Source organism: Pipistrellus hanaki (genome assembly GCF_964339955.1).
Source record: "Pipistrellus hanaki genome assembly, chromosome: 5".
NCBI classification, from domain to species: Eukaryota; Metazoa; Chordata; class Mammalia; order Chiroptera; family Vespertilionidae; genus Pipistrellus; species Pipistrellus hanaki.
The window spans coordinates 15946387-16049437 of NC_140507.1; the positions used below are offsets into that span (position 1 = coordinate 15946387).

At 42.5% G+C, this 103051-nt stretch overlaps 3 protein-coding genes across 9 annotated transcripts; 1 reads left to right on the top strand and 2 right to left on the bottom strand.

The window, feature by feature from the left end:
* Positions 1-12403: 12403 nt before the first annotated feature.
* MRPL22 (mitochondrial ribosomal protein L22) lies at positions 12404-39252 on the bottom strand. Of its 2 annotated transcripts, none has more exons than XM_084886307.1 (7): positions 39064-39252; positions 37475-37517; positions 24851-24986; positions 21358-21423; positions 19630-19707; positions 18019-18088; positions 12404-12698 (listed from the first exon to the last, which is right to left on the bottom strand). In XM_084886307.1, exons 2-7 carry the CDS (start codon positions 37504-37506, stop codon positions 12487-12489), a joined length of 594 nt encoding a protein of 197 aa, XP_084742433.1. In that variant the 5' UTR covers positions 37507-37517; positions 39064-39252; the 3' UTR covers positions 12404-12486. The 2 variants fall into 2 exon arrangements, with proteins under 2 accessions (XP_084742433.1, XP_084742432.1); XM_084886306.1 differs by lacking the exon at positions 39064-39252 and adding an exon at positions 37598-37719.
* A 28-nt stretch (positions 39253-39280) lies between these two features.
* On the top strand, positions 39281-73950 carry GEMIN5 (gem nuclear organelle associated protein 5). Of its 4 annotated transcripts, none has more exons than XM_084886299.1 (28): positions 39281-39535; positions 40333-40493; positions 41176-41357; positions 43726-43877; positions 44319-44438; positions 45764-45893; positions 46779-46944; positions 47826-48038; positions 48846-48931; positions 50920-51002; positions 51992-52128; positions 53811-53884; positions 54535-54716; positions 55358-55497; positions 56386-56557; positions 57421-57651; positions 59009-59122; positions 59650-59775; positions 61488-61586; positions 61994-62131; positions 63314-63461; positions 64740-64859; positions 65351-65561; positions 66714-66968; positions 68695-68857; positions 69598-70102; positions 72214-72310; positions 72907-73950. In XM_084886299.1, the coding sequence occupies exons 1-28, from the start codon at positions 39370-39372 to the stop codon at positions 73072-73074; spliced, it is 4539 nt and encodes a 1512-aa protein (XP_084742425.1). In that variant the 5' UTR covers positions 39281-39369; the 3' UTR covers positions 73075-73950. The 4 variants fall into 4 exon arrangements, with proteins under 4 accessions (XP_084742425.1, XP_084742426.1, XP_084742427.1 ...); XM_084886300.1 differs by having other exon boundaries at positions 61491-61586; XM_084886301.1 differs by having other exon boundaries at positions 44322-44438.
* Positions 73951-74386: 436 nt separating this feature from the next.
* On the bottom strand, positions 74387-98261 carry CNOT8 (CCR4-NOT transcription complex subunit 8). Of its 3 annotated transcripts, XM_084886304.1 has the most exons (8): positions 98006-98261; positions 97657-97842; positions 84047-84230; positions 83003-83196; positions 79930-80091; positions 78811-78955; positions 77439-77549; positions 74387-75750 (listed from the first exon to the last, which is right to left on the bottom strand). In XM_084886304.1, the coding sequence occupies exons 3-8, from the start codon at positions 84161-84163 to the stop codon at positions 75601-75603; spliced, it is 879 nt and encodes a 292-aa protein (XP_084742430.1). In that variant the 5' UTR covers positions 84164-84230; positions 97657-97842; positions 98006-98261; the 3' UTR covers positions 74387-75600. The 3 variants fall into 3 exon arrangements, with proteins under 3 accessions (XP_084742430.1, XP_084742429.1, XP_084742431.1); XM_084886303.1 differs by lacking the exon at positions 97657-97842 and having other exon boundaries at positions 98006-98257; XM_084886305.1 differs by lacking the exon at positions 97657-97842 and having other exon boundaries at positions 97962-98060.
* Between the last annotated feature and the right edge of the window lie 4790 nt (positions 98262-103051).

A 103051-nucleotide genomic window follows, 5' to 3' on the forward strand; every position in this document is an offset into this window, starting at 1 on the left:
GGAAAGAAAATGGGAATTCGACCCCTACAAACACAGCTTGCAGATCGCTGCAGCGGCGCCTACTTAATTCTTATCAATTTGCTTCGAAAAGCCTGACACAAGCATTTCTGAGCCCTAAACAGGGATGACTGCAGCTCAAAAATCTGATCAGCAAGCTAGTTACTACATTCAATGTCCAAATCCCTTAATCACGGGAAGCGTGTTTTCAAACGATGATGCCACCTGGGAACTGTCCCGCACCTGGCATTTTCCACGTGCCTCCCCCTGCGTGGTCTCCGGTGACCCGTGATGTGATGTGTAAGGGCCCCGGCAGCCCTGCTATTTCAGAAGTCTGTGAAGACACATTCGCCCTGACTCGGAGTTAAACTGCCTTCTTCCAGGGAGTGTTACCTTCCTAGTCGCCAGGCCAGCTCCACACATTTGAGCATAATCGTTAAACACCTGGCGAGAAATGCCGCCCCACATACAGCTTAATAATTCACATTCCAGTCCGATCGCTGCGAGTTTCATAAACAAGTGCTTATTAGAATACAGTCGTTTCCTCTGAACAAGCAGGGCTGTTAGAGGGGAAATTACGATGATTATCTTCAAGATACAGGCGTGAGTAACATAACCATCCCTCCTCTCCCTGTCCCCTTTCATGCTCTCTCAGAGGGGGGACTTCGAGCCAGGAGTGTTTTCATCAAAACACATCTGTCCCAGGTCCTAGGGATTTTCTAAGGGTCCTGTCTATTACTTACTCGTCTCTGACTTGCTTACTGCTGCACCTGACGTAGGAGGGAGTCTGGCGGGGTGCTGTGCAGGAGACTGACAGAGAGGCAACTGTGTGGCTTTGAGCATCTGTGACCTCCTTCTGGTCTCTGAAACCCCATCTCTAAAGTAAGGGGATTGGACTAAACCAGGAATTCTTAACTTGGGGCATGTGGCAAGCCTCGGGGAATTTCAGCAAAGCCTAGATCATATGCAGGAAGTTGTGTAAGGGACACTCGTGTCCCCAGTTTCTATTGAGAGAATAATGTGGTACCAGAGACACTAACGCCATGTCAACTCCGTGGCAGAGAAGGTGACCCAACTAAGACAATCAGTGCCCTTGGTTTGCCAGCCAAGGTACTGGTTCAGAGACGTTCGTGTGTCTTCCCCTTACATTCGGATCACATCTGATAGCTTTGCTGGGGATGCTGAAACAGAGACACTCCTTCCTGCTAGACATGAGCAGGTAAGAACAAAGTGCCAGGAACTTCCCCAGCTGTCTTAGAAGCCACAGGGAGACAGCCTTGGGCTGAAGTTGACCTTGTAAGAGGCAGAGCAGAGAGACATAGAGAAATGAGTCTTGCCTGGTTGCAGTGGCTCAGTGGTTGAGCGTCCATCGATGAACCTTGAGGTCATGGTTCAATTCCTGGTCAGGGCATATGCCAGGGCTTCGGGCTCAATCCCCATTAGGAGTCCCTATCAATGATGTTTCTCTCTCATTGATGTTTCTATCTCTTCATCCTTCTCCCTTTCTCTCTCTCTAAAAATTAATAAAAACATTTTTTGTTAAAGAAATGAGAGCCGTAGCTGGTTTGGCTCAGTGGATAGAGCATCAGCCTGCAGACCAAAGGGTCCCAGGTTCAGTTCAGGTCAAGGGCACATACCTTGATTGCAGGCTCCTCCCCAGCCTAGGCCCTGGTCCAGGTGTGTGCAGGAGACAACCAATCGATGTGTTTCTCTCACATCATCAATATTTCTGTCTTTCCCTCTCTCTTTTACTATCTCCAAAAAAATTCAATGGAAAAATATCCTCATAATAAATAAATAAGAAATAAATAAATCAGAGTCTTGATGAAAGTGCTGGATCAAATGCTACCTGACTACCGTGAAGATTTTAGTTATGTGAACCAGGAAATTTCCTCCACTGTTTAAGATGCTCTGAATAGAGCTTTCTATAACTTAAAACAAAGAATAGCTTAAGTGATAGTATGTTTATTTGTGTAATGTTCTCTGGAGAGAAGCCATAGTTTCTGGGAAATCTTAAAATGGATCTGTGACCCCCCCACAAAAAGATATAAAATCCTTAAACTAGAAAAATTTCTGAAGTTCCTTCCAGCACTAGCATTCTTTAATCATATGAATCTATAAAGCTCTAAATTGTTGGTTTGACTGACAATGTGTAACCTTCACCACAGTAAAAGTTTTATTTTTTAAATAAAGTTGAGTTTTCCCATTACAAAAGAAATACATACTCATTACAAAAAAATTGTAAACGCTGAGAGAAGAAAAAAAAAAAAACTAAACAGAATGACCACCATTGTTAATGTTTTGGAAATTTCTTCTTAAATTTTTCATTTTTCTATACATAATCTTTTGGGAGGTTTTAATATAGCTGAGTTCATATTATATGTGCAATTTTGTATCATGTTTTTTTCACCTGACATTACCATATAATTAATTCCCACATCATTTCAAATCCTTTGTAAACAGCCTTTTAAAATGGCTTAACATTCCATTGAATGGATTTTCTATAACTTACCAGTTAGATGAAATGAGGCTGTATCCAGGGGGTTTTCTTTGTTTGCTTTGGTTGTTCTGCTATTATATTTCTTTTGTAACAAAGGACTTCTTGCTGAATGCAAAGGAGCCCATCACCATGTCAGACCATGTGGGGAGGAGGTGAGAATGCCTCTGGCCGTGGGGAAGCCTCCTTTGCCATTGGAGACCATCCTTTTTAGATTTCGTTATTTATTGCCTTTAGAGGAAGAAGGAATGGGGGGAGGGGGGAGAGACAGAGATAGATATGTATTTGTTGTTCCACTTATTTATACATTCATTGGTTAATTCTTGTATGTGCCCTGACTGGGGATTAAACCCAAAACTTTGGCATTATTGGGACAATGCTCTAACCAACTGAGCTACCGGCCAGGGCACCATGGAGACAACTCTTCTGGGGCCTATTTCTATCCAATGTTAAGCCACCTCTGCCCCTCTCTGACATTTGGGAGGTGTTCTGCTGGCTTCTCTCCCCCGGAGAGGGAGTGCCTGCCCTGACTGGTGGGCTCGGGAAGGAGGGGGCAGGCCAGAGGGAGTGAGGAGCCCACGCTCCCACTCAGGTGATTCCACCAGGCTCAGAGCCCAGCCAATCTTTATCTTTTCAGAGGGCACCTCAAGGGCTTCAACGTGGTTGAAAGGGATGGAGGGAGGGCAGGGAGTGGAGCAGCCATGGGGTAGGAGGTCCATGGCTTCTGTTTTCTGAGGTAAAATGCAACACTCTCAAATGTACAGTTCAGTGGCATTTGGTGCAGTCACATTGGTGTGCAACCTCCACCTTTGTCTAGTTCCAGAACATTTCTATCACCCCAAAAGGAGACCCCATTAAGCAGTCACTCCCCACTCTCCACCCCTCCCCGAAGTGACAGCAATTCTCACACTCATTCATTTTGTAGATAAAGGTGTTCTCAAAGCAAAGTAGGGAGAATTCTTCCACACCCTCCCCTGACTTCCCACGTTGCCCGTTGTGCTGCCTCTTGGCATTGGCTGGCCAGTCCTCCCCTACTTTCCCTTTCACATTCACTCAAAAAAAAAAAAACAAAAAAACAAAAAAAAAAAACAACCTTTCCCAACAATGAGCTAGGAACTGTGCCTCCTCCTGAGCAGATGACCTAGGCCGTTAGAATCACTTCTTCAAAATAGACTCGCCAAGGCCGAAAACTGACTTTTGTGCATGGGCCATGAAGTTTCAGTCGCACTGTCCATGCACGCCCGCACGTAGTATTTTGTGGAAGAGCCACAATCAAGGGGCCAAAGAGCCGCATGTGGCTCTCGAGCCGCGGTTTGCCGACCACTGCCCTAGGTTCCCAAGGGCTCTTCTGCTGAGTCCATGGCCTTAGGAGTCCTTCCTACATTTGAAAACCACCCAGAAAAACCTGCCCCCTCCCCCAACCCTCCCCAAGAGTAACCAGACATCTTACGGAGTGAGTTTATGAAAGATCCCAATAACTAGGACTTCAAATACCTTTCCCAAATTTCTGACACAGAGTTCTGACAGCCTCCTCAGAAGCAGTAATCATTCTTATCTACACTTATGCTGCAGGGAGAGCCTCACTGACCCCCGGGAAAGACCAGCACCAGTTGTACACACATCTTACAGCTCTTGGGGGAACTAGCATTTCTAATCTGTTTCTTATCAGCAGTGTGCATCTGGAACTAAGCGCCAGCTTCCAGTTTGCCAACCAGTCTTTCACCGGATGTAAACGACTCTTTCATAATCCAGTTCCAGAGAACAGGTTCACGGATGGAAGGCCTTCCTGATCCCCTCCTCCTGGAGTTTCCCCTCTAGGCCCAGATGTGGCTCTGGGCACCATGGCAGCATGGCAGCAGGCAAGGGGAGGAGGTGGGGGATGTCAGGAAGATCGGGGTCAGTAAGGTGACCCTAACTGGTGAAAGGACAGCGCTAAGAGCAGGCTGGAGCCTAAGTGATCCACAAACCCTAAAAGGACCCACATTTGTCAGCCACTACTAGCCTCAGTCACATTTCCTCTTGCAATGCCCTCTGCTTTGCAAAGCTCTCAGCGAGTAAGCGAGTAAGCGGGCGGCTTCCCCAAACACAGCTCAGTTGTGAGTGAGATTCAGGGCCAGGTGTGGCTGATTCCAAAGCCCCTTTCCTTACAACCCAGGCTCACACAGATTAAAGATCACCCCCTGTCTAGAATTTACGTTACTATTGGTGTCACAGCTGCCAACTTACAAGAGCACCTACTCTTTTTTAAAAATATTTTTTCATGGAGGAGACAAGATTTTACTCAAATAAAACCAGGAACAAGTAAGATTATCTCGGGTGCGGAGTCTGGGCAGAATCAGTGCTGGGGAAGAATGCAGGAGGGAGGGGAGAAAGTGGCCTCTTCGTCCTTGGCTCTCCTCCCTCCTGCCCCTGCTGCAAAGTGAGAATCAGGGCTGAACAGACCGGCCCCTCGCCCACCTGCCCCTCGCCCTTGACCAGAGCACCAGAGCCATGCAGGCCAAACCTGCAATCCTGCCTGGACAAGCCTCCCTCATCTAGAGGTGAGGGTGATAGTCAGACCTACTTTATTTATCTGAATCCCAACCAGTCTCCCTCTTTCCACTCTTGCTCCGACAAACCACATCCACTGCACAGCAGGCACAATGAACAAGTAAAATTCTATCCACAGGAAATGTGTGGCTCATTTTCACATATATCCTAGCCACAGCTCTACTTTGCATTTGAACCAAGTAACGCTCGGAGGGCTGTGACTCACTGGAGAAGCTTGCCTCCACGCCCGGACTTCCGAGACCAGCTCCGGACCTCCTCCACAGGGACAGGGAGCCTTCACTCTGCAAACACGCAGGATGCAGGAGGGAGGGGAGAACCAGCCTCAGCGAGGTCTCCTCATCGCTCCATCCAGCGCAGCTGCGCCCGCAGACCCGCCTCTTCCCCGGTACCACGCCGAGGGCGGCTGCTCCGACAGGCAGCTCAGTGCAGACACGTGTTGTTTGCTCCTGTTGTGACAATTAATTTGCTTGGGGACCAAGGGTGCTCAGTGGTTAGGTTAACACGCCAAGAAAAATTAAACGTTGATGTGTCCTTTATCTCTCCGTTTCCACACAGATAAGTCCTAGCCGTGTCTACAAGGCATTTTTATTGACAGTGTTAATCTATGCGAATTGACTCCAAATTACACCTGAGAAACAGGAACACAGTATTTGTAAACAGAAGTGGTGACCACAGAGGGCCAGATGGTAAGGAAAGTGTCCAGCTTGAGATTCTGGTGCCGCATAAACTCAGTGCAATATGACACCAAGAATCAGGCCCCACCAGGTCGGAGCTCAATAAAGCTTGGAAACACACCTTTGGGGGGGTGGGGGGAAGGGCGGGGGTCAGGGGGCGCGGGCCAGGAACGTGCACCCAGGCAGTGTGGCTCTAGCACCTGCCCTCTGAGCCACACACGTTGCCGCCTCAGCCAAGGAGTAGGTGTTACTTCTTTTGTAATCAGAAAAACAAAATATTATTTTTAAAGCAATTTAAGATGTTAAATACACATGGATTGAATGGCTGTCAACTCCCCTCTAAATCTGTTAAGAACCTCAAGACTGAAATACTGACACTTCTTTGGACTCAGACTAAAATTTTTATGGAGAGCAGGGTGTTAGGCACTGAGCTAGACACTGGGAAATAAAAGAAGATGCGATGTCTTCCCTTCAGTGCCTTGCAGATGTGGGAGGGGAATTATTATTGCTAACAGCTCATATTCATTTAGGGCATTCTGTGTGCCCAGTCACTGTGCTAAAAGCTTTGTCGACATTGTCTCGCTTAATCCACCTAACAAATCAACGAAATGGGTACAATTAATATCCCACTGTGCAAATGAGAAAACAAAATCTTCAAGTGGTAATACCTTGCTCAGGCTTTCAAAAAGAAATACCTTACAGGCTAACAGCCACGTGCTGCCAAGGCGGTGATGTCTGTCCATCTTCCCTCTGTCCACCATGTCTTAAAAAGGTCACCTGACAGGTGCTTGGAACATGCCTGGCAAAGTGAATACCAACTTTAAAAAAGTAAATATCAACATATAAAAATGTTTTTATTTATTTCAGAGAGAGAAAGGGAGAGGGAGGGAGAGAAACATCACTGATGAGAGAGATTCATTGATCAGTTGCCTACCGGGGATTGAGCCCAAACCCCGGGCATGTGCCCTGACCAGGATTAGAACCGTGACCTTCTGGTTCATAAGTCAATGCTTGACTGCTGAGCCACACTGGGTGGGCAATACCAACTTTTTTTTTTTTTAATTGATTTTTACAGAGAGGAAGGGAGAGAGATAGAGAGCCAGAAACATCAATGAGAGAGAAACACTGACCAGCTGCCTCTTGCACACCCCCTACCGGGGATGTGCCCGCAACCAACATACATGCCCCTGACCGGAATCGAACCCGGGACCCTTCAGTCCGCAGACCGATGCTCTACCACTGAGCCAAACCAGTTTCAGCAATACCAACTTTTTAATACGCTCCCATCACTAAACATCAGTGTATTTACCAGACATTAAACTTTACATGCACACACTTCAGAGCTGGTGAGTTCTAAACACTTCCACTCTGAGTTCATGGACCTCTTCTTCAGTCCTCCCCATCAGCAAGCACCTCTTTTCCCACCTTCAGCATTTGCTGCCTTCCTGTTCTTGCTAGCTAATTCTCAATTTCAAGACGTTCTATTACACCTGATTTATGGCCCGATAGGGCTCAGTCTAAGCCCAGAACCTGGAGCTTGTGACATGCAGGGGGATGAGAGTGGCTGGGAGGCCTTACTAATGACTGTGTTCATCTTAGTGCACTGCAGGGAATTTTTTTAAGTAAAAAAGGCTCAAGAAGCAGGGCGTTGCAAACAGCCAATTATGTATAACAATCATCGGATGGCCGAGTGCAGTTCATCTCCCAGCTCCTTTGGTTTTCATCTAATTAAATCTTTCATTTCCACGGGCAGCGTGCGATGCAAGCTTGTGTCTGCCTTTGTCGGCGGGAGATAATCAATAGGAGAAATGTGGGATGTATTTCAGCATTAGCAGCTCAATTGGAAGTTGTTTTATTTTAATAACATCCTTGCCTTCTTTCTGTTCAGGCTAAATTGACAGCTTTGATGAATAAGAGACGACAGAAAACTGGTTTATGTTATCCCATTAAGAGTAAAGAAATCAGAGGATGAAAGGGAGCTGAGAAAGAAATTGAAAAACTCTTTAAGGCTGCATTTTCTTTGTTAAGAGGAAAAACAAACAAAAGTGCCTCCCCTTCACTCTAAAAGGTCAACAAATCTATTTGATTTCAGCTGGATATACCTCCCAAAACCCTGACAATGAAGTCCCACTTTTGGAGGTTTTCCGCCACTTCTATTTGAGACTCAGATTTCGTTATTCTTGGTTAATAATTTCTACTGGAGCTGCAATGCGGATTAGAGAGAACCAGGTACAAGGTGGTATTTGTTCACCAAAAGTGAACTCACAAGCCCAGCTGCTCACATCCTCAAACAGTAGGCCTGCTGGGGGAGAGGGGGAGAGATAGGGGCTGGAGACCTCAATGAGCACAGGAGGCCCACAGGGCGAGACATTTACCAGAACCCACTGCGGGATGTACACTGGCCTGTGGGCCAGAAAGACCTCTCTCTGGACATCCTGCCTGACGTAGCGGAGCATTTACTTGACAGTGCCATGTGAATCTCTCATCTAAGAATCCATTTTGCCAGAAGATCACGAGATACCACCTCACACCCCTTAGGCTGGCGATTATCAAATAAATAAACAAAAAGTGTTGGTGAGGGTGTGGAAAATTGGGACACTTGTGCACTGTGGATGGGAACGTAAAATGGTGCAGCCCCTGGGGAAAACAGTTGGGTGGTCCTTCAGAAGACTTAACGGAGCGTTGCCATGTGACCCAGCAAGTCCACTTCTGCATCTATGCCCAAAAGAAGTGAAAGCAGGGACTGGAACGGGTATTTGTACTCCCAAGTTCATAACTATTACTCACAACATCCACCAGAGGGAAGCCACATGCCCACTGATGGACGAAGTAGATAAAATGTGGTCTATGCCTTCAGTGAAACACTATTCCGCCTTAGAAAGGAAGTTTGACACCTGCTACAGCATGGATGAACCCTGGAGACATTGAGCAGAGTGAAATATGCCAAATTCTCTGGGGTACCTAGCTAGAACTCTGTCCTGCAGGTCACTGGAGGTCAACAGTGGAAGGAAACATTAAAGAAGGTGGCAGAGATGAGAGAGAAGTCAACACTGAGCTATAGGGTTTTAGGCCCATAGATGTCTGTATATTGCACTCAGTGATGGGCTTTCTCCTCTCCATTAACACAAATAATTAACACCATTGGCTTAAGGGAAAACAATCATTAAAGGAAATGCCACATTTAACACTCTCACCTTGCACCAACAGCTTCTCGGAACAGGGAGCTGGATGTAAAGTAACTAGCTGCATACTCCAGCCAAGCTCGGCTTCAGCACAAACCCCAGAAGGGCCGCTCTCTCATCTCCCACTCTCTTCGCTGGGAAGAGGATGCCAGGCTTCCCATGCTTCTGCGACTTAGCCAAAGCTTCCCACTGAGCTCTCCATCTGTCCCTGCCTGTGCCAAGCTCTCTTTGGACCCCTCACATCTGTGATGAGCAGGCTGGGTCAGAAAAGTTGTGCTCAGATTACAACCTGCACACCAAGGATGGCCCATGTCATGAAACCTTCTCTTGTTTAGACATCCTGTCACTGACACTGCCATCACTGAATGTCATTCTAAACAGCTGCTCTCCACTGATTTTTTCCGTCTTCTGATTTTCTAAGAAAGAAGAATCCAGAGAATTCCATGGCATTTGTGCTCACAACCACTGGGTGTCTCCTCTGGAGAGCCAGCCTCCTGCCCGACCCCAGGAGTTCTTGTGGGCACCTGGTGGAAGCCTGGGGACCAGTTTCCAGCTGAGTGCCATCTCCAGCCCTATCTCAGCATTCCAGAACTCACATGAGGGTTTTTATAGTCTGTTACCGTGTAGCCGACTGCTCCTCACCAACGTGGACAGTGGAGCTGCCTCTGCTTCCTGGTGCTCTGCCAGAGACGACGGTCTGTGCAGCTCAGCTCTCCTCCGAGGAGCCTGTCTCTCTTTGGTTGCCTCACAAACTCATCTTTCCCATGAGCTGAACAAAAGTAATGATTTTGCAGCTTATTATTTTCTCATGTTAGGGCAGGAATGATGTGCTGAGCAGTTTTCCATATCCTAAGAAGACGCATACGGGCATTTAAATCCGCCTTTATCCTATAGCAAATGTACACCTGAACCTGTAGGAAGCTATTTTTATTCTTCCACAAGAATCATGCTGCTTTGCTAAATCTTTCTAGCAGTGTAAATCACCCCTCAATCTTCCAAAAATTCTTCAGCCTTTTATTAAGCTTCCCAGGTGACCTTAGAATATATTGTCTAGTTAAAAAAAAAAATACTTTCGACATTTTTATTATTGATAGAATTGAACCGGCTGAATTACTGAGTTGTGCCATCCAATAATGTGGTATGCCCTACCATTTATTTAAATCTTCAAGTTCCCCAGTAAAGTTTTACAATTCTATTTATATGGGTTCTATATGCATTTCTTATGTCAAGTTTATTCCTAGATATTTTTTACATTTAGGTCTTTATTTTAATGCCTTTTTAAAAATTTTTATTTGCTGATATTTGTTGTCTTAAAGCATTGATTTTTATATAATGATTTTGTACCTAACTGCTTTATTGAACTCTCCTTACTTCTAATAATTTTTCCGTTTATTTTCTTGAGTTTCTTGGTAGATAAGTATATACTGTACAAGTAATATTTTGTCTCCTCCTTGCCAAAAGTTTTCTCCTATTTCATTTTGACTTGCTGAATTGACTAAACTTTCAGGAAATAATAAGTGACCATGGATAGTGGGCACACCTGACCTTACCTGACTTTGATGGGAAACACCAGAGCTTACCATTAAGTATGATGATACCTGAGGCAGATACTCCAACCCCCTTTCAGTTTGAGAAAGAAAAAAAGCACTCACAACAAGGCCATGCAGTCCAACATGCTGGACATAAACTGTCTCACAGAACATCAACTCGGACAAGGCTGCTCTCAGACCATGAGAAAATGAAAGCGAGTCCATACCATCCATAATTTTGTCTAAGCACAGACAGACAAAAATAGAGTCACTGTGCCACTCACAAAATACCAAACATCCCCCTCTCTTGGTTAAAATGAGTGACTATTGCCGAAACCAGTTTGGCTCAGTGGATAGAGTGTCGGCCTGCGGACTGAAAGGTCCCAGGTTCAATTCCGGTCAAAGGCATGTACGTTGGTTGCGGGCACATCCCCAGTAGGGGTTGTACAAGAGGCAGCTGATCGATGATTCTCTCTCATCGATGTTTCTAACTCTCTATCCCTCTCTCATTCTCTCTGTAAAAAAGCAATAAAATGTATTTTTTTTAAATAATAATAAATGAATTGACTATTCTTTACCAATTATGCCTCTTTTCTCATCCTAGCTTACCCCGCCCTTATATAAAATTTTTTGAGATAATCACAGAATTCTCATCGCTACACACACGTTCCTACAGCACCCAACCAAGAGCAACCCCTTGCTTCCTTGGACTCCACAAGTCATCCTACCCAGAAGTTCTAACACCTTCATGTTGAGACAACCATGGCTCCCCATGGCGTGTGTTCTCCCTCAACACAAGTGAACCTGTTCAGCTGCAGTTGTGTTCATGGTGGTCTCCGGCTGGAAGACATTAACAACAACAAAAAATTGTTTTTAATTTAAAAAAATTAACAAGACCAAATGAGTCAGGATCATTGGAGCAAAACTGAGAGTCTACAAGAGCGAGCAAGCACCAGGCTCTTCCCCTGCATACAAATGTTTGAAAAACACTGAACTAGGGCTGTGGACAGAGCAGCTTCTTGTCAATGAAAGCAAGTATATCACTGAGAGCCAGGAAGCACTGAGCACTAATTTAATACTAACAATTTTCTGCTCACAAAAGGTAAGTGAGCACCACCTACTGCCTTGCTCAGAATGCAATGCTGAGATTGCTTCAATTCCTCTCAGTAATTGAATTTACTCTGAAAAAAATGAATCAATCCTAAATAAGATATCCAACCTTTACAAAGCATTGTTAGAATGGAACATGAAAACAGTATTAATACCTAGAAGAAAACTTTCTGAGTTAAGGGCTTTGGAGTTTTATAATAAATATATATAAATAAACTCCTGTAATTTCAAGTTACTATTAAAACAGTAAAGGAAAATATAATCCCTCCTCCATTGGTCTATACCCGTGGTCGGCAAACTGCGGCTTGCGAGCCACATGCAGCTCTTTGGCCCCTTGAGTGTGGCTCTTCCACAAAATACCATGGCCTGGGCGAGTCTATTTTGAAGAAGTGGCATTAGAAGAAGTTTAAGTTTAAAAAACTTGGCTCTCAAAAGAAATGTCAATCGCTATACTGTTGATATTTGGCTCTGTTGACTAATGAGTTTGCAGACCTCTGGCCTATACCAACAGAGAAAGGAAAAACAGAACCACAGAATGCCCTAAAATACTGCAATAAAACAGCATGCAGGTATGCTCCGCTCCACACTCCCTCCATTCCCAAGGGAAAATGAGAAAAATAAGGACAAGCTTTCTTATCCTGTAACCTACTCACGTTCAGTATCAAACTTCCACCTGTAGGACACTAGTTGGAAAGTTAACATTCCTTTCAAAAAGCCTAGTGAGTTCCAGTCTGTTACTATGTCTAGAGCAGATTTCCCCTTCCATGTTGCAAACGCATAAAACATATCCAGAGGCTCAGAGAGATGGGCAATCTTACACAGACAAAACTAGCAGTTGTACTTCAATAATTCAATGACAAGTCATAAAAAGCATCTGTCTTTAATTACTGTTTGTTTTTAGGAAATAAATGGCAAACTATATACACTGCGGAGTCTGAATTCCGCCATCATAGAGTGTGAATGATGGTCCGGTTTCGAAGCTGCTGAATATACTCTTTGGCGTGGGTGACTGCTGTCTTTGGTGGTTCAGGTGCAGGTGGAGGGCCTTCTACCAACTTCACAAAATAATGGCAAAAAACCTTCTCCATGATCCCACAGCGGCCTCTGCCATGGTATCGAATGCGTTTCAGGTACTGGCCTCGGCCTGAGTTGGACTGAGCTAGACAGGGAAGAAAAAAGAGAATTATAGGAAATGACTGAACTCAAGGTGCTCTAGCTTGATCAGCTGAGCAATTTCTGCCCTTTCCTTGACTGGATTCTAAGACTACATGAGCTTTCTGGCTGGCTAGAGCAGGCTGGTCTCAAAGCAAATATCTCCTCAGTACTCACTAAGGACCAGGCTCTCTTCTAGGTGTTGGAGAAATAGTGAACGAGACTAGCGAGGACCCTGGCTCCATGCAGTGTACACTACAGAGGAGACAGAACATCAACGTGCTCGCTTCCGTTAGTGACAGGTGCTATGAGCAAAAGAAAACTGGTGGGGTGTTGGGGGGCAACTTTACGTAAGGGGGTGTCAAGGGGCACTCTTGAGGAAGAGACAATTGACCTAAGATCAGAATGAATCATCCAGGAAAATGTCTACGGGTAAAGTGTTCCAGACCGAGGGAACAGCAAGTGCAAAGGTCCAATCGTGGCACTGCGTTTGGCCTGTTTTAGGAACGGTGAAGCACAGTAAGTAAGGTGACGAGTGGTACCAACAAGGGAAAGAGGTCAGAGATCAGAAGGCAGCATTACATAGAGCCCTGTAGACTGAGGTAAGGAGTTTTTATTTTATTCCAATTGTGATGAAAGCCCCTGGAACCAACAGTTCCCAAACGCTGGTTCTTGGGCTAGCTACATCAAACTAACCTAAGGACTCTATTTTAAATGCTAACGCTAAGACCCCACCCCTGGAGGTTTTAATTTAGTACATTTGAGGTGGGCATGGAAATCACATCCTGAGCAAACACTACCATTCCCTCAGGCCCCATTCTGATTTCCAGCCAGTTTTAGGAACTCCTGCATTACACCTGCCCCTCAACTCCCATCCCCCACTGCATGACAAAGTTTGACCTTATAAAATTTGAAGAAATCTTTTAAATAGTTCATAAAAAGAAATCTGTTCGCCCATAGTGAATCAGAGTAGTAACCACCACCTACTATTTTCTGAATTTACTTACTTACCTTTTTTAGTTAATTTAATAAGCCTTTTAAAAAGGCAAAATCTATAGACTATATCAGATTCACCCACTTCAGTACTTCCCATTTGCATATTCTTACTGTGACATAACTTTATCGATACAGGGACTATATCAAAGTATGCACTTGACAACGTAGGTGCCTTTGCTTATGCCATTACCTTAGTTTGACAATCTTTTCTCATGAACACCCTTTCAAAAGCCTATCTTCAAAATCTAATTTTTCTAGAAAAATCTCCATGACTATTCTAACCCAAACTGACCTCTTCTCTACTCCAATACCATTTACCTATATTACTGCTTTTTGTCCCAAACCATATGCTATCTTGTGTAAGTGTTCATGTTTCCCCTATATAGTCACTTCTTCAACCAAACTTCCACTCCTTCTGTAATGCACCAGAAAGTCATGCTCCACAAGAAACAGAAATGATTTTATAATGCATCCTCTGCTAATATAATAGTTTCAATTCAGGCATCTCTGATAAGTTTGCTCAAATTATAAAATAAGATCCAAAGTTTTCCAAGAGCATATAATACTAACAGTGTCCATAGTTTCGTTCCAACTCAGAAGAAGGACTCATGTATCCTTCCAAAGGGCTACTACTGCCAACCAACAAAATGATAGGCATTAAAGGTTTGAAACTGCTGCTAAGACTCACCGCCACTAACTGGAATTAGGGCAGAGGTCACTGTGTGTGTAGTGTGCACATGGGAGGTACTCAGATACTTTTTGAATGAAAGAGAAAACATTAAGACATCTCAAAAATAGGAACAACCTTCTAAAGGTAATGTCCAATAGGTACCATGTAGTTAAAATAATGTCAATATTTCCGATCACTAGCATTTAGGTAATTGAGAACCTTGACATTTTAACATTAGAAACTCTCCCTTCCCCACTTCATCACTCTTAGCCCAGAAGACTGATTTACAAAGTCAGTCGATCACTTTCTTTAGTGAATCACTTTAGATGCCATGAATCATTAAGCAGTGACATTTTATTAGTCCATGTCCACTTGTTAAGGCTATTCACAGTGTCATTAGTCATCATTATAAGTTTGAAAGGGAAGTGAACTTTCAAAGTCTGTGGTCATGCAACACCAGGTATTAGCTTTAGACTGATGTCAGGCATCTGAAGGAATTACTGTATAATGAGAACATATGCTACCAAAAAAGCACTTCCTTTAAATACCTATTCTTACCTATTCTAGGTGACTGCTGACACAAAATGGTAGCCAACGAGTAGTTAGTCTTTCAAATCTTAAAAGCCTATGGAATAAAATGTCTAAGCCTTTTCCAAAAATACAATAAAATAAATCAGTTTCCTACATTTTATCAGTAAGAATCACTAGGGTACTTACCCAGGCCTCTCCCCTATGGTTTATATCAGTGAGTCTGGGGTGAGGCCTAAAAATCTGTATTTTTACTAAGAACCTCAGATGATTCTTATTGGGGAAACTTGGCAAATACAAGGATAAAATGCCTGATATGGTAAGATATTTCATTTTCCACTAATCTCTTTTTCATTCCTAATGGGATTATGTAATAAAATACTTAACAAATGAGTTTTTAAAATCCTAAGACAAATCCTGCCCTGGCCAATGTTCCTGAGTGGTTAGAGCGCTGGCCTGTGCACTGGGTTGGATTACTAATCAAGGGCACATACCTGGGCTGCAGGTTCAATCCCTGGCCCTGGTCACTCAGGAGTCAACTAATTAATGTGTCTCTCTCACAGTGATTTTTCTGTTTCTCTTTCTCTCCCTTCCCCTCCCTTCCTTCCACTCTCTCTAAAAATCAATGGGAAAATATCCTCGGGTGAGGATTAACAAAAAAAACAAGAAAAGAAAATTATATGACAAACCCAAACTACCAGCCCTAATTCAAAGTTTTTTACACAGCATTAGATGAAAAGAGGGTGCAGGTAGAGCAGAGGTTTTTAAACAGAAATGTGCATAATGAGACCAATGAATTAAAGGCCCATTCATGTAAGACGGGTTAAATTTATTTTTGCTCAGTGGCAACAATGGGCTTTGCTCATTCATTTGATGGGAAATGATTAAGGTCCTCCCTCTATCTTTCTCTACCACGATTATTAAAGTGGAATTAAAGACAAATTCAATTTCATTTGTATCTGAATTCCATTACCAAGTGTTGTCTATCAGCTAAGAAGCCCACACATTCCTATGAAACTGAATAACATTGATTAAATCTGATTTTATTTTCAGAACAGCACGGGAAAGGTCACCAAGAGGTTTTAAGCAAATGGTCTTCCTCTTCATCCATTTCACTTCTTCCAATAATTCTGGGCCCTCCCAGTATTATTTACTCATGTTGCTCCCAGAGGAAAATGCTTATGATTTAACTACTGCAGCCCTGTATCTTCTAAGTTACCAGACTGATTTCCTTCTGCATCCATGCATGTTATCAGAATATATTTTAAAGTTTCAGCTTTAAAATAAAATATTTCCATTGAGAATCTTAACTCATTTGAATTTCAGAAGTAGGTGTGGTTTCAGCATCAATTTCAGATGCATTGAAGTGAGATTTCAACAGAACCAGAGTAAGTGTCTCCACTAGGACAAAGTTTATGTGACAAAGAGGAATTCAAATGATTTTCTCTATTCTAATTGTTGAAAAATACTAAGGTACAACAAATTTTCCCCATAATAATTCAGCCCCTTTCCCTCAATTTGAAGAGTAGCAGTTCCCCCATATCTTGAATTTAAAATATCTATTAAAAAAAAGAGTAAGCCGAAGCCGGTTTGGCTCAGCGGTAGAGCGTCGGTCTGCGGACTGAAAGGTCCCAGGTTCGATTCCGGTCAAGGGCATGTACATTGGTTGCGGGCACACCCCCAGTAGGGGGTGTGCAAGAGGCAGCTGGTCGATGTTTCTCTCTCATCGACGTTTCTAGCTCTCTAGCTCTCTCCCTTCCTCTCTGTAAAAAATCAATAAAATGTTTTAAAAATAAAAAATAAAAAAATAAAAAAGCCGAGACCGGTTTGGCTCAATGGATAGAGCGTCGGCTTGGGGACTGAAGGGTCCCGGGTTCGATTCCGGTCAAAGGCATGTACCTTGGTTGCAGGCATATCCCCAGTAGGGGGTGTGCAAGAGGCAGCTGATCGATGACTCTCTCTCATCGATGTTTCTAACTCTCTATCTCTCTCCCTTCCTCTCTGGAAAAAATCAATAAAATATATTTTTAAAAAAAAAAAAAAAAAGAGTAATATGCTAATTAGACTGGACGTCCTTCTGTACGACCTTCCAGATGAAGCTGGGGCTGGGAGGGAAGCCCAGTCCCAGGTGTCTGCTGGCGGCCAGAAGGAAGCCCGGGTCCCGGGTGCCAGAGGGAAGCCGGGACCGGCAGCCAGGGGAAGGAAGGCCTACTCTTGCATGAATTTCATACATCGGGCCTCTAGTCTTTAGATAAAAGAATCCTCCCTATATGTAGGTTTAGCAGATGGAGAAAATTTTGCTTAGACATCAGCATCTTTGTTTGATTACAAAACTGCTGAAGTTAGGAGTAACTGCTGCTGAAGTGAGAAAAATACATTAACTCCAGCTACTGTTCCACTTTACTGTGTGTTGGGAGGAGGCAAAGAGAACTTTGTAATAATCACTGATCTCTTTCTGGAAAAAGAGCTGTGTGAAGGTATACTATAAAAAATCCCTCACACTTTGTACAAATGCTTCCCAAAGCATCTCACTTACATGAGTTTAATTTGATGTGGAAAAAGCATGCAAAACGAAAGATAATGCTTCCGGATGTAATACCAAAGGGACATTTACACACCTGGGTCATCTGAGTCTTCCAAGGCCCTTGGCTTCTACAATTCAACAGATCTTCCACTCTGGTCATTGGAAGGTTAATCTACAGGGTACCTTTATGGGTTAGGCACCTGGCTTGGCACATTATGAATAAAGACTTGGCACGTTATGAATAAAGTCCACCTATGATCCTTTGGGTTGACAAATAATTCATTCAAAACAAAATCAATTATGTTCTTTCTTAGTTTTATTATGATTAAAAGACCACTCCATGTACTACCTTGGTATCCATTACTCAATAATTATTGGCAATGGGTTTCATAATCCCAGTCTCATTATAGAACAGGTAACAACAAAGCACGGTTATTACCATTTACAACAGGTTAACATGAGCACGCTGAAGACAGAAAAGCTATTACCAGCAATTTTCACTGGCAAACGCAGCCCTAAGTGATTAGATATCAAAGACTATTGTTGGATAAAGAACCTGACATCGCTATCAGAAGAGATTTCCAACACTAAAAATGTTAAAAATCTTACCTATGTATAAATTGGATCTGAATTCCACATTGTGGTCTCTCACTGCCATCTCTTGTGCTTCTAAAAGAACCTTAAACAAGGAAAAGAAAGGCATTCACATGACTGACCCTGAACTAAAGTGAAATGAAATTTCTCATTTCTTGTTGTTATCTCTAAGACTGCTAATCACATGCCTCCATTTTACAGTCAATTTTAAAAAGAGAATATCCAATGATAACAGTACCAAGGAGAAAGGGTACAGTGAGCTTTCCTTCCTCAGAGAAGAATTGCAAATACAAGGAACACAGTCCATCCGGCCAGGTTTTAAATGGAATGTGTGAGCTGTGAAGGAGCAGATAGCAGCCCTTGCAGCAGTTCCCTTCATAATGAATATTATGTCTTTGAGTCTGAGACTTGCCAAATGGTTCAAGAAGCTCAAGAACTAAATCTTATTCAAAATACTTAAACTTCAGAGCCACCGTAACCATTAATAATATCAGACAAGTAGAAGAAAACATACTTGAAATTTTCCTTTAGGAATTACTACATTTAAATTTCATACATATTTTGAATTAACTTCCTCCAGAGCACATTTTTAGAAACCGGAAAATTGTCAGAAATAGCAGAAGCCAGATCTTTCACTCCTTTAGATAAAGAATATAGTACAAAACTGGTACACAACAGACCTTCAGTAATTGCATTCTGAATTGGATTAAATATAGGCACTGGATTATATGGAACCTCTTAGAAGTCTAAGTCCATCAATCGTTAACTATTCACCTACTAAACTGAAAAAATAAGATTGACTCTAGGTGAGAGACTTAACTGAAATATAGAAAATAATGCTGATAACCCTGGATATTCTCAAACCAGCTTTTTGAAACAATAGTCAGTGAATTTACCATTAGTCTATTTATACATAGTGAATCAGCTACACTTAGAGCTGGGTCTTTAAAGATTATATAATCCAATCCCACCTGTTTTACAAACAAGAAAAATGGGACCAGACAGATTATCACAGTAGAAATATGAGAGCCGAAACGGTTTGGCTCAGTGGATAGAGCGTCAGCCTGTGGACTGATGGGTCCCAGGTTTGATTCCGGTCAAGGGCATGTACCTTGGTTGCGAGCACATCCCCAGTAGGGGGTGTGCAAGAGGCAGCTGATAGATGTTTCTCTCTCATGGATGTTTCTAACTCTCTATCCCTCTTCCTTCCTCTCTGTAAAAAATCAATAAAATATATTTTAAAAAATAAATAAAAAATAAAAAAAGAAATATGAAAAAAAGGACTGGACTCCAAGTCTCCAGAATCCCAGTCCAATGCTCTTTCCACTCAACTAGTTAGAAAATCATAAACTCTCAGTTGTGGAATTGACCAAAAAAATATATCAAGCCCCAAATCATTAAAATGTATCACAGACTTCAAATATAAATGTCTGGTGCAAATAAAAGCATCACACAAAAAAAATGCTTAAAGCACATGACATTCCTAAGGTTTAAGGACATTAATGAAACTGAGCATCCTAAATCTGTATTATATAAACCAGGCATTAACACCAGGGAATTCAGAATTTAGGCTGAGCTTACTAACACAAGACAGCTATTCACCCCTCACCTCAAATCTTAGTTTACCTCTTTAATTATTTGGGCTCCTTTTTTGTCACTGAATTCCAATTGAGCCAAAGCCTGATCAATGGACATTCCTCGAATCTAGAATTAAGGGGTGACAGACAAGAGAAAATAAGCAAATTAATTTACAAAGTCAATGTTCTCTTTTCAATGAAAAGCAAGTCTTTTTTTTTTAATTCTTTATTGTTAAAGTATTACATATATCTCCTTTTCCCCCAAATGACCTCCTCCCCCCATCCAACCCCCCCCACTCCTGCTCTCCAGCACAGGTCCTCAACCCCCTACTGTCTATATCCACTGGTTATGCTTATATGCATGCACACAAGTCCTTCAAAAGTCTTACATAATCTAAATAACTTCTAAAAAATAGCTAAGTAGTTATACGTTGATTATATCTCAATAAAACTGGGGGGAATTTTTTAAATTAAAACTAGTGGCCCAGTGCATGGATTTGTGCACATTGAAAGGATATTAATTAGAAAAAAATATTTTAACAAAGCTATTCACCCTTTCTTCATAATAGAAGTGTCAGAGATGAGAGAAAATTAGTAAAATGTATATGAAAGTAATATATAAATTGATTAGCAGTAACATGATATCACAAAGACATGATATAAAAACAACATGATATAAAAACAATAAAAACATGACATTAAAAAAAAAAACATGATATAAAAACGATGATAAAAACGATTGATAAATTGATTCAACTTATTCTAATTATCTCCCTGTATACCACATTAAGAGTAAAACCATTTCCAGAGTGCTTGACTAATTTCCCTTGTGATGAAGTATTTACAACTTTAACATCAACATCACACACTCTTGGAACTGGAGAGAAAGCAACATATAACTGACCATGTCTGAAAACAGGTTCAGGTAGGAATATTCCTACTCGGTATAGAGTTTGTTCTTATGATTTATTAATAGTATTCGCAAATGCTGGCATCACGGGAAACTGCCTTCAAGTTAATTCAAATGGGAGGCCAGTGTCAGACAGGGACAAATACCACGCATGCGTGAGTCAACTTTTATTTTTAAATTGCCAGTGCGCATCATATGTACCAACCGGCTGGTTGGTCGGTCAGTTGGACCGATGAACAGTCAGTCACTTAGCCTTTTATATATATAGATAGCTAACTAAATACAGGCAAAAGAAAAGTTTGAGAAGGAATACCACTGTCAAAATCAAGCTTAAACTTGTTAACCATAAAACCTAGATTGTTAATAGTTTAAATAACATTAAAAGAGAGCAGACATGACAGAGAGAAACCACGGGTGGGCTAGGACCACACTAGGCAATAAAGACACCTCTTTCTCTTACAGGACAAATGCATTACATGTATATTTGCTGCGTTTGTCTCTTTTCATGCCTACATTTCATTTTCCCCGAGAAAAAAATATACAAAGCGTCAGTTTTGAAACAGGTTGAATCAACTCTTACAGGTGAATAAACTTGCTTTCTGAATTCTCTGGTTATAGCCAGATTCCTGATGCCTTTGTTTTAAATATCTATGTACCCAATGTGACACAGTTTCTCAGAAGAAAGGTAAAAATTAAGCAAATAACTCATCTCTAAGCAATCATTTTTGGACTACCTACCAACTGTCTGAAAACGCAATTATACTTCTCACCTTGTAGAGGCAAATTTTTTTGATTTTTTAAATCCTGGGGGAGAAGTCATAGCTTAGATTCTTTAAGTATTATATGGTAATAGTTATTTTAGCTTACCAATTTTGCCAAATACCACATCTTGTCTTTGCTGTACTTTATTTGTCTTCGACAATGGTAGATTTCCTTACAAATAGAAAATAATAATAATAATGATTATAATAATACAATAATAAAGCTTTAGCAAATTTATACAAAAATTACAATAACGGTGTTGCTCAGTGGTTGAACCAGGAGGTCACAGTTCAACTCCCGATTCCAGGTCAGGGCACATGCCTGGGTTGCAGCCTCAATCCCCAATGAAGGGTGTTTAGGAGGCAGCCGATCAGTGATTCTCTCTCATTGCTGATGTTTCTGCCTCTCCTTTCCCTCTCCCTTCCTCTCTGAAATCAATTAAAAAAAAATTTTAATGACAGTAACATAGTGTTAATAAAGTTTTGACATTCTATGACTAATGAAAATTCTGTCATAAGAAATAAAAACCTTATTAAGATTTGCAGATTCTTTTTCCCTACACAAAATTATATATTTTCCAAAGTCTGGCTCTGTTAAAAAAAAATTACTAAGGGAAAATAGAAAGTAAAAATGACGAGTTTGTGCCAATATATACTATATTTTTATCCAGAGGAAAGTATTTTTAAAACATGTAGCTGGCTAAAAGGACAAAAAGAAAAAGAATAATAAGAAAAAAAGTTTCCTATTAGTGAAGAGAACAATGTGAAATGGACAAAATAACTTTTCACCAGTATTCTTGGTGTTTGGTCAAAAGCACAGGTTCTGGAATCAGAATGCCTGGGTTGGAATCCTACCCTGTTTCCCTGAAAATAAGACAGTGTCTTATATTAATTTTTGCTCCCAAAGATGCGCTAGGTCTTATTTTCAGAGGATGTCTTATTTTTCCATGAAGAAGAATATGGTACACATTTATTGTTAAATGAAAATAAAGGAAATTTATTACCTGTATACGGTAGGGTAGTACTGTAGTTGTCAACACAAACCAGACAAACTGTGAATCCTACAGTATCAAGAATTTATTCATTTATTCAATGATAATCATGTCATCATCCTCTGGAACATCATCATAACAATCCAATTCCTGAATTTCCTAGTGAATTTCTTGTGACTCCATTTCTTTCAGAATCAGTGGACCAAATCTCTCATGTTTAGCCTAGGGGGGCCTTATTTTAGGGGGGATGCCTTATATTTCACTCAGAAGGAAATCTGTAAGTAGATCTTATTTTCGGAGGATGTCTTATTTTCGGGGAAACACGGTAGTTCTAATATTTACTAACTACAAAACCCAAGTTATTTGATCTATCTCGGCCTAAATTTCTTTAAAATGAAGATAATATTACCTCCCTCATAAAACCGTAAGAATGAAATAAAATAACATGTTCAAAAAAAAGCACTTCACATTGCCTAGCACACGGTAAGATCTTAATAAATAGTTCACAAAGCAATTATCAAATTTTATTTGATCTAACTCTATGAGTTGGGAGAGGAAGCATTTTATAATCCTTTCACAAAGTGAAAACCAGAGAAATACAATGTCTAGCAGACATATCTTTGAAGTTCCCCTTCTGACTCTAAAACACGCATTCTTTCCAGCATTATATGCTATTAACTCACCTATACAGTAAATTACATAAAGTTATTTATGTTAGGATATAATGTGCAAAATAGTTATTTGAATGAAGCAAGAGATTTAAATTATGAAACATACTAGTAGCCCTGTGCACGAATCCGTGCACCAGTAGCTCTCTACAGGCCTAGCTGCTCTGTGCCCGCTGCCCAGGGACTCTCCATGGCCCAGAGACCCATCCGCGACCGGGCATGGAACACTTGCCTCGTCACCACCCGGGCCTGGCCAGAGGCCCATCGGCGGCTGGGCGCGGAAAGCTTGCCTTGTCGCTGTGGCGATGAAGCAAGCATCCCACCAGGCCACTCACGCTGCCCGCTCTCAGCGGCCGCCCCCTCAAGACTGGGAGACTCTGGAGGTGCTGAGAGGACTGGGTGCTGCCATCTTTGTGATGGAGTGATGGTTGATTTGCATATTACCCTTTTATTAGATAGGATAAGCCAGTAGCTACATAATACCACTTTAAAAAATGTAGGAAACATTTGACAAGGCAAGCAATAACAAGGAGACCTGAGAATTTTCTAACATTCTGACTCCTGCAGGAAATTTTCAAATGCCTTAGAAACAGCAGTTTTCTCAAGTGGCCATCTTTTAATCTGTAGCATATTTCATTTCAGTTGCAATAGAAGCTGACAGGCTGAAAACTGTAGCAATACTCTAATTATATTTCCAGCAATAAAGTGTCCTGGGGAGCTCAGGAGAGGAAAGAAAAACTGTCATGACTGATAATATTAATTTGCAAAAATTAATACACTCAAAAACGTATATAAAAACGTTTATATAAAAACGTTTCAATTCTTGATACCCCACGGTGGATTATCTTTAAACCTGAATTGTAGATAATTATCTTCAAATTTTGTAAAAAATATATTGTAATCCTGGCAAGGGCATGGGAAAAGAGGAATCAAGAGTTTACAAAAAAAGGAGAAAGTTATTTAATCCTCCTTTTCTAAAACTAAAAAACTCTATATTTACTTTACGCAGGTGCTTTGCCTAAGGATACCTTCTTAAGATAAGCCTTTAAAAATGTTTGCTGAACTGAATTATTTATAATTAACATAGTAATTCTATTTCTAAAGTACTTACCTCAGTTTATTAACTTAAGGATTCAAATGTTCCCTTCTTGTTTATGCTATCACTACTTGCTTAAATTTTTTTTTTTAATCGATTTTAGAAAGGAAAAAAGGAGAGGAAAAAAAAAAAGCAACAATGGGAAGAAAGAATCATTGATTGGCTGCCTCATGTACACCTCACACTGGGAAGTGAACCATGACCTCCTAGTTCATAGGTTGACGCTCAACCACTGAAACACACCAGCCGGACATAAACTTTTAAACAGATGTAAATATATTCCACAGCAAGTTCACATCAAGCTGGATATCAGACATATCTCAGACAAGCAATCACAAGCAATGTGAAAAGAGTAAAAGAATTCTGAGCAGCTAAAGATTAAGATAAAACTCGATTAAATTCAAACCTTATGTTCAAAGATTTGTGAATTATAAAACAATCAAGTGTCTATATTCAAATATAAAACATTGGAAAACCATATATGATTTAAATATTGGTCAATAGTTTAAGTCATTCTTGCCCACTCTTCATGCTCCATTATCAAGAATTCATTAGCGAACCCCTGAAATAAAAAAAAAATCAATAAATCTCAAACTACTAGCTTAGAGTTAAGGCCCCTATCCAGGAGATTAATAATGTAAGGCAAACAAATAGGAACAACAAATACCATCTTTTAAAACTTCCAAAGAGATAAATCCAATACATTTTCTTTATCAATTAAAGGATTATGCCAACTGCTGTATAATTTTTTCTTTTCTTAACATGGAATAATAAATCACTGCCAGCCACAGAAGAGTGAGAGGGCTTTATCAAAATTTAGAAATTGGTCTATCACAAACTTACTGCTGGTCTCCGAGGTTCTCCAGGCAGTTGTGGAGGATAAACAATTTTATTCTTCTTCTCCCATTTTCGAGAAATGTCAAGAGAAGCACTTGTGTGGATGTGTGACTGGGGTAAAACACTCTGAGACGGAAGAAGCCTGTAAAACAACAGACATTTAGCATCTTTTTGCAGAGCCTATACATCTTCTGAACCATACCGTTTCCATTTTGACAGAAACTATGTAAGGATCACAAATGGAAACATTCTAATCATATTCATTAACAAAAACACTGCTTTTACATAAAAAAAAAAAAAAAAAAAAAGCTCAAAGAGCTAGTTTATCAAAGGCTAGGAAGAATGAAAAGTTAATAACTTGAATAAAGTCAAATAATAAATATTCACCCAAGATCTCTTGCTCTCACTGACGAATAAATACTGACTCTGTATCATAAGTCAGCTCAGTCCTTCAGCAGATTGAAAGGCATCTGATGTGTGTTCCTCAACTTTGTTGAGTAAGAAGACCAATGACATTATTTTATAAACACTAAGAAATTAATGGATAAAGTTGGCATGATGTGTCTCCTGATAAAAGAGCATGCCACCCACCATCCATGAATAGTCTTTCCACAAAAAATTAACCTACATTGATAAAGCCTCTAGGTTCAATACAGGAAATACAGAGACAGGGGATCATATCAAACAACATCAAGAGAATGCACTCAGCCAAATCCAAGCTGTACAAAACTCTACACGACAAACAACCAATTTTCTTCAACAGATAAGCTCTAAGGGGAAAAAGAGAGCTGAATTAAGAACCTACAGATTAAAGATGTAATGGAAATAATTAATTTTAGCTGAAATCAGTATGGCTCAATGGATAGAGCGTCAGTCTATGGACTGAAAGGTCCCAGGTTCGATTCCAGTCAAGGGCATGTACACTGGTTGCGGGAACATCCCCGGTAGGGAGTGTGCAGAAGGCAGCTGATCGATGGTTCTCTCTCATTGATGTTTCTAACTCTCTGTCCCTCTCTCTTCCTCTCTGTAAAAAATCAATTAAATATATATATTTTTTTAAAAATCTAGATTTGAACATCGAAGGCAAGTCTGACATCCTCTGTGTTCCAGCACCAAGGACAACACCTGGCATAGGGATAATGAGTAAATATTTAACCCAGACTTCAATATTCAAAGTTGTTGTATATTTGCAGACTCTCACACAATACATAGATGCAATTGGATGATATGCTTGGCAGCATCTTTGCTTTTAGCCCTCAAACCATTCAGGCTAAATAATTTTTTTGAATCGACTCTCCCAGTGGCTCATTTCTCCTACTCTACCTCACATAACCATTTATCTCATATTATTAAGATCAGTGCCATCTACGTACCTGACAAAATCTGTACATTTGCCATCCACATTTAGGTTCCAATGTTTTAAACGAAACGTATAAAAGTAGGATACATGATATCAGAGGGCAGGATTTCCAAATGAAACTCTAAGCCAGGTGATGAGGGCAGAGAGTAAGAAGTCAAGCAGACCTGGGTCTAAATTCTAACTCTAATTTACTAAGAGAATGGCCTTGGGGAAGCCACATAACTTTCTGGATCTCAGGTTTCTCAACAATAAAAGGAGTAATTACAGTAATTACTTCATAGGCTTCTTCAGAAGCTCAAATGAGATACTGTAAGTTAAATACTCAACCTGACACTTCATAGGGTTCAGTAAATTGTAGGTGTTATTTTTAGATTGAAGAGAATAGCTACCTCACTTGATTGTTAGTAGATTAATAATTAGTGTGCTGTTTCTTACAGTATCAAGGAGATGATAAACACTGATAGCTAATATTAATTAAATTAGGCCCTCTGAGCCATTAATTCTTTCCTGTTCTCCAAAAATATAAATCCCATGAACTGTAAACTTTATATTACACCCATTCAAATATTCCCATGTTAAGTCATATCATTTATGTTTCTACAAAGTTGCAATTAACTTTGGGTACATGAAGGACCTCTTTGGGCTTCATTTTCTTTATCTATGAAAAGAGCAATTGGACTATATCATCTTTAGGATCTCTCCAAACCTTAATTCTGCTTCCAGTCCAAATATACATAAGAAATTAAACACATTATGAATTAATAATGACAAAGCTTTCTGAATACCTACAATACTTTCAGTGCTCAAATCATTCATAAAATGAATTATCAAGTAAAAACATTAAGTCATTATTCCAAATTGGGTACTTAATTCAGAAGTGTATTAAATCCGAAGTTCTTCTGTGCCCTCTCCTGGCCAGCTGTTAGAATAACACTAAGTTAAAAAAATAAAATGAGGTAATCATCAGGTAGAACTGAAAATAAAATTAATTCAAAATTGAGACTTTTATAACTCCTTTTTATGTGAGAAAGCCTATGAAGGGTCACTTGAGAAAACTCGAGAAAAGGAAGTTGCTGGAATTAAAAAAATGGCATGGGTTACTGCTATTGTTTTCCAACAAATATTAATTTTTAAATTGATTTTAGAGAGGAGAAACATTGATATGATAGAGAAACATCAATCAATTGCCTCCTGTACACACCCCGACCAGGGACTGAGCCCGGGTATATGCTCTGACTGGAAATCAACCCCACAACTTTTCAGTGTATGGGATGACCCTCCAACCAAGCCATACCGGCCAAGGCAAACATTACATTTTAAGTTTGCCTGGAGGTCCAGTTTACTGCTAGCGTTCTAAAGAATCAATGCTAAATCTTTTTTTTTTTTAATTATGTTTTTACTCTTGATTCTAGAGAGAGTGGAAGAGGGAGAGAAACATAGATGTGAGAGGGTAACACAGATCAGCTGCCTCCTACATGCCCCCCACTGGGGATTGAGCCCACAACCCAGGCATGTGCCCTGACTGGGAATTGAACCTGTGACCTCTCAGTGCATGGTATTATGCTCAACCAACTGAGCCACACCAGCTAGGGCTGCTAAACTTTTTTTTTTTTTTAAACCAGTAAAGAACATCTAGGATCAACTTTTATCATTTTGAAATTTAAGCATGACCACTAATAACAGCTTTTCATTTACTAGGAACCCGAAATCCTGTTAACTTCACTGTAAGCAGGTGAAGGTAAGCAGGTGAACCAACTCTCCAGAGTGCTTGTCCACACAGCATGCGCGCAGTGGCCCGCAGTACGGTGAGACTGCCAGAGTCACGCAGAAAGCAGGTGGTAGACTAAAACTAGCCTAGGAAGCATGTCCTTACTCTCGTTATTCTGGTCTTTCCTATCTCCCGATACTTGAGGATTACATTTACCGTATTTTTCGGACCATAAGACGCACCGGACCATAAGACGCACCAGTTTTTAGAGAAGGGAAATGAAGAAAAAAAGATTCTGAAACAAATAGTGTCCTAAAATATTTTATGTGCATTAAAACCCAACATCACAGTCATAAACACATGTAATCAACCCTGTAAAGTAAACAGCAGCATTTAGAACCATTTTAGAGCAGGGCAAGCACACAGAGACCACACAGAGCCGGGCAAGTAAAAAAACTTTTTTTTTACAGTATATGTGTAGGCTATACTTGGACCATAAGACGCAGGTCCATGGTCCGAAAAATACGGTAAGTATCACTTTTTAAATTCTACCCACAGTCTTTAGGCATTGAGGAGTAGTAGATATAAGCCAAACTATAGAATTAAGTTAATTCCGATAAGACAGAGACTCTGAAACTTTCCAAAGTCACAATTGAAAGAAAGAACTAATACTTCCTATTTATTATTCAAAGTTCATTTTGAAATTCAGAACAAGATATACCCAAGTCCCAAGCGAAGATAATACTGGCCTCAGGCTCAATCTTGATAATATCATGCTATATGCATCAAGGAAAAAATTCTTTGTTCCAAATTTACTTCTGATAACATTAAGTTAATCCTACACTTGAGACTGAATAAAAGAACAGCCTCCCTCTTGCCTCATTTAAATCTAAAATAAAGGGCTGAAGTGATATGCATATTCTCATAACTCAATATAATCTTACTTTGTCAAAGTCAAGGACAATCAAACAAGGAAACAGCTTAGCAAATGAGAAAAGTAAAATTCCAGCAACTTTCAAAGTTTCCCAACCTCCGCACTACTGACATTTGGACCTTTGTTGTGGAGGGCTGTCCTGTGCCTTCAAGGATGTACAGTAGCATCCCTCATCTCTACCCACCAGATGCCAGTAACAAACCCTGCCTCAGCTGTAAGAAACAAAAGTGTCTCCAGGTGTTGCCAAATGTCCCCTGGGTGGCAAAACTGCCCCCAGTAGAAAGACAGTATTAGCTAAAGAGACAGTCAAAAACAAACAAACAGTAAATTTTTGCAGAACAGGGAGCATGTACCAAAAGGTTCCTGTTATTATGTCATACATAGGTGGGGTTAGTAAACCAGATTTTCTATGTAAGCCAAGGTTAGCTAAATGCCTAAATTTTACATTCTTCAACCAAGGATATGTCTTTTAAGTTTTTCAATTTATTTGAGACAAAGAAAGAGAGACAGAGACAGAGACAGAAAGAGAGAGAAGGAGGGAGAGAAACATTGATGTGAGAGAGAAATATCCATCGGCTGCCTCCCATACACGCCCCGACCGGGGCTCAAACCTGCAACCTGGGTATGTGCCCTCACCTGTTATTAAATGCTTGGCCTTTCAGTGTATGAGATGACGCTCCAACCAACTGAGCCATACAGCTAAATTTTATGTTTTTAAAAAAGTACATATTTTTATTGATTTCAGAGACGATTTTTATTGATTTTTATTGATTTCAGATTTTTATTGATTTCAGGCCCTAAAGGTTGCCTGGCATATATTTCCTTTATCCATTTCATCTCCTAGCCCCTAAAAACAAATATCATACCTTTTCTTGCTAGTCAAACCTCCCATATCTCCTCCCTCACTCTCAATCTCAACTGTTAACAATGCTTATTTAGCTAAGAAAAATCAAACAATTGGAAGATAATTTCCACAAGCTCCCACCACCTAATCCATATACCTACCCACATCCATGTCCATACACACTTACTACCTTCTCTCGTTATTATGCACCTTAGCTAGTACCACTCTCATCCCTTCTCCCCAGATTCCATTCCTTCCCACTTAGTATTCAAGTACATTGCTCAGGCACTTCTTTCTTCCCTCTTTCTATCAGAATTGTTTTCCTCTCTATTGGATCACTCCCATCAGCAAAAATATAAACTCAAATAGTCTCCTAACTCAAAACCAACCCTCCCCTAACCAAGTTCTCTAACTACTGCTGTAAAACTTTATTGTGTGCTGCACTAGTCATGACTGTGTCCTCATTGCAGAGTGAGCATTACAGCACCTCATCAATCACAAACAGACGCTTATGTTTAGCTGTGATGTTCCAGTGCAGATTCCTAGCTTGAGGACTATTAAATTACAAACACAACTATGGCTGTAATACGTATTTTTCTGGGAAGATGCTTGTGGCTTTCCTCATGCTCTCAAAGAGGTCTGTGACTCAAATTTAAGAACCATTGTCTTAAAAAGCAAGAAATCACAACCCCTCGGATCACAAGGTAAGATTTAATTAAGAGAGCACAAAATCAACGTGGTTGTCAAATCTTGCTGGTCATGCAATCAGAACACTTGAAAGCAGAAATGAATAACAACCAGAGATATTTTCTACCACTAAAATGTACTCTTCATTTTAAACTTAAGTCACCTCTGGAGAATCCAAGATGACTGCTCGGGTAGACACCTAACCGCAGCAGCACACAACAATTTCAATGGAATACAACTAAAATGTAGAGTGGACATCACCCAGAGCTACAGGTAGTCGACTGACAGAAAATTCTACAACAAGAAGGAAAGAGAAAACCAGAAGGAAAATCAGAGGAGCTGAAAAAAAGCCTAAGGTACGGAGACATGCTGCGTGCTCGCACGCACGTGTGCGGAGAGGTTGCAGCCGGAGAGGAGAAGAGGGCTGGGTGCTGCCCGGCGTTCCCTAGCAGGAAGGAAATAAAACCCCCAGCCTGGGCTGAACCCCCGAACCGGCAGCGCTGAGCCCCAAGTTATGGGCCAGACCCTGGGGACCCAGGCTCCGGCAGGGGGAGACGGGGCTGTGAGGCGGAATCCCAGGCGAGCAGCGAAAAGCAGGGCCCCCGGAGTCGTGCGCACATTGCTCGCAGAGGACTGAATGTTGACTCTGATGCTGGATTACCCTAGCCGGAAGAAACAGGGCCTCCGGCGGCGCTGAGCCTCAGTCCGGACTGCTGTGAACCCCAGTTCTGGGCCAATCCCTGGGGACCCAGGCTCAAGTAGAGGGAGACGGGCTGTGAGGTGGAGTCCTGGGAGAGCCCCCAGAGTCGCGCGCACTGCGCGCAGAGGACAGTCTGTTGACTCTGATCCTAGACTCCCCTAGCGGGAAAGAGAAAAAAAAAGCTCCAGACTGGAGGAATGCGACAGGGAGCAGGAGCCCCTGCAGGACACCGGCCAGCCAGGCGCCGGCAGGGAGCCGGGCGACGGGGCCCCCGGGGGGTGGGGGGTGCCCCTGAGCCATCGACCTCTGAGCGCTGGCAACGGAGCCAAGGCCGGGGGCTGCTTCCTGGGTGGCACCGACCCCGGCAACAGGCTGGAGCAGCGCGGGAGCCCGCAGAGAACAAAGGGGTGCCACAGGCCAACCTGCTGAGTTCCCAGGACAAGGAGGAAGAAACCAAAGAAGTTCTCAATGTGAAGAAATCAAGTGAGAGCAAAAGATAGTAAAATTACTTAAGAAAGAATACAAAGAAGATCTTGGAAAATCAAAGACTAAGTCAGAACTCAACTCACCAGCCAACATTGCAACATATATGCGTTAAAAAAAAAAAAAAAAAAAAAAAAAAAAAGGACAGAATGTTGGAACAGCAGCAGCCAGGCCTAGAGTGCCCAGGCACAAGGCAGTGGCAACCGGGCCCGGAGCAGCAGCTGCCAGGCTGGGAGCGGCCAGGCCCGGAGCAGTGGCTGCCAGGCTGGGAGCGGCCAGGCCCGGAGCAGCCGGGTCGGGTGCAGCCAGGCCCGAAGCAGCAGCTGCCAGGCTGGGAGCGGCCAGGCCTGAAGCAGCGGTTGCCAGGCTGGGAGCAGCCAGGCCCGGAGCAGCTGGATCTGGTGTGGCCAGGCCCGGAGCAACGGCTGCCAGGCTGGGAGCGGCCAGGCTCGGAGCAGCCGGGTCTGGTGCGGCCAGGCCTGGAGCAGCGGTTGCCAGGCTGGGAGCAGCCAGGCCCGAAGCAGCCAGGTCTGGTGTGGCCAGGCCCGGAGCAGCAGCTGCCAGGCTGGGAGCGGCCAGGCCCGGAGCAGCCGGGTCGGGTGCAGCCAGGCCCGGAGCAGCAGCTGCCAGGCTGGGAGCAACCAGGCCCGGAGCGGCCGGGCCCGGAGCAGCCGGGTCGGGTGCATCCAGGCCCGGAGCAGCAGCTGCCAGGCTGGGAGCGGCCAGGCCTGAAGCAGCGGTTGCCAGGCCGGGAGCAGCCAGGCCCGGAGCAGCCGGATCTGGTGTGGCCAGGCCCGAGCAACGGCTGCCAGGCTGGGAGCGGCCAGGCTCGGAGCAGCCGGGTCTGGTGCGGCCAGGCCTGGAGCAGCGGTTGCCAGGCTGGGAGCAGCCAGGCCCGGAGCAGCCGGATCTGGTGTGGCCAGGCCCGGAGCAACGGCTGCCAGGCTGGGAGCGGCCAGGCTCGGAGCAGCCGGGTCTGGTGCGGCCAGGCCTGGAGCAGCGGTTGCCAGGCTGGGAGCAGCCAGGCCCGAAGCAGCCGGGTCTGGTGTGGCCAGGCCCGGAGCAGCGGTTGCCAGGCTGGGAGCAGCCAGGCCCGTAGCAGCCGGATCTGGTGTGGCCAGGCCCGGAGCAACGGCTGCCAGGCAGGGAGCGGCCAGGCTCGGAGCAGCCGGGTCTGGTGCGGCCAGGCCTGGAGCAGCGGTTGCCAGGCTGGGAGCAGCCAGGCCCGAAGCAGCCGGGTCTGGTGTGGCCAGGCCCGGAGCAGCAGCTGCCAGGCTGGGAGCAGCCAGGCCCGGAGCAGCCGGGTCGGGTGCGGCCAGGCCCGAAGCAGCAGCTGCCAGGCTGGGAGCAACCAGGCCCGGAGCGGCCAGGCCCGGAGCAGCTGGGCCCAGAGCAGCCGGGTCGGGTGCGACCAGGCCCGGAGCAGCAGCAGCCAAGTCCAGAGCAACTAGGTCGGGAGCGACAGTGACCAGACCCGGAGCAGCTGGTTGTGGAACGAACCAGAGCAACAGAGGCCAGGCCTGGAGCAGCCAGGCCCGGAACAGCTCACTCCTCGCCTGCCCCTGCCCCACAGCTGCCTCTCAGACATGGCTGGAAACTTTTGTGGGAACTTGAGGGTCTGCTGAATCAAGTAATGAAGGCTTAGATCTGGATGTGTTGAGTTAGTATAGGGCTGGGGTGTTGATCTGTGAGTGCCTTGGGTGGGGCCTGGATGAGGCTGGTTGACCTATTTGGAAATGTCTTTTGTGTGAAATGTATCATTGGGCATGTGGAGGTATTATTGATATGAGAAAATGCTAAGTAACTGATTTACTATCTGAAAAGGGATTTACTATCGGGGAAAGGGAAGGAGAAAGAGACTGAACATAAACTGCACCTATGGATGAGGACAATGGGGGATGGGGAGGGGGCAGAGGGTGGGGCGGGAACCTGGTGGAGGGGGGAAGAAATGGGGAACCTTTGTAATAATATGAACAATAAAGATTGATTTAAAAAATAAATAAATAAATAAATAAATAAACTTAAGTCACCTCTTCCCAAAAACCTTCCCTGACAAACCTCTTCTGTGCCCATCACTCTGTCCTTCCCAAAGTGTGACAGGACACTATTTAAAGCCAGATGATTTTTTTTTTAGATCCTAGATTTGCTATGTATTAACTGTATAACATTCGTAAGTCACAAAATTTCTCAAATGCATCCATCAGTGAAATGGGAGACTTGGAAAATGTCCATTTGCTACCAAATACAGCCTATGGAAAGGCTTCATCTGCTCAAGCCTTTAGATGAGGGATGCACTCTAAATTGACACAAGCCCTAACATACTCTCATTTTACAAAAGCCACTTCTAATTAATTTATTTCTAGCACGTATATGCAATTAGTTTCCAAACACTAAATTAGATGATCCTTAAGATTTTACAGTTGCCAAAACTGGTTTGGCTCAATGGATAGAGCGTTGGTCTGTGGACTGAAAGGTCCCAGGTTCGATTCCGGTCAAGGGCATGTACATTGGCTGCAGGCACATCCCCAGTAGGGTGTGTACAGGAGGCAGCTGGTCAATGTTTCTCTCTCATCGATGTTTCTAGCTCTCTATCCCTCTCCCTTCCTCTCTGTAAAAAAATCAATAAAATATATATTTTTTTTTAAAGATTTTACAGTTATCATGGGCAGTATTTATACCTTTCTACTTAGTTTTCATATAATCATTTCCCCATTATAGAATTATATAATTTCAGAACTAGAAAGAATCTTACAAGATTATCTAGAAAATTCCAACCATCTTATATGACATTGATGAAAAGACTGAAGCCAAACTAAGTTATTTGGCTTAGATCTTCCCAATATAAATCACTGCAGGACAATTAAATCAACAAACATTAATAAAATCCTTACTTTGTTCAGGACCCAATGCTGGAGCTACAAAGAGGAACAAAAACTGACCCTATTTGTCCAGGATTCACAGCTAGTAAAGGGCCCAGATACACGCACATGAGATGACTACTCAAGGCACACATGCTAAGAGGAAGGAGAAATCAATGCCTTTCATTTTTAGTGAGATCCGAGAAAACCTTCTGAAGGTGCAACATGTGAATAGGGGGTTAAATACCAAGAACTGCTGTTGTAGACAGGAAGTGAGGGCACAGCGTGAAAAAGCCAAGAGGCAGTGATGCACAACATATTCAGAAGACAGTAAATTAATCTGCATGGCTGCAGTAGAGAGAGAAGAAAACCTAAGAAAGCAAAGTGCAGACAAACCCTTAGGGCTGTAATCCCTATTTTCTTTGTTAGCCCACCTCTTCATCCTCTTGAAACAAGAAGCTAGGATGGAGGAAAAACAAACAAACAAACAAAAAACAAAACAAAACAAAAAACAAGAACTCAGTAATCATTTATAACGACAAAAGCAGCCACTGCAGTTAAAATGTAGGGTGGATGCCAAAACCGGTTTGGCTCAGTGGATAGCGTGTCGGCCTGCAGACTGAAAGGTCCCAGGTTCAATTCCGGTCAAAGGGCATGTACATTGGCTGCAGGCACATCCCCAATGGGGGGAGTGCAGGAGGCAGCTGGTCAATGTTTCTCTATCATCGATGTTTCTAGCTCTCTATCCTTCTCCCTTCCTCGATGTAAAAAAATCAATAAAATATATATTTTTTTAAATGTAGGGTGGATGATCATATAACATGCACCATCTTAAACATTATCTCTTAAAATAATCTATGAGGTAGGTACTACTATTCCTCTCATAGCAAGAGAACTGAAACTTAGAAAGGTAAGTAACTTCCCCCAAATCACACTCTTAAAAAGTAGATTTGCACCCAACTTTTCTGTATCCAAAGCCTATATAAACCAAAATAAAGGCTTATCAGAAAATTTACAATCAGATTATCAATCTCCAAATATCAATTGCTGTACTGAAAAAGAAAAAGAAAAAAAAGGGAGGCCCCTAACCTTAAGGAATGCTTTGGTCCTAAGATCAAATGACATTGTGAATACTCTATATATAAAAAGCCAGTGTCCATGACGACCAAACGACCACCTCTCGGTCCCTCCCCTCTCTCCCCGGCCCGCATAGAGCAGAGAGGGGTGGGGCAAGACTGGGAACTGATGAGTGGGCTGAACGGCTGATCTCTTGATCCCTGTCCCCGGCCAGCAGGCTCCAATGGATCAGTGATGGTGAACGGGAGAATTGGGGTGGGTGGTGGGAGGACCAGGCTGGCTGTCAGGCCACCAGTTCATCCCCGGCTGCTCGGCTGCTTGGAGGCTTAGGCCTGTGGGAAAGCAGGCACCAGTGACTTCACCTCTATGCGTGCATGCCAGGACAGCCGCTTATGGAACACGCTGCCCACTCGGGGCCACTCATGCCAGGGCAGCTAGGTCACGGGCACTCCCCACGGCTTCCATCAGTTCCTCAAGCCCCCGCAGCAGCGGCAGTGGCAGTGGTGCCCATGTGAGTGGCCCCAAGCAGGCAGTGTGTTCCATCAGTGGCCAGCCTGGTGCACGCACATGGAGGTGAAGTCGCCGGCACCTGCTTTCCCGCAGACCTGAGCTCCTGAGCAGCTGGGGATGAGCTGGTGATCCCAACAGCCTGACAGCCTGTGGCAGAGGTGGCATTCGGCCTGGGGACTGGTGAACAGGCAGAAGATGGCCCTGATAGCAGGGGGTAAGGCCCTAGGGACCCAACCCGCACGATTTCGTGCATTGGGCCTCTAGTCCTATATTTTAAAAGCCTAATATGTTAAGTGTCTAGTCATTTGGTCAGCCATTCAACCAATCAAAGTATAATATGCTAATGATATGCTAATAATGCTCAACCGCTCGATATGACGAGCACTGACCACCAGGGGGCAGACAGTCAACTGGTACACCAGTTGCTATGACATGCACTGACCAACAATGGGCAGACACTCTGACCGGTAGGTCAGCTTGCTGCTGGCGTCCAGCCCATGGGGACTGAGTGAGAAGGGACGAACATGCCCTGGAGCCCTCCTGTGTCCCTCCCCAGCTCTGATTGTGCACCGGTGGGGTCCTTCAGCCTGGCCTACACCATCTTGCAATCTGGGATCCATCAGGGGATGTTGGAGAGCTGGTTTGGGCCCCATTCCACAGGCCAGGCCAAGGGACTCCATTGGTGCACAAATTCATGCACCGGGCCTCTACTATGGTATAAAGCTTCAAAAACTCCTGTAACTGAGGGTCCTTAGGCAAGTTTTTTCTTTGGAGGACTCCAAGTTCCTTGTCTGAAAAATGGGGACGTACACTACATGGGATGGTACAAGAACGAGATAATGCATAAAAAACAAGTAACACAACCCCAGGCAGGAAGTCAGCAATGCTGTCTGCAACACTGACCCTACAGGTGTAAGCAGGGCACTGGAGTGGGAACTAGGAAGGAGGACTGGGACCCTGGAGGTGTAAGCAGGGCACTGCAGGGGGAAGGTAGGAAAGTGGGGCACTGAGGCATGGTTAGGAGAGTCTGACCATGTTCAAAAAGATCAGAAGGAACTGTTTAGAAAAGACATGGCAGCCCTAGCTCATTTGGCTTAATGGACAGAGTGTTGGCCTGTGGACTGAAGGGTCCCAGGTTCGATCCGGCCAAGGGCACATGCCTGGGTTGAGGGCTCCATCCCCAGTACGGGACAGTTCTGGAGGCAGCCGATCAATGATTCTCTCTCATCATTGATGTTTCTCTCTCCCTCTCCTTTCCTCTCTCAAGTCAATAAAGAAATATTTAAAAAAGAAGAAAAAAAAAGAAAATAAAAGACATTGCAGGTAATCCTAATTCCCTGAGGGCTGCCGGAATGGTGGGGTGTCACCGTGTCCCTGACCTTAGAGCCTAAAACAGGGCACGCACAGAGGCTCCTAGTAACTTAAGGACTAGTCAGGCCGTGGCCCTTCTGCAACTCTGAGCCACTTACCCCAGGACCAGCTTCCGCCTCAGGTTCTGCATCCATAACGCACCTGCAACGGCAACACAACCCGTCAATGCAAACTCCCACCGCCTCTCCTTCCTACCGCCCCTTAACCATTAAAATCCTCACCTAGGCGGTCCAGCACCGCCGCCGCCATCTTCCTCCTCCCCTCTACGGAAGCCTCAGAGCTCAGTCCGCGTCTGGACAGAACGCATGCGCGATCCTCCGCTCCTCCCCACTCACTTCCGCTCCGCCCCCGCCCCCGGCGGAAACCCGGCAGCACCTACACCGGCGCTGTTGTCATGGAGACCACCAATACGCAGCCAAGGTACTTAATTTAAGGCGTAAAGGAATGAATGAATGACTTAACAAAGGCCGAAAACTACGGTAGTCCGTTTCCGGAAATTCATCGGGATCCAGAAAAATTAACAAAATCTCACCTCACAAATGGTCTGGGAAAGAATTGGGGAAGCAGAGACCTTGAACAAGCCACCTAATCTGGATGGGCTCAGTTTTCTAGCCAGTAAAATAGAATAATGATCCTTACAGCAGTTTTAAGATCTCTACTGAAGGTCACGTGGAAAGATCAGCTCAAAAACAAACAGCTCAAATATAAAGTATGACGTCCTAATCCTTGTTAATCTCCAGGCTGTCCTACAAGAGATATAAATTACTTATCACCGGGCACTTGCTACTGTATAAGTCCTGCAAACATTTCACTAAATCTCAGTATTCCTCACGGCAATGCAACAAGGCATAGATTATCATTTTCCTTCTTCAAATGAAAAAGACCTAGGATAAGCTAAAGTCTCTTTAGAAAACAACTGTCAAAAAAAAAAAAAAAACAGTAGTCAATCGAAGGCTTTATGCCTCCAAAGTTAGTACCCCTACCCTCTCTGTATTAAGATATCTCGGGTTTCGGTGTGCCAGATACCCCATGCAAACAAGCAATCCAGGAGCAGGGGAGTGTAGTGCAGAAATGTGAGCACCTTAGCCTGTTTGAGTTGGAAGGAAACTTCCATTCTTTTTCCTCCACAGCACTTGGCACACATACAGTTTCACAGAGTTGGCATTCGATCAATGGAGTCACTCTACTCTTCTCCCTGGGTTTCCACCCAGTAGCACAAACTCTTTCCTTTTTGAGTTCTGATCGGAATTTCTACTTATTTTTTTAGATATATCCTTATAGCTATCTTTCAACCTTTTCATCTCCTGGTACACATAAGCTAATTACTAAAATTCTGTGGCACGCCAAAAAAAAAATGTATTTTTTGCCAATCTGACAAAAAAAAAAAAAAAAGGCATAATTTTGATTCAGTCATACCGAGCCGCTATTGTGTTGGCTGTCCTTATTTATTTATTTCCAATCTAAGGGGAAAGAGGTCAATGCCCCTGACTAAAATAGTCAGGTACTGCGTGTTTTAAACATTCTTGCTGGTCTCGGCACACCAGTTGAAAATCTCTGCTTTAAAAGCATCTCCAGAACTAGCCAAGTGTCCCGGCACGAAGCGTTCAAAAACTACTACTACATGGGGCGGCGTTAAACCGGCCGTGCGGGAAGATGACTCTACCGGTCTAACCCGTTAGTTATGTACCTTGACTGTTAGGAAGCGAGAAAGCCTAACCCCGGGGCTGGGCTCAGGCTGCGGCAGAGCCCGCCGCGGGCGGGCGGGCGAGGTGGGGAGGCAGAGCACCCCGAACCCCGCCCCGCCTTCTCCAGCCCCGCGGCGGCGGCGGGAGCCGGAGCGCGGTGCGGCCTGGGCCTCGGCGCTCGCCGTAGCGGCAGAGGGACGAGGGGGCGGGGCTCCGGGCTGGCCCCGCCCCCTTCCCGGCTACGGCGTGGGGCTGCAAACGGTTCGTCCCAGTGGCTCCTCTTACCGCTTCCCTGGTGGCTCGCGATCATGGGCCAGGAGCCTCGCACGCTGCCGCCCTCCCCCAACTGGTACTGCGCCCGGTGCAGCGATGCGGTCCCCGGGGGCCTCTTCGGGTTCGCGGCGCGGACCTCCGTCTTCCTCGTCCGCGTGGGCCCCGGCGCTGGCGCGATCGCTGGGACGCCCCCGTTTCGAGGTAACTCCCTTGTCCCGGCCCCCGCCTTTCCTGCACTTCTAGCGTTCCCTGGAGGCGCCGGGTGTGCGTCTTCGGCCACCCCCTTCTGTGGACGGAGAAACTGAGGCCCAGGCGGGGAGAAGAGTCTGCTCACAACCCCTAACCTGAGTCGCGTCCCCATCTCCAATGGTGAGACACGCTGCGCTGTGGGCGAGCGGTCCCGCCTCCCGGCGCTCTCAGGAGGGACTGCTCGCTTACCCTGAAAGTTATCTCTGTCCAGACCCAGGAATTTTTTAACATCATGGCCTCCCTCCCCGACCCATTGCACGTGGATCCCTTAGGAGCCTTCTTGGGGTTGGAGTTGCCTCCAGCTCCAGGCCCTAAGCAAGATCCTACAAATAGATGGTACTCATTTCTGTAAGATGAAGGAATTGAGCCAGAGGCTTTTAGGCTCCAAACTAGGTCTTGATTATACCTTGAGATATGGCATGCCAGATAGTCGACTCCAAACGATCTCTGGCCAGATCTAAGTAAGAGTCCCGTTCTCCATTTGGGCTGCTTCTCAGCCTGTGAACTAGGCACATCAGGGAATATCAACAGCGTTTTACAGTTGAGAGGATGGAAGCTCAAAGAAATAAAATGAACTTCTCTAACGTCACGTGGCAGAGCCAGTTCCCACACTTGGAGTTTTTGACTGTGAGTCCCCGGATATTTTTGTTATATCACGGAATAAGGGAGATCCCACTCATCTAACAACAGCATGAATCAGCCAGAAAGCTTAGGTAGCACTTTAACCTGGAGTCTGGTTTTGCTTGAAGTCATAGGGGAGCTGGTGGGACACACCGAAAGAGTCTCTGGCTTCACGTTTTCTCATCATCCGGGTCAATACAACCTTTGTGCCACCAGCTCTGATGATGGGACTGTGAAAATCTGGGATGTAGAGACAAAAGCAGTTGTGACAGAACATGCACTCCATCAGGTACCATGGCTTAATTGCTTTCTCAGACTGTTGTTATGTTTCTATGCCAAGGGTTCTTTTGTTTCAAGTATAGTTTTGCTAGCTCATTTGTGCAAGTTAACTTTTGGAATTGTGTTTATAAATTAAATAAAGAAGCTCTGTGTTGTAAGAAAAATTTTTGCAAGGCAGTACTTATAAACCAGAGGTTAGCAAGCTACACTGCTTGCCTGCATTTGCAAATTGTTTTACTGTAATAGAGCCAGTCATTCATTTAAGTATTACTCACAACTACAGTATTGGCTGCTTGCATGCTACATTCATATGAGAGTTGAGGAGTTGCATCAGAGAAAATGTGGCCCACAAAATCTAAAATATTTACTGTCTGGTTAGACTGCTGATAGAAACTGTAAATCAGTAAATGAAACTTGATTTACCTGTCATTTGAGAGAATATAGGAAAGGAAAACAGTTAACTTAATCTTAGTAAGAACTCTGCATTAGGCTATGAAAGAAATTATTTTAAATGGTTCTTTGATCCTCAGTAGCCTAAATTCTACCATGTGGTTAGTATAGTCTTGCTGCACAAGTGGTACTAATAGTATTTATTAGGTGCCTATAATGTGCCTCATTATGCTGGTTAAAAGCTAAGTGAAAATTAAGCACTGATAAATGAGAAGCAAATATATTTATGTTTTGTTTTAAAGCATACTATATCAGCATTGCATTGGTCTCCTCGGGTAAAGGACTTAATAGTATCTGGAGATGAGAAAGGAGTGGTGTTCTGTTACTGGCTTAACAGAAATGACAGCCAGCACCTCTTCATAGAACCCAGGACAATTTTCTGCCTTACTTGCTCACCTCATCATGAAGACTTAGTAGCCATTGGGTAAGTACTGTTCTATCTGTGTTGGTCACAAGTAGAAAGAGCAGCTGAGACGATGGAAATAGTGCGGGTAGGTTTGTAGATCTGTTGGAAGGAGAGGGTGCTTCATTCTGAGGGCTTCTGGTTTTCTCAGTGAGGCATAAGTCAGAGAGGAGATGGAGCCAAGTTCATGGTGGGGATGGTACTGGATGCAGGAATAAGGTATGAAAACAGTCATCTCAGAGAATAGGAAAATGAACGGGGGAGATTGTAGGACCAGTGGTCCCTGTTGAGTGCCAAGCTAAGGATCATGGTCATGACTAAACTATTTACACTGGTTAAGAAAAGAGATGGTTAAATTCAACCAGGTTTGATGTTTTATGGAGTAAATACCCCTGAGAGAGAGGGGACAAAGGAGACGGGGTTTTTTTAAGGAGTGAATAATAGTGAAAATGGAAGGGGTCTGTGGGTAGGCAGTCTCTGTGCAGTTGAGGAGAGGAGGGTACTAGAGAGGGAGCAGAAAGGCAGAAAGGGTAGCAGGCAGGAGTCAGAGAAGATGAAACCACACTGACCTTGAAAGATGAGCTGGAATTCACAAGAAGAGAGGAGTCTTTCAGGTACAGTCAGACACAGGATTGAATGAAAATTATTTTTCTCCAATGACCTTCAAAATGGTGATTATTTCTTGAGAGCTTAATCGCTTGACTATTAGGTTACAGAACTTGGTGGTTTTCAAAGTTCATGTCTTTGAAGATTAACATATTCTACGATTTAATTTTTTAATAAAGCTGTAATGAGGGAAAACTTTATAAAAGGAGAAAACTAAGTAAATAAAGCTGTTCCTGGTATTTTTCCCTGTAGAAGTGTCTGTTTTTTAGGAAATGCAAATAAGTACACACACTTTGGAGAGCAGCTTTGCATTTCTTAGTAAAGCAAAGATATGCATATCTTACATTCTGACTGTTGCATCACTAGGCATCAAACTGGAAATTGTCTCAGGTGTATATAAGAACATTAATGGCAGCATTTTTTGTTTGTAATAGCTAAAAATGTAAGCCCTTCAAAAGGAAAAGGACCTGGTGGAGGGGGGAAAAAATGAGGAACTTTTGTAATAATATGAACAATAAAGGTTTATTTTTAAAAAAAAAAAAAAAAAAAGGAAAAGGAATAAAAAAGTTGAGGTATATTCAGATGATGGAGGACTACACAACAGTATAAATGGCTTGCCAGGAACAGTAACATGTGCCAACATGACTGACTCACGAATAGAATGAGTGAAGGAAGCAAGCTGCAGAAAAAGACTACATATCATTTATATGAAGTTTAAAAAAAAAAAAAAAAAAAAGCCTAAGCGACCGCATGATCAGTTGCAATGATGCATACTGACCACCAGGGGGCAGACGCTTAATGCAGGAGCTGTCCCTCAGGACTGGGCAATCGCAGGCCAGACCGAGGGACCCCACCCATGCACAAATTTGTGCATCAGGGCTCTAGTATATAAAATAATTTGTAGCCAAAGCCGGTTTGGCTCAGTGGTAGAGTGTCAGTCGGCAGACTGAAAGGTTCCAGGTTCGATTCCGGTCAAGGTCATGTACCTGGTTGCGGGCACATCCCCAGTAGGGGGTGTGCAAGAGACATCCCATTGATGATTCTCTCTCATCGATGTTTCTAACTCTCTCTCTCTCTCTCTTCCTCTCTGTAAAAATCCAATAAAATATATATATTTTAAAAATAATAATAATTCTGTATTTTATTTAGGAATGTAAACAAAGAAAGGCTAGGAATGATGTAACCCAAAATTCACAAATAGCAATTTCCCTCTGGGGAAGAGAGGGACAGAGTTTGGGTGAGATATACACAGGACTTCAACTGTGTTGGTAATTGTTTTTTTCTTAGTCTGAGGGGTAGATACTTTGTGTTTTAAATACTTTGCCACTTAAAAAAAAAAAGCTGTTAGAATTTCTCAGCCTCTTGTACTCACTGAATAATAGCCTTGGAATACCCAGATCTTGAATTAAGAGTTCTACAGCTTTTGTTAAGTTTCCAGTTGGGAAAGCAGGGTTGCTGATATAAAGAATGAGTTTTGGGGTGTATTAAAACAATTTGAGTATAAGTAGAAGAACTGCTGGGCCCCTATAAGAACTTAGAACTTAAGCCTGCTCCAGTTTGAGCGTTATGCCAGGTAACATGTGCACTATTTCTATTACAAGTTTGATCATGGAGAAGGATTTGAAAAATCAGGAAGCATGAATGAACACTTTAGAAAAAGGACAAAGTTAATTATTTCTTGTCTTCTCCCCAACCCCCACTGCACTTAACTTTTAAAAATGCACAGTAACTCCTAAGGCAAAATTTTACTGGAAAACAAAATGTTTTCTAACTTGTTTTTCAGCTACAAGGATGGCATAGTGGTAATAATTGACATCAGCAAGAAAGGAGAAGTCATTCACAGGCTTCGGGGCCATGATGATGAGATCCACTCCATAGCCTGGTGTCCTCTGCCTGGTGAAGACTGTTTATCCATAAGTCAAGAGGAAAATTCAGGTAGCTGGCATTTAAGGGAGGGTTCTGTACTCTTTAAAGCTAAAGAACACAATGTGTAGAATTGTATCATATGAATTACATTTAAAATGTGACTTTTGCCCTAGCTGGTTTGGCTCAATGGATAGAGCATTGGTCTGCGAACTGAAAGGTCTCAGGTTCCATTCCAGCCGAGGGCACATGCCTTGGTTGTGTGCTTGATCCCCAGTAGGGGGCATGCAAGAGACAGCCAATCAATGATTCTCATCATTGATGTTTCTATCTCTCTCCTGCTCCCTTCCTCTCTAAAATCAATAAAATATATTAAATAAATAAATAAATAAAATTTAATTTTTGCAGATCTGGTCTAGGAAGCTAGAGCTAAGATCCTGGAATCCTTGCAAACTATTTTTTCTTTGAGATAAGTGCCTGTTTTGTGTAACAGAATTATTGTCTCTATCCTAGAAGAACCTGAACTTCCTAATGGGAAAGTTGTAGCACAAACTCCAGTAACAAAGGGCTGCTACTTAGCCACTGGAAGCAAAGATCAGACCATTCGAATCTGGAGCTGCTCTCGAGGCCGAGGTAAGACTGATGTTTGATCATTTCTTTCACAATGTAACCTATATTGATCCAAGAGAGTCATAGGTTTGTTATTCTGCCTTGTTGTGCTGAAAGTATATCATCTGTCAAAAGCAGTTCCTGTACCTTTTTATGCAGAAAGTTGCTTCCCAACCTAGTTCTAGTCAGAAACTCACTTTCTCAGCCTGTAAAAGCTTTGACTTAAATTAGCTAGACTAGCCGAGACCTTTTGGCTCAATGGATAGAGCATCGGCTTGGGGACTGAAGGGTCCCGGGTTCGATTCCCGTCAAGGGCATGTACCTTGGTTGCGGGCATATCCCCAGTAGGGGGTGTGCAAGAGGCAGCTGATTGATGACTCTCTCTCATCGATGTTTCTAACTCTCTATCTCTCTCCCTTCCTCTCTATACAAAATCAATAAAATATATATTTTTAAATTAGCTAGACTACTGTTAACACTTTGTGTAATAGAAAATGGGGTCTGAATCCTAAATAACCAAACTAACAAACTTCTAAACCACAAACTATACAATAGTTCCCTATTATCTGAGAGGAATACGTTCCAAGAGCTCCACAGGATGCCTGAAACCTCAGATAGCACCGAACCCTATATAAACTTAACGTTTTTCCCTGTACATACATACCTGTGATAAAGTTTAATTTATGGCCGAAACCGGTTTGGCTCAGTGGATAGAGCGTCAGCCTGCGGACTGAAAGGTCCCAGGTTCGATTCCGGTCAAGGGCATGTACATTGGTTGTGGGCACATCCCCGGTAGGGGGTGTGCAAGAGGCAGCTGATCGATGATTCTCTCTCATCAGTGTTTCTAACTCTCTATCCCTCTCTCTTCCTCTCTGTAAAAAGTCAATAAAATGTATTTTTTAAATTAAAAAAAAAATTAATTTATACATTAGGCACAGTAAGAGATTTAAAACAACAATAATTAAGTAGAACAATTATAATGACATACTGTAATAAGTATGTGAATGACTTTGAGGCCATTGTTAAGTAAAATGGATTACCTGAACACAAGCACTGAGACCACGGTTGTCTTATCTGATCACCTACTAAGTGACCAGCGGGTGGGAAGCATATACATCCTGGATACATTGGACAAAGGGATGGTTCGTGTTCAGGGCAGAACAGCACAAGATTTCATCACACTATTCAGAACAGTGGTATTTAAAAGAGGAATTGTTATGTCTGGAATTTTCCCTTTGACGTTTTTGGACCATGGTTGGCCACAGGCTGCTGAAACCGCAGATAAAGGGGGCCACTGCGTTGAGCTGCTGGTGACTTTATACACCCATGGACCTTCTTTCAATCTGCAGGTGTGATGGCTTTGAAATTGCCCTTTCTGAAGAGAAGAGGAGGTATGGACCCAACTATTAAGGAGCGCCTTTGGCTGACACTCCATTGGCCCAAGGATCAGGCAACACAGCTGGTATCCAGCTGTTTTGGGTCAGTCATTTCCTCGTCATGCCCTTTGACATGTTTTGTTTTCTTCCCTAGCCTCAGGAATTCCTAGACTTGAAGATGGAAAAAGCAGTGGCTGAGGCTTATAATATGATAGGCCATTTGTATTGGAAAAATCAGGGATCAATATCTGTGTTGTGTAAGAAGAGAGTTGTGAAAAGATCAAATAAGTATAGCCTGGTGGTTAAGAATGGACTCTGAAGTCAGGCAGAATTGAATTTCAGAATCAGTCCATGACTTACCTGCTATGTATTCATGAGTACCACCCTTCACTTTTCTGAGCTTCAATTACTTCACATATAAAAAGAGGTTATAGTATCTCCTATTTCTTAGGATGATTAGAACCATTCATTAAACAAAATTTGAGTATCAGCCTTTAGTTGATTGAGATAATAAGTGGATTTAACAGAAAGGGCCCTGCTTTTAAATGAAATAATACAGGTAAAGCATATAGAAATCTCATCAAAACATTAGCCATGGCCCTACCCCTGCCAACCTCACTGACTCATGAGATATTCTATCTTAAAGCCTGTGGGGCTATGCAAATAGTGGAATTTCCTAATAAAAGCTATTAGGAAAATCTGTTCAAAAAGCAGTCCAGTATAGTCGCATGGCCCAGAAAGAAAGCAAGCTATGATAAAGTACCTTCCACCTCTGATTCCTCCAGCTACTTGGTTCTTCTCCCCATAGGAATGATTCCTTGTTTTCGTGTGTGCTTCCAGAGATATTCTGTGCATACTTCAGAGGTTTTCTCTACTTAAAGGAACAATGAACAGGAATTATTTTGCAACTGGGCCCACGCTTCTGGCCCAGAATCTCTTCTTCTCAAATGGCTTGTGAAAGAAAACTAACGTCTGTCTTCCTTCACAGAGGTGAATTGCTGCTGTGGGATCTCACTCAGTCTTGGAGGCGGAAATATACCCTCTTTAGCGCTTCAGCAGAAGGGCAGAATCATTCAAGAATTGTGTTTAATTTATGTCCGCTGCAAACTGAGGATGACAAACAGCTGCTGCTTTCCACATCAATGGACAGAGATGTAAGGACAGCTTATTTCTGTGTTCAGCACAGAAACGCAGTGGTTTATGACTTAGATGGGATTAGAGGGCTTTTTCAAACCAGCCATCAGTTCCATTCATACCCCCCTTACTTCCAGTTCCTATTTCAGTTACTCTTACCGATTGGCACTAAACACATGAACAGCAGAGAGGTAGGGCGAAGGGGGGGAACCACCAAGATGCCTTTTTGTTACAGAAGATGTGATGAAGAGCTGATGGGTCCAGGAAGGATATGTAAGATCATCATGCTTTGGCTTTATTATATCCTTGTCTGTAGTTAGGTAGCAGAATCATCTGCTCTTGGTGAACTCTCTCTAAGGGAGAATTCGCTTTAAGAGTCTATGGCCATACTCTTTTGCAGTTAAGCTAGGCTCAGTTGATAGACTTTTTCTCCCAAGTCCCTCTGTTACACAAGTTACAATTCAAAACTTAGCACTGCTCTTCCCATCAGTATGATATTTTGCTTTTTGAGATAACACTGATTTTTCCAGTATCGTGAGAGCATCTTTATTGCTTAGAGTTTGCCAAATGAGGAAATTACCAATGTGCTAATCCAATAGAGTAGAAAGGCCACTGACCTTGTAAGTGGCAGGCCTGGTTCTGGCTTATTAATTGTATGGCTCAGAATTCACTTGACATCTCTGGGAATAAATGTATGCTAAGATCCCTTTGAGCTCTACAATTTATTATTGTTTTTTGGGGTGTGTTTTTTCTAAAACATGCTTTTTCCGAATCCTATTAAAATAGTTAAATTACACTATTCTTGTTTACTCTCTAAACCCATCCTATTTGAAATGTTGATTCCTTTTCCTGCTTCTCTGATCTTTTTTTATATTTAGGCCTTAACCTTTCATCTTTTCAGGTAAAATGCTGGGACATGGCCACCCTGGAGTGTTGCTGGACACTGCCTTCCCTTGGTGGCTTTGCCTACAGTCTGGCTTTCTCTCCTGTGGACACAGGCTGTTTGGCCATAGGCGTTGGAGACGGCATGATCCGTGTATGGAATACAATCTCCATAAAGAACAACTATGATGTGAAGAATTTCTGGCAGGGTGTCAAGTCCAAGGTTACAGCGGTACGGATGCTCTCTTTGAGCTTACTATGAACTTATTTTCAAGTCAGTAATTCTCTTTCAGAGAATACCTTTTCGTTTAAATGAACTCTGTTGGGAATCATCTCCAAATTTAGGATTTCAAGTTAGAGCTTTGTTCAAGTCATCATGTTTTCTAATAGTAAAAAAAAATTTAGAAATAACCTGGATGTGCATTCATGGAAGACAATTATTAATTATGAACACATGGAATGGTATCAAACTATTAGAAATGACAATGCAGATCTTTATTTTATGTGAAAAGATGGTAATGACTCACGAAGAATGCAAATGACAAAACACAGAAAGCACATTACAGAACCGCATGTATAAATTTTTTTGTTTTTTTCCAAAGTGAAACCTCTGTTGTGGCCATTCAATCTAAAAGCAAGGAATGTTTCTCCACTCCACTCGCCCATTCCCATAATACATCGAGCCACTGTTGACAATTTGTGATGTGTCTTTCAAAATTTTAATTATTATTAGAGTCATATTTTCTAAATTGTTCTGGCATTTTTATCCCCACTCAACAGTGTATCATGTACATCATTCATATGTTTGTACCCTTTTTTCAATTGTATATGTTGTAAGATTATTCACCAAAAAATTCAATACTGGCAATGGAGTGCTTTGGGGTGAGATTACAAGTAACAAGTAATTACTTGTTTCTCTTTTAAATAATGAGAACTTATAAAATTAGAAGGCACCAAGAGCAAGAAAGTTTTCCATTTAAACGCCTGAAGGATAATCAGAATTCCCATTACAGTCTCTCGTTCCTCGTGTTTTTTGTAGCTGTGCTGGCACCCAACCAAGGAAGGCTGCTTAGCTTTTGGAACGGATGACGGAAAAGTGGGATTGTATGACACCTACTCTAACAAGTAAGAGAGAGAGATGATTCTTTGTCTAGGCCATTGACCAAATGTCAGTGATGATGTTTGAGTTCAGAAACCTGGACATGCAACAAAATTGGTCTGGGAACATCTTTAAGAGTCTGGTTCTGAACTTCTTCCTGATTAGGAATATGACCGATTAACTGTTCAATGACTGTTATTTATTACAGTTTCCATAATTTGCCACTATAATAAGAATCTTTACTATATACTATTTTATATTTAAAGAGAAAACAGAGTCCAGCTCTGAGACTGAGGCTTAAAACTCGAGCTTTAATTTTAAAAATGTATTTCTCAGCCCTGGCCAGTGTGGTTCAGTTGTTTGAGCATCATACTGTACACAAAAAGGTCGCCTATGCACTTCCCACACAGGACACATGCCCAGATTGCTGGTTCGGTCCCCCATCGGGGGGGTGTGTTAGAGGCAACCAATTGATGTTTCTCAGATCAATGTTTCTCCTTTTTTTTCCCCTCTCCCTTTCACTCTTTTAAAAATAACTAAATAAATAATTTTCAATAATGACCTTTGGGAGTATAAAGTATTTCCTTTTCCCTCGATTTTTTAAACAGTAGTCCTATAATATGACCTAATGTCCAGCCATATACAAATTAAGTTTCATTAGAGCCCAGCCATCCTCATTTGTTAATATCTTGTCTGAGGCTGCTTTCATGGTACCACAGCAGAGTGGACTAACTGTGACACAGATAGCATGGCTCACAAAGCCTGAAATGTTCACTATCTGGCCCTTTGTAAGATAAGTTTGCCTACCTCTGTTGCACATTACTTGCTTCAAGTGAGGTTATACTGCAGAGGTAACCTTTTTGCAATTATTTAAGTATGTATAATCTACATGTAGTTAACTATTTTTCTCCTTTTTTTTTCCTCACCCAAAGAGAGAGGTGGGGCTCGAACCTGTGGAATCCAGCCTATACATCCACCTCTGAACCTGTGACCCCCTCTGGTGTGCAGGCCGATGCTCTAACCACTGGACAATGCCAGCCAGGGCTCCAATCCCCCACCCCCACCCCCATTTTTAATTCTCAAAAAAGCTATTTCAAAGAAACATCTAAGAAAATAGAACAATATAATACTAGAAAAGGTATGAATTAGGGGGAAGGATGTTGCTGTGGACAGATTATTCTTAGGCATTCAGCCAGAACTGCTATTCTCTTTCTTTTAGCCAAATAAATTCTGGTTTATTATCTAGGATAACAATATGTCAGACACATGGAAGTAAATAAGTCAACAGCTAGTTCAGCTGTAGGTTCCGGGAAAGAATACAATATGCACTGACGGTAATAACCACACTGCCTTTGACTGCCACCTCACATATTATTAACCACCACAGCAGCCTTAAGAAACACTTTTGAGACCAAGTCTTCTTAAAAAACAAACAATAAAAAACTTTAAAGTCTATCTAAAATCTTCTCTTATTTAAGAATGTGGTATTAATGACAGGGTAAACCTAAAATGACATTTAGTCTTTTACTTGAATATGAGGTGGAGACATCTGCATGGTGATAGTGCATGCGTAGCAGTAACTTTAATTCTGTGCTAAGCAGTTTGCATTTTCTATCTAGTCCTATCTGTCTCTCATTGTGGTAGCCTTTACACTGCTGGATAACTACAGTCATATTAAAATATTTGACATTTAAAGTGGACAACTCAGAGGGCGAGATGGGGAAAATGTTTATAAACTGACCAGATGAGCAGGTTAGATTGGGTGGGGAGAGGGAGATACGTAAAAGTGTATTGGAGACTTACTCATTTTGTTAGTAGATCTCATTACCTGGTATGTCATTGAAGTATTTGCTTCTTTAGAAATCAGCTATTTGGAGAAGGGTACTATTAAATTGTTTTTCTCCTATATCAGCAAAAAAGTTTATAATAAGTGCCTTTTACAGGGGGAAAGTGTGTTATTGCCACTATGCCTTTTAGTGTAAATCTTTCTGTTTGTAATCCCCCTTCCCCTTAGACCTCCCCAGATCTCCAGCACATACCACAAGAAGACTGTGTACAGTTTAGCCTGGGGGCCACCAATACCTTCCCTGTCAGCGGGTAAGTGTCTGAGCCATTTTCTTACAAATGCAGAGTATTCTCTTTCTTACAGCTTAACTTCCTTACAGCTTAATCCTAGGATATTTGAGAGGCCCAGATATTCTAGTGCAGTGACTGCTTATGCTGCTGCTATGTAGCCAGGGGTCTCTGAAGGCAGAGTGCTGGGCAATAGGTCAGAAACCATTCACCCACAATAAGCCTCGCTAAACTCTAAAGCAAACTGAGACTTTCTCAAGGGATCTCTTTTTGCCTTTCATTGTATTCGGATGCTTTTCCTCTTCTACTCCCTCAGCCTTGTCTTTCTCTTTCTTGTTCCTAAAGTGATAGTCCTTCACAGTATCTTTCAAAATGAGTGTTCAGCAAAAATCTTTGGTTTTCTATAATGAAACATCTAAATTTCCATAGTAACTGCATTACATAGAGAGGATAGTGTAAATCATCAGCACTCAAACAGCACTGCAATCATCTTTCATTCATTCACTCAACACATGTCTATTGGATCCTTGGTTTGTGCCAGGCAGAGTTCGAACAGTGGTGAGAGTAAAACCTGCCCTTACAGAAAGCCATCACAACTGCTGTTTGCTTCTTAAAAATCAACAAGAGGATTGCTGTAACACTAAGGAAATCTGCTCCTTATAATTAGTCATAGAAAGTCCTGCAGTTCCGTATATTTAAATGCCCAAAGAGTAGAGTACTTATTTCTGAAAGAAAACATAAAAATTCAAAAACTTTGAGAACATGTTTTCTGATTCCAGCTTTGGCACCCCATACCATTTTGAATGACAGAAGAATGTTTAAAACAAATATGTTACATTATAGATATTAATGTAGCATTATTAGTATACCGTTGTTACTTTTACTCCCAACAACTAGATTCAGACACATAGAACGGTGGCTTTATTACAGTGTATTGGAACAGTGGATAATATGATATGGTGGTGCTTTGGCTGGTGGAATGCAAAACTGATAAGCTTTCTTGTCTCCTATAGGAGGAGAAGGAGACAGACCCTCCCTCACTTTATACAGCTGTGGAGGGGAGGGGCTTGTCTTGCAACATAACCCCTGGAAGCTTAATGGAGAGGCTTTTGACATCAACAAACTCATCAGGGACACCAATTCAATCAAAGTAAGTTTCTGTGGTTTAAAGTCTTCTCTTGATCTCTGAATCTTGATTTTCCATCTTTCACAATAAATGCCATTATTAGAGATATTCGTTATGCTCGGTCAGACTTCTTAGATGTTCTTTAAAAACTCAGTGAATTCATAAGTTATAACATATATTGTAGAATTCTTTATCCTTGAATGAAGCAAGGAACTTAACAACAACAAAATATTTTATCTCAGTTGCATTGGTGATTTATCGTAAACTTTCAGATCTTGGATATAGAGCATTCTTTTCCAGCCAGCCAGTTCCTCCAGACAGGCCTTGGTAAAAATAACTTGGTAATAACGGCATCCACATGTGGCTGCGGGGTATTTTGCTCAAGATGGAATTGTCATTTGTTTTTAATTTTTTAAAAGGAATAATAGATTTATTAAAAAGCTGCAAAAATAATTCCGTTATCTTTGACCCAGATTCCTACAGTTAACCACATTTGCTTTATATCTTATCAGTATTATCTGTATGCCAGAACTATCTTTTGAAGTGAAATCGTAAATGCTGAGATTTCCTTATTCTTTTAAATGAGCATTTTTTTTATTGTTGCTCATTATTCTTGTATGGCTAGCATAGAAATAACATTTAATCATAAACTGAATTATTTTTATTGATTCATTCCTCCACTGTCTTCTCTATATTATCTTAACATAGCATTAAACAATGATTATAGAGACCAGATTCCTGTGCCCAGTGAGCTTTGGGTTTTGTAGCAGTTGAGTGTATGGATCAGAAGCTCATACAGGGAGTTTGAGCTGCAAATAGAAGTTTAGCATCCCTTTACAGGAATGGTAGCTAAAAAAGCTGTGGGTGCCCGGCCCGTGTCGCTCAGTGGTTGAGGTCGCAGGTTTGCTTCGCAGTCAGGGCACATGCGCGGGTTTTGGGCTTGATGCCCAGTAGGGGGCGTGTGGGAGGCAGTGGATCGATGATGTTCCTCTTTCATCAATGTTTCTATCTCTCCCTCTCTCTTCTCTAAAAAAATCATTTAAAAAGAAGGAAAAAAAAAAAAAAAAAAAAGCAGCTGTGGGCATGTATGAGGTGGTCTAGAGAGATAAGAGGGCCCAGGCAGCCTGGGGACCAACATGAAAAGAAACAAAAGGGATAGGAAGAAAGCAAGGGCAGGGTGTATGATTTTTGTTAAGGAGACCGTGACATTATTTTAATGAAGCTCATTTCACAAGGTTAGACATTGTAGACATTTAGTGTTTACTGGCCTCTTTTTGTCCCAATTAAGAAATTATAATTAGGCCGAAACCGGTTTGGCTCAGTGGTAGAGCGTCGGTCTGCGGACTGAAAGGTCCCAGGTTCGATTCCGGTCAAGGGCATGTACGCTGGTTGCGGGCACATCCCCAGTGGGGGGTGTGCAAGAGGCAGCCGGTCGATGTTTCTCTCTCATCGACGTTTCTAGCTCTTTATCTCTCTCTCTTTCTCTCTGTAAAAAATAAATAAAATTTTTTTTTTTTTTAATTATAATTAGGACATTTGCTCCTAGTAATTCTTTGGTTATTATGTAGATTATTTACAAGAATGGCTATTGTATAATTAGATTTTTAAACTCTAGAGATTTTTTTCTCTAGTGCTGTCATCATTGGTTTGTAAGCTATGCAGAGAAGAACTGTTTTTAGTCAAGATTGGTTTGTTTTGCTTTCTAGTACAAACTGCCTGTACACACAGAGATCAGCTGGAAACCAGATGGCAAAATCATGGCTCTTGGCAATGAAGACGGGTATGTGTTTGTTTCTTTAAAAAACACACACACACACACACACACACTTTGTAACTGCACATATATTTGATTGCAAGCTGTCTGATGCCATCTGTAATGTTAGCTGGGGAAGCCCAGTTCTTGATATTCTGATTTATCCTTTGTGTCTGTGAATGATCCAGGAGCTCTCTGCATCTTTGAAAATTGCTAAGTAAGTTGGATATTTCATTCCAAGGAGTGTTTGCCTACTCAGTGTTTGGCTGTTTGATGCTTCGTAAAATGCTCACCTCCTGCACCGAACTGCCTCAGTTTCCCTTCATTGTTTGAAATGAAGCCCCAGCATATGTCCTCTTTAGGTCGCACCAGCCCTTTCCGTGTTGTTAGAGTAACAATCCTAAGTCAGCCATTGGTTCATCCATTCTTCTTTTAGCTTCTCTCCAGCACCATCTATTACAAGAGCCTGATAAACACTTTTCAGAGAGTTTGGGCATTTTTTCAAAGCTGAAATACTTGTTTGAGAGACAACCTTTTGTCCCTGGTTCTAAGAGAGTGATAGGGTTTTCCTATTCCACTTCACCTTTCCTTGACTGAGGGAGTGAAGGAGAAACCTGGTTGTGTTAATTGTACATTTATTGTCCATCTTTCATATCTTGATGTGTTTATTATTTCAGATCAATAGAAATATTTCAGATTCCCAACTTGAAACTGATCTGCACCATCCAGCAGCATCACAAACTTGTGAATACCATTAGCTGGCATCATGAGCATGGCAGCCAGCCAGAGCTGAGCTATCTGATGGCCTCTGGGTCCAACAACGCCGTCATTTATGTGCACAACCTGAAGGCAGTCATAGGTAACTGGTTACTTCTACACTGGGGTGCGATCCTCTGTTTGGCTACTTTCCATTCCAGTCTCTACACTCTTTACTGTTAAAATAAATATTATTTTTTTGTTTTCAAAAGTAATATATTCATCTTATTTAAAATAAAAATTTCAAATATGACATATATGGTAACTAAGAAAGTAACATTCCTCCCATAATCTCATCCCTCAATAATAATCAGTGTTATCAGTTTGCTGTATGTTTTCTCCAGATTTTTTTTCTGTAAATCCTCACCGGAGGATATTTTTCCCATTAATTTTTAGAGAGAGTGGAAGGGAAGGAGGTAGAGGGGAGAGAGCATGCATGCAAGAGAAACATCGATGTGAGACACATATCAATTGGTTGCCTCCCAACTGGGGCCAGGGATTGAACCCGCCACCCTTCAGTCTAAGGCTGACGCTCTAACTATTGAGCTATAGTGGTCAGGGCTTCTCCAGATTTTTTAAAGAATGGTTATTGGCCAAGTGGCTCTCCAAAAATACTGTCCCAATTTATACCTCTTATAGTGTTTGAGTATTTTACACACAACGCATTCACATGTTTCACTGCATCCAACTCTCACAACCCCCTGAGGTAGCTTTTGTTATTCTCATTTTCCCCTCGTCTTGTAGAGAGCAATCCTGAATCTCCAGTGACCATTACAGAGCCCTACCGGACCCTCTCAGGGCACACTGCCAAGATTACTAGTCTGGCGTGGAGCCCACACCATGATGGAAGGCTGGTGTCTGCTTCCTATGACGGCACAGCGCAGGTACTGTAGCTTCTCTGGGAGTGGGTTCCTCACTGTGTACTCTGACTTTCCTCTTTTCCCAGTTGTGTGCGTTCCCCTTCCCTCACTGTTAACTTCTACAGAAAGGGATTTTCTGAGTTCTAGGAAGCATCTTAGTTTTATTCCAGGCCCTTATCGGGCTTTGATTGGGTTGTTTTTTTTTTATTTAGATGAAAATGAAAGTATTCATAGAAACTAGCTAAATTCTAATTTTAAGATTTCATTCTAACTTATCACTATCAGTATGATGGACTTATAAATTTATGTGAAAACAATTTTTAATAATAAAATGGTAAGTCAGAAATCTCAAGTTCTAAAAAGTAAAGATGAGCTGCCAAGCCTGAACTATGAGGTATGAGTTTCAGGTATCAGAACCAAAACAGACCTTGGGAACTGGAGGGCAGTATCTGTGGTGGATATCTGTCTCCATGTTGAGACAGTAGGGGGTGTGCAGAAGGCAGCCAATCAGTGATTCTCTCTCCCTCTCCCTTCCTCTCTGGAATAAATTTTTAAAGAAGCAGGTAGGACAGTGATAAGTTGCCCAGGTACTTGGGGGACAAAAGAATCACCTGTGAGAAATTAGAAACCCAAGTATGCACACACGTGCAGGGTGGGCTGAATTAAGAATTCTCTTCATAAATAATATACAGTACTACTCCAGGATGGTGAGATCTGTAGGCCACCTTTAGAAGCTCACTCAGAATCACCCCCACAGGCAATAGCACTCTCTGAAATTGAACTCTTAAGAGAAAATTACAAATCACAAGAGGAAATAAGTATGCACAGATCTTTAAAGTATTATTTTTCTCCTCCCCCAGAACAATGGAATAACTAGAAAGTGTCTATTCTGTCATGTGACTTTGGCTTTAGGTGTGGGATGCTCTCCAGGAAGAGCCTCTATGCAACTTCCGAGGACATCGAGGTCGGCTGCTGTGCGTGGCATGGTCCCCCTTGGATCCAGACTGCATCTACTCGGGGGCAGATGACTTCTGTGTGTACAAATGGCTCGTCTCCATGCAAGAACATTCCCGGCCTCCCCAAGGTCAGTCCGAACTTGGAGCCCAGAAATGCTCGCCTTCTTCCCCAGCTCCCTTCCTCAGTAACCGAGTTGATTAGGGGCAAGCGAGGAGGACATTCACACGGGGCAGCTGCCACCAGATGGCAGGGCGCTGGAGCCTGTGCCAGGCAGCCAGCCCTGGGGAGCCTGAGGGCAGCATCCAAATCGTAACAGTATTCCTGGCACCCAGGTCTTCATTTCTGAATTCTGAAGGTCATGTTACAATTCAGTCAGGGCACGTGCCCAGTAGTGGGTGTGCAGGAGGCAGCCGATCAATGAGTCTCATTATTGATGTTTCTATCTCTCCCTCTCCCTCTCTGAAATCAATAAAAATATATTTTAAAAAATAAAAAGCCTTTAAAAAAATAGTTTGAAATCAGAAGAAATCTGAGCCTGTTCCAAACTGAAGGAAACTAGAGACATAACAAGCAAGTACAGTGTGTGATGCCTTTTGCTGTAAGAGACCTTCTTGGTAAAACTAATGAAACCTGAGTGAAATGTGTGGCGTAGACAGTAGGAGCGTATCAGTGTTCATTTCCTGATTTGAGTAGTTGTGCTGTGATGATGGAGAAGTGTGTTCACGGTTGTAGGTTACACACACTCCAGTATTCAGGGTTAATTGACCATAGTATTTCTGATTTAATTTCATCACAAAGGGTTAACATTTGGATAATGTAACTAAAAATTCATTGTGAAGGAAGGGAAAGGATAAGAATGCTATCCAAAAAGAGTAGTGAGGGTTTGGAGATGATCTCCTAGAGTGCTTTTAATCAACAATATATATTTTACTCTATCCTTTTTTAACTTTTGCTTTTTCTTTTTTCTTTTTTTCTTTTCTATTCCTCTAGGCAAGAAAAGCATTGAATTAGAGAAAAAAAGGCTCTCTCAACCTAAGCCAAAGCCCAAAAAGAAGAAAAAGGTCACCTCGAGAGTGTCCGTAAAGCAGGAGTTGTATGAGGGGAATGAAGAAGAAAGCATAAGGGAGAGCACGGGGCCTGTTGAGAACGGCAGCGTGTCCGACCAGGAGGGAGAAGAGGAAGCACGGGAGCCAGAGTTACCCTGTGGAGTCACCTCCGTAGGTATGTGCCCGAGTCCCATGTCACCAACTCTAGGACTAAAGAACTGTGACCAGAAACTTCTCTGCCTCTCATCTACCTAGTTTCCCAGCTCCTTAGCTTGGGTGGTATTTTTGGTGCCCCTGGCAACCACATTAGGTTTGTCAAAGGGCACCTTTAAGCCTCCGAACACCTTTGAAGTGTTAGAGGGGACTTAGTGGGTGATTGGGGCGGAAATGGCGAAGTTCTGCAGAGAAACTTCTCCCCAGCTTGGGCAGGTTGGCCTATGGGACAGAGCAGAGCCCGGGAGTATTTACACAGGAACCCACATGGGAAAAGTTTTAACAATTTGACATCATCATCAATTTATTGAAAGACACCGCTGTCGTTACAAAAGTCTGACCTGGAAGCTGCCACCACTGGGAACCTGTTTCCACCTGGTGGTATTTTCCTTAAAAAATTATGAATGACATTGAAGTTCTTTCCGCCTGTTAAACTATAGTGACAGCTCTCAGACTTCTTACAAACTATTTTTCTGGGTTCCATCACTAATTTCTAACTAAGCAGTCTACCACAGATATTGACGAGGAAAAGGACAAGGGATATAATTTTAGCTATTTACCTTCAATTCTTTTATCTATTTACCTTCAAGCTCTGAAGCCTGTTACCTGTTGAAATGAATGACTAAATAGCAAACAATATAAATAGTGGTGTGTTTTTTTGTTTTTTTTAGCTCTAAAACAGTATTTTGATGTGAAAGCATTAAAGTGGCTAAGATATATGGCACAAAGTCATCCCTGGCCCTTTCTATTTCAAGGCATAGCTGTTGGACCTGTGGTTTGAGTCAGAGAGCTAAAAGCATACTGGATTTATTTTTTAGGTCTATCAAAATATCTTTCTATTGCAAAATTATTGCACAAGAAACAGCAGCTTGTTTTATTTTAATTCATGATTGTGGTTGTGGTAGGTTCAGGATTGTGACTCCATATCACATACCCTGAATCTTTTCTATTAGTTGAGGTGTTCCTTATTTGTGTAATTAAACATACCATTAGTACTTTGTTATCTAAATTTGTAATATCCTTTGTAACCTAAGCGAAGTTTGGGAACTTGTGAGCCTATGGTGTAAAGTTGTGGAAGCTAGAAGCTTATAACTTTTCCTTAGATGAATTAGTCAAAGTTAGAAGCAGTAAACTCAGAAAATTCTGGAACACAGTCTGTGAGCTAAAAAAGGGAAACCACCCATGCTGCCTTTGAAAGTGTTTGATCTCACATTTTGGGTAACAGATAAAATTGCACTGGTAAGCCTGGTATAGTTCCTAATTTTCAAAAAGAACAAGATTCTGCATTGTTCTCATCCAAACTTTTTTTCTTGATGTAGTTTCTAGAGAACCAGTTATATGCCCTCCAGTTTCCTTAGGCTTAGAAAAGCCAAAAGTCATCGTTAATAATAAAGTCACTTTACTGAAAAAGGAGCCACCTAAGGACAAGCCAGGTTGGTATTTACTAATTAAAATACTTTGTTAAAGCGTCCTCAAACAAAAGTTACATGCAACTGGGGGTTTTAGTTGTTTTTAAGTTTTAAATACTTGTGTTTTGATTATATCTCAGTCTTGAGTCATACTTATTGATTGATTGATTGATTGACTATTGATTTGAGAGAAAAACATCGATTAGTTGCCTCCCTCCCGCATGCAGTGAACCCAACCACCTTTTGGTGCACGAGATAATGCTCCAACCAACTGAACCACACCAGCCAGGAAGGATCATACTTTTTAAAACATTTTTTAGTACTGGATGAAGTGTTGTTTTGCAGTTGATACTGCTTCACACGTGTTCACAGGGTCACGTTTGTGTGCTGTGAACATTGCCTCAAGCTCATGTAATTTGAAAGCTTCTTTATAATAGAAGGGACTATCTTTGCGCAGCAGTATACCTCCGGTAGGTTACATTCACACAAGTAGGCATTCGGTTTGTTTCTGATCTGTTCTTTAGATGGTCTGTACTTCTGTTACTTTTCAGAAGCCTTAGTAATGAAGAAGCGAAAAGCCCGTTCCATGCTTCCACTGAGTACAAGCCTGGACCACAGGTCCAAAGAGGAGCTTCATCAGGACTGTTTGGTACTAGCGGCAGCAAAACACTTCAAAGGTACAAAAATACACTTCCTTGGCCCATCTCTAGTCTTCTGGGAACTGGCACAGAGAGGCACTTATTTGTTAGAATGAATGTGTAAAATTGTGTGTATTTCTACATTCTTTTCCGTTCTTCCCTTCCTATACCCCATTGCCAAGCTCCCTTTCCTGAGCCTTTCCATCTGTCATAACCTTAACCACTGTCAACACTCTCCAATGCTCTGCTTTTATTGTTATAAATCAAACTAGAAGTCCATTGCACGAAATTCACGCACTGGCAGGTGTGTGTGGGGGGGGTGTTCCTCAGCTCAGCCTACGCAGGAGCCTTCGGGGGAGGTCCAACTGATAGCTTAGACCCGATCCCCATGTAGAGTGGGCCTAAGCCCATAGTCAGACATCCTTAGCCCTGCCGCAAAGGCAAAAGGGGCTCCCTTCTGTGAGCCGGCTTCTGGCTGAGTGGCACTCCCCCTGTGGGAGCGCACTAACCGCCAGGGGGCAGCTCTTGCATTGAGCGCCTGCCCCTGGTGGTCAGTGTGCGTCATAGCAACCTATCGTTCCTCCTTTCAGTCAATTTGCATATTAACCTTTTATTATATAGGATTGTTACCAGCCATCTGGGTGCTAAAATTGGTATGATGGCTTAAATATCTCAGCATGAATGAACAGCATCTTCAATGTAGAAACAAAATTATTTGCTTATTAGAAATATCATAATATGCAGTACCTTTAAGAAAAATTAATGGAAGTTTTTTTACAAAATATTTTTTGGTTTTAATTTTCTAAAGCCCTCATCTAATGCCTCTTATTTTTATATTGCAGCAGTTGTGTATTTTTAATTTTACATGTTAAAAAGGAATGCACAGTATAAAGAGAATATAAGTCTGTCTCCCACCTCTAACATCCACTCCTTCATTTCTGCCCAAGGCCACATTACTATCATTTTGTCTTCCTCTAGAGATATTTTATACTCTTATTATATACACAGCCCCCATTTTGGAACTTTGTGATGGTTTCTGATAATTTACACAGTTAACCATACAGTTTGTTTTATTTTGATTGCTTTTAATATATTTTTATTGATTTCAGAGAGAAAAGGAAGAGGGAGAGAGAGATTGAAACATCAATGATGAGAGAGAATCATTGATCAGCTGCCTCCTGCACTGGGGATCGACCTCACAACCCGGGCATATGCCCTTGACTGGAATCAAACCCAGGACAAACGCTTTGTCCACTAAGCCAAACCAGCTAGGGTTTAACCATATAGTTTTACATTATTTCCCGTATTGGGAAATTACTAAGTTGACTTTTTTTAAAACAGATAATGAATACTGAATTCCTTTGTGGTAGATCCTGGTGATCTATAATACTACAAAGGGCATTTCTTCACTTGGTAGTTTTTTGTTGTTTTTATTGCATTTAAATACATATTAAATTATGTGTTGGCTTTTTACATTACTTCCTCCTACCGACCCCCCAATCTTTCTTTAAGCAATCTATAAACTAAATTGTCTCATTGCTTTGGCCCAAGCTAAGTTTAACGAACTGTATATATTTTCCTGTTTTGCTACCTTTCTCTCTGTTAGGGTAAACAAGGTCATAGTACTCTTTCTCAGGGTCTGCACATAACACTTGGAAGTATTTAGGTAGAAAACAGTAACCAGCGTAATCACTTCATCTGATTTTTTTTTGTGTGTGTGTGTGTGTGTCTTTTTTGTCTCTTTGAATTAGCAGAGCTAAATGAGGATGTGTCTGCCGATCTTGAGGAAAGATTTCACCTGGGGCTGTTCACAGACAGGGCTACCCTGTACCGAATGATGGAGGTTGAAGGTGAGGTACATTCCGTCAATACAGTCCCCTCCGGCTTTATGATTCCCTGATGCTTTATGATTCCCTCTTTTATGGCTACCATCCTGGGGCCTTGAATGGTTGGTTTTACATGCCAACTAACGAGGTTTTGAGCTCCCCATTTGCATACTTATATTTCAGATCCTTTGCATCTGTCATAATACCTTAATCAGTGCTCACTCTAAGTGACTGAGTAAAAGTGTTAGAGTGTGCTCTGGCCCCATTGTGAGCACTCTGGGAGGTGACTTCCCCCATTAGCTAGTGACACTGTATTCTAGGAGTTTTGTTCCTCTTTTATCCTGCCTGCCTTCTTTTTGTAGAAGTTAGTGTAGTTAGTGTAGACAGATGTTTCTGAAACAGCTTCCAAACATTCTTTTTCTTCCATGTAGGAAAGGGTCACTTGGAAAATGGCCACCCTGAGTTGTATCACCAGCTTATGCTTTGGAAAGGAGACCTAAAAGGTGTTCTCCAGACTGCAGTGGAAAGAGGGGAGCTGACAGACAATCTCGTGGCTATGGCACCAGTGGGTATGTTCTTTTCAACTAAAGCTCTATCCTCTCCAGGATGCCCACTAAAGATGGATAGTGTCTTGAAGAATAATTTGACCATTTCTAATAAATTTAAAATGCACATCCCACTCAACTCACTGTACTAATTGTAGGAATTGAACTGTACACACATGTTCAACATGGTACATATTGATGGACTATTGTTGCAGCATTATTTGTGTCCATCAGTGAGAGACTGGTTACATATATACAGTAGAAACTCCTACAGATACCAAAAGAATGAGGCAGCTTCATGCATTCTAACATGGAACAGGACTCCAGAGTATTGAAAGTGAAAAGAAGGGAGGTGTAGATGTGCAAAAGCATATTTAATACTCTTGTCATTTATATTTATATTTATATATGTGTGGTTGTGTATTCATTTCCAAAGGTTTCAAAAGAAACTAGTAATAATGATTATCTCTGAGGAAAGGATTGGATGATATAGGTGGGAAGATGCTAGGATAACAAGGAAACCTTTTATGCCATGTCCAGCTTTTTAGCTTTTTATTTAATACTAGAGGCCCAGTGCACAGATTCATCCACTAGTGGGGTTCTTCAGCCTGGTCTGCAGGAATTGGGCTGAAACCAGCAGTCTGACATCCCCTGAGGGGTCCCAGAGTGCAAGAGGGCACTCTGAAAAGTTGCTGTAGCTGGACAGCTCCTGCGTTGAGCATCTGACCCCTGGTGGTCAGTGTCCATCATAGCTACCGCCTGGTCAGCTGGTCACTTAGACTTTTTTATATATATAGATGCAACACATACACAGAGAGTATTTAAGTAAATCATGGATTTCACAAACTGAATACATTCTTGTAACCAGCACCCATATCAAGAAACAACATTACTTGTACCCTTCTCTCATGCTCCCTTTCCATCAGTATCCACACACCCCAACAAGAGTAACCACTACCCTGACTTCCATTCTTTTGTTACCTTTTTAGTTTTGTGTTATTACATAATCAAAGAAACAATTTACGTGGGTGTGGGGAGGAGTAGGTGAAGCAAATGATCTGTAGTAGCTATTGAATTATCTAAATTTTCTGCTTAATACAGTAAAAAGGCATTTTCAACCCATATTGAACATTCTCTTCTTTTCTTCCCCTTAAACTTGCTTCTTATTCAACCACGTTTTCTTTTTCTTTTTTTTCTTTTTTTAAGCTGGCTACCATGTGTGGCTGTGGGCTGTGGAAGCTTTTGCCAAACAGTTGTGTTTTCAGGAACAGTATGTCAAGGCTGCCTCTCACCTACTTTCTATTCACAAAGTGTATGAAGCTGTGGAGCTGCTCAAGTCACACCATTTCTACAGGTCTGTATAACCCAACAGTTGAGCTAATAGTTGGACATACCATGAATTTAATCTACTTAACAGCTCTAGCATAAAACCTTTACAGTAATTAAACATGTGAAACATACAGAAATATATGTTATTTATTAATAAGAATACTAGCTTAACAAACATCAATGTGACCCACAGGTTGAAAACCACTAGCAGGGTCACCTAAAAGCATCGGAAAACACAGATATTTACATTTAGTAGCAAAATTACAATTATGAAGTAGCAAAAAAATAATTTTATGGTTGGAGGTCACCACAACATGAGGAGCTGTATTAAAGGGTCGCGGCATTAGAAAGGTCGAGAACCACTGCTTTAGAGTGTTAAGCTCTGTTTTGGCAAGCTCTGTTTTGGCAAGCAGTAAAGTTGCTTATGGATCTGCTTGATCTTTTCATGGCTTGTTTTGAAGCTTTTCTTAGGACAGGTTAAAGAAATCCATACTCTGGAATTAGTTTGTCCTCCTACCTTCTGGTGTCTTTACTGAATGTCTCATATGTTCAATAAATCAGAATTGTCATGTCTGACTGGTCAAAATTCAAAAGTCCCAATCCCCTAATAAGTTCAGAGATAATATTCCCTGACTTCTCTTTGTCCAGCCTTAAGGAGGTTCCCACACATGCATGGCTTTGTGTTTAGCCAAAGACTCAATAGGAAGTTCTGGAGCTCTTCCTCTGGACAGCTTCTTCCTTCCCCTTCAGTTCCACTTGTTTCATCTCTTCTAACTCATTGTTACTGCTTCATCAAAGACAGGGGACCTTTCTCTTTTTAAACTACAAGAGTCACCACCTTGACTCTTGCTCAGATGGCAGCTGTTATCCTCCATTGCTCTTGCATAGTCAGTGCAAATGTCAACACAGTGAGACAAGGCAAATAACCTCTTAGCATCATTATTATTAAAACAGGTGGGGACGGGGGGAGGGTTTAAAGTAAAAGTGCATTTGTTAGTGAAGCAAGCAGTGAGACAGAGAGTAAGGCCACTCCACAGGCAGACCAGCCCCTAAAATAGTTTTGACTTCATCCACCCAAAAGGGCCTTGGGGACCCCAGGAAATCTGCTGACCTGGGAGAAGAAGTGAGCGCAGCATGTGGTTTTAGCTTCCTGTATATGCAGGAACTTCAGGAACTTCATTTTTTATAAGAAGTAGGAACACCAAAAAGGGGTGGTTTGTCCTATCTTTCAGCCCCTCCTAGGGGCCCCTTACAGAGAAGCCTTTTCTTTTCAGGTTGGCTAATTATCTGTTCTTGCCTCTAGGGAGGCTATTGCAGTTGCCAAGGCTCGCCTGCGCCCTGAGGACCCCATCCTGAAGGACCTGTACCTCAGCTGGGGAGCCATCCTAGAAAAAGATGGCCATTATGCTGTCGCTGCTAAATGGTAAGCCTGGGGGAGACAGGAGCGCACCAAACCCAGAAGAGCAGAATGACAAGAATGACAGTGGTCAGCTTAGAGGTGGAGGTCAAGTGTCTAGAAAACAAAAAGCAGAGATGTATTAAACCAGCTTGGTAAGACTCATCTAGCTCTGCCTCCTTGGTAGGTAAGTACAGCATCCTAACTGTTCATGAAACCCCAGTAGCAGTGAGAAATCTCTTTTAGGGACATCTTGCACCATTAGATAAGAAAAATGGGAGAGAATGACTCCTTTACTTGGGTTCAATTCAGCAAGTATTGCGATTCTTTTATATCCTTGACCATATAATGCTGTCTCTCCTCTGCTGGCTGGACTCGGCTGAGAGCTGGTGACAGTGGCTACCTGGGACCACAGGAAGGCACAGGGGCGAGGAAAGGCCCCAGAAAGAAATGACTTGGCCCTCTGAGAGGAATAGGAGACCTGTTTATGACACTTTGAGTTTTGTTTTGTCTTATAGCTATTTAGGGGCCGCTTCCGCTTATGATGCAGCCAAAGTTTTGGCCAAAAAGGGGGATGCAGCATCGCTTAAAACGGCCGCAGAGTTGGCTTCCATCGCAGGAGAGGATGAGTTGTCTGCGTCCCTGGCTCTCAGATGTGCCCAAGAGCTGCTTCTGGCCAGGAACTGGGTGGGAGCCCAGGAAGCCCTGCAGCTCCATGGAAGTCTGCAGGTCAGTCTGTTGTTGCATCTTCTGGTATTTAAGAAAGGGCCCCAAACCCTTTTCTCACCAAACTCCGGGTGAGCAGCCCAGTTACACAAACTACTGATTTGGCAGATGTCCTGGACAGTATCCCACAGAAGTACCGTGGCTTGTCAGTTGCCATATGTGGTCATTCACAGTAATTCCCATTGCACATCAGTTTGGGAATAGACTAGTCAGCTGAGCCCTGCCTGGGCTGGTAGCCTAGTGGTTGTTCGTTAGTGTCATCAGCACATCAGTGACAGGGGTGACTCTGAAGAGGAAGAGGGATTGGCTCCAACAGAAGTCGTGGTGCTCTGCCTGTGGCACCCTCAGGCCGTGTGCCACCAGGAAGTGTGAGACTGAAACCTTTGGGTAAACGTTTTGTGCCCATGTGGTTAAAGATGACTGGCTTCCACTGCCTGTGTGAGTGTGCGTGCGCGCGCACACGTTTCCTCTGCCTTTTGTGACACATCAAATTTGAGATGACTTTAAAGGCAGGTGCTGTGAGTCTAAGCTACGTGTTGTTCTGATAAGGGTTATCTTGGCAGCGTGGCACTGATACCTTCCCATGCATCATTGAGAAAGTAGTGTTTGCAGGATCATACAAGGAATCTCATGGCAACTAAAAACCAGCAAAAATCTTCCCAGGGCTTTCTCGGCTTTCTGCTCTGTTCCAGCAGCTGTTAACTGTTTGGACATGGCCCCTCCCCACTGCTCCAGCTCCCATCCACCGTTTGCTCCCGCACCTTCTGCCCATTAGGCTCTTCTCTGTACTCCACTCCCTTTTCTCAAGTTTGGGCAAGAGAAGGAACGGATGAGCCCAGACCATATTTTCTCAGACAGGCGAACAAATCTTGGCTGATCTGTATGCATCTTAAATTGCAGTGGGCAGGGCTATCATTGGCGTTCCACGTTATAAAAATGGTTGTTTGGGCTCCGAGGGCTCTGGAAGGAATTCCTCCAGAGGATATCTGGAAAAGCTGCCTGCTTGATCACACTCCCCCTCGGGTACAACTCCCATTGGGCAGGTAGCCACTAAGGGGTCTGGCTGCTACAGACGTAAAGGGGGCACTGAGGAACGGAGGCTATCTAGCCAAGCGCTTTGCCTGCTAACAGTTCCTCTCCTTCGTTGGGTTCCAGGGCCAGAGACTGGTGTTCTGCCTTCTTGAGCTCCTCTCTAAGCACCGGGAGGAAAGGCAGCTGTCCGAGGGGGAAAGCTCTCCCGCGTCTTACAACACCTGGTCCGCAGGCATCACGGGGCCCCTCACGGAGAGGGTGACTGCAGTATGGAAGAGCGCCTTCGGCCTGGACACCCCCGAGCAGTACCGGGCAGCACTGCAGCAGCTGCAGACTATCAAGTACCCGTCTGCTACGAATAACACCCCCTTCAAACAGGTACCCGTCTGCGTGAGCTTCGCACAGCAATCTCTCAGTTGTGGGAATTCCTTCATCGATGCCTAGTATAATGAAACAAGTCCGATGCCAGTTGGCATTTCAGAAAAGACTACCTGTAAAGATCCCTTCAGACTAAATAAAGCCCATTAGCTTTGAAGTTAGAATTAAATTGGCATTCCCTTTTTTTTTTAATTTACATGGGTGACACTATTTATTGACATTCCCTTTTAAAAGGAAAAAATAAGTTTTTTTCTATAGGAAAGCAAAGAGAATAGTGTTCAACCAGAGTTAACAAATGTTCACATTTGTCGTTTTTGTTTCATAGTATTTTGGAGGGTTGTTTTGTATTTTCTTGTTTTTTGGTAAAGGAAATACAATCCAGTTGAAATCCCTTTTGTTTTATTCCTCAATCCGTTCCCCTTCCCTAACCTAGGCACCAAACACAGCCCCTACATCAGAACATACGTATCATTTTGTTCACTGATTGTTGCATTGACCATTGTTTGTAAAATTTATCCAGAGATAAAAATTGATTCACTGTAACTATTTTACCTCTCCTATGAATATATATCTCAATTACCTATTTCTTTTTTTTTAATATATTTTATTGATTTTTCACATAGAGGAAGAGAGAGGGATAGAGAGTTAGAAACATCGATGAGAGAGAATCATCGATCAGCTGCCTCTTGCACACCCCCTACTGGGGATGCGCCTGCAACCAAGGTACATGCCCTTGACCGGAATCGAACCCGGGACCTTTCAGTCCGCAGGCCGACGCTCTATCCACTGAGCCAAACCGGTCCTGGCTATTACCTATTTCTCTTTTGAAAATGAGAGGACATTACTATATTATTGGTAAACGAGACTTCCTCAAATGATATGACACTTCGGAAAATGGTGTGGCAGTTTCTTATAAACATTCACGTGCCCAATGACCCAGCAATCCATCGCCTAGACATTTCATTAAAAAACAAAACCAGGTGTCCACACAGACTTGTGACAGCTTAGTTCACGACAGCCAAAAACTAGAAACGGCCCAAAAGTCCATCAGCTGGTGAATGGATGTGCACGCTGTGGTACAGCCATACAGAGGAATACTATACAATGCTGCAGTAAAAAGGAACACATTACTGATACACAAAAGCATTACGTGAAAGAACCAAGACACAAAAACTACATACTCTATAGCTCCATTTATATGAATTCTAGGAAAGACAAGATTAAAGTGGCAAAACCAGACCAATGGTTGCCAGGGGCTGGGGAGAGGGAACTGTGGCTGCAAAGGGCACATGGAAGTATTTTCCAATGATGAAAGTGTCCTGTCTTGGTTTCTGTTGTAGTTACAGCATATATATCAATATGGATATGTATTTATTTATCAAAACTCATCAAATTACTCACTGAAAATTGATAACTTTTCTGATAGTTCAGATCTGCTTGTTTTTCATTATAGATTTTAGTTCCGGAAATGCACTTTTTGTTTTAATTACACACAAATGTAAAGGCATTTTCCTAACATGAGTAGACTTTAACTCAGACAGTATATGTTGTTGTGTAGATAGATATGAAAGCTTCAGATAGGGAAGCAAAAATGAATGGTGGAAGGAGGACCTTTCTTAAATGTTGACTGTGTGTACTCTGTCCAAGTGCAGTTACTAGGAGCACTGGTGTCGTCCCAGTGCTTTCTGTGGGGGGATGTGTAACAGGCTCTGGCCTCTCCCTCCAGCTCCTGCTTCACATCTGCCATGACCTGACGTTGGCAGTGCTGAGCCAGCAGGTGGCCTCCTGGGACAAGGCTGTGGAAGCTCTGCTCCGGGCAGTGGTCCGGAGCTACGACTCGGGGAACTTCACCGTCATGCAGGAAGTGCACTCAGCCTTTCTTCCTGAGGGTGAGTGACCCCGCACACACTGATAGATGGCTCTGGGGTGCTTAATGGCTACTGTGTCATTTAGTAGAAAGTTTGGGCTCTCTTACCTAGGCTCCTAAGAGATACAATACAGCCAGAATGTCTGAGCTCTTTACCTGGCCTACCTTACGCCTCCTACTTACCTTCTACACAGTTTAAAAGCAAGAGAAATAGCATTATTCTCATAATTAGACTGGAGAAGCACAAAAGATAGACATTTCTTGCTCTGGCTGGGTGGCTCTGTTCGAGTGTCGTCTCACACACCAAAAAGGCTGCAGCTTCCAGTCCTAGTCAGGGCACATACCTAGGTTGTGGGTTCATCCCCAGTCAGGGCACATACGGAGGCAACTGATGAATGTTTCTCTCTCCTATCCCCCCACCCCCTAAAATCAATAACATATCCCAGGGTGAGGATTAAAAAAAAACAGACATACTTGAGTTGCATAGTCACTGAACTCAATCACTGTGATTTTTCTTCATAGACACAATAGGATCCCCAGAGCCTTCAGTCAGACAGATTGAATACATTTTATGTCATGACCGACTAGCCTGTAGCATCAAGAACATGGTCCTGAGCCAGTAAATGTTGAGCTTTGGTTGGCTTTTGGTGGGAGGTAGATCACTGCTGTCCTTTTCTTAGTCTCTTAGGCGATAGGAGACAACATGCAGATTTCTGGCCGATAAGGAAATGCACAACCCACGACCTTTCCTTCTTTTCCTAGGCTGTGATCACCTAAGAGACAAGCTGGGTGACCATCAGTCCCCTGCCACACCAGCTTTCAAAAGTTTGGAGGCCTTTTTCATCTATGGGCGTCTGTATGAATTCTGGTGGTCTCTCTCCAGGCCTTGCCCTGAATCTAATGTCTGGGTAAGGGCTGCCCATAGACGGACAACCTCTGGTGAACAAAGCCAGCAGTCGGATGATGCCAGCTCTGAAGAAACTGACCCCCAAGCTCCTCAGCCAGAGCCAAGCAAGCCTCCAGAACTAGATATGAGACTCACAGAAGAGAGTAAGCGAATGCTGAACACTTGTAAGGAGCTTTTGTCAGAAAAGCACGCCAGCTTCCAAAACTCACAGAGAACTGTTGCTGAAGTTCAGGAGACCTTGGCAGAAATGATCCGCCGACACCAGAAGAGTCAGTTCTGCAAATCCACAGCAAATGGCCCTGATAAAAATGACCCCGAACAGGAAGCCGAACAGCCCCTCTCCAGTCCTCAGAGCCTGGGGTAAGTACTGAGTCAATACAAGATGGAATTAAAAATGCCCTCCTGGCCAAAACCGGTTTGGCTCAGCGGTAGAGCATGGGTCTGCGGACTAAAAGGTCCCAGGTTTTTGTTTTTTGTTTTAAATATATTTTATTGATTTTTTACAGAGAGGAAGGGAGAGATATAGAGAGCTAGAAACGTCGATGAGAGAGAAACATCGACCAGCTGCCTCTTGCACACCCCCTACTGGGGATGTGCCCGCAACTCAGGTACATGCCCTTGACCGGAATCGAACCTTAAAAGGTCCCAGGTTTGATTCCCGTCAGGGGCATGTACGTTGGTTGCGGGCACATCCCCAGTAGGGGGTGTGCAAGAGGCAGCTGGTTGATGTTTCTCTATCTCTCTCCCTTCCTCTCTGTAAAAAATCAATAAAATATATTTTTTAAAAATAAAAATGCCCTCCTGGGTGCTCACAGAATCACAGCACAATCAATACATGACGAGACTGATCAGGACACTTGGAAGCAGCATGATTTAGTGGTGAACACACAGGCTTTGGAGGCAAATGTGGGTTCTAGTCCTGTCCCTCCTATGACCTCAGGCAAGAGTCTCAATGTCTCTGAGCTTTAGGTCCCTCGTCTATAAATAGGAGTACCAACTCCTACCTTGCTTAAGAATTAAGTGAAATCACAATATGAACAATAGTACAGTAAAATACTACCTTTGCACATTAAGTAGATTCCCCCAAAAAAATTAATCATGTAAAATGAAATGTATAATTTGCATCACTAATGAAAACTATTGCTTAGTTGTTCTGTACTATCACAAAAAAAAAAAAAAAAAAAAATAGACAGCTGAGATCGGTTTGGCTCAATGGATAGAGCGTCGGCTTGGGGACTGAGGGGACCCGGGTTCGATTCCGGTCAAAGGCATGTACCTTGGTTGCGGGCATATCCCCAGTAGGGGGTGTGCAGGAGGCAGCTGATTGATGACTCTCTCTCATCGATGTTTCTAGCTCTCTATCTCTCTCCCTTCCTCTGTACAAAATCAATAAAATATATTTTTTTAAAAATAGACAAAGAGGTAATACACAGAACTGCTCATGAACTGAGAGAAATCAAATGATCAAATGATGCTTTAGCATCCTAACCATATGGATGACAGGAGCCTGTCACCAATCACTGTAGAGCTTGCATTATTATAAGGCACTTTGCTATGAGTATTTGCAGTAATTAAGTTATTGATTGGTTATTCTGATAAGTGCCTTTTACCTTATGTCCCCCAGAGCAATGCCTAAAACAGTAATTAGAATTTTCTTAAAATATATTTTATTGATTTTTTACAGAGAGGAAGGGAGAGGGATAGAGAGTTAGAAACATCGATGATGAGAGAGAAACATCTATCAGCTGCCTCTTGCACACCCTCTACTGGGGATGTGCCCGCAACCAAGGTACATGCCCTTGACCAGAATCGAACCTGAGACCCTTTAATCTGCAGGCTGATGCTCTATCCACTGAGCCAAACCGGTTTCGGCCAATAATTAGGATATTGATCAACTTAAAGCTGTTAATAACTTTACCAATTAAAAAGCTTTAATGTCCTTATATTAATTGCTCTAAAAATACTCCCACTGAAATCTTGATTCAGAATTCTGAATTACTTCTCCAATAAACTACTACACTCTAAGCAGCTTTAGATTTGGTTTTAATAACTAGAAAAACAGTTCTCTAACCCACTAACTAGCTCTTAACCTTTGGATCACAGGACCCTTTAAGAAACTTAACACACTCTTCCAGGAAAATGTACATCCATACACACCATGAGTAAGAGCCCAGCTCTAATTCCCCAAATAAATCTAGGCCCTCTGCTCTTGGCTGCAGGTTGAACCCCCAAGGGTCCTGTGTTTTCATTGGAGCTGTGTATCTAAGAAGTGGGGATTTGGAATATGATAAGGAGTAATATTGCATTTTGAAAACTTTGTCACATCATATTTAATTGCCTTCTCTTAAACTTTTTTTAAAGATGGGAGATAAAGACCCAGGTGATAAAGGAATTTTATTTATAGGCAATTGGAATAAAAGTTACCTAGGGCAAAACATATATGACTTATACTTTTTATTATTATTCACCAGTAAAGAAGAGAAAAATGAGCCACTTTCTCTACCTGAATTAACCAAAAGGCTTACGGAGGCGAATGAGAGAATAGCTAAGTTTCCTGAGAGTGTGAAGGTAAGATTTATAGCAGTTCATTTGGTAAAACATTACTTTTTGTAATATCAATTGACTATACCAAATTCTTTAAGATCATCTATTTTTCAGTTTCTGAAATCTCTACACATTTGAATGTGCTTAAAAGTTAGAATACTTGCCTTTGGTTAGCTAAAATGTTTTGTGAGAGTAGAATTATTGACAACAGAAGCAGTTTTATACCTCAGTCTTCAGAGAAATCTAACAAATTTTATAACTGGAAGGTAAAGTAAAATTAAAGTTAGTGTCATGTATTTGATAGCTTACAGATGGATAAGTGTATTTGGATGTGGCCCAGGTGGTAATAGAAACATCACTTTTCAACTTAATTGCAATAGAGCTCTAGAAGATTGTATTCGTTGGAGCGGGATGTCCCAGTAGACATTCCAGTTTTGAGTATCATCTCTCCTTAGAGTAACTGATGAACAAGACATTGCCTGACTTCTCTCACAAAACATCTTGAGAGAAATGGCCCAGCTGTGCCTGAGAAGTGTCAGGAGAGACTCTGAGTTACTGGTGCCTTCCATGCAGGTATTGTGGCTCTTTTGCAAATGCTTCGTTTCACTTTCATCTTTCAGACTTGGCCCTTCCCAGATGTGCTGGAGTGCTGCCTCGTCCTGCTTCACATCGGGTCCCGGTGTCCTGAGAGCATGACCCAGGAAATGCAGCAACAGGCCCAAGAGCTGCTTCAGAAATACGGCGGCACTAAAGTTTACCAAAGACACTGCCAGACCTTCTGCACGTGAACTTTCAAGGACCTTTAAAATAAATTGCATCAAATTCAAAACGTCTGACACCTTTCACCTCTGCCAGGCATTTGTTCTGATCCCTAGATGTTTTTTGCAGTGATCCAAATAATACAAATCGGGGGTCAAGTTTGGATCAACTCTACCCTTAAAAACAGAATCTGACTTTGGACTCAGTTGTAGTTCCCTACTAAAGGATCTTCCGAAGCCAGCAGTAGTTGTTAGAACACCTTCAAGAGTAATGGTTGGTCATCTCTAAAGCCTTATGTAGATTTCATCCAAAGAGGAGAAACTTTTGTTCAAAGTGTTATGTTCTTATACACAAGCTACCTTTATAAATGCTTCCCCTGATCGTAAACACCACCATTCTTGTTTGAGATAGAATTGCTGTAGTTTATGACCACGGTATCATTTTTTTAATTTTGTTAACTTGGGCTCTCCCCTTCTACTCTACTACTAACTGCTACTTCTACTGAGTGTGAAACAGGCCTTACCCATCATGTTGTCTTTATCCTAGGTCAAAAATTTGATTTTGTTTCATATAATTGCTTATTTAAACAAATCATTTACTAAAGTGTTAGAAGAACAAATAAGTAACTCAAGTGAGTCTTAACCCTTCAGTTTTGATGGTGAGCAAAATAGCTCGGAAAGAAATCACTGTTTCAGTTTTTCTTAATCTTTTTTGGATCACAGGAGAATTAGATTGAAGCCACAGATGATCTTCCAAGAAAAATGCATATTCCTTCCTAATTTTGTATGTGTAAGTTTTGGATCATTGGACTTCGACTTTTGGATCATGCATAATGGACACAACATACTAATTACAAACTCTTGTTCTTGTTTTTTTTTTTTTTTAAACTAATGAGCATTCTTTTGAAGCCTGTTCTTTTCTTTGGTTAAATAGTTGGACAATATCAGGAACAGATGTTTCCGTAGTATCCCAGTTGCTAGATCATAAAAATTAAGACAGTTGGGTGGGGTTGATTAGGAGCACTCTTTCCCAATAACTGAACTGATTCATGGCTTTTCTGCAAGAATTTCACATGCTAATTCACCACATGTATAATGAGTGGTCCCAGGAAATAGAGTTAATACTGGTTTCCAAGTAAGGCCAAATATCAGCGACAAGTGTGAAATGTTCCACTTACACAGATGCTCATTAAAAGCTTCCTTCAAAGTGAAGCTTCTGGATGCGAGCCACCTTGTAGAAAATGGAGGCAAGACCTTGGGGGTAAACAAGATGCTGTTACCAACTGCTAATGTCCATTTCTAGAGCCAGGAATTCATAGCTACGAAAGATCAAACCTGCATGCCAGTAGTTAAAAAGAAATCTTTATTATACAAAATTAAAAACATAAATATATTTACAAGCATCTTAAATACCAGCTTATAATACTTGACATTTTTTAATCATTTCAAATTGAGTTTTCTATAAGCTTTTAAAATGCAAGACTATTCATCCACTTCAGTGAGTTACCAGTTCCATTTCCACCATTCCAAATGGGTTTTTTTGGGTTTTCAAAATTATCCATACTGTCATTTAAAAAAGAAGATACAGTGTACTTTTTAAATGACTAGTTTTTTGGGGGGGGAATCACAGTCCTGAGCTTTCTACCCCAGTTGTGGGATATTATTCCACGAGAATAAATTCCTTACTGCCCTGTTTATATGAACCACTAAAACTTTGAAGATTCACATTTCTGGTACTCCCATTAATCCATCTACCTAACTTCTCAGGTTTTCGGAAAACAGAGAAGAGAGGTGGGGAAATACAAATGCCCATCTGAAATCACAACAGACTTATGATCCATAAATCTGATCTTAACTAAGTTCCTTCAGGATCAAATCTATGATTTTGTTACATGAAAACACAAAGTGACTTCAAATGATGCACGTGTGGCAGCAAATTTCAATGGCACAATAGGATATAAAGACACTTAAGTGGCTAATTTAATGTCCACTCTGGTGTTCCTTATGAATAAAGCGTACACAAGTTCAGTAGAATTTTTTTTAAGTTACCATTATCTGGTCTTCAAATTTCAGCACTGAGCATGTAATTCATTTCCTATCACCCACACTTAAGAATACCATTTTGTTCTACTTTTTCTGGAAGCCCTCAGCTCAGCATAGTAAATCTTCATCAGACATTAGCAACAAATTTAAAAGAAAAAGAATGACAACAGTTAAGAGTTATATACATTTTACTAGTTTGTTTCTCACTCGTCCTGGGTATTTAAAAAGGTGTCAAATGAGCCATGGATGCTGGTGGCAGGAGGCAACTGGAGAAGAGGCCTAGGGATTAGGGATGAGGAATAGGTAAGACTTGTTTACAAATTCCGAGCAAACTCCCCTCTTCTGGATCAAAAAGACTTCTTTGTCTTTAGTAAAACAAAAGTCTTTCTGTTCAGTGGAGATGGTAAGTGCAGCTTGCTCAAAAGTAGCGGTTTCTCTTGGGGAGGAAGGTAAGTACAGTCAGCACAGTAAGCACCATTCTGGGTGGGCCCGCTCCGCAGAGCCTTGCCACCATCACTGCTGCATGTTGTTGATGATGGCCAGGATGCTCATCTTCTCCTGGGCAGAGTCCACATCCTCATTCTGCTTCTGGGCCACTCCCGTGCCCAGGCCATAGAGCCGCCCACAATACTTGGCATCATCAATACTGTCCTCAAAAAACAACTGCAGAATGGGACAGAGAACCCGTCGTAAGAATCATGCCAAGTCAATACTACCACATCAGTACTTCCCGGCTCTCAGCCCTCAAAATTTGACCAACTAGAAATCAATTCCATACAGAAAGGTTCCAAACCTTTCCACGCTCCTTTTGTGAACAGACCTATTTTCCATGAGTTCTTTCACTGCTAGAATCCCTGTGCTGCTGCTGCTTAAGTACACATGTCCCATTTTGTCCTTTCTGTTTAGCAGGCAGTGCCATGGTTGAGAGGTTGGCCTGTACAGACTGACACCCTGTGTGACCTTAGGAAAGTCACTTCACTTAAGCCCCTGTTCCCTATCTATAAAACAGTCATATTTTAATAGGTGGTCATGAGTGAGATAATGGGCATTAACCACTTATAACAGAGCATTATGTCAACCCTGGCACTACTGGACAGAATGCCTTTGCTGTGGTGCGGGTGGCTTGTCCAATGTAGGATGTGTAGCAGCATCCCTGGCCAGTAGCACACTGCCCCCTTCAGCCTAACCCCCAGGTGTGACAACCAAAATGTCTCCAGACATTGCAAAGAGTACTTTGGGGGACAAAATTAGGAAGAATGATGCTGTCAGCTTTGTTCTTTCTCAAGATTGCTCTATTTGGAATATTTTTTGTGGTTCCATGCAAATTTTAGGATCGTTTGCTCTATTTCTGTGAAAAATGCCTTTGGAATTTTTGCTTTGGGTAGTATGGACAGTTTAATAATATTAACTCTTCCAAGCCATGAGCACGGTTTATTTTTCCACTCATCTGTGTCATCTTCAATTTCTTCCAAAAATGTCTTAATAGTGTTCAGTATACAGGTCTTTGGTTAAATTTATTCCAAGGTATTTTATTCTTTTTGATGCAATTATAAATGGGATTTTTTTCTTTAATTTCCCTTTATAATAGTTCGTTATTTGTGTAAAAAAACACAATAGAATTCTGTATATTGATTTTGCATCCTAAAACTTTTTATTTAATTGATTTTGAGAGAGAGGAAGGGAAGGAGGGAGGGAGGGACACTGACTTGTTGTTCCACTTGCTTATGCATTTATTGGTTGCTTTTTGTATGTGCCCTATCCGGAAATTAAACTTGAAACCTTGCATATCAGGACGATGCTCTAATGAACTGAGCTATCCTGTCAGGGCTAGTATCCTGCAACTTTACTGAATTTATTAGTTCTAACAATTTTTTGGTGAAGTCTTCCATAGATAATATCATGTCATCTGCAAATAATGAGTTTTACTTCTTTTTTTATCTACACGCCTTTTATTTTTCTTGCCTAACTGTCCTAGCTAGAACTGCCAATACCATGTTGAATAAAAGTAGCAAGGGTGGGCATCCTTGACTTGTTCCTGACCTTAGAGCTGCTGATTATGATGTCAGCTGTAAGATAAGTGGGTGGTCTAACAAACGTGTTCATATTATTTTCAGAAGAAAAACAATTACAACAATGAGAGCTGCTAGGAACACAAATATACTTTTAGATTTGGGCATGCTGAGTGGCCTTCATTTCAGATGCTTCTTTGCTTTTCAAACTATATTTAATATATTGAACATCATAACAAACAAAAACAAAAAACTGCTCTCAATGTAGTCATCAACTTCCAATAGAAACTATAAATTTCAACAAACCTCAGCCCACAAAGGTCATCCATCTCCTCGCCTTACCTCTTTCATCCTGAAGAATGCCATTCCTGTCAGCAGTGAGTCTGAGCCTGCCTGATGCTGCCTTCCAATTCGCTGCAAATCTAACTGATCAGCCACTTCCTGAAGACCTCCCTGGAGATGTAAGAAAAACAAAGACAATATTATAGACCCAACACGTCCCTACTAAAGTCAATGTAGTCCATTCTTGAGTTTACTTCTTTTGGTGATGGAACAGGCCATTTACTTAACAGGCATTATCACAGCCCTCCAAATGATACATTGTGTTATGTTCTATTTTTTACTCCCTTTTTCTCTTTATCATTAATTTTGTCAGTTCTCTGCTCCATAAAATCTTAATTGCTATAAAACAAGGTTTAGAAAATAGTAAATGCCAGCCCTGGCTGAGTATCTCAGTTGGTTGGAGCATCACCTCAATAAACCAGGGTTTTGGGTTCAATCCCCGGTCAGGGCACATTAGGAAGCAACCAGTAAATGCGTAAGTGGGTGGAACAACAAATGGATGTCTTCTTCTTCTCTCTCTCTTGCTCTCCCTTCTTTCTAAGGTCAATAAATAAAAAATTATTTTAAAAGAAAAAAAGAAGTAGTAAATGCCTATCTAATTCAAATCAGCAAACCTCATATCAATAATGTATTAGGATAATGAGTTCTTAAACTATCTAGGGAAGCCATCTCATGGCACACAAATTAATTGCCAAAATTATGCGGCATACATTTTTTTTTGTCAATCTGACCCTTTGGGCTCCAAAGTGACTTTTTCAAAAATCAAGTGTTTATAATTGTATATAAGGATATCTAGTACCAAGAGTTAATCAAGCAGATACAAACTTGTTATGTGACGTGACCAATATAACACAATGCTTAGTATTATATGACCTATAGATTTATGGTTCTAGACAGGGCATTCACATTGGACAGCTATGTATTGGCTGTTGTCTTTTTTTTTATTTGACAGTCTAAGGGAAAGATGTAATGCCTTTAACTAGTCAGGTATTACATGTTTTGTGGCACACAAATTGAAAATTGCTGGTCTAGGGTCAAGAACTCTTCTCTGATCTGAAAGTCTGGTACACTACAGACCCCATTCCTGACAAATTGTACATACACCTCCAGTTACCAATTGGTATAGGCCTTGAGTGAAGAAAGCCTGCCTTATGAGAGAAGCAGAGGGCTCCCTCATGCCCAGGTTAAAGACAATAACCCCACAAATTCCTGTGGCAATTAGCTATATATACAACCTATCTAATACAATGTTGGCATCTAGCAGGTACTCAAGAATTCATGCTGAACAAATAACAAAGCAAAATGATAAGTCTGCTTTTTTGGCTTTTTATGTTTGTTGTTGTTACTAGTTTAAAATACATATATATTGTACCTTAAGATTTTTGCAACTCTTCATCAGGTATTTCACATCATAAATGGATGGGAAGAAAAGGTTCAGAATATGAAAGAATTCGTGTTCCTCTTCTGGCAAACGAGAATCAGTAAGTAACTTTACCATGTAGCCAAAGTCATAGCCACTGCAGGAGAAAAGGAGGCACTAAGTGAAAAAGTAGCAGTGATTAGGCCCCCGCATTCAACAACTTTACTTCTCAAAATGCATGATGCTGCCACCTTTCAGTATTCCATAGTAAGTTTATCCTACTGTGATCTAACATTCCATTAAAAAACAACACAAACTAATATGGAAAAAAAAACTCAAAAGTTTATATATACATGTGTGTTTTATTCATCAAAAATTCAGAAGTACTGGCCCTGGCTGGATAGCTAAGTTGGTTAGATCATCATCACAATACGTCAAGATTGAGAGTTCCATCCCCAACTCAGGACACATAAAGAATCAACCAATAGACCTGGCCAGTGTGGTTCAGTTGGCTGGGCATCATCCCATGCACCAAAAGGTTGCTGGTTCAATTCCTGGTTAGGGCACATGCCCAGGTTGGGAGTTCAACCCAGTAGGGGGCATGATCGAGGCAGCCAATCAATAATTCTCTCTTACCACTGATGTTTCTGTCCTTCTCTGAAATCAATAAAAATATATTTTAACCCTTTGCACTCCACTGCCCCCTCTCAGGGGACATCGGAATTCTAGCATATCACTCGGATGTCCCCTCTCAGGGGGAACATTGCAGTTTATTAGTGATTACGGGGAATTGAATTAATTCAACGCACGTTTCCGCCGCAAAGTAGCGTCGAGTAGGTGGTAGCCAATGTCCAGAATGGTTCGGAGTGCAAAGGGTTAAAAATGGTAAGAATAAACAACCAAGTGCTTCGGTCCTCTCCACCCACCACTTTCCACTCGGAATGCACCCACTGGCAGTTACATGATAGAGTCCAACAAAAACCAATATGAGCTCCAAATTGCTTTTTGAAAAAACAAACATGAGTAATAGTTACCATTTCAACTTCATAACTGCTAGTGACCAACAGAAGAGAGCATAAGAATTCAATTCCCTGCTCCCAAACCGAGAGCTAGGCATTCTCTGGGGCTGACCTGTGAAATGAAAGCCATTTGACATTGTCACAGAGAACCACCCCTGATGTCATAAGCAGCTCCGCAAAGTGCAGTGTGTCAATCCCTTCCTCTTCGTGCTTCTGAAACTGCAGTCCTGAGTTTGCAAGGAGATCTATGGAATCCTGAGAGTACATGTCCTCTCTGAAAAAGAAGGTGTCATGTCTTAGTTGATGGATAATGTAGCAGAAGTAGTGGGTAACAGTATATCACACTTATCATAGGACAAGTTTTCTTTAAATACTTTCATTATTTAAGACTACAATTCCTTTTGTCCAGTATTCCAGCAAGCATAAAAAGTCGATGATCTTATCGCTAACAGATTAAAAAATGTGATTTTTTCATAAAATAACTGTCCAAATTATAAAATATCCACATTTTGCCATTGTTTAAAGAAAAATCTCAAGCCAGGACTGGTTTGGCTCAATGGATAGAGTGTCGGCCTGCAGACTGAAAGGTCTAGGGTTCGATTCTGGTCAAGAGCATGTACCTTGCTTGCAGGCATACCTCCAGTGGGGGGTGTGCAGGAGGCAGCTGATCGATGTTTCTCTCTCATCAATGTTTCTAACTCTCTATCCTTCTTCCTTCCTCTCTGTAAAATCTTGACGTATTGTGATGATGATTATATATATATATATATATATATATATATAATCTCAAAAAGAAGGAAATGAAAAAAAATAATCTATATATATAAAATCCTAATATGCAAATAGACTCAACGGCGGGACAACCTAACAACTGGTCGCTATGATGTGCACTGAACACCAGGAGGTACACACAGAACATGGCAGGTGTCAGCAGCAGGCAGCAGAGCACGGAACATGGCGGGTATCAGCTGGTGGCAGGATAGTGGAGCAGGTGAGTGGGGACACCAGACCAAGGCAGAGTGCCGATCGGTGTCATTGGGGTGAGCCTCTGGTGGTTACTGAAAATACTTTGCTCTCGCATGCAGTGGTCCTACCAGGCACTTGCACCTGCTGCCAGCCCCGCTCACACCTGCTGCTGGCACCCGCACTGCCCCCGATAACCTTAGGACTACTCCACCTGCCCCTGCTCCTGAGGGGCAATTGGGGCAGCAGCTGCTACTCATGCTGGTGCCAGCCCCAATCTTTCTGTGCTGCCAGCAGTTGCAAGCGGGCTGGCACCGTCAGCACATGGGAATGGCAGCAGGTACGGGGGCTGCCAGCAGACAGGGAACCAGGGATTGCAGCAGGAGGGGCCAGGTGGGGGTGTTATTTAATAGGTATAAAGTTTCTGACTTGCAAAATGAAAAAGTTCTGGGGAGTCTGTTTCACAACAATGCAAAGACAGTAAATCTTACTTTTTCCCACATTTTTTAAATTGCATCAAAATTTTGCCACTACCAAATAGGCTTGTTTCAACTACCTTTGATTAGCACCCACTCTATATCTTATTTTTATTATGAAAGATACTACTAACCCTCTTTTACAGATAAGAAAACTGAATTACAGCCGAAACCAGTTTGGCTCAGTGGTAGAGCATCGGTCTATGGACTGAAAGGTCTCAGGTTCGATTCCAGTCAAGGGCATGTACCTGGGTTGCAGGCACATCCCCAGTAGGGGGTGTGCAAGAGGCAGCTGGTTGATGTTTCTCTCTCATCGACATTTCTAGCTCTCTATCCCTCTCCCTTCCTCTCTGTAAAAAATCAATAAAATACATTTTTTTAAAAATTTTGAATTACAAAAAGGGAAAATAACGTCAACCAGTAAAGAAATGGCAGAAATTCAAATACTGATATCTTAACTGGAAAACTGACTTGACTTTAAATAGCTTTATTGAGGTATAATTCCCATATTAAACAATTCACTCATTTAAAATATATAATAGTTTTTAGTAAACCACATATTTCAACCATCACCACCAATTATAAACCATTTCATCACCTCAAAAAGAAACCCCGTCTCATTAAGCAATCACTTCCCATTATCCCATAATCTCCCTACCCCTGCTCTAGAACCACTAATTTATTCTAGATGTGCCTATTTTGGACATCTCAAATAAACAGAATCATATATGTGGGCTTTTGTGTCTGGCTCCTTTCCTTTAGCATGTTTTCAAAGTTCATCCATATATAGTATATATGCATACTTTATTCTTTTTTACTGCTCCATAACATTCAATTCCATGGATATACTGTTTAATTTATCCATTTATCAGTTCACAGATATTTGGATTGCTTCATAATTATGAATAATGCCTTCATGAATAATGCTGCTATGAACATTCACATACAAGGTTTTGCATCGATATAATTTCAAATCTCTTAGACATATGCCTATGAGTAGAACTGCTGAGTCATATAGTAACTCTGTTTAACCTTTAGAGAAACAGCCTTTCTAACTGGACTGTTTGTTTTCCAAAGAGGCTGTGCCACTTTACATTTCCTATAATAATGTATGAATATTCTAATTTCTCCACATCCTCCCCAACGTTTATGTTTTTTTATCGTATTATAGCCATCTCGGGGTATGAAATGGTATCTCACTGTGGTTTTGATTTGCATTTCCCTAATGACACGATTATAAGCAACTTTTCATGGGTTTATTAGCCACTAGAGGCCCAGTGCACAAAATTCATGCACAGGTAAGGTTCCTAGGCCTGGCTGGTGATCAGAGCTAATCTGCACCTTTCGGCTGTCAGCTCAGGGCCTTCCTTCATTCCCCGCCAACCCCTGGTGGTCAGCATATGTCATTGCAAGCGATCGAACTCCTGGTCGTCTGGTAGAACTCTCAAGGGGACACTTTGCATTTATAGAAGATAGATTTGTATGTCTTCATTGGAAAAATGTACATTCAAATCTTTTCCGTTTCTAATTGGACTACTTCTCTTTTTACTGTTGACTTGTGAGAGAGCTTCAAGGGGGACTTTTCTTTGAGATTATTTATTTCATCCTCTGCTTAACTGCTCTGTCCAACCCTTACCTGGATTTGGTGGAAGTAAAATTTAAAATTAACAAATTCAACTATAAATCACAATCTGCACAAATGTAGCAGACTTAAGAATAATACTCAGAAGTACCTCAGACACTTACGTAAGGTTGAATTTGAAGTTGAACTGCCAAGTGTTGATTCCAGAAGGGTATTCTCCCTTTTCATTCGTGAATGTAAGGCCCAGCTGGATAATTTTTAAAAGGTCAACATTGCACCGCAAAAGCTGATACTGGTAATCTATGGAACTACGAAATTCACCAATTGGTCGCACCACAACACCTGGAAATTCTGTATCCTGAAAAAAAAAAAAAAAACCATCGTAAGGTTTCACAAAATAGTGGATGCTGAATTGATCATTCATAAACAAAATTCTTAACTCAATTTATAAAAGTTATGTGACAAGCCCCAAGATTGAAAAAAAAAAATCTATCTTAAAATACTTATCTTGTTGACATCTACAGAAGCACTAAAATCACAAAACTTTACACAGCAACTTGGATATCCTAGCAGGACATGAGTAGAAGTAGGTGATAGACTATAGAGAGATATATAGGCAATTAAGAACATTCTAAGTTGAGAACAATATATAAATAAAAATATAGAAATAGGGAAGTGAAAATGCCAATCAGAAAAAAAGGAGTATAGCAAACTGGTATGAAAATGGTTAGGAGTTGTGCTTCCATGCCTCCTCTAAAGAAGGCCCTGGATATCACCATGACACACACATGTCCCTCTTCAACCACTCAATGTCAGGCAGGTATGTGGCCCCGATATTGCCAGATCTTTTCAATTTTTCCAGAGATGGCAAAAATCTGGAATTTAAGTAGGTTCCTTGATTCTTAAATGCTGACAATTAATTTTTAAAAATTATTTTTAAAACCACAAATGTACCGTATCTGTGAGATAGATACGCCCTATGGCTTTAAAGACTTCAAACACAGAGTAACATTACAAAACCTTAAGACTCTAGAGGTTACATCCTTCCCAGATACATTGGCTAACCTTGCTGTTTCTTAAAAACAATATAACCTTCTATCATGTTTAATATGCCATCACTTTAGTGTGATCACTTATTTCAAAATCAAATTAAATACTCCCTAAATCCATACGAGGTGGGTCAAACAGAGTAGAATAGAGCTCTTTACCATGGCGATGTAACTGTAACTGAGCACAATTTCTCGGATCTTCCTCATCTCTTCTTCTAGATTGCTGGCCCAGACTTCACAGATAACCTGGCTATTCTCCACAAGTGCTGCAGGCATCCTGAAGAAACTTGAGAAGTCACTTTCAGCTGACTATGATAGAGGGCAAGCCAATGGTTGATCTGACCTAAATTCAAAAACACATTGTGCAATCACATAAATTTACACACTGGCATAAGATGTCAATAAAACAAAGGCATCAAAACAATATTTTATCATCATTTACCAGTTTAAGCTAAAGCATTGAGATTGTCAGTTGGTCTGACAGTTGTGAGTTATTGTTATGCTGATTAAAACACTGACACTGTCATATTATTTACTCCACACACACACACACACACACACACACACACACACACACGGTTCTTTAACCTAAAGAAACTAAAATTATTAAGAAACCTGAAGAAACTTTTGCCCAGGCTTCCCTTTTAAGTAAAAGGGAAGTAAAAATCACTGCCCTACACCAGCTTTCAGCTCTCTCTACAACGCCTACAGACTGAAATAGTCCTGTGACCACAAAAATGCCCTTATCTCTAACTTTCACAGCACTTTGCTCAGAGATCACATAAAGGGAACTTTTCTAAAGAAATCACTTGAGCCGCAACCGGTTTGGCTCAGTGGTAGAGTGTCGGTCTGCGGACTGGGAGGTCCCAGGTTCGATTCCGGTCAGGGGCATGTACGTTGGTTGCAGGCACATCCTCAGTAGGGGGTGTGCAAGAGGCAGCTGGTCGATGTTTCTCTCTCATCAACGTTTCTAGCTCTCTATCTCTCTCCCTTCCTCTCTGTGAAAAATCAATAAAATATATTTTAAAAAAAAGAAATCACTTGAGCCAATTTAAATGTACCTGGACGCTCTGAAAGCTTGAAAGAATGTGAACCTAAATCCTCACACTTAAAAGTTTTTACAATTAGGAGAATCCAAGATGGCTGCTCGGGTAGGCAACTAGCTGCAGCCACACACAACAGTTTTAATAAAATACAACTAAAATATAAAATGGACATTACCCAGAACTACAGGAAAGTCGACTGACTGGAAATCCTACAAGAAGCAAGGAGAAAAACAGAAGGAAGCGCGGAGGAGCTGTAAAAGCCCAAGGTACGGAGACACAAGGCGCGCGGAGAGGAGGGAGGCCGAGTGCCTGGCTGGCGTTCCCAAGCGGGAAGCAGAGAAAAGCTCCGATTGTGCTGGGCCCAGCTCCAACTGCTCTGAACCCCAATTCTAGGCCAGACCCTGGGGACCCAGGCTCACCCATAGGGAGCTGGGCTGTAAGGCGGAACTCCAGGGAACGGCGAGAGGAGGTCCCGGAGGCGCGCACAGTGAGCGCAGAGAAGGGCCGGCCGGCTGTGCCGCGGGATTGCCCTGACGGGAAGGAGACAGGGGCTCCAGACTGCTCTGAACGCCACCTCCAACTCCACTTCCAACTGAACTGAACCCCAATACCTGACCCATTGGGGGAGAGCATAGACAGTTTGGCAGCAGGCGAAAATCGAGGGCACCTTTCTCTCAGAGGCGCTTGCAACAAGTACTGAAGGACCCTGAGTCTCAGGACTCGCATAGGGCGGGGCTGACGGAAGCCAAGGCTGTAGGCTCCACCCTGAAACCCCGCCCCATCAAGAAAGCTGCCTGCGAAAATGCCTAAACCAAATAGATCACAAACGAAAGAAATGGGAGGACAAAAAGCGACTGGATATAGAGTTCAAAACCACACTTATAAGGTTTTTCAAGAGTCTCCTAGAAAAGGCCGATAAAATAAATGAGACCTATGAGGATATGAAAAGGGATCAACAAGAAATAAGGGATCAACAAGAAATAAAGAATACATTGTCTGAAATAAAAGATATTATACAGAGTCCTATAAACAGAATAGAAGATCGCAAGAATCAAGTCAAAGATTTGGAACATAAAGAGCCAGAAGACACTCCTCTGCAGAAGCTAGAAGGCAAGAGAATCCAGAAAATTGAAGATGATGTAAGAAACCTCTGGGACAACTTCAAACAATCCAACATCAGAATTATGGGGGTCCCAGAAGATGAAAGAGAGCAAGATATCGAAAACACTGAAAGAAATAGTGACAGAAAACTTCCCCCACCTGGGGAAAGAATTGGACTTACAAGTCCAGGAAGCACACAGAACTCCAAATAAAAGGAATCCAAAGAGGACCACACCAAGACAAATCATAATTAAGATTCCAAGAGCAAAAGACAAAGAGAGAATATTAAAAGCAGCAAGAGCTAAGCAGGTAGTTACCTATAAAGGAACACCTATACGATTGTCAGCTGATTTCTCAACAGAAACCATGCATGCCAGACGGGAATGGCAAGAAATATTCAAGGTGATGAATAGTAAGAACCTACAGCCAAAGATAATCTATCCAGCAATGCTATCACTCAGATTCGAAGGTCAGATAAAGAGCTTCACTAATAAAAAAAAGCTAAAGGAGTTCATCACCACCAAACCAGAATTACAATATATGAATTGCTGAAGGGGGTTCTTTCAGAAGAGAAAGTAAATAAAGATAAAAATTATGAACAACAAATACGTAGCTATCAACAAGTGAATCTAAAAACCAAGGAAACTAAAAAAAAAAATCTGAGGAACAATATTAACTGTTGAATATAATAGAATCAGAGGTATGGAAGGGGAGTGAACTGATGATTCTTGGAGAAAAGGGGAGAGGGAGATGTGGGAAGAGACTGAACATAAATTGTGCACCTATGGATGAGGACAATGGGGGGTGAGGAAAGGACAGAGGGTGGGGTGAGAAGGGGGGGGAAGGAACATTTGTAATAATATGAACAATAAAAATTTATTAAAAAAAAAAAAAAGTTTTTACAATTATATGATGAATATGGAACTGGGACTCTCCTCTTTCCCCCCAAAACAGGGAAATTCTTTTTCCCTACTATTCAAAAGTCAAATAGAAGTAGAGGCAATTAACTAACTTAATATAATGCCTCTTTAATTTTTTTATAGATTTTTATTGATTTCTGAGAGGAAGGGAGAGGGAGAGAAAAATCAATGATGAGAGAGAATCGTTGATCAGCTGCCTCCTGCACACCCCCTACTAGGAATCGAGCCCATAACCGGGGCATGTGCCCTGTCCAGGAACCCAACAGTGACCTCTTGGTTCATAGGTGGATGCTCAACCATTGAGCCACACCAGCTAGGATATAGTGCCTCTTTAGATTTGTGCAAATAGTGATTTAAGTTGTAAAACACTTGCTAATTTCAACCTTAACAATCACAAGAAAAACATGAATTTGAGTTATTAATGTCTACTTTTAAACACAAAGTATTTTAAAGAAACCAAGTAGCAATTCAACAATCAAGACAGAGAAGATAGCAGGTAAAAATTCTACCAAAATCAGATGGTGTACATTCTGTGAGGAAACTGGGAGGGGACAGTAAGTATTCTGCAAGATAAAACTCCACATGGTTCAGCCTCAGAGTATGCTGTTACTTCAGCAAACGCAACGTAAGATGCTTAGTTATAAAAAGACTAAAGGAAGTTATCATAAAAGGATTTACTTAAAAGGCAACCTCACTACATGGATCCTCAATATAAGACGGTCATGCGCATTTTAGTTTCAAGAATTTCTCCCTGAATATACAATGAAATTCCTAGAAACAGTAAAATACACATGACTGTCTTCCAAAGGACAGAGCAAGGAAAATCTCTGCTTCCTACTTTCAAATTACAGTAGGAATCTGGAAAACAAAATTGGCATTCTCAAATGTCCTCATTTCTCTAAAAAACTAATCTGTTGGTTTAGTAACCCTCAGAGATCCCATATATTTAAGGCACACTACACTCTGAGGTGCTTCTCTAAAATCACAGCAGATGCCGAAACCGGTTTTGCTCAGTGGATAGAGCGTCGGCCTGCGGACTGAAGGGTCCCGGGTTTGATTCCGGTCAAGGGCATGTACCTTGGTTGTGGGCATATCCCCAGTAGGGGGTATGCAAGAGGCAGCTGATTGATGATTCTTCTCTCATCGATGTTTCTAACTCTCTATCCCTCTCTCTTCCTCTCTGAAAAAAAATAAAATATATTTTTTTGAAAATTTTTTTACAATCACAGCAGACTTCCCATAAGCACTCTGAAGTTTACACAGACGTGGCATCTAGTACCTCACAAATATAGGTGGACTCTCCTTAAAGGCAGAACCCGTTCTTCTCATGTTCAATCGGTACATAATGGGCATGAACAACAGGTTTGCAAATGAACAAATAAACATCAGAAAAGGGCAAAAGCTCAGACTAAATGTGGGCTTTACTATAAAGGCTAATATGCTAAGTGTCCCTTCGACCATCCAAACAGTCGCTATGACGCACACTGATCACCAGGAGGCAGATGCTCAACACGGGCTGCCATGATACGCCCTGGCCATTTACAGCACCACAGACCTGGCGCCAACAAAGCAACACTCAGCTTCCGCCAAGTGGGACACAGGCCCCACCACCACCTCGTAGGGACACCCCACCAAATTGCAGCCAACCCTGCCAAGACCCCATGGTGCAAAATGCAGCCCACAGCCCAGCCCACTCTGGAAATGGGCACCGGGGGTGCAAGGTAATGACATCACATAGCAACACCCAGTTTCTTCTCCCTAGCAACTAGCCTCCTTGGAGTTTCTTCAGCCCAGGAACATGACTTGCTTTATAGCCAGGTGGAAACATTTCACACTTTAATCAAATGTCTGTGAAACATTTTCTTGTGCCTCATCTCATTTGATCCTCACAAAAGTCCTGGAATAGGTAGATAGGAGACTCGGTAGAATCCTATTTTCTTCTCATTAGCCAGAAAATGGAGATTTTTAAAGTTTAGGAACTTAATCCGACTGAAAAGAAGAAATGATGTACCATGAAAATGACTTCATGTTTTCTCACTGCGCAGAATATAGTCAAATATTGCTGCAGTTAAATATTTTACCCTTAGTTCTCCCTGCATGATCTACAATAAATAATCTGCTTCGTGTTGTTATTTACTGCTATGCTCCTGACAATTACCTGAAAAAGAAGTTGGAGTGCCTAAATGGGCTGGAAAAAGTTTAGCTACAACAGAAAGTAGGTGTAATTAAGCAAGTTTATTCTATATCTATAAAAGGCTAAGTTGATTCACACATGAGCAATATATATAAAGCACTTGCTGGTGCCAGTTGCACACATGTGTTTCAATCTGTCATTGTTGATCACGAATTTGGTTGACACTTCTATTATAGAGAAAGGGAGAATAAGGATATTAAAATATTTCTTCTAATTAGTTTCCTTTCAATGTGCACAAATTTGTGCACTGGGCCACTAGTCTAATCATAATTAAGAAAATGTCAGGGCTCAGAATTTTAAGTTCTAAACTATGCTTAAGGTTTTCCCCAGCTAAAGGGCTTTAAACCATTTCTAAACCCATTGTTAAACCATTACCACTTAGCTTCCTTATTTCCCTAACTGAAACAATTCACTTCCTTTTTGGTGTAATTTGAAACACAACCATAAATTACTGTAGGGGAAGTTGATACTCCTGTAGATGTTTCCATAAAAGCAAAAGCAACTAAAGGGACCCAAATAAGATCCATCCCTCTCTCTTCCATTCTCCCAAGGGAAAAAAAATACCTTTGGCCTCCAAGCAGTGAAAAGCAAGATATTTACACTAAACCTTTAGAACCAGGCTCCCCAGCTAAAATACTCTTATATTTGTCACAAAATAACTCAAGAAACAATCTAAAGAGGCTCCCTCTGGTCAAGGACAGAATGAACATCATTATGAATAATTACTAAAGTGTATTAAAACTTCTCAGAGAAGTTTATATCCATTAGTTCATAATGAACTAAGAAAATAAACTTAATTGGTCATCAGTGGAGAACGCTAGTAAATCAACTTATTTTTAAAATTGTATCTTGTCTTTCTGATATAAGCTATACCTCGAAGCAATCACACAGCTGAGGGTTTCTCTTCAGAGAAGTTATACAGTTAACAAGTAAATATGAAATTATAGAATATCATTATTATGTGACTCCTAATGAATAATCATAATAGCATTTACAAGGATAAGCAGAAAAGGCCAATCTATAAAGACAGAAAAGTAGACTACAGTAGTGGGATGAGGATAGGAGTTTAATGGAAAATGGGCATGGAGGTATCTTTTTGAGGTGAAGATTGCTCTCAAATTCAATTACAATGATTACAGAACTCAGTAAATTTCTCCAAAATCACTGAACTATAAATTAAAATGGGCAAGTTTTATAACATGCAAATTATATTTCAGCTTTGAAATGTGTTAAAATAATCACACTGACTGTTATCATAAAAAGCAACAAGGTATCATGTGCCTCTTAAAACATATCACTGTTATGAAATAGTCACACACCATTTAAGGAGAGAATATGTCTGAGAAATGCATCATTACCAGCAGTATTGTTCAGTTGGTTGAGTGTAGACTTATGAACCAGGAGGTCACGGTTCCATTCCTGGTTATGGCACATGCTGGGTTGTGGGCTCGATCCCCAGTAGGGGGCATGCAGGAGACAGCCAATCAATGATTCTCTCTCATTATTGATGTTTCTATCTGTCTCCCGCCCCCTTCTCCCCCCCCCCCCTTTTTCTCTGAAGTCAGAATAACATATATATTCAGCCCTAGCTGGTTTAGCTCAGTGGATAGAGCATCTGCCTGCGGACCAAAGATCCAGGGTTCAATTCTGGTAAGAGGCATGTACTTTGGTTGCAGGCTCCTCCCCAGTCCCAGTCCTGGTTGGGGCACATAGAGGAGCAACCAATCAATGTGTTTCTCTCACATCAATGTTTCTCTCACATCAATGTCTTTCCCTCTCTCTTTCACTCTCCCTAAAAATCAATAGAAAAATATCCTCAGGCCGAAACCAGTTTGGCTCAGTGGATAGAGCATCAGCCTGCGGACTGAAAGATCCCGGATTCGATTCCGTTCAAGGGCATGTACCTTGGTTGTGGATACATCCTCAGTAGAGGGTGTGCAGGAGGCAGCTGATCAATGATTCTCTCTCATCAATGTTTCTAACTCTCTATCCCTCGCTCTTCCTCTCTGTAAAAAAATCAATAAAACATAAATATATATATATATATATATATATATATATCTCCATCCTCAGGTGAGGAGTAACATACACAAACATATTTATAAAAAATGTCATAGAGTGCACATACACAAACCTAGATGGCACAAAGCCCGCTACACACTTCGCTATAGTATATACTATATAGCCTATTGCTCCCAGGCTACAAACCTGTACAACATGTTATTGTACAAAACAACACAAGATAACTCAAGCACAAGAGAAAAGATTCAATTAAGAATGAAGATTGAGTAAGCACCAGATGTATGAAGCTTTTGCAGCTGTAACATCATATACTATTTTACAGCAAACTTTTTCTTCTAAGTAGAAAGAGTAGCCACTAAAATAACACAAAAAATACAGAAACCAGTAACATAGTCATTTATTATAATTGTAAAGTATTATGTACTGTACATATTGTATGCCATACTTTTTTAATCCTCACCCAAGGATATGTTTTTACTACTTGAGAGAGACAGATGGACACATCAATGTGAGAAACATCAATTAGTTGCCTCCCAACCAGGTACAGAACCCAAAACCTAGGTATGATGTGCCCTGATCAGGAATCGAACCTGCAACCTGTTGGGTGAGGGACAATGCTCCAACCAACTGAGCCCCCCCACCTCCACCCCCCAGGCAAAGCTATAGGCTACACTTTTACAGGACTGGCAGTGCAGTAAATTTACACCAGTATCACTTCAAAGACAATAACGTGTTTCACTTAAATGTAAGGATAGCCATGATATCACTAGGCAGTAGAAATTTTTCAGCTCACTTATAATCTTACTAGAGGCCCAATGCACGAAATCCGTAGAAGAGGAGGCCTGCCTTCCTCCAGGCTCCCCTCTGGCACCAGGACCTGGGCTTCCATCCAGCCACAGGCAGGCACCCAGGACCCAGGCTTCCCTCGGAGCCCTGGCTTCATCCGAAAGGATATCCGATCTAATTAGTGTATTACACTTTTATTATTATAGATAGGACTACCATAGTACATAGTACATGCTATAGGGGGGTCGGGGGGGGTGGGGTGGAGTCTAATTTGAATCTGACCACAACTCTAGATTTAACTATCAATTTCCAGGAAATATAGGGGACAAAGGAACAAGTTAAATGACACCACAGTTCAATCAGCACCCGGGCTGGGTGGCTCAGTTGGTTGGAGTGGCATCCCAACACGCCAAGGTTATGGTTTGATACTCAATAAGGGTCAGCCAATGAATGCCTAAGACCAACAATAAGTTGATGTTTAAAAGCAATCAGCAAAGTACAGAAACCACTGTGGAGCCCAGCCGGCGTGGCTCAGTGGTTGAGCATCAAACTAGAGTCGTGGTCGGCAAACTGTGGCTTGTGAGCCACATGCGGCTCTCTGGCCCCTTGAGTGTGGCGTTTTCACAAAATACCATGGCCTTGGCGAGTCTATTTTGAAGAAGTGGTTTAGAAGTTTAAGTTTAAAAAAGTTGGCTCTCAAAAGAAATGTCAATCGTTGTACTGTTGATATTTGGCTCTGTTAACTAATGAGTTTGCCGACCTCTAGACTCTAGAGTAGGGGTGTCGAACTCAATCAGAGAAGGGGCCAAAATCTAAAATCCAGCCTAAATCGCGGGCCGAATGGTTTACTGAACAGTCATAAACTGACAATGTCATAAACTGACAGCGGAGTGCAGTGATGACAGCGCGGTGCGGGCCACATTGCAAGGCCTGGCGGGCTGGATTTGGCCCGCGGGCCTTGTGTTTGACACATGTGCTCTATCAACCTATGAACCAGGAGGTCACAGCGATTCCCAGTCAGGGCAAATGCCCAGGTTGCAGGCTCGAAGCAGCTGATCGATGATTTTCTCTCATCATTGATGTTTCTATCTCTTCCTCTCCCTTCCTCTCTACAATAGAAATATATGGGAAGGGAAGGGAAGGAAGAAGGGAGGGAGGGAAGGATGGAGGGAGGGAGGGAGGGAAAGAAACCACTGTGGCCGAAACTGGTTTGGCTCTGTGGATAGAGCGTCGGCCTGTGGACTGAAAGGTCCCGGGTTCGATTCTGGTCAAGGGCATGTACCTTGGTTGCAGACACATCCCCAGTAGGGGGCGTGCAAGAGGCAGCTGATTGATGACTCTCTCTCATCGATGTTTCTAACTCTCTACTCTGTATCTCTCTCTTCCTCTCTGTAAAAAATCAATAAATAAATAAAAAAAGAAAAAAAAAGAAACCACTGTGGAAATCTAAAGAACCATCCAACTTCTTCAACAAATTGCAAGAAATAAAAGTAAATAGAGAAAGATAAATATCACATGATCTCACTCATTTGTAAATATAATGAACCTAAACTGATGAACAAAAATAGATCCAGAGACAGAGAAACATCAATCAGAACGTCAAACCTCAGGGAAGGTAGGGAACAGTGGGGGCAAAGGGGAGAGATCAACCAAAGGACTTAAATGCATGGATATAAGCCTAATCAATGGACACAGACAACAGGGGGGTAGGGGCACGAATGGGAAAAAAATCCTGGTGTTTGCAGATTTTTAATATTTCTACAACTTTTATGATATCATACTATGTTAGTACAGTTTTGGTAATATTATATTTAAAATCCTTTTACTCTTAAAATATTAATGTTTGTTGCATGTAACATATTTAAGACCATTTTTCTTGAAATAGTAAGGTTTATTGCATGTAACATTATTATATTCAAAATCATTTTTCTTGAAAAAAAAATCCATGTTTCTCTCTCTCCCTTCCCCCCTTTCTAAAATCAATAAATAAATTTTAGAAAACATTTTGTTTAATCCTCAGCCGAGGATATTTTTCCATTGACTTTTAGAGAAAATGGAAGGGAGAAAAGACACATTGAATAGGTGTTGCCTCCTGCACACACACCTGACCAGGGCCAGGGAACCTGCAACTACGGTACGTATGCTTGATGGAAATTGAACCTGGGATCCTTCACTCCACAGGTCGATACTCTATCCACTGAGCCAAATTGGCTAGGGCTAATTACTTTTTAAATAGTAAAAGACTCTCAGGAATCTTATTAACCACTCAAAATGTGTAGGCCTTAGTTGGATCCAACTTTAAACTAACTATTGTTGCAGGCGGGCGGGGGGGCTGCATAGCGCTCACATTTTGAGACCATTATAAGTTTTAATGACTGGCTGGTTTTACTTTTTGTTCTGGGTTCTTGTGAGGGTCCCCCCAACCCCCCTTTTTTGGTGTTACATTATATTGTGGTCATGATTTTTAAATGAATCTTTATCTTTTAAAGATAATGCTAAATATAATTATTGATACTAAATATGGGGTTGTTTCAAAATAACAGTGGAGAAAACTCCTCTCAACTTTATGCAATGCTGTATTCCTCTGCATTTTATAAATAAGAAACTGAAATTCGAAGACATCAATTAAAAAGGCAGCATCATGCCCTGGCCAAGACGCTCAGTTGGTTGGAGCATTGTCCCATACACCTAAAGTTGCAGGTTTGATTCCCAGTTAGGGCACATAATTAGGTTGTGGGTTGGATCTCCAGTTGAAGGCAACCAATCAATATTTCTCTCACATCAATGTTTCTCTCTCTTTCTTTCTCCCTTCCACTCTATCTAAAAATTAATGAAAGCATATCCTCTGGTGAGGATTAAAAAAAGAAAAGGAAAAAAAAGCAGCATGACTTCATTGGCAAAAGAATTTTTTTTAAAGCTGAAACCGGTTTGGTTCAGTGGATAGAGAGCATCGGCCTTCGGACTGAAGGGTCCCAGGTTCGATTCTGGTCAAGGGCATGTAGCTTGGCTGCAGGCACATCCCCAGTGGGGGGTGTGCAGGAGGTAGCTAATCGATGTTTCTCTCATCAATGTTTCTCACTCTCTATCCCTCTCCCTTCCTCTCTGTAAAAAAATCATTAAAAATATATTTTTTTTAAAAAAGCTAACCACATTGTTAATACACACCGACAAATGGGGAACACAAAAGCAGACAATTGACAAAAAAAAATATGTAAGACATTCTTGCACCAAACCCTTATCTAGGAAAACTGTTGGGAAATAGACAATAGCTTGTAAGCCTCTAAATGTAGTACCACTCAAAAATTGAAGAGGAATCAGCCCTAGCCGATTTTTCTCAGTAGTTAGAGCGATGGCCTTTGGACTAAAGCAGGGGTCTTCAAACTACAGCCCGCGGGCCACGTGCGGCCCGCAGAGGAGTCTGATCCGGCCCGCCAGGTTTTTTGGGCAGTGAGCGCAGCCGAGGTGTTACAGTAGGAATTAGTAGTTCATATAGTCCGGCCCTCCAGCTCTCTGAGGGACCGTGATCTGGCCCCCACTTTAAAAAGTTTGAGGACCCCTGGACTAAAGGATCCCTCCCAGGTTTGATTTCAGCCAAGGGCTTGTGCCTGGGTTGTGGGCTCAATCCCCAGTGTGGGGCATGCAGGAAGCAGCTGATGAATGATTCTCTCTCATCATTGATGTTTCTAGCTCTCTCTCCCTCTCCCTTCCCCTCTGACGTCAATAAAAATATATTTTTTAAAAATTGAAGAGGAATCATATTGTGCACCTTTACCTTAGCATAAATTAACTGGGTATGCTAGCCAAAAAGAGAAATAATAATAATAATAAATAGTGCCAGCAATTCTGCCTGCCACTTTCCGTTCAGTCAGGTCTTGCTCCTGAATGAGCCTAATATGGGAACCACAGACACAATATTCCCCTCGGTTAGTCTTCTTCCTTTTAAGCCTCTCAGTACCTGATCTCACAGAGTACACTGCACAGTGCAGAACGACTAGGTGCTTCAAATATCCATCTGTGCAACAGTCCCTAAAGGTCACCTAAGTTCTTTACCTGGTTTAGGACCAAAGAAAGAGTAACAAGTTTCAAAGCTGAAGGAAAAACTGAATCTCCTGGATTTACTGGGAAACAGGCCTGCCATCTCCAAAATTGCAACTTTCTAAGTTTTTTTTAAATTTTATTTTATTGTTTAAAGCTGTGGTCGGCAAACTGCGGCTCAGCTCACAAGCCACATGCGGCCCTTTGGCCCCTTGAGTGTGGCTCTTCCACAAAATACCACAGCCTGGGCGAGTCTATTTTGAAGAAGTGGCATTAGGAGTTTAAAAAATCTGGCTCTCAAAAGAAAGTTCAATCGCTGTACTGTTGATATTTGGTTCTGTTGACTAATAAGTTTGCTGACCACCAGTTTAAAGTATTACAAATAGTAATACATGTATCTCCTTTTTTTCCCCATTGACCTTCCCCCAGCCGCCCTCATCCGCACATGCCCTCATCCCTGCCCAAGTATCTTGTGTCCACTGGTTGTGCTTATATGCATGCATACAAGTCCCTAAGGAATTTTTTTAAATATATTTTATTGATTTTTTACAGAGAGGAAGGGAGAGAGATAGAGAGCTAGAAACGTTGATGAGAGAGAAACATCGACCAGCTGCCTTCTGCACACCCCTCACCGGGGATGTGCCCGCAACCAATGTACATGCCCTTGACCGGAATCGAACCCGGGACCCCTCAGTCTGCAGACCGACGCTCCACCACTGAGCCAAACCGGTTTTGGCATCCCTAAGGAATTTTTAAGGATGAATTTGAACGCATGCAATGTCTTCCTCACAGGCTGACTTTAAGATGACTCCACATGAGCTACTCCACTCCCTAAGAAAGACGAGCACTAATTGATACCTGTTGTTTCCCAGCACTAGACTGTACACGAATAAAAGGTCCCTCTCTTTCTCTCTCTCACACACACTCACTCAGTTACTGAGGTCCCTGCCCTGTGCTGATCTGCAGTATACCATCTGTTCAGATCGTTCCTGCCGGCCTATAGAGTAAGACAGCTCCAAACAAAGCTTGTTTACCCAGGAAAGCTCCGAAGAGCAACTGATGAAACAGCCACCTGAAAGCTTTCTCCGCAAGCAATCCAGAGCAAGCTTGGGGAAAGCATGGTTGCGTTTTCTGGTTCTGTTCAAGTCTAAGTGGGCAAGAAAACCATAAACATCACATCCCCTCTCCTCACCCCGCTGGAGGCTGAACAAAGGCGCGGCGGCCTTCGCCTACGATGGAAAAGGAAGCAGACGCACGTTAGAAGACACGGCAGCAACCTGGAGGAGGGTCCTCTCCATGAACGCCCACAGTCGGTGGTCGCCGCCGCCCTCCTCGGCCTTCCCCGCCAAAGGGAACCTACCCTGGCCCGGACCTCAGCAAAGCCACCCGCGGAGGCCAGGCCTGAGCGTCGGCTCCTCCGGAGCCACGGCTCCGGCTCATAAAGCCATAGCTCGGCCGGGAAAGTGGCGGGGCCACAGGAACCAAGAAGGGGGGCGGGGGAGGGGAGCAGCCTGCAGGGTTCCAAACTCGGTCCTTTCTTCTACCCAACGGCCCGTCACCATTCTGCTCCCGTTCTGGATGACCCACCACCCCCTTCACACTCCTCCCTCACCTCCTCCTCCTCCTCCTCAACCCTCCCCCCTTGCTGTGCAAAGCAATTCAGACCTGAGTTCGAAGCCACACCACCGACTCGCCACGGGGCTTTGCATAAGTCACTGAACCTCCGGCGTGCCTCAGTCTACCTATCCTACGAAATGGCTGTAACAGCATACACCTCGGAGGACTGCAGTGGAGGCGCCTGTTTAAGGTGCTTTGGAAGGTCCTGGCACACGTCACTGGAGCATTATCGTCCTGCGGAAGAGGCTGTTTACATTACTGCCATCCCATGGGCCTCTTTCTCGTCACGCTCACCCTGCCTCTCACTACGCCCTGCTCCCCTTCCTCCCACAGGCCCAGGGGGCCTCCCACACCCTCTCGCTTCCCGTTCCTCTCTGGTCGGCGCGGGCACGCTTACCCCGACAGGCAGGCCCGCGAGAGCTGGCGGGCTGGCGGGCGGACTCCGCGGGAGCGGCGGTTGCGGCCCCTGACCCGGCGCTCTCTTCCCTCTGCCCCGGATCTGTTCCTAGGATCCAGCGGGCCAGTGAGATGGGCGCCCTCGTACCCAGAGCGGCCTTACGTACCGCCCACCAAACACCCTGGGCTGTGCCCCTCTATCCACCCGGTCCTCCCAAATTCGCCTGCTCCCTTCGCGTCACTCCCGACGCACGCGCGCACGCGCGCGCGCACGCCGTGCAAGCCTTCTCCTCCCCTTCGGCGCGGCCCCGCGATAGCCCAGCCGCTGAGCTCGCGGGAGCCAGCGCGCATGCGCAAAATCAAGAAAATGGCGGAGCGGGGTGGCCTCGGAGGACGCGTGCGGAACCCGGCTGCCCTAGGCCTTCGCGAGATTAGTCGCGCTGACTCAATTTAATCTTGATCCCAACTCCTCCATTTTGGTTCTCCATCGCCCCGCACCAGGGAGGGGCGTGGTCTTGAATCAGCCCCTCCTTGGTGGGCGGGGCCTAGATGGACCAAAGGAGGTGGCCCGCCAGACTACATCCCAAATTACAACGCTTACTTCTCCCCTAATTTGAAGGATCTTCAGATCTTTGGTAGGAGCGGATTTTGGGAAAGGTTTGGGGGCCGTGATCTGCTTGGAATCACGTTTCACTCTGTATTAGTGGGCTCCCCTGGGCCCCTCAACAAAGGATCTCTACCTGACGGTCTTCTTTCGAGCAAACAATTAGTAGGGGTGGGGCAGCACCCCCAAACCGAGCGCGGGTGACGTCCTCCGAGGCCCGCCTTCCTCCTCCCAGCCTATGGGAGCCGGGCGAGCGGCGTTACCATAGCGACGGGCCCACCGGGACCTGCTCTGGTTACAAAGAGCGCGCGGGCTCCCCGGGGAGAAGCTGGGGCGCGCCCTGCGTCGCTCGCTTTCCGCGGACCTGGTGGGCGCGGGGCTGGCTCCCCAGGTTTCCACTGCGACAGCGACGGGCCTGGAGGTCCCTGAATCCCCTACAAATCCTGTTTGGAAAGGCGTTTGCCAGCGCCTGGCCCCGGGAGCGGTTAGCGGGGCCGGGATGCCTCGCTGCCTGCGGCCTCCAGCCGGGGAAAGAGGACAAAGCGTTGACATCCCGCCCGCGGCCACCAACTCCCGTCTCGCCCAAGCTCACCGTGCTAGTCCTCGAGGCTTTCCCACCGAGTCACTGGGCCTCCCCACTCGTCAACATTTCCCCCTAAGGGAAGCCTCCGAAACCCTACGCCAGTGCATTTCCAAAGCTGGGCGCAGAGCTGGCCTTGGGCTGCAGTTTCCAAGCAGATTTCCAAGCTCTTCTCCAGGGGTGAGCCCCTACCCCAACCCCCCCCCCCCTCCCGGGGGGAGAGCATCATAGGCACCTCCTGAACCCTTTCCCCACAGATGGGTGTTGCCTCCTTTTGTCTATAACAAAGAGATGTAACTGCCTCACAAGGCGGTTGCATTAATAAATGGAAAAAGTACCCGCGCTGAGGAAAAGGAATGTGTGTTCAGTGAATGTTTCTGGTGGTCTCTGTTTCCCCCGAGCCAGTCCAGGTGGTTAGTTCTGCTGCAGACTTAGCTAGCCGTCATCCGTCCCATTGGGCAATTCTGTGATGGGGCAGCCAGGCGGGACACTCCCTTCCCTTGTTCCCAGGCCCTTTCACCCACGGACAGCCAGGCTCAGGGGACGAGAAGAGCAGCCTTCACAGTCCTCCCTTGGAATTTTGTTTTTTCCTGCAGCACTCAGGCCCGTGTGCACTGAAACAATCAAACGGGAAACATCTCCTCCCCCCTCGCACCTTCACCTAGAACATGGTGTTTATTTCTCAGGTTATTGAAGATAAATGTAAAAAACACACACAGATGGCGTGTATTGCAGGAGGTATTGGGGTCTTTGTTGTAAACAATGGATTTTATGCTGCACTTATGCTAGTTCAAAATTAGAACAAAATCACTGATTCTCTTTGGGAGAACGGCCCCAGACAAAGGGGAGGGCAGTTGGGGAATAGTTTCACTAGCACAAAGTGATAGATAGATATATTTCTTACTAGGTTGTTTTTGAACTACAAAGTATAGAAAGTAAGGCTTAATCATAATTTCTCAGCTGGGAGAATATAGGTTTTAAAAAAAATTGAGAAACCCTAGTTGTAAATGGATCTCCCTAAGACCCAGTCAGGGTGCCATCCTAGGCCAGCTAGGCTTTCTGTTATTCCCAATTCTAAGCAAATCCAACGGTGCGTTTCTTAAAGTGTAATGCGTGTGCCAAGATAAGATGTAATAAAAACAGGTTTGAAATATTTTTTAAAAGGGAAATAAGTCCAGGCATACAGTACCATTGTAAATCACCCTCTGAGCCCAAGTCTCAAACACTTAACTATAGTCAGTGGTTCTCAACCTTTCTAATGCCGCGACCCTTTAATACAGTTCCTCATGTTGTGGTGACCCCCAACCATAAAATTATTTTCATTGCTACTTCATAACTGTAATTTTGCTACTGTTATGAATCATAATGTAAATATCTGTGTTTTCCGATGGTCTTAGGCGACCCTGCTAGTGGTTCTCAACCTGTGGGTCGAAAAAAACCTTCTTCTGACTTAAAAATTATCAACACATCATCAAACTTCCCCTGACTATAAAGCAAAGGTCGTATTTCATGACTATGCATTTGAGTATTTTGACCTTTTGATTACAACCTGAAAAGCCTTCAGATCTCTGATGAGATCAGAGTTTATTTGTTTAATCCAGAAATAGATATCAAATATATTTTATTCATATCTCATTTGATTTTCTTTGACATTAAAGTCTACTAAAGTAACACTTCAAAATCTAACAATAATAAGAATACATTCCCCTAATTTCACGGAAAGTAATTAAATAATTTAAGGTCACCCAGCTCCCAGAGATAAGACCAGGTTTTGAATCTTCTCATATGAGATTAGGCGTTTATCCAGTGTTGTTTATGGGCCATTTGATCGGGGCAGAACCCCAGGCTGACACTGGAGGATACACTGGTGAGTGAAACAGACATGGTTCCTGGCCTGTGCAACTTAACATTTGGTGCCAGCGACTGACAATGAGCAAGTAAATAAGCATTGAGTAATAAGCAAAAGGATGATGAGAAACTCTGATAACTATCATGAAGGAAACTAATAGGGTAAAGTGACAGAATAACTGGAATGGAGAAAGATGGGGGAATGACTTAGGTCAAAGAAGGCCTCTTTGGAAAGGTGCATTTAGGCAAAGGAACAGCGAGAAAGGAGGGCATGAGGAATGGGAGCAGTAAATCTCAGGCGGAGGAAAATGAGTTTTATGTGTAAGAGGAGGCCAGGGCAGCTTCGGAGAGGTGAAGCAAAGGCAAAGTAATTCAAGGTGAGGCCTGAGAGGAAAACAAAGATCCCAGGTGAGCCAAGGTGTGGGAAGGGCACTGGGAAAGCAGAAGGATTTTCCAGACTCGATTTATGTTTTGAAAGATTACTTTGACTCTTACGGACAGAGAATGGAGTAAAGGCAAAAACATTTAACTTTTTTTAAAATTACACTGAATTTGATTTTTAAGAAAGAAGCCTCTCCCATATATGGTAAGTGTTGCCTATGGAAATATTAAGTAACAATTTTGGTAATTTTACTAGGTGATTCTGATTGAGAATTAATTAACTGCATTCTTTTTTATTATTATTAACTAGAGGCCTGGTGCATGAAAATTCATTCACTGGAGTGATTCTGATTGAGAATTAATTAACTACTTTCTTTTTTATTATTATTAACTAGAGGCCTGGTGCATGAAAATTCATTCACTGGAGGGGAGCGTCCCTCAGCCCAGTCTGCCCCTCTCACAGTCTGGGAGCCCTCAGGGGCGGAAGGCGACCCGGCAATCAGGGGAAGGCGATGCCCCATCACACCTCTGCTGCTGCCACTGCCAGCTGCAAAAGCCTCAGTTGGCCCTGGTTACCTGAGCCTCGGGCGGCCCTGGGCTGCTGGGCAGCCATCATCCGAAGCTTGCCTGCGCCTCGGGCTGGCCCTGGACAGTTGGGCAGCTGACATCTAAGGCTAGCCTGTCCCTCAGGTGTGGGCTGGGCAGCTGGGGGGGCTGAGGGGACTAGGAGCCGCCATCTTGTGGCTGTGGGTGCCGCCATCTTTGCAACGGTGTGAGGGTCAATTAACATATTTTCTCTTTATTAGATAGGATTAGATAGGATTTCCAAGAGGAAGGGACAGGGCGGGAGAGAGAGAAATGTCAATGATGAGAGAGAATCATTGATCAGCTACCTCTTGCACACCCCCACCCCCAACTGGGGATCGAGCTTGAGTGGAATCAAGCCTGGGGCCCTTCAGCCTGCAGGCTGTCACTCTATCCAGCTAGGGCAGTGGTCGGCAAACTCATTAGTCAACAAAGCCAAATATCAACAGTACAATGATTGAAATTTCTTTTGAGAGCCAGATTTTTTTAAACTTAAACTATATAGGTAGGTCCATTGTAATTAACTTAATTAGGGAACGCCTAAGCTGGCCTGTGCTAAAAACTCAAGGGGCCAAAGAACCGCATGTGGCTCTTGAGCCGCAGTTTGCTGACCACTGCACTAGTATAAGCACATGCACCTCTTCTCCCTTGCCTGCCCTCCCCAGCAATAAAAGCAATTAAAAAAGAGAGAATGAGCCGGGACCGGTTTGGCTCAATGGATAGAGCGTCGGCTTGGGGACTGAAGGGTCCGGGTTCGATTCTGGTCAAGGGCATGTACCTTGGTTGCGGGCATATCCCCAGTAGGGGGTGTGCAAGAGGCAGCTGATCGATGACTCTCTCTCATCGATGTTTCTAGCTCTCTATCTCTCTCCCTTCCTCTCTGTACAAAATCAATAAAATATATTTAAAAAAAAAAAAAAAAGAGAGAGAATGAGCTTCTCTGGTCCACGTAACCTATTTATCTTCTTGGACTGCCTGCCTTCTGCTTTCCACATCTCTCACGGAAACTGCCTCCTATGGGACAGCAACAATTTCTTAAGTTGAGGAAG

Bases quoted from the DNA above. Each gene is read 5' to 3' on its own strand.
- MRPL22 (XM_084886306.1), bottom strand. From the start codon at position 37,625: ATGGCGGCGGCGGTGCTGGACCGCCTAG. The intron at 21,424-24,850 runs GTAAGTTTGTGA...TCTATTTGTAAG, and splicing joins GAGAACCTCGGAGACCAGCA to GAAATCTACCATTGTCGAAG. The intron at 19,708-21,357 runs GTAAGCTAAAAT...CCTTAATTCTAG, and splicing joins TGTGGTATTTGGCAAAATTG to ATTCGAGGAATGTCCATTGA.
- GEMIN5 (XM_084886299.1), top strand. From the start codon at position 39,370: ATGGGCCAGGAGCCTCGCACGCTGCCGCCCTCCCCCAACTGGTACTGC. The intron at 48,039-48,845 runs GTACGGATGCTC...TGTTTTTTGTAG, and splicing joins TCAAGTCCAAGGTTACAGCG to CTGTGCTGGCACCCAACCAA. The intron at 54,717-55,357 runs GTAACTGGTTAC...CTCGTCTTGTAG, and splicing joins CAACCTGAAGGCAGTCATAG to AGAGCAATCCTGAATCTCCA.
- CNOT8 (XM_084886304.1), bottom strand. From the start codon at position 84,163: ATGCCTGCAGCACTTGTGGAGAATAGCCAGGTTATCTGTGAAGTCTGG. The intron at 83,197-84,046 runs GTAAAGAGCTCT...TTTTTTTTTCAG, and splicing joins GTTACAGTTACATCGCCATG to GATACAGAATTTCCAGGTGT. The intron at 77,550-78,810 runs GTACAATATATA...TTACATCTCCAG, and splicing joins AGAGTTGCAAAAATCTTAAG to GGAGGTCTTCAGGAAGTGGC.